General features: G+C 45.8%; 1 protein-coding gene across 1 annotated transcript; it reads right to left on the bottom strand.

Annotated features, from left to right (window-relative positions):
• Positions 1 to 37,591: 37,591 nt before the first annotated feature.
• LOC143983255 (lysozyme g-like) lies at positions 37,592 to 129,742 on the bottom strand. Its single transcript, XM_077482727.1, has 6 exons — positions 129,653 to 129,742; positions 105,909 to 105,934; positions 93,461 to 93,541; positions 73,043 to 73,242; positions 48,166 to 48,304; positions 37,592 to 37,786 (listed from the first exon to the last, which is right to left on the bottom strand). The coding sequence occupies exons 2-6, from the start codon at positions 105,913 to 105,915 to the stop codon at positions 37,653 to 37,655; spliced, it is 561 nt and encodes a 186-aa protein (XP_077338853.1). The 5' UTR covers positions 105,916 to 105,934; positions 129,653 to 129,742; the 3' UTR covers positions 37,592 to 37,652.
• Positions 129,743 to 144,179: the final 14,437 nt, after the last annotated feature.

The following is a 144,179-nucleotide window of genomic DNA, read 5'->3' as shown; positions in this document are numbered from 1 at the left end:
CAGACCCTTGTCCGAGCACGCTACCCGGCCGGCCAGGAAAGGGGGGGACGAGCGAGCGCCCCCCCTCCTCCTGAGCCGTACCAGGCCGCGTGCTCTGAACATGGGGGGTGCCTTGGGGAAGCGGGGGGGCCGCGCCCCCCCCCCCCCCCGCCCCAAAGCGCCTTGTCCCCATGTTGATGAGGACAAGGGCCTCTTCCCAACAACCCTGGCCGTTGGTTGTCGGGGTCTGCGGGCGGGGAGCTTATTGGAATCCGGGAGCCCCCTTTAATAAGGGGGCCCCCGGATACCGGCCCCCCACCCTATGTGAATGAGTATGGGGTACAATGTACCCCTACCCATTCACCTGTAAAATAAAGTAAAAAAAAACCACAACACACAAGATAAAATAGTTTATTGCACAGCTCCGGGGGTCTTCCGTCTTCGGGGGTCTTCTCGCCGGACTCCTCCGCTATCTTCTGCTAGCTCTTTTACTAGCAGTGGAGCCTGGCTTTCTTCCTCACTGCTGGCCTCTTCTTCCGACTTCGGGGGTCTTGTCCCCCTCTTCGGTTCTTCTACCGGGCCACCACGCCTTCTTCTAGCTCTTTTACAGGCGGTGGCCCGGTCTTCTGTCGCCGCCGCCTTATGTTCTTCTCTTCTTCTCTTCAGATGTTGCCTCGTCACTCCCTCCGCTGGATGGATGATGGATGGATGATGTCCCCGCCTATAATGATTTCACAGTCCCAGAGGATGCTGGGACTGTGACATCATAATAGGCGGGACATCATCCGGTGATGTCCCTATATAAGTCGCCGCGCGCCCGATCCCCGTCATTGTGAGCGGAGGGAGCGACGAGTCAACATCTGAAGAGAAGAGAAGAACAGAAGGCGGCGACGATGACAGTGGCGACAGAAGACCGGGCCACCGCCTGTAAAAGAGCTAGAAGAAGGAGCGGTGGCCCGGGAAGAAGAACCGAAGAAGGGGACAAGACCCCCCGAAGTCGGAAGAAGAGGCCGGCGGCGAGGAAGAAAGCCGGGCTCCTCCGCTAGCAAAAGAGCTAGCAGAAGATAGCGGAGGAGTCCGGCAGCCCGGCCCCCCTTCCCCAAGGCACCCCCTATGTTGAGGGCACGTGACTTGGTACGGCTCAGGAGGGGGGGGGGCGCTCGCTCGTCCCCCCCCCTTTCCTGGCCGGCCGGGTAGCGTGCTCGGACAACGGTCTGATGTGGACCTGGGGGGGACCCCCACGCCGATTTTTTTTAGGCGCTGGGGTTCCCCTTTAAGTCCATACCAGGTGGCGGGGCCAGCGACGTCTCCTTCGCAGGCCCCGCCTACCTGGAGACGCGCTCAAAATGAGCGGACTTTCCTCCGTGTGTGTGGGCGAGTCTGTTCATTTCAAAAGTACGGCGGATAGTCCAGCGGACTTAGTACGCCGTATTAGTCCGCTGAAAAAGTGCCGTGTGTGGGCAAGTAGCCCGTTCGGACAGTCTGGCGGGAAGTCCGCTACGTGTGTACGCGGCATAAGGCAACGCGGTCAGGGCACATGGAGAGAGAGATACCAAGGCAAGCATGTGAGGGGTTGCCGGGTATTTATAAGACTACCAATGATTAACCTCATGTAACAACTGAGCGCAGAAGGTGCTGTCTGCTCCACACTGCTGGAGTACACCCGCTGGTGGGCATCGGTACTATAGCCCAAGGATCCAAAAGTGCCACCAGGAGGTAGGTCCTCTTATTACAGGCCCTGGGTGTTAGAAGACACCCGCTGGTGGATAATGGTACTGCAATCCAAGAGACCAACAGTGCCACCAATGGGTGGACCTTTTCATGACAATGATTTTGAGGAATAATTAGTTTCACTTTTATTGTAGGCTGTACTTGTATATGATTGGATAATCTGTATGACACGTTAAAAAGGGCGGTACTTTCTGAAAGCCCCCTTTAAATATTCACACCAAAGAATAAAGATTAGATTTGCTCGGAGAGACTTTGCTGTTTTGTGTCATTGTCTCAATGGGCTAATCTTCCAGGCCTGTGTGGGTGATTGGACATCACACTTTAACAGACATGAAGGGGTTAAAAACCACCTCTAGACAATCTACATTCCCTTCACCCACCATCCCTGTGCCAAATTCCTGGGTCTGAACATCTGGGTGCCAATTATGAGGGATTCCCACCATCTTTGTGCTGAGTTCCCAGGTCTGTAACCTGATGTGCCCATTATGAGGGTTCCCACTATCCCTGTGCCAAGTTCCCATGTCTGTAACCTGATGTGCCCATTATGAGGTTTCCCACCATCCCTGTGCCAAGTTCCCAGGCCTGTAACCTGATGTGCCTATTATGAGGGGTTCCCACAATCCCTGTGCCAAGTTCCCGGGTCTGTAACCTGATGTGCCCATTGTGGGTGTTCCCACCATCCCTGTGCCGACTTCCCGAGTCTGTAACCTGGGGTTCCCACCATCCCTGTGCTGAGTTCTTCTTTACAACATCTGGGCATTCTCTTTAGGAGTCCAATCACTGACTGACACCCTTTGCTTCCCAGATTACTTTTTTACTTCCCAGATGATCCCCCTTGATGATCCCCCTTCCCCTTCACTATCTTCTGTTTGCATACATCTTCACTGCTCTGACTGACACCCTTTCCTTCCCAGATTACTTTTTATCTCTTCCAAAAGGTTGAGCAGCTCAGTACATTCTCTGCAATTATTTAAGGTGTAGATGATTCCTTTTTAATTTCATTCCTACGGCCACCTTAAATGAGTGCAGAGAATGTACGGAGCTGCTCAACAGTTTGGAAGAGATAAAAAGTAATCTGGGAAGGAAAGGGTGTCAGTCAGAGCAGTGAAGATGTATGCAAACAGAAGATAGTGAAGGGGAAGGGGGATCATCAAGGGGGATCATCTGGGAAGTAAAAAAGTAATCTGGGAAGCAAAGGGTGTCAGTCATTGATTGGACTCCTAAAGAGAATGCCCAGATGTTGTAAAGAAGAACTCAGCACAGGGATGGTGGGAAGGAAAGGGTGTCAGTCAAATGTATGCAAACAGAAGATAGTGAAGGGGGAGGGGGATCAGTGTGATAGGGAAGGTGTACACAACATGTAGATTACACAGAGTCTTAGGGAAGTACAGTTGGAGATTAAAAATGCTGCTGTCACTCCATAGGCACTGATAATAAAAAATAAAAAAAAACAAATGTGTTACAGATACTCCCCCTGGAGCACAGCAGCACTTACCTTGCTGACTGTGTCCTCCTCTCCTGCGGTGTGAGCGAAAACAGGAAGTGAATATCTGAGTCAGATGTCAATCAAGCCGCCCGGCCATAGTACTAGATACTATTAGCGGCGGGCGGAAGCTAGTGGTGCTTCGGAAAGCGCCCCAAGGCGGGATAAAATCCCGCAAATGAAGCGCCACGTCTGCAATCTTGTGATTGCATTGACGTGGCGCTTTCATAGTGCACTGTGTCCGGCGCTCTTACACAGTGCGCTATGTTAAAGAACTTTTTTTTTCTTAAAGGGGCAGTTTTAAAAAAACATATTTTTTTTGATTACACAAGAGGGAGGGGCGGCGCCCGGGCGCCCCCTATGGACAGGCCGCCACTGTTTGCACTACAGAATGTGTTCCATAGGAAACCATCTTAAATGGACTGTAGTGCAAATCTGCAAAATGCAAAAAGCACTAAAACTGCACAGGTGTGAATCCAGCCTTATAGCCATTTAACCACTTGACGACTGGCCCACAGTAAAAATATGTCATTATTTGATGTTAAACACTGGTGTTATGGCAGCAGCTAGCTACCATAAGCCCTGGTATTTTTCTTTTACTATGGACAATTCTCTTCTTAATAAAAGTGGTCCCATGGGCGGATTTGCCACAGAATCACTTTTAAAATCAGTGGGAGAGGTTATCCCCCCTCCTGCCGCTTCTCAGTCGTTCCCATGCTTACCTGACCCATCGGTTAAGCATGAGAACGATCTGATGGGGCCGTTAGTTGGGTATGGAGACAAGTGAGGCCAAGATGGCAGCCACTTGTCTATATGCCCTTGGAGGACAAGAGCAATGTTTTATATCACTACCAGTTCCCAGGCCATAATAATTTTCTAAAGGAAATGCAAAGAAAAAAAATGTATTTTGCTTTTAAAGGTAAATGAGATATTTTGGGTCTTTACTGGGAGATCTGGGGTCTCAAGGGATGTTTACATTCCATGTGATAGGAATAAAAGTGATAAAAAAAATAAAATGAAGGCACAGTGTAAATATAAAGAAAAAAAAAAGAAAAAAAAAAGTAAAGCACCCCATCCCTCCGCGCTCGCATATGCAAACGGTATTCAAGCTACACATGTGAGGTATTGCCGCCAATGTTTTTTTTTAACTTTATCTCTTTATTAATTTCTTTTCAATTTAAACAAGACATGCAGCATTCCCTTACAAAAAACAGTAAGAACATAAGTAAAAGAGACCATAAAACCCTTTTACCTTTATTCATTTTCTCGCACCACAACTTCCAAATCTTATCAAATTTTTTTATGCCTCCATCTTATATATGCTACCCTTTCCTTAAGGATTACCCCATTTATGTTCTGCACCCACTCCCCACTAGTAGGGGATTCAGAGGACTGCCATTCTGGGGTAAAAGCTTCCTGGCTTGAAAAAGGCACCTTAATTTAGCTAATTTAACCACTTGACCACTGGGCACTTAAATACCCTTAATAACCAGACCAATTTTCAGCTTTCGGTGCTCTCACATTTTGAATGACAATTACTCAGTCATGCAACACTGGACCTATATGAAATTTTTGTCCTTTTTTCACACAAATAGAGCTATCTTTTGGTGGTATTTAATCACCGCTCGTTTTTTTATTTTTTGTGCTATAAAAGAAAAAAGACTGAAAATTCTGTAAAAAAAATAAATTTTTCTTCGTTTCTGTTATAAAATTTAGCAGATTAGTAATTTTTTCTTCATAAATTTTGGCCAAAATTTATACTACTGCATATCTTTGGTAAAAATAAGTACAAATTGGTGGATATTATTTGGTCTTTGTGAGAGTCCACAAGCTATGGTGCCAATATCTGAAAATTGATCACACCTGAAGTACTGATGGCCCATTTCTTGAGATCCTAACATGGCAGAAAAGTACAAATACCCCCCAAATGACCCCTTTTTGGAAAGAAGACATTCCAATGTATTTAGTAAGAGGCATGATGAGTTTTTTGAAGTTGTCATTTTTTCTCACAATTCTTTGCAAAATCAAGATTTTTTTTACTTTTTTTTCACAAAATTGTCATATCAGTTTATTTCTCACACACAGCATATGCATACCACAAATTACACCCCAAAACACATTCTGCTATTACTCCGAGTACGGCTATACTACATGTGTGAGACTTTTACACAGTGTGGCCACATACAGAGGCCCAACATGCAGGGAGCGCCATCAGGCGTTCTGGAGCACCCAGGACAATTCTGACATTTCTCTCCTACATGTAAAAATCATCATTTATTTGCTAGAAAATTACATATAACCCCAAAACATTATATATGTTTTTTAGCAAACACCCTGGAGAATACAATGGTGGTCGTTGCAACTTTTTATCTCGCATGGTATTTGCGCAGCAATTTTTCAAATGCTTTTTTTTGGGAAAAAAACTGTTTTGTGCTTTAAAAAAACAAAACACAGTAAAGTTAGCCCAATTTTTGCATAACGTGAAAGATGAGGATACGCTTAGTAAATAGATAACTAACATGTCACTCTTCAAAATTGCACACGCTCGTGGAATGGCGCCAAACATCGCTACTTAAAAATCCCCATAGGAGACGCTTTAAATTTTTTTTACTGGTTACATGTTTTGAGTTACAGAGGAGGTCTAGGGCTAGAATTATTGCTCTCGCTCTAACGTTCGCAGCGATACCTCACGTGTGGTTTGAACACGTTTTCATATGTGGGTGGGACTTACGTATGCGTTTCTGCATGCGAGCACATGGGGACAGGGGCGCTTTAAAAAAAATTATTTTTTTTTACTTTCAAACTGTTTTATTATTTTGTATACACGAAAAAAAAAAAAATATTGTTCATTTTACTTTATTTATTTTAGTTTGACATTTTTTTCCCCAAAAATAAATTTTTTGATCACTTTTATTCCTATTACAAGGAATGTAAACATACCTTGTAATAGGAATATGGCATGACGGGTCCTCTTTACAGTGAGATATGGGGTCAATAAGACCCCGCATCTCACCTCTAAGCTGGGAAGCCTGAAATAAAAAAAAAAAAGATTCTGGCTTTGATCGTATTGGCAAGTCGGTAGAAGCACCGGAGGGTGGCGGGAGGGGGGGGGGGGATGTCTATGGCTAGGTATTGCAGGGTATCACCGACTATGGCTTTGTATTGCAGGGTATCTCCGAGTATGGCTGGGTATCTCCGAGTATGACTGGGTATCTCCGGGTATGGCAATTTATGGCAGGGTATTGAAGAGTATTGGCTGGAATTGTACTGCAGAGTATTGGCAGGGTATTGCAGATCATTGGCAGGGTATTGCAGAGTATTGGTTGGAATTGTACTGCAGAGTATTGGCGGGTACTGCAGAGTATTGGAGGGTATTGCAGACTATTAGCGGGTATTGCAGAGTATTGGCGGGTATTGCAGAGTATTGGCGGGTATTGCAGAGTATTGGCGGGTGTTTCAGAGTATTGGCGGGTGTTTCAGAGTATTGGCGGGTGTTTCAGAGTATTGGCGGGTGTTTCAGAGTATTTGCGGGTGTTGCAGAGTATTGGCTGGTATTGCAGAGTATTTGCGGGTATTGCAGAGTATTTGCGGGTATTGCAGAGTATTGGCGGGTATTGCAGAGTATTGGCGGGTATTGCAGAGTATTGGCGGGTGTTTCAGAGTATTGGCGGGTGTTTCAGAGTATTGGCGGGTGTTTCAGAGTATTGGCGGGTGTTTCAGAGTATTGGCGGGTGTTTCAGAGTATTTGCGGGTGTTGCAGAGTATTGGCGGGTATTGCAGAGTATTTGCGGGTATTGCAGAGTATTTGCGGGTATTGCAGAGTATTTGTGAGTGTTGCAGAGTATTTGCGGGTGTTGCAGAGTATTTGCGGGTGTTGCAGAGTATTTGCGGGTGTTGCAGAGTATTGGCTGGTGTTGCAGAGTATTTTCGGGTGTTGCAGAGTATTTGTGGGTATTGCAGAGTATTTGCGGGTATTGCAGAGTATTTGCGGGTATTGCAGAGTATTTGCGGGTATTGCAGAGTATTTGTGAGTGTTGCAGAGTATTTGCGGGTGTTGCAGAGTATTTGCGGGTGTTGCAGAGTATTTGCGGGTGTTGCAGAGTATTTGCGGGTGTTGCAGAGTATTGGCTGGTGTTGCAGAGTATTTTCGGGTGTTGCAGAGTATTTGTGGGTATTGCAGAGTATATGCGGGTGTTCCAGAGTATTTGCTGGTACTGCAGAGTATTGGGGGGTATTGCAGAGTATTGGCAGGGAATTGAGGGGTTAAATTTCGGTGAGCAGCGATGTGGGCACTGCATATGCAGCCCACAGCGCTGCTGACACCGATCTCTTCCCCCTCCGCTGTACCGATCGGTACAGAGAGGGGGAGGGAGGAACCGGCGTCATAACATGACGCCGGTTTGTTTACAAGTGATCACTCCATCATTTGACGGAGCGATCACATGGTAAACAGCCGCGATGAGCGTCCGTTTACCGTGATCCGTGATGGGGGGGGGGGGGGGCGCGAGGGAGCGGAATTCTGGGAGGATGTCATATGACAGCCTCCCAGAGTTAAACAACCGCCCTGTAGCCATCATTCGGCTATGGGCCGGTTGTTAAGTGGTTAATATCTTTGGGCTCACTACCTCCATCTATCCATTGTCATGGTTATGCAATAGTTTGTCTGCTTACCTGTTCCCATGTGTTCATCTAGAGACCAGCTGACCCTCACCTGTCTGCTTTTGTAATCAATCCTCTGGCATGGCTCCACCCTAGCTCCTATCAGAAAAATCTATATTAACCTGTGCACTGCAGGCCAGCCTTGCTGATCAACCTTTGTGTGTTAGCTTCCTGTTACCTGCCGTGTGCTCGTCTGTTGTTCCGTTACCGACTTTGGCGTGTCCTTGACTATCCCTGTTTGCCCGTGATCCTGACCTTTTGGCGTGTCCCTGACTATTCTCGTCTGCTTGTGGCCCCGACCTTGGCTTTGTCCCTCACTATCCCTATCCTCCTGTTGCCTACTGTGGATGTGAGCTGGGGGACCCTGGGGGTCGTGACCTGGAGCCAGTTGCAGCCAAGTCCATCCTCACCACTAGAGGCGCTGGTGAACACCTGCTGGCTCTTAGACTCCGCGCCCCAGGGAATCTTACGCTCTAACCCCAGTGGGATCTGCCCCCCGTCTTCAGTAGTCAGCCGTTGGGTCCACAACCTTGCGGTGCACTCCTGATCCCTACAGTGTGCATCTGTCACCTCGCCTCAAGGTGACCTGACATTCATCCCAATACACATCCCAGGGGTTCCATCTCTACTGTCATCTCAAATACATGAGCTATTGTTTCCACCACCTCCCTCCAGTAGCGATGTATTTGGGGCATCTCCAGAACATATGTATCATATCCCCCTCTGTCCTTCCACATCTGGGGCAGGAGGCGTCTTGTCTTCGACCAAACAAAAATAGTTTCTTCGGGGTATAGTATACCCTGTACAATAGGAATAGATGGGACATCTTTTGAGATGGAGAGAGGGACACCCAAGGTGCCAGCACGAGTATCCTCTACCATTGGGCTTACGAAATACTTCCCACATCTATTTCCCATTTCTTTCTATACAGTTGTCCCTGTGTTCTTACCCGAGTCCTCTTATTTAGACTTACATAGGTTTTAGATATTAGACCTTTCCCTGGTTTCACTCGCAGTACTTCCTGGATTACCGGTATCTCACACCACTCTATTGCAATCACCCGAACTGTTTCTCCAAGGCGTGTCTGACCTGCAGGTATCTGAAAAAGGACTTATTCGAAATTGCATACTGTTCCCTTAATTCAAGGAATGATTTCAAGTTACCATTCTGGTAGATCTGATGGATAAACTTAATACCTCTACTTTCCCATTCCTTAATTTGCCCTATTTTTTGTATCTCACCCAGCTTGCTATTAGCCCATAGGGGGGAGTATTCAGTAAACCCCCTGTATCTCAATATTCTTTTAGCTGTTTCCCACACCTTTATCATCAAGCCTAGGGTAGGAATATCTCGTATAGAGACCCCTGACTCCAGGGCCTCTACCAACGGCCTACCCAAAAGTTGTTCAAGGAGTGTTTTCTTTTCTCGTCCACCACCCTCCATATCCCCTCCGCCCAGGTGTTGTAACTGTGCTGCTAAAAAGTAGCTAAATGAGTGTGGGAGTGCCACTCCCCCTTCATTGTTTAAAGATTGCAAGGTCCTTAGGCTGATACGTACTTGACTCCCCTTCCAGATCAATTCTCTAAATATAGAATCGATCTTGTAGAACCATTTCCTATAAATCCATATTGGAGAGTTGTGTAAGATATACAAAAGTTGCTGTAAGAATATCATTTTAATTAAATTACATCAGCCTGCTACTGATAAAGGAAGTTTCTTCCAGATGTTAATTTTATCCTTGAATTTAGTTAACAATGGATCTAAATTATTTACTATATACTGTTTAGGGTCTTTGGTGACATAAATACCCAGGTATTTCATTTGGCTCACTATTTGTAGATGTGCAGCTTCTTGGGGTAGAGGACTATCCGCGGTATCAACTGGTAATATACAAGATTTCCCCCAATTTATCTTTAATCCCGAAAGGTCTCCAAAATTTTGAATTCTGTACATTACTTCCCCTATTGAGCTCTGTACGTCTCCGAGGAGCAGGAGAAGATCGTCTGCAAATAGTATTTTTTTTTCTTCCTCCGCCCCTCTCCTATATCCAATTTATCTTTAATCCCGAAAGGTCTCCAAAATTTTGAATTCTGTACATTACTTCCCCTATTGAGCTCTGTACGTCTCCGAGGAGCAGGAGAAGATCGTCTGCAAATAGTATTTTTTTTTCTTCCTCCGCCCCTCTCCTATATCCTTTTATCTCCACATTTGATCTAAGGGACATGGCCAGGGGCTCAATCGCCAGGGCAAAGAGGAGGGGAAACAGAGGACAGCCCTGGCTCGTCCCCCTCCTCAATCGGATCCCTGCAGAACTGTCATTGTTTATTCTTGTCCTTGCTTCCGGTGAGCTATACAACAATTTTACCCATTTTACAAAAACCATTCCCACCTGGAATTCTTTCAAAATCTCCACAAGTAGCCCCATTCTAAAGTATCAAAGGCCTTGGCAGCATCCAAAGAGAGGATAACTCTCTGTCCCCGTCAACTGGTATTTGCAGGTTTAGATAAACCCGTCTTATATGTATGCTCGTAGATCTACCAGGAATAAAACCCGATTGGTCGGGATGAATGAGTTTTTCTATCACTCTGTTTAGTCTAGCCGCCAAGACCTTTGCTAAGATCTTTACATTTAAATTCAACAAAAAGATGGGCCTATACGAAGCGGGATTGAGGGGGTCCTTGTTTTCTTTCGGTATCACTATTATGGTAGATTCCATCATAGAGGGGGGAAGCTCCCCCTTTGTTATCGACCAGTTAAAGACTTTTAGCCGTTCCGGAATTAGCACCTCGCCAAAATGACGGTAGATCTCTACCGGCAGACCATCAGGGCCTGGGGATTTTTGTCCCGCCATTTCCTGTACAGTGCGCTGTATCTCCTCCAGCGATATAGGGCCATCAAGGACAGCTCTATCTTCCTTGGAGTGGCTAGGGATTGTCAGTGTCCTAAAAAAAATCTTCCATTCCCTCCCTTTCCTCATCCTGGTTGGATTGGTATAGGTCCTCATAATAGACTCTAAACCTCTCCAATATGACCGACTTGTCTGTGGATATCTTGCCCTCTACTGTACTAATCCTTGGCACTATAGATGGTGATGAATTTGTTTTCATTAAGTGTGCCAACATCCGTCCTACCCGTTCACCTTCCCCGAATGCTATTTGTTTCTGAAAAATATATTTATTTTCAGCTTTTCCTAGCATTATAAGGCGATATTCCTGCTGCGCCTTTAACCAAAGCCCCAAATTATCAGGTGTTGGATCCTTGATGTACTGATCTTCTAAATATACCACCCTTGTTGAGGCATGTTCTTCCTTTTCTCTTGATTGTTTTTTAATTTTAGAGAACTGCTGTATCAATAGGCCTCTAAGGTAGGCCTTCAATGTGTCCCATACAATCCCGGGCGAGGCCATACCCGTGTTCAAGTCTACATATTCTCTCAGTGCATTAAGTACTTCATTTGGTTCCCCCATGAGCTCCAACCAATAGGGGCTAATCCTCCACCCCCGGAAATGATTTCTCTCCCCCTATATCTAGAAAGGCCATCATTGCCGAATGGTCAGAGTGACTTCTTGGCAGATACTTTATCTTATTTACTAATGCAGTTGCCTCGTCATTTCCCATAATCATATCTATCCTTGACAGGGTTGAGTGTGTAGTGGAGAAACACGAGAAGCACCAGGCTTTTGGGTTCTGAATTCTCCAAAGATCCTTCAGGCCCAATTCTCCCATAAACTGAGATAGGCGACCCTCGGTTGTGCCTCTCTGTTGTATTACATGGGGGAACCTATCGATTGTTTTGTCAATGACCATATTAAAATCTCCCATTACTATTAGTGGGATTCCCGGTTTATCCAACGCAAATTTGACCAGTTCATATAGAATATCTGTAGAAGATGGTGGTGGTATATACACATTAGCCAGGATCAGTATCTTATCCTCGATTTTAAAATCGAAAAAAATATATCTCCCCTGCTCGTCTTTCTTAGACTGGAGGCAATTAAATGGTGTCCCTGCTTTAATAAAAATACTAACCCCCCTGGAAAAGGAGGTGTGGACTGAATGGTATTGAAGGGGAAACTCGCCCCAGCCCAGTTGTGGAATAGAGGCGTTGGTGAGGTGTGTCTCCTGCAGGCAGAGAAACGTAGCCCCGTTTGACTTAGCCATTAACATAACCTCTGCCTTTTTCCTTAGGTCTCCCAGACCTCTGACATTCCAAGAGTATAAGGTAAATCTTCCCCTTTTTGACAATGTGGTTTCCCTCATTAATGTTTATAGTGCTTGTACATGTTATAGAATTTGTGTATCACACCTTTGTTTTTTAATTCTATTAAACTTTTGTGAGTGCCTTTTACATGTTGTTTCACTGTGATTAAGTGTGACTTATATAGTACTCCACTCCTTCGAGTATTTTTCTTCCAATCATCCCTACTTCTTACATACCAACTAATCCTTGCGTGAATTACTTGAGTTACACTCGCATCCCTCCAATCATACCATTTACCCATCTCTTGCGTTCCTCTCATTGCCTCTCTAGGCACAACTTGGGGCCTTCTAATGTGACCTTCCCATACATATCTCAAAACATTCCACATTATTCTTTTTATTCCCTCTCCCCCCCCCCCCCAAACCCTCCCCCCCAAAAAAAATCCCCAAAAGGAAAAAAAAACAGCCATCACAAAACAAAAACGAGAGAAAGCAGAGCCCTGCCCCGTGCCGTCCACAAGTCTCCTCTCATCCGCCGAACAGCTCCAAACTCCAATTGCTCGGCGTGAAGGCAGGTGGGGGGGGAGCGAGCCACGCATAAGCTTTTGCAGGCTTCTGGCAATCAGTGGTTTGGGTGCATCGGAGGGGGGGGGGGAACCGCTCATTACGGAAGAACAGAGAGGAAAGCGAGACACCGGCTCACTTACACACGCACACACCCTCCTCCATCAGGTCATGCCCCACACCGACGTCTGTGAACATTGCCGCCAATGTTAAAGTGAGAGCAATATAGCTAACACAAGATCTCCTCAGTGACTCTAAACAGGTAACTTGTAAATATTTTTAAATAGTTGCCTATGGAGATTTTTAAGTTAAGTAGTTTGTTGCCATTCCATGAGCGTGTGCAATTTTAAAGAATGACATGTTAGGTATCAATTTACTCAGCATAACATCATCTTTCGCATTATATAAACAATTGGGGTATATTATATATATATATTTTTTTAACTCATTAACCACTTAAGCCCGGATGTTTTTCCAGCTAAAGGACCAAGCCCCTTTTTGCGATTCGCTACTGTGTGGCTCCCAAACAAAATTGGCGTCCTTTTTTTCCCACAAATAGAACTTTCTTTTGGTGGTATTTGATCACCTCTGCGGTTTTTATTTTTTGTGCTATAAACAAAAATAGAACGACAATTTCGAAAAAAATTCAATACTTTTTTCTACAAAATAGGGGTTAGTTGTATGGCATTTTTATTCATAATTTTTTTTTTACTAGTAATGGCGGCGATCAGCGATTTTTATTGTGACTGTGACATTATGACGGACACGTTGGACAATTTTGACACATTTTTGGGACCATTGGCATTAATACAGCGATCAGTGCAATTAAAAATGCACTGATTACTGTAAAAATTACTAGGGGGCAGTGTAGGGGTTAAGTGTGTGTGTGTGTGTTTTTTTTTTTTAACTGTAGGGGGTCGTGGCTTGGCATCTGACGTCACTGATCGTCTTTCCCTATAACAGGGAACAGACGATCAGTGACAGCCTCCCAGATCCAAACCAGGCCCTTTTGAGTCTGGTATGGATTTTGAGGGGGAACCCTCGCCAAAATTTAAGATCTGTATCTTTGTTCTGGTAAGGATTTTAAAGGGAAGACCCCATGGCAAAAAAAAAAAAACAGCATGAGTTCCCCCTAAAATCCATAACAGGTCCTTATCCCTGCATGCAGTCTGGCAGAGTGACCCCCCTCCTGGACCATAGTAAGCCACATTCCCTCATGTTGATGGGGACAAGGGCCTCTTCCCGACAACCCGGGCGGTGGTTGTGGGGATGTGCAGACAGCAGGGAGAAAGAAAGGGAGCCCCTGGATACCCCTTCCCTATGAGATTGAGTATGGGGTAAATTTGACCCCTAATCCTTCACCCAAAAAAAAAAGCAGTGTAGTGTTACAAAAAACAAGAGACAGTTTTTGACAAGTCCTTTACTAGAAATGAAGAATGCCCCCCATCGTAACTCTAACATGTCTTCTTTCTGCAGTACTGCCACTGGATGCTGATGTCTTCTCCTTCTGCTAATGTCTTTTTTCTCCAGTCTTCCCCCCCCCCCTTTCTTGACCTGCTGGGCTGCATGCTCAGATAAGGGTCTGGTATGGATTTTGGCGTGGACCCTACCCCATGTTTTTTATTTTATTTTGGAATGGGGTTCCCTTTCAAGATGCTTAGAGCACAAGTCACATACCACAATTTGGATCAGTTAAGATGGCAGTCTGACTTGGATACAACTCACATTTAAATCAATGGGCTGAAATTGTACCCAAGTTAGACCAAAGTCGGACCGACACAAGTTGGACAAGATGGCTCTCATAGGGTACCATTGATTTTGACATATCATGCGACTTGTGCTCTCGAAGTCAGAGCGCATGTCGGACCAGTTTGAACCAATCCTAAGCTTTCAAGCTACTTCTAAGGTCCAAGCAGTAATGATATAGAAAAGGTTTAGCAAGCCGTTAAGACAAAATCTGTACAGACAACGATTTCTGAAAAAAAAAGTCAAACTAGGGGTAGAGAAGTGGGCTGTGGAATGTGAGTAATGCCGCGTACACACGATCAAACAATCGGTTGGAAAAGTCCGCCAAACTCAAATCCGCCGGACAATCCCCCCGTGTGTAGCCTCCGGCGGACTTTAATTACCCGAAAGTACGGCGGACTTAGAAAGTAGTTTTGCCGACGCATGCCGACTTATATAGGGACATCGCCGGATGATGTCCCCGCCTATTATGATGTCACAGTCCCAGCATCCTCTGGGACTGTGACACCATAATGGGCGGGGACATCATCCGGTGATGTCCCTATATAAGTCGCCACACGTCGTGTGTCCGTGCCATTGTGAGCGGAGGATGCGACGAGGCAACATCTGAAGAGAAGAACAGAAGAACAGAAGGCGGCGACAGCGGCGACAGAAGACCGGCCTGGTACGGCTCAGGAGGGGGGGGGCGCTCGCTCGTCCCCCCCTTTCCTGGCCGGCCGGGTAGCGTGCTCGGACAAGGGTCTGATGTAGACCTGGGGGGGACCCCCACGCCAATTTTTTTCGGCGTTGGGGTTCCCCTTTAAGTCCATACCAGGTGGTGGGGCCAGCGACGTCTCCTTCGCGGGCCCCGCCTACCTGGAGACGCGCTCAAAATGAGCGGACTTTCCTCCGCGTGTGTGGGCGAGTCCGTTAATTTTAAAAGTACGGCGGATAGTCCGGCGGACTTAGTACGCCGTATTAGTCCGCTGAAAAAGTGCTGTGTGTGGGCAAGTAGCCCGTTCGGAAAGTCCGGCGGACAGTCCGGCGGGAAGTCCGCCGGATAGTCGGCTACGTGTGTCCGCGCAATAAGGGAGAAAAGTCAAAGAGAATGGTCATAGGACTACAGTATTTGATAGTGATTTAGAAAACCGAGGTCCACATTCAGTCTGTATCAAACAGAATCATCATTCAAAGTTCTAAGATTTTCCTTTCCTGAGTAGTCTTTAAATTTCCTTTAACTGCTTCCCGCCTGGCCTTAGTAGAATGAGGGCCAAACAGGAGTGCTCCCATCCTGGGTGGACGTCGTATGGCCTTCTCCTAGACTTGCTAGGGAAGTGTGTTTTTGGTGCATTTTTTTTTTTTTTTACCACACCAAACATGCACCAAAAAGGCGGCAAGCAGGACTTCAAAAAAGCAACGGATACACAACTGACCAGTGTGAAGCGTTCCATAGGATTTAATGGTCATGCGCTTTTCTTCTGCTTTTTGTAACGCACAAATGGAAGAAAAACTGATCAGTGTGAAAGCAGCCTAAAGCCTCGAGCACGCGATTGGATTTTCCGCAGACAAAACCATTGACTTTTGTCCTAAGGGCAATGGCCCCAAACTTGTCTTGCATACAAACAGCACACAATTGTCGGCCAACAAACACAACCGTAGTGACATACTACGTGGTTTTTCAGCTCTTTAGCACCACCCTTTGGGCTCCTTCTGCTAATTTTGTGTTAGTAGAAGTTTGGTGAGTGTTGATTCGCGCTTTTCATTTTGCTTTTCAGTTCGTTTCTGAACGGCCGTTTGTCAACCAGCCATGTTGCAGAATCGGAGGAGATAACGTGTTATTTATTATTGGCCTTAGAGTTATTTCTTTGACCCAAGTCCAGGCCAGGAACAGGAGGAGGAGGATTTCTTGGACCAAAAATTGGTTGCTTTATTAATCGTGACCAATTATGTCATATGCCTTTTATTGTGGGAACTCCAGGAGAATAATCCAAATGTTTTTCGGAATTATCTCCAGATGATAGATCCCTGCTTTCACCAACTCTTGGCATTGCTGATGCCCTATATTAAGAAGCAGGACACATGCATGAGGCTTTTATTTTATTTTTTGGTTGAATAATGATTTGATTTGGTATATTTTTGGATGCATAGAATGCACTTTTTGGTTAAGTTCTATTGGCAGATGGCATGTCTAATTATTTTTTTTTTTTTTAATGCACAATAAAAAAAATGTGTAGAATAATACTTAGCTATGTATTTTACTTCAAATGACAGTTGGGGAGTAGGCAGTTCCATTTAAAAAAATAAAATGTAAAATTAACAAGGGACACCAACGTTGTATCTTTGATCTTAAAAAATTAGGGGATAATGGTGTTGTGGTAACTTGCACCAAAAAAAAAAAAATAACAAACATAATAATATTATTCTTGATATCACTAGAAAAAAAATCCTTTGAAAATTTCTTTGCAATAACTCCATCAGAATCGCCAGAAAAGCAGCTTCATTATTATCCCATTAAAGAAGAAGAGAATGTGCGCTGCATTTTGAGATTTCACCATTTGCCACGTCACAAATGTTAATTTTCCTTTACGAGCGCTAGTTTACAAGCCCGACCGCTTCTGGCTCATCCTTGCTTCCGAGCATGCGTGTTTGTACTTTGGACTTTTATCTGACGGACTTGTTGCACACGCTCGGAAAATCTGACAACAGACATTTGTCCACGGAAAATCTTAAAGCCTGCCATCCAACATTTGTCCACGGAAAATCCGACAACAATTGTCCGATGGAGCTTACAAATGGTCAGATTTTCCAGCCTGTCATCACACAATTCCTATCAGAAAATTAAATTGTGTGTACGAGGCATTAACCCTTTGTGCACACCACCTGTTCAGACCTGTGCAGTATGCAGGGACCCTCATGGGATAGTAAAATGTGCAGAATCGCAGTATATATAAAATAATATGTAAAGTGGTTGGAGGAAAGCTTCAGAATGGCAACGATGTTTTTATTACAAATTATGTGAGCAGACTGCAGTTCCTCTTTAAGTGTGACATGTCACCTGACTTGAAGTTTCATAAGTCATATCCTATGTCACATCAGTGCCTTAAAGAGGAAGTAAACCCTGATGAGTTTACTTCCTCTTTGATTCCCTGCAAAGGTAAAGCATAATGGACTACTATGCATTGCATAGTAGCCCATTATGTGTCATTTACCTGACACTGGAGCCAGCGAAATCATCGCTGTCCCCTGTAGTCCGGAGCCTCCATGTTCTCGGTGGGTCTCGCTGCTCCGCCGCTGTCATTCGACGAAGCCGTGATGACGTCACTCCTGCACATGCGCACGGGAGCCGCCGCTCACGGCATATCGCTGTTGACAGCGGTGCACTCATTGCGCCTGCGCATAGACAGCGGTGCCTGTGTTTTAGTAAATATCTCCTAAACCGTGTAGGTTTAGGAGATATTTCTTGAACCTACAGGTAAGCTTTAATCTAGGCTTACCTGTAGGTCAAAGTGGTTTGTAAGGGTTTACAACCACTTTAAGGAGAGGTGTGGTTTCTGGTTAGCTGTTTACAATTAATGCATCTGATTCCAGTAAATTGTTTGGAAATTTTGTAAAACCCAATTAAATAATGCCTTCCAAAATTATTTGCATAATTACTAAACATGTTATGATCACTTTCTGCACCCACATCTGCCTAGGTACAGATCAGCCCTTTTTTTTTATTTGAATAACTTCTCAACCTAATCTTTTTACTAGTTTCTTTATAATGTCAAAATGGGTATCTGTGCTATCCACATCAAACTGAAAAGAGCACCACGTCTGTTCTGCATATAACTGAATATAACTGCATATAACTGAATGGTGGAAAGCAAAGGCAAAGATGGTATTTATCTTTGGAGTATCTGTTAGTTTTAGGTAGGGTGCCTCCTACAACATAGATACAAATGGATATAAATAGATACTGTCTATACTTTCAATTCTGTAATACTAGAATAGAACAACTTTAGGCTCCTTTCACACTTGTAAGACTTAGGACAGACATGTGAGTCCCAACGTCACACAACATGTGAAATGTTAAGTGTCTCTATGAGAGGCATTCCAATTAACACTACTGAAGTCGCTGTGATTTCAGAAATGGTTTCTGCTCTACTTTTTGATCCACAATTGTCACGGCTTCAATGCCAGAGAGTGTAAAAGTCTCATCAAAGTCGGACTCCAAAGTTGCACTAAAAATCATGCAACTTTGGATTTGACTTGTGTGAAGGGAGTCTTAACCAAACCTAGATAATAGCTGGCTGCGCAGACATTCATGGATGGCTGCAGCCAATGCCAACCTGTCATTGCATTGTATGGGCTGAACGGCTACAGCTCTGAGCACATACCTGTCATTCCAGCTGCAGAAATCCTCCAATTCTTGGTGTTGGAATTAGCAGGGTGTGCTAATCGCTCATGTGAGTGTAACTTTACAGTTCCATTTTCAGGACAAGCTTTCGAGCTTCTTCTAAGGTCTAAGCAGTAATGATACACAAAAGATTTAGCAAGTCGTTAAGACAAAATCTGTACAGACTACTGTAGCACCCTCCTAGGTATGTGCTAGAAGAGAGTATCGTTTTTGGTTCTTTCTGCTGACCAGGAAGGGTGTCTGGTAAATTTAGATGCTCTCTGCCTACCAGGGAGCAGGGTTCCATTGGGAGGGTCTGCTCATGGTGTTTAGATGCTGCTCATGTTGTCTGAATGTTTCGCACTAGTCCAATAGGGGGGCATATTTTACAGTGGGAGGAGACCTGACAAATAGGAAAATAGTTGTAAAGAAAGGTTGCGAGCACTGAACTTATTCTCTCTGGAGAAGAGGTGCTTGAGAGGGGATATGATTTCAAGGGAGGGGAATCTAACGAAACACGTGGCTACTCATTAAAATTAGAAGAAAGGAGGTTTAACCTTAAACTACGTAGAGGGTTCTTTACTGTAAGAGCGGCAAGGATGTGGATTTCCCTTCCACAGGCGGTGGTCTGAAAGTTTAAAAAAAGTAAAAAAAAAACTATTAGATAAGCACCTGCACGACCACAACATACAGGGATAACACTGACATATAATCACACACACATAGGTTGGACTTGATGGACTTATGTTTTTTTCAACCTCACCTACTATGTAACTATGTAACACACATACACCATTTACACAGGTTAGACTGAATGGACTAGTGTCTTTATTCAACCTTACCAACTATGAAAATCATGTTTTTATTCTTAAAATACCTAGAAGAAACAAAAACGTTAATACAGCCAGCATTCCAATATGTAAAATATCTGTTTAGAATCACTGGTTATTACCGTATTTATTGACGTATAACATGAACTTTCCCCCCTTAAAATAGGGGGAAAATGTGTGTACGTGTTATACGCCAATATAGGCTGCCACCAAGGGGAAGGAGGGGGTGAGCGCTGCCGAAATAGAGCCGGATCTCCTGTGTACTCGGCTCAGCTCGCAGTCACGCTCAGTCCCGCCCCTGGATGGCTCCTAGCATGGACATCCCGGCATTGGATCGGCGTTATATCCATCATAGGATCCGGGCCATGGGGCGGGACTGGGCATGACGCAGAGTACACAGGAGATCCGGCTCTATTTTGGCAGTGCTCATCCCCACCTCTCCCTCAATGACAGCATCTACAATACTACAGGGACTAGTGATTCACGTAGTGTACAATGGTAAGTTGTACCATAGTATATACTAATAAGCAGACTCAGCACTGTGTACACACCCATCCTCTGCTGCCACCGACTTCTGAGTCAATGAGAAGCACACAGCTATAAGCCAGAGTGATAAAGCCCTGCCAGGAGCGGCCGATACTCACATACACAGATCAGTCCCACTGGCCACGATTACACTCAGCTAATGTGCTGGCTGTACTTGCTGTGTGTGCATCCATATGCTGATAACAGTGCAATATATGGGCTGTGTCCTCTACTATGGCATTGAGATTCATCATGAGCACCTCAGGGCAGCCATGCAGGGCATGGGAAGAGGAGGGGGTGGGACCCCACATCAACATGTTTCATCCCATAGATGAACTGTTCATTCCTCAGGACATCCTCCCTCTCCCATTCACATCTTTTGCACCAGATCACCTACTATATTTCTAGTATCACTGACACCTATGGAGACCTTGAGTGTAATGCCACGTACACACGACTAGACTTTCCGTCAGAATAAACTCTGACCTTCTTTCCGACAGAGTTCTGACCAAACGGACTTGCCTACACACGATCACACCAAAGTCCATTCGTTTCGAACGCGATGATGTAGGACAGGATTAGAAAAAGAAAGTTCAATAGCCAGTAGCTAGTAGCTGCCCTTGTGTCGTATTTGGTCTGTTGGACTAGCATACAGACGAACGGTTTTCCCGTCTGATTCCGTCTGAAAGATTTAAAACATTTTCAATTTCTAGGTCCGTCAGACTTTTTGAAAAAAAAAAAGTCCACTGAAGCCCACACGCGATCAGAATATCCGATTAAATTATTCCGTCAGACCTTTTCTGCCGGAATGTCCGATCGTGTGTACACAGCATTATAGATGTATTATACAAACATGTATCATCTAATTGTAGAGCTACCCCTGTAGGAGCTGTTGGTTGTATCGGGTCCTGTCTTCTTACCTTGACCTTAGCACCAGTGACACTATGTCAATAGGTAAACTGAGTTTTCGGTTAATACCCTAGAGTCACTCTGAAATGAGACGCGAGACCTTGAGGAAGGATAACAAATTCTATTGAGAAAAATAACGTTCTGCTAAACAGGATATGCCAGTGAGAAATACCTTGCAGCTGACAAGAATTTAAACTTCAAATAACAAGGTGAGAGTGCTACCTTAAGTTCAGATGAGATGGACACTGATTAGACTGCATATGGGCACAGATCAGGCTGCAGATGGGCACAGATCAGGCTGTACTGAAACTGCAGATGGGCACAGATCAGGCTGCACTGAAGCTGCAGATGGGTACTAATCAGGCTGCATTGATGATCACTGACCATTATTTTGCTTCAAAGTAGTTTATTTTAAAAGAATACGTTTTTTTGTCCCGAAACTTCCCTCTTAAATTGGAGTGCATGTTATACGCTGCCACATGTTATAAGCCGATAAATACGGTATATCACACAGTTGTCTTGCTGTGCAGAATGTAGAACAAAACTTGAAGTAAGCTTTATAGCCATTTAATCACTGGACGACTGGCCAATATTAAAAATACGTCATTATTTGATGTTAAACGCCGATGTTGTGGCGGCAGCTAGCTACCATAACCCCCAGTATTTTTCTTTTACTATGGACAATCCTCTTTTTAATAAAAGTAGTCCTGTGGGTGGATTTACCACATACCGTATATACTCGAGTATAAGCCGAGATTTTCAGCCTCTTTTTTGAGGCTGAAAGTGCCCCCCTCGGCTTATACTCGAGTCATCGCTGTCTGCCCGCTCGATCAGCGTGTCGAGCAGACAGACAGCGGCCATTCTATTCAAAAGCCGCGCCTCCGGCTCCGCCTTCGCCTGTGATAGGCGGAACACTGAATTTCCCAGCAGCCTGTGTTCCGCCTATCACGGACGTCGTATCATCCTCGTACTACGGACGAGGATGATACGACGTCTGTGATAGGCGGAACACAGGCTGCTGGGAAATTCAGTGTTCCGCCTATCACAGGCGAAGGCGGCGGCGCAGCTTTTGAACTTTACAATGGCCGCCGACGAAGAGGGCACGGGACGGCACGGCACGGGACGGGACGGGACGGGGGCAAGGCAAGGCACGACACGGGACGGATGCAAGGAGGCAAGGCACGGCACGGGACGGAGGCAAGGAGGCAAGGCACGGGACGGAGGCTCGGGACAAAGGTAGGCTGGACACACACACACACACACACACACACACACACACACACACACACACACACACACACATGGATGGAGACACACACAGGGATGGATGGATGGATGGATGGAGACACACACACACAGGGATGGATGGATGGATGGATGGAGACACACACACACAGGGATGGATGGATGGATGGATGGAGACACACACACACAGGGATGGATGGATGGACACACACACACACAGGGATGGATGGACGGACACACAGGGATGGACGGACACACAGGGATGGACGGACACACAGGGATGGACGGACACACAGGGATGGACGGACACACACACAGGGATGGACAGGCATGTCTCACCCTCGGCTTATACACGAGTCAATAAGTTTGCCAGTTTTTTTGGGGGTAAATTGGGGGCCTCGGCTTATATTCGGGTCGGCCTATACTCGAGTATATACGGTAATCACTTTTAAGCCCCATACACACTATCAGATTTTCTGCTGATTTTTGCCTTCAGATTTACCAAAACCAGGTACTGCAAGGGCCTGCCTGATTGCATACAAATTGAAACTCTTAAGATTTGACCTCATATTATATGGTTTTGGTAAATCTGAAGGGAAAAATCAGCAGAAAATTTGATAGTGTGTATGGGACTTTAGAAGCGGCAGGAGAGGTTCCTCCTCCTGTCGCTTCCCAGTCATTCCCGGGCTTACCTGACCCATCGAAAAAAGGGGGGGTTTAACCAGTTGCCGACCGCCGCACGCCGATGTACGTCGGCAGAATGGCACGGGCAGGCATAAGGACATACATGTACGTCCCTTGCCTCCCGCGGGTCGGGGGCCTGATCGGGCCCCCGCCCGGTGCCTGCGGCGGTCGGTTTTCGTCTGGGAGCGATCCGGGACGAGGGGGCGGCCATTCATTCATGGCCACCCCCTCGCGATCGCTCCCGACGAATAGAAATCCCCGGTGACATCACTTCCTCTCCTGTAATGTAAACACAGGAGAGGAAGTGATGTATTCTCTCCTCCGTGTCGGTATTTTTCGTTCCGACACGGAGGAGAGCGGATCGGTGAGTTGCACCAACACTCTACACACACAGTAGAACATGCCAGGCACACTCACACCCCCCCTTTACCCCCCGATCACCCCCCCAATTACCCCTGCCCCCCAGTCACAGTGACACCAATGTCATTTTTTTTTTTTTTTTTTCTTTGCATTGGTGTCATTTGTGACTGTAATAACTGTTAGGGCAGTTAGGGTTAGCCCCCTTTAGTTCTAATGTACCCCCCTAACCCCCCCAATAAAGGTTTAACCCCGTGATCACCCCCCGTCGCCAGTGTCACTAAGGCTGGGTTCACATTGCAGCGGTTTATGAGAACGAATGTGATTCGCACCGCACTGCAGTGCAAATCACATCCGATCTCTGTGCGATTCGAGTTCAGCCATTCGCCGCACCCGCCGCACCCGCCACACCCGCCGCACCCGCCGCAAATTCGCACGGGACCCTTTTTTTGGCCCGCAGCAGAATCGGATCGCATGGGTGTTCACACCATGCGATCCGAGTTTGCAGATCGCACTGCGATATGCGAACTGATCTGGGGGTGTCAGTAACATTTCACTGACACTCCCAGCAGTTCGCATAGGGCAGTGTGAACTGCCGCCGGGAGGCATGCGATGCGGGAACCCGCCGCGGATTCGCGGCGTTTCCGCATCGCTCCAGTGTGAACCCAGCCTAATAAGCGATCATTTTTCTGATCGCCGTATTAGTGTCACAGGTGACGCTAGTTAGGCAGGTAGGTATTTAGGTTCGCCGCAGCTTTTTATAGCGCCAGGGACCCCCATATACTACCGCATAAAGCCCCCTGATTGCCCCCTAGTTAACCCTTTCACCAGTGATCACCATATAACTGTTACAGGTGACGCTGGTTGGTTAGTTATTTTTTTATAGTTTCAGGGCACCCGCCATTTATTACCTAATAAAGGTTTAACCCCCTGATCACCCGGCGGGTGTCATTTGTGACTAATAACTGTTAGGGCAGTTAGGGTTAGCCCCCTTTAGTTCTAAGGTACCCCCCTAACCCCCCCAATAAAGGTTTAACCCCGTGATCACCCCCCGTCGCCAGTGTCACTAAGGCTGGGTTCACATTGCAGCGGTTTATGAGAACGGAAGTGATTCGCACCGCACTGCAGTGCAAATCACATCCGATCTCTGTGCGATTCGAGTTCAGCCATTCGCCGCACCCGCCGCACCCGCCGCAAATTCGCACGGGACCCTTTTTTTGGCCCGCAGCAGAATCGGATCGCATGGGTGTTCACACCATGCGATCCGAGTTTGCAGATCGCACTGCGATATGCGAACTGATCTGGGGGTGTCAGTAACATTTCACTGACACTCCCAGCAGTTCGCATAGGGCAGTGTGAACTGCCGCCGGGAGGCATGCGATGCGGGAACCCGCCGCGCATTCGTGGCGTTCCCGCATCGCTCCAGTGTGAACCCAGCCTAATAAGCGATCGTTTTTCTGATCGCTGTATTAGTGTCACAGGTGACGCTAGTTAGGCAGGTAGGTATTTAGGTTCGCTGCAGCTTTTTATAGCGCCAGGGACCCCCATATACTACCGCATAAAGCCCCCTAATTGCCCCCTAGTTAACCCTTTCACCAGTGATCACCATATAACTGTTACAGGTGACGCTGGTTGGTTAGTTATTTTTTTATAGTTTCAGGGCACCCACCATTTATTACCTAGTCTCACTAGTGTACCCCTAAATTTAGGGGTGTCTACTTTCCAAAATGGGGTCATTTGGGGGGGGTTTGTGCCATCTTGGCATTTTATGGCCTTCAAAACTGTAACGCCCTTAGAAAGCCTGAAGGCGGTGCTTGGTTTTCGGGGCCCCGTACGCGGCTAGGCTCCAAAAAAGTCCCACATATGTGGTATCCCCGTACTCAGGAGAAGCAGCAGAATTTATTTTGGGGTGTCATTTCACATATGCCCATGGCATGCGTGAGCAATATATCATTTAGTGACAACTTTGTGAAAAAAAAAAAAAAAAAAAAAGTTTGTAATTTTCCCGCAACTTGTGGCAAAATATAAAATATTCCATGGACTCAACATGCCTCTCAGCAAATAGCTTGGGGTGTCTACTTTCTAAAATGGGGTCATTTGTGGGGGTTTTGTGCCATCTTGGCATTTTATGGCCTTCAAAACTGTAATAGGTAGTGAGAAGTGAACTCAAAAATTTACGCCCTTAGAAAGCCTGAAGGCGGTGCTTGGTTTTCGGGGCCCCGTACGCGGCTAGGCTCCCAAAAAGTCCCACATATGTGGTATCCCCGTACTCAGGAGAAGCAGCAGAATTTATTTTGGGGTGTCATTTCACATATGCCCATGGCATGCATGAGCAATATATCATTTAGTGACAACTTTGTTAAAAAAAAAAAAAAAAGTTTGTAATTTTCCCGCAACTTGTGGCAAAATATAAAATATTCCATGAACTCAACATGCCTCTCAGCAAATAGCTTGGGGTGTCTACTTTCTAAAATGGGGTCATTTGTGGGGGTTTTGTGCCATCTTGGCATTTTATGGCCTTCAAAACTGTAATAGGTAGTGAGAAGTGAACTCAAAAATTTACGCCCTTAGAAAGCCTGAAGGCGGTGCTTGGTTTTCGGGGCCCCGTACGCGGCTAGGCTCCCAAAAAGTCCCACATATGTGGTATCCCCGTACTCAGGAGAAGCAGCAGAATTTATTTTGGGGTGTCATTTCACATACGCCCATAGCATGTGTGAGCAATATATCATTTAGTGACAACTTTGTGTAAAAAAAAAAAAAAAAATTTTTTTTTTTGTCATTATTCAATCGCTTGAGGCAAAAAAATAAAATATTCAATGGGCTCAACATGCCTCTTATCAATTTCCTTAGGGGGTCTACTTTCCAAAATGGGGTCATTTGGGGGGGTTTTGTACTGCCCTGCCATTTTAGCACCTCAAGAAATGAGATAGGCAGTCGTAAACTAAAAGCTGCGTAAATTCCAGAAAACGTACCTTAGTTTGTAGATGTGACAACTTTTGCGCAAACCAATAAATATACAATTATTGACTTTTTTTTTACCAAAGACATGTGGCTGAATACATTTTGGCCTAAATGTATGACTAAAATTGAGTTTATTGGATTTTTCTAATAACAAAAAGTAGAAAATATCATTTTTTTTCAAAATTTGCGGTCTTTTTACGTTTATATCGCAAAAAATAAAAATCGCAGAGGCAATCAAATACCATCAAAAGAAAGCTCTATTTGTGGGAAGAAAAGGACGCAAATTTTGTTTGGGTACAACATTGCATGACCGCGCAATTACCAGTTAAAGCAGCGCAGTGCCAAAGTGTAAAAAGACCTCTGGTCATTTACCAGCAAAATGGTCCGGTCTGAAAGTGGTTAAGGTGTGTTATGGAAATTAAATTATTGCTAGGAATTTTTGAAGCAAAGTATATGAGACCAAAGTGAAAAGTAAAACGTGAAAAATAAAACGTGAAAAATAAACGTGAAAATAAGAACGTGGGATTGTGTAAATGGGGAAAAATTATAAAATAAATTAAATTAAAATAAAAAGTAAAAAAGGGGGGTAAATAGAATTCGTATAAAGAAATTCGTATAAAGAAAAATGGGGCTGCCACTAACTTATATGACCAACCTTGGCAGGTTGGGAAAACATAAAATGCTAGGGAGGTAGCTACAGCGCTCACCAACTGCTATTACTGCTATTACTACACCTGGTCCATGCAGGGACCAATCTAAAACCAAAAGGTGTGACTAAATAAATACCTGTCCCCCAAAGGGCTTGAATATAATATACACAGATAAATATAGAAAAAATGCAAATGTGCAATATTAGAATATAAACATATATAATCGCTACCAAATAGCAGTGTTAAAAAGTGCATAAATATATTCCAAGGACCACAGGTTATACTGTTACAAAAGTGCTTGTGTGTTAGTGCAAAAACCTATTCATTCAATACTTCACACTTTATGCAGTGTTAGAAAAGTGCAAAGGTGCATTATGCAAATCACTGTTTGTACTGTCACGAAAGTGCTTTGTGCTTATATAGGTGCCAAAAACATATAAATACAGTGCTTTATACTTTTGTTTCCATCGCAACACCTTATGGGCGTGAAATCGCAAAATGGAAAAATTGCAAATATGAATAGATAAGACAGTCCAAATGAATTCTAATCGGTCTAACAGCAGGAATTGATATCAGAAAGTTCCTCTATGTTCAGATCAAAGTGACAATGTGCTTCAGTGCTTGGTGGATTACTGGATTGCGACCGGTGCGATTTCCATGCAGTAAAACAATATTCCGCACTCACCAGCTCCCTTGCCCCTTAAGGGGTTAATGCGCCTCCACAGTGTAAGCCCCTCTGTCGCTATATAGAGCTGCTCCGGTTACCATCCAGTTATTTTCCTCATTGTAAATGAAAATAACACATACATAGTGTAATCCAGTTTAAAAGCCAACTTTTATTGTATGCAAAAATTTCTACTCACATAGATGAAAGATAAAACAGCGCCTCAGTATGTATGCTTGTTACAGCGTTCGTATTCACCGCCGCCGCCTTGTGAGAGAGAGTGTGTTGGTGAGCGCCGTAGCTACCTCCCTAGCATTTTATGTTTACCTGACCCATCGGTTAAGCCTGAGAGCGATCTGATGCGGCTGTTAGTTGGGTACCCCTTGTCTCTATGACCAGAGAGATATCTGACGTCAGTACCAGTTCCCAGGTCATAATAGTTTTCTAATGCAAACGTAAAATAAATAAAAATATATATTTCTTTCTCGTACATCACGGGACAAAGAGACTCAGTAATTACTGATGGGTTATAGAGTATCACTAGGTAATTGGACACTGGCACACCCTAGACAGGAAGTTCAATCCCCCATAAAACCCCTCCCCCTACTGGAGGTACCTCAGTTTTTTCGCCAGTGTCTTAGGTGTTGGTCACAAGTAAAGATGTGCTGAGCTCCACTGGAATATTCCTTACTGGGGCCAGCTATGCAACTGGATCCATTCAAAGTGTCTTTTCCAGACCGAATAGGATGGTAACCGGCCTCGTGTCCGAAGAAACAAGGTTTTACCTGTAACGCTTCTCTTTTTAGAGAGCTGGACCTTGGGACCCAGTATTTGTTTTTTTCAGCCATATTCCTGGCAGGATGCTTTATGGGCCCAGAACTGCGGATCCCGCTATTCAAGGGGACCCCAGTCTCTGAAGGTTTTTTTTTACTAACAGAGCCCACAGTGAGAGGTGAAGATTGGGTCTGTTATTCAAACCCTGCAGCTGGATAAGGTAAGGGAGACTCCACAAGAATTTTTCTAATTCTAGTAGGTTTTTTCCTTTTAAGTAAATGTATGCTATGCCTATAGTCACCACCCACTGGGGGCTGCCAAGAGCACATACCTTTCAAGCCTTATCTGTCTGCTTGGTGTCCACGGTCTATGCTCCCCCAGCCATGCTCCAGGAAGGATGAAGGTAAGGTTTTTTTTCCCTTCTGGGATTCTCTCTCCACGGATTAGGGGACTGAGACAGGCCTGGGCAGAGAGTGGTAACATACACCACACGCCGCTGTCCACCGCCACCATTACAGCGGCTTCACATCCACCGGCCCTTCCCTCTCCTCTGCCCTAGCCTCCCCTCCATGCTTATCAGCAGGGTTAGAGCCTCTGGTCACGCGGGAAATACTCATTTTTAAAAAAATGAGAGGGGGGCGGAAGTGGTCGGAGGAGGGGAGGCGGAGCACTAAGGCTACACAGGCTTTAAAGTTCACTCTTTTTCAGATGCACACAGTCTATGGAGGGACACAGAGCTGATAGGCGCATGTGAGTGTGGAGGACATAGACATTCCCAGGCAGCATTTACTTAGGCACCAGCCTGAGTCTTGGTAGCAGCGGCAGTTGCTGAACTACAGTGTTTAGCAGTCAGTGCATTTTTTTTGTACCTCTACCTTTTGTTGCTTTGCACTATGGGTAGAAGAGGTACAAGTACCCAGAAGAATAGGGGCTCATAGGGGTCCCCTTCAGGCTGAGGAACCCCCCTCTGCAGCACCTTCCCCCCCTGTAGGACCCGTGGAGGCTGGCCAGGGAGAGCCATCGGGGTCAGGGGCTGCAGCTGCTTCTGGCACTTCAGCCCCTTTATACTTTACATTACATTACCATAAACGGTTAAGAGGAAAAATTAGTGGCCTTAATCACATCTTCACTCAGTGGAAGAAAACGCACTAGGCTCCTCTCTGTCACCCAGGACCCTCAGAGTGAGGAACTCTGGGATAAAGGAGAGGAATCCCCCTCAGAGGATCGGGAGGAGACTGATTATTTCACTTCTGAGGAATCTAGTGGAGAAGGACCCTCTTCAGCTTCTCAGGATGAGAAGATGGTGCAAATTCTTGCTGGATTGGATTGGTCCGTTCCACATTTAAGTTACCCATACCTGAGTCAGTTAAAGAACCCATTTCTTCTCTGGATTCACTGAAACCTCCTTAAACTGCACATGCCTTTCCTGTTCATGGTTTGCTGGAAAAGCTTATCTATTCTGAGTGGGATCACCCAGATAAACCATTTTTTTCCTCCTAAAAAGTTTTCTACACTTTATCCTATGGAGGAAAAATTTACTAAGATGTGGGGTATACTGGCAGTTGACGCTGCCATTTCCTCCGTAAACAAAAGCCTGACTTGTCCTGTTGACAACGCTCAGATGCTTAGGGATCCAACTGATAAAAATTGGAATTCCTTTTAAAAAACGTTTTCTCCTTGGCAGGTTCAGTAGCAACCTGCCGTGGCAGCAATTAGTCTGTCATTATTTGAGAGACCGAGAACTCTCGCCTTATGCTTGGGTTGGTACACATGCGTAGAATCTTACGGCTGAAAAATTGGTCAGCCGAATCACCATGTAAGAAACTCCTGGCAGGATTTCCCTTTCGTGGTGCAAAACTGTTTGGAGAGGACTTGGACAATTATATCCAAAGGATCTCTAGTGGCAAAAGCATCCTTTTACCAGTCAAGAAAGGAGTAAACATCCCTCCTTTAAACAGGCGCTTTCTCCAGTGCCAGGGTCATTAACCTCCAGGTAGTCACGACGGCCTCCTCCGTCAGGCTCAAAGGTTAAAACTCGGAGTCAACCCCAAGGACAAAAGAAGTCCTGGGGGAGAAGGTCTTGAAGACAAAACGCTAAGACCTCCTTAAGAAGGGGCGCCCCTGCTCACTCGAGTGGGGGGAAGACTACTAAAGTTCTCAGGGCTCTGGCAGGAGGAATTTTGGGACAAATGGGTAGTCTCCACAATAACTCTAGGTTACAAACTAGAATTCCGAGAATTCGCTTCTCCTCGTTTCCTCAGACCAAATGTACCCAGAGACCCAAAGGAAAAGAAATCTCTCCTTCTAGCATTGGAGCGACTATTGTCGCAAAAACTTATCATGGTAGTTCCCATGCAAGAGCAGGGAATGGGGTTTTATTCGAACCTTTTCACGGTACCAAAGCCAAACAGAGATGTCAGACCCGTTCTAGATCTCAAAGATCTAAACCGATTTCTAAATTTCTTTTGCATGGAATCAATCCGATCGGTAGTATCCATCCTGCAAGGAGGAGAACTTCTGGCGTCAATAGACATCAAGGATGCGTACCTGCATGTACCTATTTTCCCTGCTCATCAAAAATTCCTGCGTTTCAAAGTAAAAAAAACACTACTTTCAGTTTGTAGCTCTGCCTTTCGGGCTAGCTACTACACCTTGGGTGTTTACAAAGATCTTGGCCCCTCCTCTGGCCTTATTAAAGGCCCAAGGTATAACAATAATAGCATACTTAGACGACTTGCTCTTAATAGACCGGTCGGTAGCCCGCCTGGACCAAAATTTGGTCACCACAATCAATAACCTGGAATGCCTAGGTTGGGTCCTCAACTTAGAGAAGTCTTCTTTAAACCCAGTAAGAAGACTAGAGTATTTGGGTCTGGTCATAGATACAGCCCAGCAGAGGGTATTTCTACCCCAAGCAAAGATCCGTGCTATAAGAGAACTGATTCAGGTAGTCAGGGGAAAGAAGGGTCCTTCTATTCGTCTTTGTATGAGGTTGTTGGGGAAGATGGTGGCTTAATTCGAAGCAGTTCCCTACACTCAGTTTCATTCAAGGCTGCTGCAAAACAGTATCCTATTGGCCTGGAACAAGAAGATTCAGGCGTTAGATTTTCCGATGCATCTGTCCCCTACAAAGCATTCCCTCCTATTCTGCTACTGCCAAGACTTCTTTGCAGGATCAGGCAGGAAAAGAAGTCGGTGCTTCTGGTGGCCCCAGCTTGGCCAGAAGTAGGGATGGCCGAACTGTTCGCCCAGCGGTCGGTTTGTGGCGAATTTTGCATGTACGCGATTCGCCCGTTCCGCGGACTATTGGCGCTGTTGCCCGGCGGACTTATGTGTTTACAGTGTGAAAGAACTTTGACCCATGATGACACATCCATCATGGGGTACAGGACAGCCAATGGAGACATTTCAGCACATGGACAATTGGACATTCCCCCTAACTTATAAATAGACCTGATCTGGTGCCCATTTTACATTCTTTCTTGTGTCATTATAGGGAGAGGTTGCTGTGTGGAGCAGGGAGAGACTGCAGTGACACAAATCACTAGCTATTAGGTCCACAAAAGTCCTTTTAAGGACTGGTATGGTATAGGTATAGTACAGGATATAGGGTTGAGTGCACTGCTGTGCTAGTGATTGTTGCAGCAGCCTGTCTGTTGTCAGTGCAGAGAGGGACAGGACACTATGTGCAGCAGGGACAGTCAGTTTAATCACTAGCTGTTACTATTAGGTCCACAAAGGTCCTTTTAAGGACTGGTATGGTATAGGTGTAGTACAGTATATAGGGTTGTACACGTATAATAAAAAAGAGGGGGTCCCCTGGGGGTGGACTTTTAAGGCACATACAAATTATAATAGTATACAAATTATTTTATTACATAAAACCAACAAAAGGTAATTGAATATACAGAATACATTAAAAAGTACACCAACAGGTATATATACAACCAGTATTGATGCTATCTCGTATCATTCATTTGAACAGAAACACCCTACGCGTTTCAGAGCTTGGAAAAGCGTGTCCTTCTTCAGAGGTGTGTACTGTTAACATATATCACAATAGCCGCTGGGCACCATTTGACAAAAGAACAAACAATTGTACAGGACCATATGGGTATATTTGACTCCGCCAATGCTCGAGGTATATGCCCCAGTCTATCTCTATTCAATAAAGTGTTGTAGAGATCCTGCAGGAGTGGTGTGAAAACAGGTCTGCAGTCCCCTATTGGGGGAAGAAGATTTTTTCATATGAACTGGGACTTTTATAGTTGTTTTACCCAGAATAACACTTCACCATATGGAGTTATGGGGGAGGATGAGAGGTCCGTCCAGCCGGCGTCCTGCAAATAAGGTCTGCAGATCACACATCACTAGCTACTCGGTTCACAAAGGTCCTTGTAAGGACTGGTATAGGTGTACCATTTGGTGTGCAGTATATAGGTGTGTAATAGACGTATAAAATACTTGCACATATAGAAAGCATAGTATAGTGCGTTTCCACTGTGCAGCATTGTGACTGCTGAGCGTTTCTGCAGCGATACTACAAAGATTGACAAACGCAATCCAAAAAAAGTATTATAACTGGTGTGATAGACCAGTGGCCCCCAAAACGACATATTGAAGCGGGGCGTTATATACCTTCTTCCATATACATACTGCACTTCTCTGGAGACTTTTGTCACAGGGTCATTTAAAAAATGACAGGCAGAGGAAGAGGCAGGCCCTTCCGCAGGGGTGGTAGGGGTAGGGCAGGAGCAACAGGCTTGAGCCAAAGTGGCAAATTGCAGAAGGTGCGTGCGATTACGTCAAAGGATGCACCAGACTTGGTTGAGTGGCTCACTCAGCCTTACTCTTCTGCACCCTCCTCATCCTCTCGATCTGCACCCTCTTCTTCAGTCTCTGCTATGTGCACCCCCAAAGACACTACCACCAACACCACCACCACCATATACCTTCTGCTTAAGTCACAGGAATTATTTTCCGATCCATATCAAGACTTTTCCGATGCGCAGCCACTCTTGGCATTGGATCAGGAAGAGGAGGTAGCAACAACCGCCACTCAGCAGTCTGACGACAGTACCCAAATGAGCCCAAGGAGGAGGTTGGTCCCCACTGTTGCTGCCTACTCCGAGATCTCTAATTATAGTGGGGGGAAGGTGACGTTGATGATGACGTGTCTAGTAATGCCACGTGGGTGCCCACAAGAGAGGAAGAGGAGGGGAGATATGGACCAGCAGATAGGGAGGAGAAGCAGGAAGAACTTACATTGCACAGGAGGGACAAAGCAGACTGCGAATGTATCAGGAGCAAGGCATCAACCATGTACGGTCACATCTGGCACTCCCAGGATGTCGGCACATGGCTCTGCAGTGTGGGCTTTTTTTAACGTGTCCGCTAATGACAATAGTGTTGCCATCTGCAATCTTTGCAGTCAACGCATAAGTCGCGGTAAGCCCAACACTCCCCTAGGGACGACCGCCTTAAGAAGGCACATGAGCTGCCATCACCGAGCCCAGTGGGAGCAACGGAATACACAAAGCCACACTCCAGACTCTCACCGTCTAGCCTCGTCTTCTACTTCTCCTTCTCCTCTCGCCTCACAATTGTCCTCTACTCCACTTTCCATCATGCCGTCCTCACATTTTTCTGGAAAAAGGCAGGCTTCCGTGGGCCAAATGTTCGAGCATATAAAAATGATGATGCCAGATAACCCTCTTGCCCAACGGTTGACGGCTGGCTTGTCAGAACTCATAGCCCGCCAACTACTGCCATATAAACTGGTGGACTCGGAGGCCTTTCGAAAATTTGTGGCCATTGGAACACCACAATGGAAGGTCCCAGGAAGGAAGTATTTCTCACAGAAGGGCATCCCAGAGCTATATGGCCATGTTCAGCGGCAAGTGAATGTATCTCTGGCACACAGTGTTGGTGCTAAGATACATCTGACCACCGACACGTGGTCTAGCAAACACGGGCAGGGAAGGTATATCACTTTTACTGCCCACTGGGTGAACCTTCTGACGGCCGTCAAGCATGTAACCCGTGGCACCCGTGTAGATTTGGTTTTACTGCCACGGATTGCATGCAGGCCTGGCTCTTCTTCTCCTCCTCCTATTCCATCCTCCTCTCTCTCCTCCTCGGCTGACTCCTCCTTTTCTGCTGCTAGTGTCTCTTCCGCTGCGCCACCCAAGCTCCCCAGAACCTATTCGACATGCCAGGTGAGACGTTGCCATGCTGTGCTGCGTCTGTTGTGCCTGGAAGCCAAGAGCCACACTGGCCCTACACTCCTTTCAGCTTTGCGTGCACAGGCAGATCAGTGGCTAACACCGATCAATTTTCAATGGCAATCGCAAATAAGACGTCTGACTGGCAGATTGTGTCACCGGTGAATGTCAGCAAGGCGAGCCATGGCCGTGTAAGATCTTCTGAAATGGGCCGAGATTTTCCTTGCCTGCCGCAAGATGTCCTGGACCCCAGGGTATTTGACAACGAATCGCTGCACTACCAAGTTTAAGACGTGTGCCATGCATGGCACGTGGTAATTTTGCCCGGTTTCAAAGCGCTAAGCAGATTGGCACCGTTGTCACACACCACTTTACCAACTGTCAAATTGAGCGGTGTTAGCCACTGATCTACCTGTGAACGCAAAGCTGAAAGGAGTGCCGGGCCAGTGTGGATCTTGGCTTCCAGGCACAACAGACGAAGCACAGCATGGCAACGTCTCACCTAGCATGTCGAATAGGTTCTGGGGAGCTTGGGCGGCGCAGAGGAAGAGACGCTAGCAGCGGAAGAGGAGGAGTCAGCCGAAGAGGAGAGGGAGGAGGATGGAGTAGGAGGAGGAGAAGAAGAGCCAGGCCTGCATGCAATCCGTGGCGGTAAAACCAAATCTACACGGGTGCCACGGGTCTACCAGTTTATATGGTAGTAGTTGGCGGGCTATCAGTTCTGACAAGCCAGCTGTCAACCGTTGGGCAAGAGAGTTATCCGGCGTCATCATTTTTTTACGCTCCAACATTTGGCCCACGGAACATTTTGACTTTTTCCAGAAAAACCTGAGGACGGCATGATGGAAGGTGGAGTGGAGAACAATTGTGAGAAGAGAGGAGAAGGAGAAGTAGAAGACGAGGCTGGACGGTGAGAGCCTGGAGTGTGGCTTTGTGGGTTCCGTTGCTCCCACTGGGCTCGGTGATGGCAGCTCATGTGCCTTCTTAAGGCAGTCGACCCTAGGTGAGTGTTGGGCTTACCGTGACTTGCGCATTGACTGCAAAGATTGCAGATGGCAACACTATTATCAGCAGGGGACACGTTAAAAAAAAGCCCACACTGCGGAGCCATGTGCCGGCATCCTGGGAGCGCCAGATGTGACCGTACATGGTTGATGCCCCACTCCTGATACATTAGCAGTCTGCTTTGTCCCTCCTGTGCAATCTAAGTTCCACCTGCTTCTCCTCCCTATCTGCTGGTCCATATCTCCCTCTGAACTCCCCTCCTCTTCCTCTCTTGTGGGCACCCACGTGACATCACTAGACACGTCATCATCAATGTCACCTTCCCCACCGCTATAATTAGAGATCTCGGAGTAGGCAGCAACAGCGGGGACCAACCTCCTCCTTGGGCTGATCTGGGTACTGTCATCAGACTGCTGAGTGGCGGTTGTTGCTACCTCCTCTTCCTGATCAGGGAAGACAACTGTAAACAGTAAGGCAGAAATCATCTGTGGAGCATAAAATTTAGAGGCTAAGTTTGCCTTTGTTCCCTTTTTTTTTTTTTTTTTTTTTATATAAATTCCAGCTCCCCTTTATACCAATATACAGGGCTTTTTTCAGCAGGAATGCAGAACGCAGTTCCGGCACCTTCACCACTGACAGAAAGTGGTGCTGGGGTGTACTGTAGGGTCTATTGATACTCAATGCTAGGGGATCTACTTTTGCATGGGAGTCTTTTGTTTCTGAGGAAGTCTACTGTTGCTGGTGGAAGACCTACTGTTGCTGGGGGTGGGTCTTATATTGCTATGGGGTCAGTTGTTGCTGGGAGAGATCTACTGTTGAGGGAGGGGTCTATTATTGCTGGCTGCTGGAGAATCTATTGGTGCTGGCTGCGGGGAGATCTGCTTTTGCTGCTGGAAGTCTATTGTTGCTGGGGGGGGGGTTTGTGGTGGGGTGGTCTATTGTTGCTGGTGGGGACTCTATTGTTACTGGCTGCAGAGGTTCTATTTTACTGCTTTTCTTGTTATAATTGCAAAATTCCTTATGGATTACTTAGCACCACAAATTGATACTTGGTTCTGTATTGTCTAAAAGGGCAGTACTGGGAGGTGGGTAGGGGATGGAACCAAGGAACGGTGCTTGGAGGTGGGTAGGGGTGGAGAAAAGGGGTGGCTCAAAAAGGGGGAGTTCCTGCACCTATTCTCTGAGAAAAAAAGCCCTGCCAATATAACAGTAATGTACTACTTTTGCAAAAATGAAATAGCTTTCTATCTATTGTAACCATGAAATCAGACCGAGACAGAAGTAAAGTTAAATCTCTCTTGTTTAATAATAAAAGTAGATAGAACAAAATGTAGTCAAAACATAACCAGAGTTCAGGAACTGGAATGGATAGTAAGACAAGCCAAACGTCAGGGAGCCGGAGATGAGCATAGTAAAACAGCAAGCAGTATCTGGAGCCAGAAGGGATGTCAGCCAAGCAAGTCTTTTAACAGGAATGCAGTAGAGCATCTCTGTGATGTTGACTAAGGTGAAGGCAGAGATCCTCTGGGCTGGCCGGCTTAAGGGGGGGCACCCTGCGGGCCCCCCACCCCAAAGAACCTTGTCCCCATGTTGATGAGGACAAGGGCCTCTTCCCGACAACCCTGGCCGTTGGTTGTTGGGGTCTGCAGGCGAGGGGCTTATTGGAATCCGGGAGCCCCCTTTAATAATGGTCCGCCGGATAGTCCGATCGTGTGTACGGGGCATTAGTAGTGTGTTGCCTGAACCTGTTCACTTATTTCTGTGATTGACAACTAGTTACATTTATCTGAAAACTGGCCTGCGTATGATTAGAATTTGTATTGTATTTGGTCACTTTGGAACATGGAATATCATATCCTACAACTCTGTCCCTAAATATAATTGTGGAAGTGAAAGGTATGCATACAGAGCTTTTCTATAATCTCATGAAGTATATACATATCTCTTTACTCTGTGTTCTCATATTGAGAATGTTATTACTGTACTTTTATATGTAATGATATTTTTAATAAAGAAAAAGTACAACACATTTGTTTTTGCCAATTTGTTTCATAATTTGTTTATTTATGCGTTGTAGAGTATTAATGTTAGATGCTAACAGACTTTAGAATCCATTTCTTTTGAAAAACTTTGCCCGTGCAACTACATCATTTGAGTAGTCCTTCCCAGTAGTACGACTGTCAATTGTATCAAAACTGATGACATTCCCTGGACCAGCGTTGTATGCTGAAATAGCACCTGTAACAAAAAAATAAATTATATTGTATGAAAATTGGCAAATGTGGTTTAAAAAAAACTAAATATACTGTGCCTACAAAAGGCAAATAAGCTGTAGCAAAACTTTGCAAGGGAAATTGCACTTGACTAGAGAATGTTCCCTAGCGCTTAGCCAATGTGGTGAAAATTCACTTTAAAAAGAATACCCAAACATCTTTTTTGCTTGCATATGATTGAATGATACAAGTCACCCGATCATAGAAAGTCTCATCTCATTCACCAAGCCCTCTAAAAAATTCCCTTACAAAGTGAAGTCTGTTTGCCTTCAGTAATTTAACCCTGTAATCTCACCTTTCCTTTTTTTCCACTGCAGATAGAAAGGAACTTCTGTATAAGCCCAGAGTTGCTTGGAGCTTTCACAGGACTGAGGGGCGAAAGGGGTATCTTTTTTAACTTCTGATTGCTTAATGGTGAGATAAAGAATGGGGCATTAAAATGAACCAGTTGCTAACAGGTTCAGTTTAACCACTTGCTTACTAGGCACTTAAATCCCCCTCCTGTCCAGACCAATTTTCTGCTTTTAGCGCTGTTGCACTTTGAATGACAATTACACGGTCATACAACACTGTACCCAAATTACATTTTATCATTTTTTCCCCCCACAAATAGAGCTTTATTTTGGTGGTATTTGATCACCTCTGCGGTTTTTATTTTTTGTTAATATTTTGTTATAAAATTTTAAAACAGCTAATTTTTCTCCTTCATTGATGTATGCTATTGAGGTGGCACTGATGGGCACCAATAGGTGGCAGTGATGGGCACTGATGGGTGGCAATAATGGATACTGATCGGTTACACCAGGGGTCTCCAAAGTATGGCCCGCGGGCCACATCTGGCCCACCAGGCCATTTCTTCCGGCCCGCAGCTGGAGTCCTTAGTCCACCTGTTAGTTGTGGAACCTGTGCTGCAATCCCCCGCCCCTGGCAATATGCGGCGCAGGTCCCACAATCCCTCCCGGCGTCTCACTGCATTGGCTGCTGGGACCACGGGCATCCTAGCAGCCAATGAGGTGTTTTAGTGCAGACCTGTTTCCACCTCCCTGCTCCCGCCTCGCTGTTAACGAGTAAGGAGTGTGTAATACCAGCGGGGCAGGAGTCGGGAGTAGAGATGGCCTTGCGGTTTGCCCGGCGGTTGGTTCGCGGCGAATTTTGCTCGTTCACGATTCGCCAAACCAGCGGACCTCTTGCGCTGTTCGCGGCGGCCATATTTGTTTACATTGTGAAGAAATTTGACCCATGACACATCCATCATGGGGTACAGGACAGCCAATTGAGACATTTCAGAACATGGACAATTGGACATTCCCCCTACCTTATTAATAGACCTGATCTGGCGGCCATTTTACATTCTGTCTTTTGTCAGTGTAGGGAGAGGTTGCTGTGGGGAGCAGGGACAGACTGTAGTGACACAAATCGCTAGCTATTAGGTCCACAAAAGTCCTTTTAAGGACTGGTATAGGTGTACAGTATATGGGGTTCTGGTGCACTGCTGCTGACTGCTGTGCTGCTGATTGCTGAGTGCACTGCTGACCGATTCTGCAGCTGTCTTTTGTCAATGTAGGGACAGGACGCTGTGTGGAGCAGGGACAGTCACTAGCTATTACTATTAGGTCAACAAAGGTCCTTTAAAGGACTGGTATAGGTGTACAGAATATAGGGTTGTACACGTATAATATACTTTCTTTCAAATATACAAAGTATATTATGGTGTACTGATGACTGCTGTGTTGCTGAGTGCTGCCCAATTCTGCAGCTGTCTTTTGTCAGTGTAGGGACAGGACGCTGTGTGGAGCAGGGACAGTCAGTTTAATCACTAGCTATTACTATTAGGTCAACAAAGGTCCTTTAAAGGACGGGTATAGGTGTACAGAATATAGGGTTATACACGTATAATATACTTTCTTTCAAATATACAAAGTATATTATGGTGCACTGATGACTGCTGTGCTGCTGAGTGCTGCCCGATTCTGCAGCTGTCTTTTATCAGTGTAGGGACTGAGGGACAGTTTGGTGTTCTGAGCAGGGACAGTCTGCAAATCACTAGCTACTAGGTCTGCAAAGGTTCTTTTATAGGTGTACAGTATATAGGGTTGTACACGTATAATATACGTTCTTTCAAATATAGAAAGCATATTATAGTGCACTGCATGCAGTGCTGCTGACCGATTCTGCAGCTGTCGTTTCTCAGTGTAGGGAGGGACAGTTTTGTTTTTGGAGCCGGGACAGTCTGTAATTCACTAGCTACTAGCTAGCTACTATTAGGTCCACAAAATTCCTTTTAAGGACTGGTATAGGTGTACTATTTGGTGTGCAGTATATAGTGGTATAATACACATATAAAATACTTGCACATATAGAAAGCATAGTATAGTGCATTTCCACTGTGCAGCATTGTGACTGCTGAGCGGTTCAGCAGCAATACTACAAAGAGTGACAAACGCAATTTAAAAAAAAGTATTATAACTGGTGTGATAGACCTGTGGCCCCCAAAAACGACAGATTGAAGCGGGGTGTTATATACCTTCTTCCACATACATACTGCACTTCTCGAGAGACTTTTGTCACAGGGTCATTTAAAAAATGACAGGCAGAGGAAGAGGCAGGCCCTTCCGCAGGGGTGGTAGGGATGGGGCAGGAGCAACAGACTTGAGCCAAAGTGGCAAATTGCAGAAGGTGCGAGTGATTATGTCAAAGGACGCACCAGACTTGGTTGAGTGGCTCACTCAGCCTTACTCTTCTGCACCCTCCTCATCCTCTCGATCTGCACCCTCTTCTTCACTCTCTGCTGTGTGCACCCCCAAAGACACTACCACCAACACCATATACCATATACACCACCACATACCTTCCGCTTGAGTCACAGGAATTATTTTCCGATCCATTACAAGACATTACCGATGCGCAGCCACTCTTGGCATTGGATCAGGAAGAGGAGGTAGCAACAACCGCCACTCAGCAGTCTGACGACAGTACTCAGATCAGCCCAAGGAGGTGGTTGGTCCCCGGTGTTGCTGCCTACTCCGAGATCTCTAATTCTAGCAGTGGGGAAGGTGATGTCGATGATGACAAGTCTAGTGATGTCACGTGGGTGCCCACAAGAGAGGAAGAGGAGGGGAGTTCAGAGGGAGATATGGACCAGCAGATAGGGAGGAGAAGCAGGTGGAACTTAGATTGCACAGGAGGGACAAAGCAGACTAATGTATCAGGAGCGAGGCATCAACCATGTACGGTCACATCTGGTGCTCCCAGGATGTTGGCACATGGCTCCGCAGTTTCCATTTAACGTTTCCGTTGATGACAATAGTGTTGCCATCTGCAGCCTTTGCAGTCAACGCATAAGTCGCGGTAAGCCCAACACTCACCTAGGGAGCCGAGTGGGAGCAACGGAACCCACAAAGCCACACTCCAGGCTTTCACTGTCCAGCCTCGTTTTCTACTTCTCCTTCTCCTCTCTCCTCACAATTGTCCTCCACTCTACCTTCCATCATGCCATCCTCACGTTTTTCTGGAAAAAGGCAGGCTTCAGTGGGCCAAATGTTCGAGCGTAAAAAAAATTATGACGCCGGATAACCCTCTTGCCCAACGGTTGACGACTGGCTTGTCAGAACTGATAGCCCGCCAACTACTGCCATATAAACTGGTGGACTCGGAGGCCTTTAGAAAATTTGTGGCCATTGGAACACCACAATGGAAGGTCCAAGGAAGGAAATATTTCTCACAGAAGGGCATCCCAGAGCTATATGTCCATGTTCAGCGGCAAGTGAATGTATCTCTGGCACACAGTGTCGGTGTCACGATTCATCTGACCACAGACACGTGGTCTAGCAAACACGGGCAGGGAAGGTATCTAACTTTTACTGCCCACTGGGTGAACCTTCTGCCGTCAAGCATGTAACCCGTGGCACCCGTGTAGATTTGGTTTTACCGCCACGGATTGCATGCAGGCCTGGCTCTTCTACTCCATCCTCCTCCCTCTTCTCATCGGCTGACTCCTCCTTTTCCGCTGCTAGCGTCTCTTCCGCTGCGCCGCCCAAGCTCCCCAGAACCTATTCGACATGCCAGGTGAGACCTTGCCATGCTGTGCTGCTTCTGTTGTGCCTGGAAGCCAAGAGCCACACTGGCACTGCACTCCTTTCAGCTTTGCGTTCACAGGCAGATCAGTGGCTAACACCGCTCAATTTGACAGTTGGTAAAGTGGTGTGTGACAATGGTGCCAATCTGCTTAGCGCTTTGAAACAGGGCAAAATTACCACGTGCCATGCATGGCACACATCTTAAACTTGGTCATGCAGCGATTCGTTGTTAAATACCCTAGGGTCCAGGACATCTTGCGGCAGGCAAGGAAAATCTTGGCCCATTTCAGAAGATCTTACACGACCATGGCTCGCCTTGCTGACATTCTGCGGCGACACAATCTGCCGGTCAGGCGTCTTATTCGCGATTGCCCGACGCGATGGAACTCAACCTTCTATATGCTTGATAGGCTGCTCCAGCAGAAACGTACAGTTAACAACTACCTGTACGAACTCTGCGGCAGAACAGGTTCTGGGGAGCTTGTTTTTTTTCACTGCGCCAGTGGCAGCTCATGCGGGACGCATGCAGACTTCTGCGCCCATTTGATGAGATCATCAAACTGGTCAGTCGCAGCCATGGCGCCATCAGTGACATCGTACCTTATGCCTTCTTTATGGAGCGTGAATTGCGTTGTGTCATTGATCAAGCTGTGGAGGAGCAGGAGCAGGAAGATGAGGAAGTCGCAATGCTGGATGAATTCCCAGGGGGGCCTACTCTATCTGAGACAAGTCAACAACAGGAGTCTGAAGAGGAGTCAGAGGAGGATGGTGCCGGGGCAGATGAGGAGGAGCAAGAAGAGCATGCTTTAAACCTTTCTGGGATCCCTGTTGTGCGTGGATGGGGATAGGAGGATGACATTATCCTGGATGATGAGCAGGAGCCAGGCCACCACACCGCTTCCAGTTTAGTGCAAATGGGGGCCTTCATGCTCCAGTGTTTTAACAGGGACCCCCGTATAAAAAGCATAAAGGTCAAGGACCAGTACTGGGTGGCAACGTACTTAGACCCCCGGTACAAACACAAACTGGTGGAAATGTTACCACCTTCACAGAGGGCTGTCAGAATGGAGCACTTACGGACCTTGCTTCGACAACTGCTGCATTCTGCTTTTGCGTGCGCTGGCAGAGGAGGAATTCCCACTCCCAGAGAAAGAGTTGCAGGTACCAATCCAACAGCGCCTGCAAGAAGAGGGTGGTTTGAAGATGTGTTGGTGACTTCTAATATGAGGTCATTCTTTCAGCCGACCCATCGACGGGTGTCATCTGGATCCAGCATCAGGGAACACCTAGACCGACAGGTGTCCGACTACATGGGGTTAACGGCCGATGTAGAAGCTCTGCGGAGTGATGAACCCGTGGACTACTGGGTGGGCAGGCTTGACCTCTGGCCAGAGCTTGCCCAATTTGCAAAGGAACTGTTGGCTTGCCCCTCGTCCAGTGTCCTGTCCGAAAGGACGTTCAGCACAGCAGGGGGGGTCGTGACCAATAAGAGCACTCGTCTAGCTCACGACAGTGTTGACTACCTCACCTTTTTAAAAATGAATGAGGCATGGATCTCGGAGGAATTCAACACGTGACCAGTAGACCATGTAAATGCATAACTCTATAAATGATTTATTTAATCGAGCACACGGACCTTTTTTTGGCTCACTTCCTTGTACAAAAAAGCACACCGTACTATATGCCCGTTGAAAGGTTATGCTAAGCATCCATCTTGTTTCTGTCAGCCATCTTAATATTCACAAACTTCCATTTCAATAATATGTACAGTTTGAACACCCCTTTAACTTCTCAGATAACTGTCTCAACATGAGATTCTTCTAACCCGTGTGTTATCACACACTTATCTATAACCTTCACACTGTTTCTCAGCATCTTTTAGCTACAGAAGGAATTATGTATCTTTTCTTATATTAATTCAGCTAGCTTAGAACAAACAACAATAGCGTTTTTGTCTTGACCAGCTGTAATCGTCTTGATGTCTACTGCGCATGTCTTATTCTGTATGACGTAAAATACCCTATATCATTTGCTTTGTAAAATCTCAATACAATTAGTTCTCGAAGGACGCCATGGTGTGTGTGTGAATTTATTTGTCCTTTGAGAATTGATTCCAGAGCGCTTTGAATTTATACAATACATTGGATCTAAGGTCTGAGAGGTTGAAGGGACCACCCTAGACACAGAATTAACCCTTACACCCGTACCCTCCTGTTTGAAGAGGTTGAGCGGTGTCATATTTTTGGAGTCCCGCAGTGAGTTGCTGGTATCAGTGCTGGTGTCAGTGCTCTCTAACTTGGTGCTGGTGTGGTCTCAGTACTCTCTATCACGGTGCTGGTGCCAGTGCTCTCTATCACAATGCTGATGGGGTGTCAGTGCTCTCTATCTCAGTGCTGGTGTGGTGTCAGTGCTCTCTATTTCGGGGGTGGTGTGGTCTCAGTGCCCTCTATCTTGGCGCTGGTGTGGTATCAGTGCTCTCTATCTCGGTGCTGGTGTAGTCTCAGTGCTCTCTATCACAGTACATGTGTCAGTGCTCTCTAACACGGTGCTGGTGTGGTGTCAGTGCTCTCTATCACGGTGCTGGTGTGGTGTCAGTGCTCTCTATCACGGTGCTGGTGTCAGTGCTCTCTATCACAGTGCTGGTATGGTGTCAGTGCTCTCTATCATGGTGCTGGTATGGTGTCCGTGCTCTCTATCACGGTGCTGGTGTGGTGTCAGTGCTCTCTATCTCGGTGCTGGTGTAGTCTCAGTGCTCTCTATCATGGTACATGTGTCAGTGCTCTCTAACACGGTGCTGGTGTGGTGTCAGTGCTCTCTATCACGGTGCTGGTGTGGTGTCAGTGCTCTCTATCACGGTGCTGGTGTCAGTGCTCTCTATCACAGTGCTGGTATGGTGTCAGTGCTCTCTATCATGGTGCTGGTGTGGTATCAGTGCTCTCTATCTCGGTGCTGGTGTAGTCTCAGTGCTCTCTATCACGGTACATGTGTCAGTGCTCTCTATCACGGTGCTGGTGTCAGTGCTCTCTATCGCGGTGCTGGTGTCAGTGCTCTCTATCTCGATGCTGGTGTGGTGTTAGTGCTCTCTATCTCGGTGCTGGTGTGGTGTCAGTGCTCTCTATCTCGGTGCTGGTGTCAGTGCTCTCTATCACGGTGCTGGTGTCAGTGCTCTCTATCACGGTGCTGGTGTCAGTGCTCTCTATCGCGGTGCTAGTGTCAGTGCTCTCTATCGCGGTGCTGGTGTCAGTGCTCTCTATCGCGGTGCTGGTGTGGTGTCAGTGCTCTCTATCTCGGTGCTGGTGTGGTGTCAGTGCTCTCTATCATGGTGCTGGTGTGGTGCCAGTGCTCTCTATCACGGTGCTGGTGTCAGTGCTCTCTATCACAGTGCTGGTATGGTGTCAGTGCTCTCTATCACAGTGCTGGTATGGTGTCAGTGCTCTCTATCACGGTGCTGGTGTGGTGTCAGTGCTCTCTATCACGGTGCTGGTGTCAGTGCTCTCTATCACGGTGCTGGTGTCAGTGCTCTCTATCGTGGTGTTGGTGTCAGTGCTCTCTATCACGGTGCTGGTGTGGTGTTAGTGCTTTCTATGTCGGTGCTGGTGTGGTGTCAGTGCTCTCTATCTCAGTGCTGGTGTGGTGTCAGTGCTCTCTATCACCGTGCTGGTGTGGTGTTAGTGCTCTCTATCACGGTGCTGGTGTCAGTGCTCTCTATCACGGTGCTGGTGTCAGTGCTCTCTATCGCGGTGCTAATGTCAGTGCTCTCTATCGCGGTGCTGGTGTCAGTGCTCTCTATCGCGGTGCTGGTGTCAGTGCTCTCTATCGCGGTGCTGGTGTGGTGTCAGTGCTCTCTATCTCGGTGCTGGTGTGGTGTCAGTGCTCTCTATCATGGTGCTGGTGTGGTGTCAGTGCTCTCTATCACGGTGCTGGTGTCAGTGCTCTCTATCACAGTGCTGGTATGGTGTCAGTGCTCTCTATCACAGTGCTGGTATGGTGTCAGTGCTCTCTATCACGGTGCTGGTGTGGTGTCAGTGCTCTCTATCACGGTGCTGGTGTCAGTGCTCTCTATCACGGTGCTGGTGTCAGTGCTCTCTATCGTGGTGTTGGTGTCAGTGCTCTCTATCACGGTGCTGGTGTGGTGTTAGTGCTTTCTATGTCGGTGCTGGTGTGGTGTCAGTGCTCTCTATCTCAGTGCTGGTGTGGTGTCAGTGCTCTCTATCACCGTGCTGGTGTGGTGTTAGTGCTCTCTATCACGGTGCTGGTGTCAGTGCTCTCTATCACGGTGCTGGTGTCAGTGCTCTCTATCGCGGTGCTAATGTCAGTGCTCTCTATCGCGGTGCTGGTGTCAGTGCTCTCTATCGCGGTGCTGGTGTCAGTGCTCTCTATCTCGGTGCTGGTGTGGTGTTAGTGCTCTCTATCTCGGTGCTGGTGTGGTGTCAGTGCTCTCTATCTCGGTGCTGGTGTCAGTGCTCTCTATCATGGTGCTGGTGTCAGTGCTCTCTATCGCGGTGCTGGTGTCAGTGCACTCTATCGCGGTGCTGGTGTGGTGTCAGTGCTCTCTATCTCGGTGCTGGTGTGGTGTCAGTGCTCTCTATCTCGGTGCTGGTGTGGTCTCAGTGCTCTCTATCTCGGTGCTGGTGTGGACTCAGTGCTTTCTATCTCGGTGCTGCTGTGGTCTCAGTGCTCTCTATCTCGGTGCTGGTGTGGTCTCAGTGCTTTCTATCTCGGTGCTGGTGTCAGTGTTCTCTATCACGGTGCTGGTGTCAGTGCTCAGTCTCTATCGCGGTGTTGGTTTCAGACAGTGAGGGAGATAGCAGCGGAGAAGCCAATCAGCAGGCAGTGCCAGCACTATGGCTGAGGATCAGCACTGGACTGGCACCTCCGGACCACCGCAGTGGAGCCCTGCATAGGTGGGGGTAAGGGCCGGGCAGAGGGAGGGGCTCAAGCAAAGGTTGGCACACTGGGACACTGGCACAGGACTGCGCTGGCCTGACTGTGGCACTGATCATCTGCTGCACCCCCTTCATAGCCTGCCCTGACCTTGCCTCTCCTCCATGGCCTTCATGCGCTCCTGAATTGTCAAAATTTCACAGATAAAAAAAGAATGCTTGTCGTTGTCGATCCCAGATTCACTTAATACTTTTGTTATGTCAGTGTCCATGTTGTGGGACTATGTGTGCACAGCTAGTAAGTATTTTGTGGATGAAAAGGCAGAAGTGGGCTGTGATGGGGACACAAATGTGCTGGGAGACTCGGATGAATGATGGGAACACAAAAATGTGTGGGGGGGTTCTAATGGGGACACCAATTTGTGGGGATACCCTGATGAGTGATGGGGACACAAATGAATGGGGAGACTGATGGGGATACAGATGTAAAGCCTCATGCACGCTGGAAGTTTAGCCCTGCTGCATGATGCTCCAGCATTTAGGTGCCAGTAAAGAATAAAGGAAAACCATCCAGTCCTCCTTTCAGCAGTAAGTAAAATTCTATTCTATTCTTCTACTGTATTTAGATTTAGTTATAAATGATTTTTCTGGCCCGCGAATGTGTGTATAAAATGTGACCCTTGAAGTAAAAAGTTTGGAGACCCCTGGGTTACACTGATAGGCAGCACTGCTAGGTGGCAGTGATTGGCACCACTGGTGGGCATTGATAGGTGGCGCTTGTGGGCATTGATAGGTGGCACTGGCAGGGGGTACTAGTGTACACAGAGGAGGCATAATTGCCTCTTCCTCTTCGGGACCGATGTCCCTTGCAGATGAGCCGGTGATCGGCTTTTTTTTCTCCTCACACTGTCGATTACTGAGGTTTTGTTTACATCATGTGATCGGCTGACAGCTGATCACATGGTAAGGGGCCGGGATGACTCCTTACTCGGATCGGTGATCACCCGATTCTCAGTGACTAGATGATCATAGCGCGCTCAGCGCGCCCTGCAGGGCACGCTCAGGGAGTGTGCACAGGGGAGGCCGTCATATGACGTCCTCCCAGAAATTCAGGTCTGCGCTGTGGCCATCATTCGGCTATAGTGCAGATGTCAAGTGGTTAAAGCATGCTTTTACTTTGTCCATTTTGCAATTCAACCATATATTCCTCTGCTAGAAGGTAGTTACTTGCCAATTAGGAAAGATGAAGGAAACCTAAAACACTGACAGCTCCCATATTTAACATGTTCTTTTTAAGATATCTCATCATTGTATACATACAGTTTGCTGGATATTTGAGCATTTGCATCTCCATGGATTACACATTTGATCATGTGGATGATTACCTTTCATAACTTGGTTTGTTGACCAGCTTGGAAAGTTTTGCTTGATTGTATCAAACATGTAACACAGTATTTCTGTGGCCTGTAAAATATGCTCTTCACTGTCCCACGCTCCTCGTGGAGTATGCCATCTTTTGTCGATCTGGTGTTAAGAAAAGCAAATGCTTTGTTAATTGAGCTTTAACTACTTGACCACTGGGCACTTAAACACCCCCACAATTTTCAGCTTTCGGTGCTCTCACATTTTGAATGTCAATTACTCAGTCATGTAACACGGTACCCATATAAAATTTTTGTCCTTTTTTTCACACAAATAGAGCATTCTTTTGGTGGTATTTAATCACCGCTGGGTTTTTTATTTTTTGTGCTATAAAAGAAAAAAAAAGATTTAAAATTCTGTAAAAAAAAAAAAAAGAATTTTTCTTCGTTTCTGTTATAACAGTTAGTCATTTTTCTTCATTGGCCAAAATTTATACTACTACATATCTTTGGTAAAAATAACCCACGTTAGTGTATATTATTTGGTCTTTGTGAAAGTTATAGAGTCCACAAGCTATGGTGCCAATATCTGAAAATTTGATCACACCTGAAGTACTGATGGCCTATTTCAATTCTTGAGACCCTAACATGCCAGAAAAGTACAAATACCCCCCAAATGACCCCTTTTCGGAAAGAAGAGATTCCAAGGTATTTAGTAAGAGGCATGATGAGTTTTTTGAAGTTGTCATTTTTTCCCACAATTCTTTGCAATATCCAATTTTTTTTTTCCTTTTTTTTTTATTTTTTTTTTTCACAAAATTGTCATAATATCAGTTTATTTCTCAGACGCAGCATATGCCTACCACAAATTACACCCCAAAACACATTCTGCTATTACTCCCGAGTATGGAGATACCACATGTGTGAGATTTTTATACAGCGTGGCCACATACAGAGGCCCAACATGCAGGGAGCACCATCAGGCGTTCTGGAGCACCCAGGCCAATTCTGACATTTCTCTCCTACATGTAAATATCATCATTTATTTGCTAGAAAATGACATAGAACCCCAAAAACATTATATATATTTTTTTAGAAAAGATCCTAGAGAATACAATGGTGGTTGTTGCAACTTTTTATCTCGCACGGTATTTGCACAGCAATTTTTAGAACGCGTTTTTTTTGGAAAAAAGTTTTGTGTTAAAAAAAAACAGTAAAGTTAGCCCAATTTTTGCATAATGTGAAAGATGAAGTTAGGCTGAATAAATAGATACCTAACATGTCACCCTTCAAAATTGCACAAAATCCCCATAAGCGACGCTTTAAATTTATTTACTGGTTACATGTTTTGAGTTACAGAGGAGGTCTGGGGCTAGAATTATTGCTCTCGCTCTAACCTTCACAGCGATACCTCACATGTGTGGTTTGAACACCGTTTTCATATGTGGGCGGGACTTACGTATGCTTTCGCTTCTGCATGCGAGCACATGGGGACAGGGGCGCTTTAAACATTTTTTTTATTATTGTTCATTTTACTTTATTTATTTTAGTATGACATTTTTTTTCCCAAAAATAATTTTTTTTTGATCACTTTTATTCCTATTACAAGGAATGTAAACATCCCTTGTAATAGGAATATGGCATGACCGGTCCCCTTTACAGTGAGATATGGGGTCAATAAGACTCATCTCTAGGCTGGGAAGCCTGAAATAATAAAAAAAAAGATTCTGGCTTTGATCGTATTAGCGAGTCGGTAGAAGCACCGGAGGGCGGCGGGAGGGGGGGGACGTCTATGGCTTGGTAATGCAGGGCATCACCGAGTATGGCTGCGTATTGCAGAGTATGGCTGGGTATTGTAGGGTATCACTGAGTATGGCTGAGTATTGCAGAGTATGGCTGGGTATTGTAGGGTATCACTGAGTATGGCTGAGTATGGCTGAGTATTGCAGAGTAAGGCTGGGTATTGCAGGGTATCTCTGAGTATGGCTGGGTATGGCAATTTATGGCAGAGTATTGGCACTGTATTGCAGAGTATTGGCAGGTATTGGCGGGCATTGCAGAGTATTGGCTGGTATTGCAGAGTATTGGCAGAGTATTGCAGGGAATTGAGGGGTTAAATTCGGTGAGCAGCGATGTGGGCACTGCAGATGCAGCCCACAGCACTGCTGACACCGATCTCTTCCCCCTCCGCTGTACCGATCGGTACAGAGACGGGAGGGAGGACCTGGCGTCATAACATGACGCCGGTTTTTTACAAGTGATCACGCCGCTACGAGTGGCCGTTTACCATGATCCGTGATGGGCCAGGTCCTGTGGATCCGGCAGTCACAGATGCTCTTGAGTGCGCGCACCAGTGGGCGCGCGAGAGCGGAATTCTGGGAGGACGTCATATGACGGCCTCTCAGAGTTAATAAACCGCCCTATAGCCGTCATTCGGCTATGGGGTGGTTGTTAAGTGGTTAAAAAAGTACATACTTTTTATTAAGTTGTAGCACATTGGGAAGAAACACTGGATGCCAGCATTTGAATTGTTTGTCCCATCCTTGTAACTGATACTTCTGTAAGAGCTTGTTTTTTTAAAAAAAAAAACAGACCAACTGGCCAGATTACCAGATGAAAATAGAAGAAAGAAAGCCTAAAAAAACAAATGCAGCCATCACATCTAAGAATTGGTAAGCAGCAGTATAATAAAGCTTTGCTTGCTGTATGTGTTAGTACTTTTGTGTTTTCCTACCCCCAGAAGGCAATAGAGATCCATACAGGGACGGACTGACCATTGGGCCACTCGGGCACTGCCCGAGGGCCCCAAGCCACTAGGGAGCCCCATCAGGGTTGCCAATCTCAGTATGTAAAAATCTGTGGTTTTTTTTACATCTGTCTCTGAAATGTCCCTTACCGACATCCTTTTGGTCTAAAAATCCTGAGATTATAGCTGTCCCACCTCTCCAGTACCTTCTCCGCCAATAGGAACATGTCTGTGTATACTGTGTGATTGTATACTGCGTGTGTGTATAGTGTGTGGCCCCATAATCTCAGATTGCCAGGGGTCCCATAATCTCCTATTGCCCGGGGGCCCCATGAGTTGTCAGTCCACCCCTGGATCCATATAAATCCTTATGCAGCTATAACAAAAATTGGGGCAGACACAAGTCAGAAGCACTTGTGAAGGAACTCAGAAGCATGCAAACTGAATGTACCCTAAAAGCACTTTGTAGTTGTCTAGGTACCCAAGCCCTCTTGACATGAACCAGTCCCTAAGTATTTAAATGTCATGAAATCACAATAAAATCAACTTCATAATCAGAGAATTTTGATCATATCTACATACCCATATTTTGCATGATAAACTCGTTGCATGAAAAAGTTGCAAATATTTCAGTATGATGAAAGTAAAAGTGTGTTCACTGGTAGCAGAAAAAAGGTGTACACTAAAGCAGAGATACCAACAATCATAATATTACATTTATCAAACTGCGAGTGTTAAGTGCTAGTCTTGACTATGAGAAAGGGAACAGGCAGAAATACTTACCTTACTTTTTGCTCTCATGGGCTTCCTCCCCTCCCTATGACCAATTTCAAGAAGCAGCCTACCTGAGAGGTGGGAAACACAGCAAACACCAGCAGGCCCACCTAACAAGATGAGTCAAGAAGGGCTTGACAGAATCATAAACATGTAGCACCTTATGCCCAAAGGCCTAAACATCCAACATCCAACATATAAAACCTAAAACGTGTGAATCAAATTCTTGGTGTCAGCCTTGAAAATCTAAGAAATGGTTGCCTAATGCTGAAAAGTCCAGAAAGTACTAATGGATCTGTTAAAGTGTACCTCAATAAGGAAGGGAAAAACTCTATTGTTTAGAGACCATAGGCTCCAATGATGATTTGCTAATCCACGTAGCAATGGTGGAGCGGGAAGCAGAAAAGTACAAAGAGGGAATCTGATTGCCTAAAAGAGGCTTTGCCTGAGAGGTAGACTCTTGCACCGTATACCATGTCCAGATATTGGAACAAAATTTCCCTAGAATGTTAGAGCGCATAATAATATTTCTAAAAGATAAAGGTTTATTTATATACTTTTTCACATTAACCACTTACCGACCAGCCGTCGCAGTTTTACTGCAGCAGAATGGCACGGCTGGGCAAAAAAACTTTATGCTACGTAGATTCGCCCTGTGGCCATTAGGGGTGCGTGCGCCCACTGCTCGCCCCCGAGCTGAAGCAAGTGCTCGGCAGTCACGATGAACGCTGGGCTCCCACGATCGCTCATGACACACCGAGAACCGGAATCTGTGTGTGTAAACTCTCTGAGGGGAGAAGAGACTGATCGTGTGTTCATACAAAGTATGAACAGTGATATGTCATCTGCCTTAGACAGTCACATCCCCCTTCAGTCAGAACACAGAAAGGGAACACATTTAACCCCTTGATCGTCTCCTAGTGTTAACCTCTTCCCTGCCAGTGACATTTTTTACAGTGATCATTGCATTTTTATAGCACTGATCACTGTATAAATGCCAATGGTCCCAAAAATGTGTCACAAGTGTCTGATATGTCCACTATAATGTCACAGTCCAGATAAAAATGACAGATTGCCGCCATTACAAGTAAAAAAAAAAATGAAAATAAAGATGCTATAAATCTATCCCCTATTTTGTAGATGCTATAACTTTTGCGCAAACCAATCAATATACACTTATTGTGATTTTTATTACCAAAAATATGTAGAAGAATACATAATCTGCCTAAACTGAGAAAAAATTACCTTTTTAAAAAATAAAAAAAAATGGGGATATTTATTATAGCAAAAAGCACAAAGTATTGTGTTTTTTTTCAAAATTGTCGCTATATTTTTGCTTATAGCGCAAAAAATAAAAACTGCAGAGATGATCAGATACCACCAAAAGAAAGCTCTATTTATGGGAAAGAAAGGACGTAAATTTTGTTTGGGTGCAATGCCGCACGACCACGCACTTGTCAGTTAAAGCGACTGCAGCGAAGTCCCATAGAAGATGTGTTTTTGATTTGTATAATTAAGGGATGGAGCAGCCCCAAACTTATGACTTGTTAACCTGAATCTTTGGTCGGATGTTACAGAGCAGGGCAAGGAGAGAAGGTCGGTGTCCTGGTTGAAGTGGAAGGAGCAAGCCACCACAGGAATAAAAAGGCTTTTGGTCCTAGGACAACCTTTAACCTTGTGTAATACTTGGAAAGGCATGTTACAGGATTAGGTAGCCCCATACACACTATCAGATTTTCTGCTGATTTTTTCCTTCAGATTTACCAAAACCATGTAGCGCAAGGGCCTGCCTGATTGCATACACATTGAAACTCCTAAGGTTTGACCTCATATTATATGGTTTTGGTAAATCTGAAGAAAAAAATCAACAGAAAATCTGATAGTGTGTATGGGGCTGGTGGCTAACAGAGACTCTGTGTGAGCCGAGTGAAACATGATAGACTACCTTGTGAGGAAGGTCAGAATAGTGCATATCTCTCATACTTTTAAAGGGCAAAAACAGCCAGGTTAAGGTCTTATGGAGACCCAGGGGAACGTACAGTGGGAGAAATGTGTTCAACACTCTGTACAAAGGCTTCAACGAATGAGAGTCAAATGGCCTCTGAGAATGGCCAAGACTGAGATTTTCCACTCGTTTGCATTCAAGACCAAATGCTGATCTAGACCAAATTGGAGGTAGGACATTATCTGTCCCACAAAAATTTCCTGGTCTCGCCTCATGCAAAATTGGCCTTTTGGCCACAGTGATAGACTTTGCAAGAAGTTGACTTCCTAGCATTTAAGAGGGTAGGGATGAACAAATCCAAACAGTTCCTGACTTTCAACAGAAGATCCATATCTGGTGTTCCCCACCTGCAGCATAGGGCTTGGAACTTCTCTGGCCCCTCTGAATGGAAAGCCCATTCCCATGGATTCAGTCACTGACTGCTGAGAATGTTCCTGCCTATTTTCTATACCTGAATGTGGATGGTGGACAGGGCCAGAATGTTTTGTTCCCAAAAGAGGATCAAGTGTCCTTTCTTTTCAGGAGGTGTGACTATGAGGCCTTTTTGAAGGTTGATGTAGGCTATGGCCATGGCTGAATTAACTGAACTGAATTCTCGTCAGGTAACCTCAAAGCTGAGGGATCTAGCATTCAAAAACCAAATCACACAGAGTTCCAGGATTTTGATGGGAAGATAGCTAACTTCAGTGACCAATCCCCTGCACGAGAGAGCATCCAGGACCCCTGCCCAGCCAGATAAGCTGGCATCTGTTGTTGTGAGAATTTTACAAGTTTTTGGGAAAATGGGCATCCCTGACTCCAGCTCCAAGTTGGAAATCCACCACTCCACAGAGAGACTGGCCTTTCAGGTCCAGTGTGTGTGGTGGTCTATGGACAGAGTCTTTTTTTTTTTTTCATGCTGTCAGAATGTTGAGTTGCAATTGAATGGAGCGAAACTGGACACACAATGCTGCCTCAAAATAGGCTACCATCAGGAGCATGACCCCAAACCAAAAGGGCCTGGGCAAAAGAGCACATTGACAGAAGTTTGCCTTGGGGCAGAAATATCTTAAACAGGGCCATATCTAATGTCAGGTTCAGGCACTCAGAAGTTGTTAGCACTTCTGAGTACCTGGAGAACCAGAACCACTCCAGCAGTGGTTAGCACTTCTGCCTGGCAGAAATAGAGTCATCAGTTTGAATACCAACTACAGCACTACTTGCCTGAAGTTTGCATGTTCTTTGTGCCTGTGCAGGATTCCCTCCCACACTCTAAACACATGCTAATAGGTTACTTGGCTCCTGTTTAAATGTACCCTAATATATATATATATATATATATATATATATATATATATATATATATATATATATAGATGTAAAGGAAGCTCTGCGTAAATTTTAGGCGCTATATAATTACCTGTAATAAATAGATGCCCCAATGGGTGTGTTGATTCCAGCAAGGACTTCTGGGGATTACAGGGTCTGCACTATCCACTGCATATTGGCTGACAGAAATAGGGAGAACTGATCCTTTAGCAGGAGATTATCCAAGTAACCTGCAATGTGTATCCCCTGAGCACACAACAGAGCTAAGACTAGGGCGAGCACCTTGATAAAACCTGTGGGGCCTTTGGCGGGGCATGGGAAGGGCAAAAAATTGGTAATGTACCCACCGTCAAACCCAGATAGCATTGGTAAGTAGAAAAAATTTAAATGTGCAAGTGTACATCCCTGATATCCACTGATGTCAGAAAATCCCCCTCCCCCAAAGGGGGGAAAGAATTACTGACCTGGCTGGCTCCATGTACAGCTTTTGAACTCACAGGAACAGGTTGAGTGTCTTCAGATCCAAAACAGGCATGGAAACTGTTAACAGGTTGGAGTAGAAACCCTAAAAGCATGCCTTGTTCAGGACTGGGGCATCCCCTGCAAGGGGAGTTGCTGAACAGCAGCACAAAGATCTGTCTATTTTTGCAGGGAAGATGGCACATTTAAGAACAGTCAGAAAAATTTCACAAAATGCCAGTTTCTGGCCCCTGGAAATGACACTCTGGAGCCAAACAACTGAGATAATGTAGGACCAGAAGGCTAGAAAGGCTGACAGACATCCCCCCATGTTGATAAATGGGGTACCCCATCCCTGGGAAGAGGACTTTAGAGCAAGATGTGGCTGGCTTGGAGGTCCATGTCTTCCAGTGAAAGTGTGTTTCAGACTTGCTTAGAGATTAAAAATCATGTGCTCTCACAAATCTATTAGAGTGCACCTCAACAAGCAAGGGTGGAACCAGATCCTTGAGACTATACACGTGGATGATGGTCTGCCTGAGTCACCTAGAGATGATGGAATGAGAAGCCTGTGCACCCTTACAGGGTCCATCTAGGATTACTAAAAGGGAATCGATAAAGGAAGCAGAGGCTGAGAAACTCTGACAACCCATACCACATCTAGACAATACTTTAGGCAAGGAACAAGTCTTGTGTTTTAAAACCACCCTGTTCCTAGGCAAAAACAGAAAGGATTCCATGCAGGATAAAACTGCGAGTTCAAAATACTCACCACACTGATGTCATTGCTACAAAGAATGCCTTGTGGGTAAGCACAATATAGAGGACTATCTCTAATGGGTTCAAGCGGTGGCTTCTGAAGCACAAAGTTAACCCATTTCAGATCCCACTGAGTCATGGGAACAATGAGGGTACATGCAAAATAAGTGAAAAATGGGTGTTGCGCTCCCAAATATACAAGGAGGCAAAAAAACTACTAAATACGAAACTTATATCCTACAAACGGATATCATATATATAATAGTGTGAATAAAAAGCTAAAAGCAAAAATAGATCAAAGTGCACACGTGCATAGCATATCTATATGATGTTGAGATCAAACATAAATAAATAAATAAACAAAGGAGTAATTGATGTGTCAACAACAAAGTAAACAATCGTGCTGTGGTAAAACAGTGATCCACAGAAGTAAAGTGCAAAAGTGCATGTAACAGATCCACTTCAAAAACCAATTACCGTATATACTCGAGTATAAGCCGAGATTTTCAGCCTCTTTTTTGAGGCTGAAAGTGCCCCCCTCGGCTTATACTCGAGTCATCGCTGTCTGCCCGCTCGATCAGCGTGTCGAGCAGACAGACAGCGGCCATTCTATAATTCAAAAGCCGCGCCTCCGGCTCCGCCTTCGCCTGTGATAGGCGGAACACTGAATTTCCCAGCAGCCTGTGTTCCGCCTATCACGGACATCGTATCATCCTCGTACTACGGACGAGGATGATACGATGTCCGTGATAGGCGGAACACAGGCTGCTGGGAAATTCAGTGTTCCGCCTATCACAGGCGAAGGAGGAGGCGCGGCTTTTGAATTTTACAATGGCCGCCGAGGCGCCGACGAAGAGGGCACGGGACGGAGGCAAGGCAAGGCACGGCACGGCACGGGACGGGACGGGACCGAGGCAAGGCAAGGCACGACACGGGACGGAGGCAAGGCACGGCACGGGACGGAGGCAAGGAGGCAAGGCACGGGACGGAGGCTCGGGACAAAGGCTCGGGACACAGGTAGGCTGGACACACACACACACACACACACACACACACACACACACACACACACACACACGGATGGATACACACACACACAGGGATGGGTGGATGGATGGAGACACACACAGGGATGGATGGATGGAGACACACACACACAGGGATGGATGGATGGATGGATGGAGACACACACACACAGGGATGGATGGATGGAGACACACACACACAGGGATGGATGGATGGATGGATGGAGACACACACACACAGGGATGGATGGATGGATGGACACACACACACACAGGGATGGATGGACGGACACACAGGGATGGACGGACACACAGGGATGGACGGACACACAGGGATGGACGGACACACACACAGGGATGGACAGGCATGTCTCACCCTCGGCTTATACACGAGTCAATAAGTTTGCCAGTTTTTTTGGGGGTAAATTGGGGGCCTCGGCTTATATTCGGGTCGGCCTATACTCGAGTATATACGGTAGATTATTCAGGGTGATCAATGAATAGTCCAAACGTGAATAATACAGTGAAATATCACAACAAATAATAGGATTAAACAGTGCAGTTGTGTGTTCACAGTGCCAAGCCAACTCTCTCGATTTAGGTTATCTCCACGTGTTTGAATGGGCACTTTTGGACATTTTTCACTTATTTTGCATTTATATGAGAGCTAACTCATAAAGTGTTTGCTGCACCCAGTTGGATAGAATTTTCCTTTTTTATTTTTCATATACAGCGCAGGAGCCCTTATATACCTAATGAGGGTACATGAAAGAAAACCCAAGAGCTCATGGATGCATTAGTGGTCTCCTGCCCTTCCTGATGCCAATTCTCCTTTATTTTAACAGTGGATACTTTGTTTATACTGATTAAAGAGTGCAAGATATTAATGCATCCATGCGCCCTTGGTGTTTTTTTCATGTTACCTGATGCTGTTGGATTTTCCCTGATCCTGAGTATGTGGTATAGCAGGAAGCATGAACCCCTTGAGTGTCAGATGTCCATGACCTGTTGGTTTTCCTTGGATAGAACTTTTATTCAGTGACTTTTTGGGGATTTTGTAATACACTTGGGACTTCTACAATATATTTTCCTTTCCTTATGTGAACTTTTTTGGGAGAGTAGAAGAAAAAAAAATTAGACAACTTTTTCACTCTTTATTTTTGTTGCACTTTATTGGACACTGAATTACTCATTGTTTTTGGTCATACTTCAGATTCTGGTTATTACTGAAATTGGTGCACTATGGATTGATTTATATTTTATATTCAATATTATCTGAATTATTTATTTGGCACGTAATGCACTTTACTGTTTATTGTCATTAGATGCACTTTATGATAGATGGATGCTATGATATTTTTATGCGTTTAGATTTAATACTTTGAAGACACATTCACCAACTGTTGGAAATTATTTGCACATTGGGTACTGTAAATCTGTCCTATAAACAAAAGAGCCTGTTGATCCGGTAAGGCCTACAGAGCATCTGCCAGCAGTCTTACCAGGACAGCATACCCCATCTGCCTAGGCCAGTCCAGCAATGAGGATTATGAGGGTGCCCCCATATCAATCCTGTGAAGCACATGAGTAAGAAGTTTCAGGGGTGAAAGGCATAGATCATGATGTACCGATCCTATAGAGCCATCAGAGCATTCATTGCTTCCACTAGAAGATCCCTGTACCTGCAAAGAAACCCATCTAGTTTACTGTTGAATCTGTAGCAGAAGGTCTACATGTAGCATCCCCCACTTACGACACAGGTCCTGCAACACCTGCAGGTTTAGGGCTAACTCCCCTGGCTCTACGTGCTGAGGAAGTCTGCCTGCCAATAGTCTATGCCTAAGATGTATACAGAGTAGGTGGTGATGTGAAGTTCTGCCCAGGACAGAACAGATCTGATGTACCTCTCTTAACATGCCAAGACTTCTGGTTCCTCCCTGATGATTGATATGAGCCACCACCATGGCAATAACCAATTGAATCAAGTTCCTGGGTGTTGACTAAGTCCCCTGCATCAACAGGGTGGCCAGGACTCCTCAGCCTGACAGGCTGGCGTCTGCCAACCTGGTCCTCAGTTACAAACAAATTAGTCTGTCCAGGGACCTCAGCAGAGGGCAGAGGAACTAGCCACACCTGATGGAGCTAAAGATAACCTGGATGATGAAATAGACTAGTAGCAGAGAGCAACATGATTCCAGACAGCAGATGTCTGCACAATCAGGAGGCAACCTGCGAGCAGCTCCGGAGTCCTCAGTAGAGTGAGAGTTTGGGGCATTCGCTACTGTCTCCCTGTGTTTAGAATTAGACATGTGATGGTAACACCTTAGGGACTCCTAAAACCCAGGCAGCTTTTAGCACCTGAGGGTTGGATGGCCTGAGTTGACCACAGTAACTGTGGGAGAGCAGCAAAAACGGGTGTTCCACTTGACTTTTGTATGTAAAAATGAAGAGATGTTTCCTCCCCACATTGTTAGATTGGGCATGTTCTTTATCTGTGCTGTCAGTCTCTGGTTTGGTCAGTGTTTCCTGCAAGATAGCCCTACTTGTGTGGCCACTGTGTGCAGTTACACTTTGTTTAAAGAAAAAGTCATCCATTTTTATGTCCTCATTAACGGACCAGCCGCCAGGCAGGTTGGCTCCCCTGCGCGAAACCACGTCACTGTACGTGGTCTCGCAGGGTCCGGATAGCGGGTGTGGGCGCGCTGCACAGCAGGGGTGCCGATGCTCGTCGCCGACGGTCGTGATGACCGCTGGCCACAAGTGATCATGACCAGGAGACATAGAACAGGGACGAGTGTGTGTAGACACACACTTCCCTGTTCTGACAGGAGCGACAGATCGTATGTTCCTATTAGCTAGGAACCATGATCTGTCACTTCATGTAGTTAGTCCCTCCCCCTTCAGTTAGAATCACCTCCCAGGGAGCACAGTTAACCCCTTCACCCCCCCTATTGTTAACCCCTTCACTGCCATAATGTGGCGCTAAAAAAACTGAGGGAAATTTTTATTTTTTTTATATATTTTTGGGGGATATTATAGCAAAAAGTAAAAAATAATGTGTTTTTTTTTCAAAATTGTCATTCTTTTTTTGTTTATTGCGCAAAAAAAAAAAAAAACAGCAGAGGAGAGGTGATCAAATACCACCAAAAGAAAGCTCTATTTGTGGGAAAAAAAGGATGTCAATTTTGTTTGGGTACAAGGTTGCACGACCGCACAACTCTCAGTTAAAGTAACACAGTGCCAAATTGCAAAAAGTGCTCTGGTCAGGAAGGGAGTAAATTCTTCCAGGGCTGAAGTTGTTAATCTCCTCTATTGGTGACCATAAGTGCTCATTTTATAAAGAGGTATGTGTGCAAGGAAACTTCCAATGTGTATACAGTGTGGTGAATCTCCAATCCTGGGACCGGGTTTTGGGAACAGCCAGCAGTCTGGCTGGATGATTGCACAGGTGGGTCTTGGGTTTAAAACAAAGCCAACACCATGGTTCTGGGCTCCACCCTCCCGAGGAGTCCAGGCGAGTAAGGGAGAAGAAGTGTGCATGTCTGCACAGGTCGGTCTGTCAGAGCAGACAGAGGGTCCAAGCTTGTGGGCTGAAAGAGAAGCTGTTAAAGAGTGCTGAGGTACTGGGTGTACAGGAACTCTGTTAAAGAGCCAAGAGGGCTGCAGCAGAAGTCTGAGCAGCAGTGCTGCTAAAGAGAGCCAGGTGGCTTGGTATTTTTGGTTCTACATACATTACTGCTGTGGAAAGCTGAAACCCCTGTGTGGGCAACTATTTTGTTATCTGACTTTTCTTTCTTTAATAAAAGTGGGCCTACGAGCCCTTAAACGACATCTGGTGTGGATCCAGCTCACTGGTAAGCTCTACCTTTAAGCTACAATAACCCCCAAATGTTACAAGTGGTGTTCGAATGCGGGCAGAAGACGGTGGAATCCGGGTCCTTGCTCTACAGTAAGTTAAAGTCAGGAACTATTGGCTGTGTGTGGAAGTGCAGCCAGGCAAAAGGCATTGCGTGTTGCAGGTGGTGTACCTGTGAATGAAAAGTCAAATTTTTTTTTTTTTTTTTCCTTGCTATGAACTGTGTTTGTGTGCATGAGACAGCACAATCAGTGTGTGCAATGTGCAGGTGAGGAAAGCTTGCATGAAGAGAAAAGCAACTTGCTTTAAAAGAGACACTTTCATTTTCCTGGACTGTTTAAAGTTGTTCTGGAGTCTCTAAGTATGGGGCGGTCAAAGCTCTTAAAAGAAGCCAGGTTTGCTGAAATGAGAGACAGAGCTCTGTGGTTGGAGGGGATGTTACCGCCCGAACGAGCCCCATACATACCTGATCAGAGTGTATCCAGGAGAAAAAGGGCTGGGGTTGTCCCTAGCAACACTGGTGCAATGAGTGCACAGGTGACTGCTGTTATGGAGAGTCCACCAGCATTTGAATCTGCAGTGGATTGGTGCAAGCGGCATTTAGCAGCACTGAACCAAGCTACAGAGGAAAGGAAGCCAACCCTCAGTGCAAGGGGAAAGCCGCTGGATGTCCATAACTGGAAGAGGGCTGTTGTTGCCCCTGGCAAAGCTGCTGCAGTTAAAACAGCTATTGTGAAAGATGTGAATGTGTCACAGCATGAGACGGGATCCGGCAGAGAAAAGCCCATGCTATATGCAAGGAGAGAGGCTGATCAAAGGCTGAGGATGAGAGTGGTTGCCCATAGCAACGCAGAGGAAGCCAGTCGGGCTGTCTCTGTACCATGGGCTATGTCTAATAAGGATCGTGGAAAGTGGCTTAAGGAGGAGCCAGTTTATTATGTTGGAGAGAGCCAGCAAAGTTCTGCTGGGAGAGTGCGGTCTCCCATGGCAACCTGAGTGAAATTTATGCCTGAAAGGAGCTGCAGTAGAGGTTTGGTTCAGCGTCCCCACAAAGAGGCCTGTGCATTCCGGCCAGCTGGGAATCACCAGGAGAGAATCGCTTTGGGAAAAAGTCGTCCAGTAACATGCCTGGAATGTGGCCAGCTGGGGCATGGCATGTTTTCTTTCCCTAGGTTGTGGAATACGGCTGGAGATAATGTTGCTGAGAAGGTTTTGTCTGTAGGCCCAGATTCCGGTGAAAATATGTTTGCAGTCACCCCTAGCAACAAGAAGTTTCCTGTTGTGCCTGCAGGGGGTGCTAAGCGGTGGGAGATGCCTGCTGTAGTTTCATCCCATGGCCACCAGGAGGTGTTGGCCAGTAAAAGTGCAGCAGAGGACTGGTGCATAAGACGACGTACTCAAATGAAGATGGTGACCCCAACTACTGCGGTGGGTAAGACTGTCTTTAATGAAATGATGGCTGGAACTGCTGATTTCATGTATAAAAGGACTGGTTACGAGACTGTCCATGACGATGTGAGAGTGACCCCAGTTAGTGGGGCCACTGAATGTGCACTTGAGAATGACTTTTCCCTATATAGTGGGAATGCAAGGGTTAAAATCCAAATAGAACCTGTGTTGATGTCTAAAAGTGTTGTGTCTAATGACTATCAGGCTCAAGTTGACCATGGGCTAGGACAGCCTACAAATGCGAAAATGCTATAAGTGTTACTGTTAATGAAAAGTTTAATGCTGTTGGGAAAACTTTTGCTCTGAAAGAACCTGGGGTTATCAAAAATGGGCCGTTGCCTGTAGCAACTGGTGGTAAGACAGCACAGTTGTCCACAGGAATCTCCAGGGAACTTCATGTGTTGGAGTCAGAGGTTGCCCTGGACAACTGCGATGTCACTCTGGTGGGACAGAATGGAACTGTACCGTGTAATAGTAATGTGTTAGTGCAAGCTGCTAGTACTAAAAATGTGCAGGTAAATGGTGGATTAACACAACCTGTGAAAAATGCAAAGGTGTGTGAGGCTTATGAAATGCAAGCTGAGAAAGGTGGTGAATATGGTGTATTGCAACCTGTGCTACCACAGTCTGACATGATTTACAATGACTGTTGTAATGAGTCTGCAACTAAGCCAGTCTGTTCTTATGTGTCTCCTTGGGCAGATGGATTGGTGCTGAGGAGTACCGCAGAAGGGAGCGCACATACAACAGATTGGGATAGTTGGAGCAAAAATCTTATCTCCCTGATAGATAAGGCTTTTATGCACAAAGATAAGGTGGACACGGTTTCTGCTGAACCAGCAGGAGGGGCTGCAGAACAGCTTGTACCTGAGGGCGCGGTGGCTGCTGCAGGGGTTAACCCTGGTGAGCAGGATGAACCAAATAAGGGCACAGCAGAGACATTGTCCGTGACCCACAAAACTGAGGTTGGCATGGAGTGTCAACGTGACGTCACTGGTAATGTTCTGGAGCAGTTCACTGATGCTGAGCCTGAGAAGTTGGGTATGAGTCCAGCAATTGGCAGCGCTCTGGTGGAGCACCAGGCTGTGTTTACCTCCAGCCGGGAGGAGGTTCCGTTAACCATTGCAACTTTTCAAGTCTCAGCAAGTAAGTCTCTCTGCATCCCCAGTGTCATGAAAATCCCCAGGAAGGACTTAGGTCTGGAGTCAAGGGCCTGGTTTATAACCGAAGCATTAAAAGAGATGCTTGAACTTTGGGATGTACAGCCAATCTATACTAGTGTGTCTCCTCCACAGTCTGATGGTCTGGTATTGTGGAGTACCACTAGGTGGAGCACTGTATGGCAGGCTTTACAGAGCAAAGCAAAACGGGACAGGAATGGTTTATTCCTAAATTTGCTACTTTTGTTAAAAGTTGCCGCTACGTATGCTGCTAGATTAGATCCAGAAGAAATATTTGAGACAGACATTGGAGAAGTTGAAAATAAGCCTAAATTGCCTGTGGTTACACCTCCTAACAGCCAGATGGGAAGCATTTCTGCTGCTATGGTCCAGTGTGGTGCTGGTAAGTTGGTGAAGGGCGTGTATACTGCACCAGTAGAAAAACCACATGAGGTGGAAGGGCCATGTGTGGACCTGAAAGCAGCAGAGATCCTGACCAGGGCTCAAACAAAGGTGGTTAAAGAGACTGGGGTCCCCAGTCCAATGGTTGGTTTAGGTGACAAACCTAATAAGGTCCCCGGGACAGGGGAATGGACAAGGAGCATGGTAAAAATTGTATGTGGATAAGACGAGAGCTTGCCTGTTCCGGTGGATAAAAATACAGGTAGCATCAGAACGGGTCAAGTGGTAGGACAGCTGCCTGCAGAGTGGGTGAACCCAGGGGAGGTGGTGTCCTGTGAGGTTCCTGTGGGTGATGGCGGCCCTACAGTATGTGTGCCCTCTGTGGACTCTACCCTAGCAAATGTTGGAAAAAAAGGCATTTGTGACATGTGCAACATTGAGAGGTCTAATGTTGGTTTGAATATGTCTGTCAATGATGAACCAAATAATGTGTTAATGGTACATGATAATGTGGTGTCCAAAGGTACAGGTAAACCTAGTAATCAATTAGTGACTGCTGAGTCAGGTACCAGAAATAGGAGGTGGGGTTCTGTTCTAAACACTATAGAAATAGGCCCCCTACAGTCTCAGAACAGTACTGCTGAGAGAGTTTTGGGGAAACCTGGGAACCTGAAGCGTGGAGGCAGAAGGGTTGGTAGGAAGACCAACGGGAACCCATTAAGATTTCAGGAGAGGAAGTGCTTATGGAAATGCACTCGGAAGAAAAGTTGGGAAGGTCGCATCAAAGCGCATAGCAGAGTGACAGTAAGGCTTAGAGGGAGACACCAAAGGAGGCATTGGGTGGAGTTCCCCGTTAGGAGAAGCGAGGTTGGACAGGAGGGTACTTCTGTAAATGGTATCTGGCACAGAGGTGCCAAAAGTAACTTGGGTGTTCCGCCCTCTGGGTCGAAACAAAGGGGGGGGGATATGTGGTGAATCTCCAATCCTGGGACCGGGTTTTGGGAACAGCCAGCAGTCTGGCTGGATGATTGCACAGGTGGGTCTTGGGTTTAAAACAAAGCCAACACCATGGTTCTGGGCTCCACCCTCCCGAGGAGTCCAGGCGTGTAAGGGAGAAGAAGTGTGCATGTCTGCACAGGTCGGTCTGTCAGAGCAGACAGAGGGTCCAAGCTTGTGGGCTGAAAGAGAAGCTGTTAAAGAGTGCTGAGGTACTGGGTGTACAGGAACTCTGTTAAAGAGCCAAGAGGGCTGCAGCAGAAGTCTGAGCAGCAGTGCTGCTAAAGAGAGCCAGGTGGCTTGGTATTTTTGGTTCTACATACATTACTGCTGTGGAAAGCTGAAACCCCTGTGTGGGCAACTATTTTGTTATCTGACTTTTCTTTCTTTAATAAAAGTGGGCCTACGAGCCCTTAAACGACATCTGGTGTGGATCCAGCTCACTGGTAAGCTCTACCTTTAAGCTACAATAACCCCCAAATGTTACAACAGTAAAACCTTGGGCTGAGTGTAACTTGATTTGAGAGCATTTTGCAAGACAAGCAAACATTTTTTTATAAATTATTACTTGACAAACAAGCAATGTCTTGAGATACCTGTAATATATCAAGTACACGTCACAACTGATATAAACAAGGCCAAGGATAAATCCAATTGAAAAAGACCAAGCTTACTTACCGACCAGCTCACAGACAACCTAATCAACCTGTCTAACAGTATGCGATAAAAGCAAGGGTTTAATCTGCACACATTTGCAAATGCATGCGTAAGGCACCAAGCCTCACCACAGCAACCTGGTATCTGTGGTCCCTAACACTAACTTATAAGTGTCTCCACAGTGGAAGCACATGCATTCAGATGGATAGGTGAGGGCAGGTGGACTGAAGGGGAGCCACCCCTTCTTAAAGGTACAGGAGCACACTGAGAACCCAGCATGTAGCTCAATGGCTGCGAAGGTGTCAGTGCATTGTCTGACCAATATTACAGTAATACAAAAAAAGCGCCACTGCCCCCATCTATAACTGGCTATCGCAGTAAGCGGCATTGGGGGGTGACATAAGGTATAAACAAGGCTAAGGATAAATCCAAGGGAAAAAAAAAAACAAGCTTACTTACTGACCAGCTCGCAGACAACCAAATCAACCTGTCTAACAGTATGTGTTAAAAGCAGGGGATTAGTCTGTACGCATTTGAAAATGTGTAGAAGGTACAACATTTAGCAACTCACATGGTTGATGATTAAAACAGACACATCAAAGTATGCAGACATCCGGGGTAAAGGTGTCCACAGAGACCATCCTCTGCACCGCCATCAATATCGACCCCTTCCACGCCGCACTCCATGAACGCTTCAAGCCTTGCTTTCAGAAAGCTCTACTGCAGGATAGACTTCCCGATCACCATTGCAGACTGACAGCGGTGAGAGCCAGCAGTGCAGAGGATGGTCTACATGAACAGCTTTACCCCAGATGTCTGCATACTTAGATTTGCCTGTTTTAATCATCAGCCATGTGAGTTGCTAAATGTTGTACCTTCATTAAATATAGCCATATTGCTACATTTAGAGGCACCTCTCTTCTCTTTTAAACTCTGTAGCACCAGCTGGATTTTGCTTTAAATCCCTTTGTGGAGGCTGCCATTTGTGAAAGGGCGTGTAGGTTGCACAACCTATCACATTGCTATAAACTTTTTGTTTCAATATTTTTATTAGGTTTTTAGAGATGGAAACTGAAACAAACATTCTACATAAGCAGGTTAAACTCTTATCCAAATGAAAATAGAAATTCAAAGAGAAATAAGAAAAATAAGAACATGACATTGTACAGTGTCAATGGGATAACAATAGTAACAATTGGAGAAATGCAGGGGTGGTATTGTTGACTCCATATAAGGAGGTAGCTCGTCCTACTGCAAGAATGGAGAGATAGACAGGGAACAAGCTGTGGGAGTTAGTCATGACAATGAGAACCTTGCTATGCAGTTTTACCAGGTAAAGCAAGGGTACCAGTCTTTTTCTGCCTTAAGCAATTTGCCTTCAGCAGAGGATAGCATCTGTTCGTAACCAACATGAGTGTTGGTTATAGATATTACTTCGCTAAGGAGAGATGGAGCATGAGATTTCCAGTGTCGGGCAATAGCTAGCTTGGGCGCAAGCAATATGTGTGTAAGTAGCTTGTGGAAATGATGTGGGTAATTCTCTATGCCCAAATTCAAAAGAGCTATTTGGGGGTTATAGATCTAGGAATGTATGTTATTTCGCTAACTAGTTGGGAAAATGCAGACCAAAAAGGTGGTTAGTTTGGGGCATCCCCAGAAAATCTGGTAAAGGTTCCCAGGTTTTTCGCACTTCCTTCAGCAGTTGGGAGAGGGGGACTCCATTTGTGCACCAGGGTCAGAGTTATATACCATCTTAGGGCAATCTTGTGGGACAACTCCCTTAAGTTAGTGAAGCGAGTGGCTTTGAAGGTGGCTCCTATTGCTGCCAACCATCGGGACTTATAAAATGTTTGCCCAAGGTCAATTTCCCATTTGAACATAGAAAGTTTACAAAAAACGGATTTTGAAGCAGGTTATAGAACAATGTAATACCCTTTCGATTAGGCACCCTATTGGTTAGGTAGACTGATCCAGGTATTGGTTTCAATATATAAGCGTTATGCAGCAGGCAATGGGTTATTTGCAAAGATCTAAATTAATATGATGTGGATAGAGCATATTTATTTTGCAAGCTGGCAAATGGTTTAAGGAGATCATGCATGTATAAATCAGAGATTTGGGTAATGCCTTTGAGCATTCATGGGCAGAGGGTAAGGTTTGGGATATGTTGGTGGAGTGTTGCTATGGGGAGTGAAGGTTCTAGGCCCTGGTGGGACTTTGTGGCCTAAATGTTGATATACCGTAGCTGAGGCTATGATTGTAGGGGAAAGGAGTGTACTGCGAGGGTTGAGAAAAGGTTGACCATGTAGCCAAGAGTAAAAGGTCATGCTCCGTCACTTGGGATGGAAAGATTAAATGTCCTTCCATGGGCATGATTAGTTGGGCAATAACCAAGCTTTAAGTTGTTCCAGAATGTTCTGGTCGCAAAGTAATAATCTTTGAAGTCCAAAAAACCTGTACAATCCACCCTCCTGTGCTTGAGTAAGTTGGCACTGGAGCATCTTGATTTACCATGTTGCCAAACAAAGCAACATATGGTGGATTGGATTGAGTTAAAGAAAGTTGTTGGTACAGGGATAGGTAAAGCACGAAAGATGTAAAGTAATTGGGGAAGTTTAAGCATTTTAAATGTAGCTACCCGTCCTAACTGTAATATTGAGTTTTTAGCTGCTTCTAATTCCTTAGGTAGGGAGTTGATAAGAGGGGTATAGTTTGCTTAGTGTAAAGAGGAAACGTGCCTAGTCAGTTGGATACCTAAGTAGGGTATGGAGTTTGTGGCCCAGATATACGGGTATTGGTCTTGTAGTGTGGTTTTCAAAAGAGAAGGTATCCCCAGATCAAGGATGGATGATTTAGTAGCATTTACTTTATTTAAGATATAACACTAAAATTAGACGATACCCTTTGGCCTGCAGCCAGAGAGGGAGTCGGTTTCGTAAGCATTAAAGATGACATCATCAGCAAATAGATTTTGTGCTCTGTGGGGCCGATAAGTAAACTTTAAATGTTTTTGTTGGATCTGATGGTTTCTGATAGGGGTACCATTCTTAAATGAAAGATAAGTGGAGAGAGAGGACATCTTTGTCTCGTGCCATTAGAAATGTTGAATGGCTTAGAGAGCATGGCAGAATGATAGACTTGGGCTGATGGGTGAGAGTAGAGGGCTATAATTGCAGCGAGGATGTGACCACAAAAAACAAATTTCTGTAGGGTCTTGGTCAGATAGGGCCAATGAACTCTGTCAAAAGAATTCTTTGTATCCAAAGATACGAGCAGAGAAGGCATCCGAGATCATTGAGCGTAGTGGATCACGTTAATCATGAGGCGAGCGCCATCTGAAGTTTGCCAACCTTTTGTGAAACCAGATTGGTCAGGGTGGAATAAATCAGGTAGTAAGTCTATAAAAGTCAGTTTGCTATAACTTTTGCATAAAGTTTGATATTGTGGTTAAGGAGGGAGATCGGTCGAAAGTTTTGGGGGGGTATGGTAGTAGTCAGACCAAGTAGTGGGAAAAATACATGAGTCGGAAATTTTCTGCAGAAGCCACTTATCTGATAGAAACAGGTTGATTCAGGAGTAAACATTGTGGCACATAGATAAGAAAGTATAGTCCAGTTTCGTTGCGTATTGGCATCGCCATACATCATGCAGTTGGAAATCACATAGGAATGGTTCTAGGGAAGGTCTTCCTCTCTTGGACAGATTTGATGAGTCTACTTGTGGATCTTGAGTAATGTTGAAATCTCTGCACCAAAGGAGAGACCCATGTTGAACTTTCGAGACCTTTTTATGTAGCTTCTTTAGAAAGCATATTTGATGGATGTTAGGTGCATATACATTCACGAGCATGTAGGGAGAGTTATTTAAAATAAAGGAAAGGGATAGTCGGCACTCAGGATGACATCCAAAATAGTATTTTTTTTATTAAATGCATGTACAAAGCTGTAAAACAACCTACACTTTTCGGACGTAAGTCCTTAGTCATGGCTGACCATCCCTTTCCTTTATTCTGGTACGTTGGAGGTGTCAGCAGCCTCCATGTCTGAGCACCGGCTGGAGCTTTTATGTGGAAAGGTGGCAGTGCCTATACACCTGTTTTCCTTAGAGCTATTTAGTAAATATGTGGAGTTTGTGCAGAGCATGAAAATGCATTTCTTGTGCACAGAGGATGTTGCACTGGGGATGACAGGGCTAGTTTCCAAAGCAAAGCTCTCTTAGCTGGGTGGTTTAAGCCTTTTGTGTTAACGGGTTGCCAGATGTATCGGACACTAAAATTTGGGTGTGTGCGATAAGTAAAGACAATAGGATGTGCCACCCAAACGTTGTACTTACGTTGAGCTGCTATTACAAGGACTTAAGGTTGGTTGGATCCGGAAAAAAACATAAAATTACAGTAAAATAGCGTCTCAAAAAAAAGAAAAGAGTTGATAACTGTTAAACACTTCCTGTGTATAAAGCACAATGATGCTCAGGAAAGAAATCTGGGATTAAAAGTTCTTTAAAGCCGGAGATCAGTAGATACCAGGTTGGGCTCATGAGTTATGAGCTGTTCCTTGGTACCAGTTAATGTGGTTTGAGTCTTGGTTGAGTTGAGGCTGCAGAAAACTGGTTAATGGCATCAGATGCGCTGAACCTGGGTTTTCTGAAGCAGGAGGATCTGGAATTATACCCCAGATATGAAGTTGTTGTAGTTCTGCTTGGACATGCTTGGAGCCTTAAAAAGGTAACTAAAAATTTGGCAGGATTAGCCCATTGATACAGAATTTCATGGTTTGCGTAGGGCCTTCATTATGGTGTTTAAATGCCTGCACCTTTGCAAGGTGTGTTGGGAGAGGTCTGCATACAGTTGTAATTGGGAATATGGTTCAAACAGAGTTCCTACAGATTTTGCTTTTTGCATGAGTTGATCCTTGACATAATAGAAGAGGATGTGCAGGTTTACATCCCTGCATATCAAATATGGCAAATGTCTGGATTTAGGGAGTCTATGGATGCAATCTATTACTAGCTCAATATTTTTAAGCTTTGGCAGTAGTGTTTTTTTCGTAAGCCTCTAACATGGGGGACAGATCTTGCACATCTTCGGAGATTCCCCTGATCTTAACATTATTTCGGCAGGACCTATCTTCTATGTCTGCCAACTTGTCTTTGATCTAGATGTGTTCTTTAGATTGTGCTTCATGAGCATCTATTAAATCATTGATGGTATCAGCATAGTCCCTCATTTTAACTTCCATGTGCTCCACTCTGCTCCCAGGGAGGACACATCTTGTTTAAATTGCTGCACACGAGTGATCATATCTGACTGAATAGTACTCCTGAGAGACAATAACATTTCCTTTAATGCAGTATCCAGCACTGGCTGTTTAGTGGTAGGGAACAAAGAAATGGCGTCAGACTGAGCTATTATAGACCCAGGATTAGTGGATGGATGGCTCACCTTGTGTGGATCTGTAACAGGAGAGTCCATCCTCATCTGACCTTTGACTGGGCTTCCTTTACGTGGGGTGCTGGGAGGAGAGCTGTCTGTGCCTGTGTCATGGAGCTGGAACTCCATGCTGTTGTCAGGGAGAGCTGCAGCCACTGCAGGGTAATTTTATGACATGACAGTGAAGGCGACTGAGTAAGGCACAGAGTCAGCGCCATCTTGCCAGCGTCTCTCCACCGGCTGATGCATGAAAGCTGTCTGCTTCTGTAAGCACAGCTGCTCGTCCTTTCACTTGGCTGCCATAGTGCAGGGGAGACATGCAGTGGTGGGAGCCTGGTAAGTGGGGAAAAATGCAGCAGATTGCCGAGGAGAAGTCGCTGGTGCCTGTCCGAATTCACAGAGCCTCAGAGATCCACATCCATCTTGTGCTCCAGCCGGCCACACCCCGCACTGCTATAATCTTTTCATATGGACTATAAACTGAAAGACCTATGAATAAATGGTTGTGGAACTAATCATCTGAGTTTTCTTTATTTCCGATGGGGAAATTCGCTTTGATATACAAGTACTCTGGATTACAAGCATGTTTCAGGAACAAATTATGTTCGCAATCCAAGGTTTTATTGTACTCGTTTTCCTAAGCGTCATTGTGACACTTCTATAACACAAGGCACCACCTACTGTATCTCAAATTACGTGTTTTATTATAAATTGGGTAAAGCAGCTGTGGACTTTCACTGAATTTATACTTTGGATACAATTCCCTTAGCGGCAAGATAAATACAGGAACTTTTCAACTTTTCTATAGGATTGGTGGCAATTCACCTAATTATTTGACATAGATGTTACCATATGACATATGTTCTATTTTTCTGTTTTGTTTAGAGCCCTGTTTTGCTGTGATGACCAAACCTTTGTTCATAACGTGAAGATATATATATATATATATATATATATATATATATATATATATTTTTTGCATTTCCAAATACTACCGATTTTTGTTTATTTCAATTTAGTTGCGATTGCAGTTGAAGCTGTTCCCCATGGACTTTTGCAGTGTACATAGATGGGGCATTTATATAGGCCATGTTGCTCACTCCTGTTGGATCATTTCACATACACTTAGATGATGTTTATTAACCTTTGAGATTCAGTGACGTGTGCATTAAAACATATGTTTAACCAGCATACCAGGATCGTTTGGGGCCACGCAGAACCCCTTTCGTCAAGCATGTGACATCACATGCCTGACAAAGGGGTCCTGTATAGCTCCAAACCATTGCACTTTACCATTGTGATGTAATCACTTGAGTAAATGCAGTATTTGGTCAGTGTTTTAAAGATCTGTGGTATGCTGGCAATATATAAATTGGAGTATGGTACTGATTTCCAGCTGTTGATTGCAACAGCGCCCTCTTACATCTTGCCATTTCCAGCAATCTGTGCAATGGGCATAATACACATATGTGTGCATTCAATGGCGGGATGCCATTGCCATTAGTTTTTGTACTAAACATCTCAAACATGTGCTGACAATTTTTGGCACTTAAATAACCATTTAGCTCACATGTTAAGCTAAGGTACAAATCTAGAAAAGAGTTATAACCAAAACATTAATAGCACCTTAATGTCTTCACTTTTCTATATTCAGCACTTGCAGCTGTAACTAGTTTGTATATCTATTATGTGCAAGTGTAATTTGTTAAAATGTAGTAATATATTATACAATAATATATTGTATATATTGTGCATACTTGTCTGTATAATACTTTTGAAAAGCTATTTTTACTATAATAAATTATATTTCATCAGCATTTTCATCATGCTGCTTATTCATTTTACTATTTATGAAACATTAGGAAATGCTTGATTACCTGCATCAGGCCATAAGCATTGCCATGATCACCCCATTTATTGGCGTCCAAAGCATTGCCAGCACGTGATTCACGAGACATGATTGCTGCAATTATAGCTGGGTCCACATCAGTTTTCCTGGACACAGAAATGATCTTCTCCTTGTAAGAGTTTACCCTTTTCAGATCTGTTTCTGCTAGTTTTTCAGATGCTTTTATCCCTTTAAGAAAGTAAAAACAAAAACTGTCATTGAAGATATTAACGGAATGTTTTTATATAGCAAGAAAGGTTACAAATTTGACCCAAATCTCAAACTACAACTTTGAAATTGTATACAGATATCCAATGGTAAAAAATGAACAAAATAATTATTATAGGAAGCGTTCGTGATTTTTAGATTAAAATGTAAAATACGTAAGATTTTTTTGCACTTTCAATTTGATCAATATGCGTTAAGGTTTTAAAAACCTATTCTGTGTTCTTACATGACTGCTAGAGCAGTCATTAAATGACTATTTTATGTACTATATTTTTGTATAGGTCTCTTTAGTGCGCTGCTCTTTACGGTTTGTTTATTTTCATCCATGTTTTTCCCGAGTGGTGGACAGCTGCACAAAGGCACTTAAATTCTACATCAATATTTGGATATGACTGGTTTTAAACTAAACTAAATTTATCTTGATATAGACTGTTCATGGGAGCGCCCAAAGACTCTTTTTGTGTATGTATAATTTATGCCCTTAGAACACCCGACTGTGCTCCCTGCATGTTGTGCCTCTGTATGTGGCCAGGCTGTGTAAAATTCTCACACATGTGGTATTGCCATACTCAGGTGGAGTAGTAGAATGTATTTTGGGGTGTAATTGCAAGTATGCATATGCTGTGTGTGAGAAATAACTTATTATGACAATTTTCTTAATTCTTAAGTTTCTTAATTTTCCCAAGAATTGTGGGATAAAATGACAACTTAAAAAAACTCACCCTGCCTCTTACTAAATACCCTGGACTGTCTACTTTCCAAAAAAGGGCCATTTGGGGGGTATTTGTACTGTCCTGACATTTCAGGTCCTCAAGAAATTAGATGTCAGTACATCAGGTATGACCAATTTTCAATGCTTAGCACCATAGCTTGTAGACTAACTTTCACTAAATATTATACACTAAGTTGGGTTATTTTTATCAAAGATATGTAGCAGTATAAATTTTGGCCCAAATTTATGAACAAAAATTACACATTTGCAAAATGTTATAATAGAAACTAAAACAAACAGAGCGTGTTTTTTTTTTTTTTGGAAAAATTGTCTCTTTTTTTAAGTTATATCGAAAAAATAAAAAACCCAGTGGTAATTAAATACCACCAAAAGAAATCTCTATCTGTGTGAAAAAAAATGGTAAAAATTTTGTTTGGGTATAGTGTTGCATGACTGAGTAATTGTCAAAATGTGAGAGCACTGATAGCTAAAAATTGGTCTGGGCAGGAAGGGGGTGACAGTATCCTGTATTGAAGTGGTTAAAGGGGTTGTAAAGGTTTTTCTTTCTTTTTTTTAATAACAAACATGTTATACTTACCTCCACTGTGCAACTCGTTTTGCACAGAGTGGCCCCGAACCTGGTCTTCTGAGGTCCCTCGGCGGCTGTCTCGGCTCCTTCCTGCAAGGACTCCACAACTTCACGCAAGCTCCCTCGCATGATGTGGAGTGCTTGCGGGCACACTCCCGTGATACAGCCGGCGGCTATAACCGCTCACTGTATCCCTCGGCCCCACCCCCGACGCACCGCATCATTGGATGTGATTGACAGCAGTGTGAGCCAATGGCTGCGCTGCTTTCAATCCATCCACTGTAACCAATCAGCGGCCAGGCTGATTGGCGAAGAGGATGTTAGGGACGAGTGCAAGACTTTCGAGGGGTCAGGTAATTATAACTGGGGGGGGGGGGGCTGGAAAGGCCAGAATTGTCAGATGTTTTTTCACCTTAATGCATAGAATGCATTAAGGTGAAAAAACATTTACCTTTACGTCCCCTTTAAAGCCAGGAGACCAAAAAAATGGTTACAAGTCTACAGATGCCACTTCAGCTGTGAACTTGTTTTAACCTGCTGACTATTTGGACATACCAGACACGTCAAAAGAGACAAACTAGTTAACCACACGCAAAATGACCTACCTGGTATGGCATTTGGCTTCCAACGGTTGCACTCCCCAGTACAGTTTTTTTTTTAGAGATGGCGGTCGGGTCTATTGTAATAGCCAACACTCTCCCCCCCCCCCCACCGGCCATCTTCCACAGCTCTTTCAGCCTATCCCGGCACAGAATCGGGTCTTCGTTATAGAAACTCAAAACTGATGGCATGACATCACTTCTGGTTTACCTGGCTGTCATCTGCAGCATTTTTTGAATATCAAAAGTATTCAAAAATGCAGATTTTGGTATTTTAAATGCTTTCAGGTGTAAAGGAGGACTTTAGGATCTTATTGACTCCATATCCCTCCATAAACAGTACCTGTAACATCCCTATTGCTGTCACCAGAATGTTTACACTCCTTGTGACAGCAATTAAAGTGATAAAAAAAAATAAAACAGTATAAAAATCAGTGTAAAAATAAAAATAAATAAAAAAAAGTAACTTAAAAAGCCCCTGCCCCCCCCCCCCCCAAAAGCGAACGTGCGCGTGGAACCCACACGTATGGCGATCATCCAACACATGTGAGGTATCACTGTGAATGTCAGATCATGGGCAGCAATTCTAGAACTAGACATCCTCCATAGATATAAAGTGGTAACCTGTAAAGGCTTTTAAAATATTGCCTATGGATTGTAAAATTTACACTGTTTGCACGGGAGTGTGGAATTTTAAATTGTCACATATTTTATATGTTACATAAAAAATTGGGTTATGCATTGTGTTTTTTTGTCCCCTAAAACTTGAAAAAAAGCTGCGCAAATACCGTGGGACCAAAAAATAAAAAATGGAATGACCGCTAAATGTCTCTGCTAAAAAAATAAAATAAAATTAAATATATTTATATTATATTATAATATAATGTTTGGGGGGTTTCAAGTAATTCTCTAGTAAACAAAACAGTTTTGTTTTTGTTTTTTTTATGTAAAAAAAAAAAAAGCCTGGGTCCCTAAAGCGGTAGTAAACCACAGTTAATGAAAAAAAAAAATCCCCTGCAAGGCAATGTCATAAGGTGCATCGCATCCTAGCACATTATGAGATACTAACCTTAACACAAAAGCCCTCCAGCACCACACTGTCACTGATGAGAGAGCTTACATCTTCCCCTGGTCTTCCTTCCAGGTTTGCAGCCTCCGACTACATGAGTGGCCGGGGGCGTGGTGATGTCACTCTCTTGCATGCATGCGAGAGAGTGACATTCGGTCATTCTGTTGCCGTCCGAGGGCCCGGAGCCATTAGGGGACTGTGCCCAGCCCAACCAGAGGCCCCTTGAAGCGGCTGTAATACCACTAACGGTGCGCTGCTCCCCGCCGGCCCCTCCTTCCCTCCCCTCCATTGCAGGTGCTTGCACTGTATGCAACATCACTTAGGACGGACGAGAAGAGAGGAGGGGCCGGTGGGAGCTGCGCACTGTTAGCGGTATTATTACAGGCATCGGGTGACCGGGGTAAGTGAAAATACGATTTTTGTACTTACCGTAAAATCCTTTTCTCTGTAATTCACCAACCGACACAGCTCCTCTCTTAGCCATTGGGTTGATATGCCCGATTACTAGGAGATACAAGGCATTAGTTGTAATACAACACTCAGAACTTAGTTCCTCCCAGGGGCCGGTCCCTTGGGCAACAACCCTCCAACCTACCATGCAGCCATCAGTACGTCAACAAGCAGTATAACGTAAAGAGAAAAAGGAGGGGTGGGTGCTGTGTTGGTCAGTTGGAGTAAAAAAAATCAAATTTTCTCTTTTATTCATCGACCGACCCAGCTCCTCTCTTAGCCACCCAACAGTGCCAAACGAGGGGTGGGAAAACAGCATAGAAACTTCATCCACCATGGCAAGTGGGAACTAGTGAAACATTACCCACAAAAAACAACAGTGCATGGAGAAATCCACCACAAAACCAGGGTACCCTCAACAGGAGTGACTACCCACAACCGCACCAAAAACTGAGGAATGTAATGCAACAGCACATTAACTTACTGCGTTTTTATCGAAAAACCAGGTCGCTGCCTTACACACCTGAGCGACAGACTCTTGGTGTCGGAAGGCCCAAGACGTTCCAATTGCCCTTGTGGAGTGGGCTGTGACCAGAAAGGGGGCACCTGCCCCTTCAAGGCATAGGCTTGTACCACAATCTGTCTGATCCACTTGGAAATGGTGGCCGACGAGACCGCCATGCCTTTCTTAGGACCGGCCACCGAAACAAACAGCAAGTCTGACCTCCGAAGGGGAGCAGTGGTAGACAAATGCACCTTCAGAGCCCGAACCACGTCCAGAGCATGAAGGGCCACCTCCTTAGGGTGTTTCAGCTTAGGACAGAGACATGGTAATACAATGTCCTCATTAATATGAAACGCAGAGACCACTTTCGGTAGAAAAGACTGTTGGCCGCAACACCACCTTATCCTTGTGGATAGGGCGACTTGCAAGACAAGGCTGCCAGTTCCGAAACCCTCCTGGCCGATGTGATGGCCACTAGAAAGACCACTTTCTGGGAAAGAGTCAACAGGGGAATGTCAGGGCTCTGCACACGCGGTTGGGCAGACCGGGCATCGGCGTGTTTGTGCGCGCCAGTGTGCATCCCGGGCGCACACGCGCGTTGGCCGTGCGCGCACCACGAGCACGCACGTGCACGCGCTAGCGCGGTTTGGCGCCAGTGGGCCTATTTAAAGGTGACAGCCGCACTTGTTCAGTGCTGTTTTGTCTGCAGCTGTACCTGAGACTTCTGTTACCTGCCTATCTGTTTACCGTTATTGACCCGACTCACGTCTGACTCTGCTGCCTTCTCCTGCTCTGATCCCGGCTTGTCTGACCCTGCTTATGGACTGCTGAACCTCTGCTAGCCTGTGACCTTGCTTCTGCCTGCCGCTGCACTCCTTCCAGGATCCACTACCACTGTTCCAGTGTCTGCTGCTTTCCGGCTGTGTGATCGTCCTTCTGTTCTACCAGCTTCTGCCAGTTCCTGCAGTTCCAGCCGTCCAGAGGACTACTCCCACTGCCTGCATCTACTGCTGCTTCCGGCTCAGACACTCCTACCCCACTGCGCTCACGGGTCCACTGTCTCACTCCAGTGGACCCTGAACCAGAGTTGTAAGAGAAGTCTTCTTCACCAAGTCAGGCTCACCTCCCAGGTACCTAACAGTACAAAACAGCCATGACTGAGCCTGCGGGAGAAGCTTCTGCTATGAAGGAGATCTGCTCACATCTGGCAGCCCTCACACAGGCTGTGAAATCCCTCCAGGAAGGCTACACCAGATTGGAAGAACAGGTTCAACACCTGTCCGGTCCCAGTTCTACGGCTGCTGCCCCTCCTCCGCTTCCTGCCCAACCAACTCCCCAGCCTGCAGTGGTGATGCTCCCTCCAGAACCAAGAGTGCCTATCCCGGAAAGATTCTCAGTGGATCGCTCCAAATTCCAGGCCTCCCGCAATGCTTGTCAGCTGTATTTTGCTCTTCAACCAAGAACTTTTTCTCTAAAAGCTACTAAGGTGGGATTCGTGATTTCCCTGCTGCAGGGGGAACCTCAGGCCTGGGCCCATCACCTCCTGGAGGGAGACAGTGCCCTGACTCAATCCCTTCCTTCTTTCTTTGAGGCCATGGCACAGCTGTACGATGATCCGCAGCGAGCCGCCACAGCTGAATCTGCTCTTTCTGCACAGAGTGGCCGAGGACTATGTTTCGGACTTTAGGCGCTGGAGTGCAGACACCCAATGGAACGAGTCAGCCTTGAGACACCAGTTCCGCATGGGCCTTTCTGAGGGACTTAAGGATGAGCTTGCTCGTGTTGGTACTCCTGATTCCCTGGAGGGCCTAATCACGCTCACTATCCAAATTGATCGCCGGCTTCGGGAACGCAGATCCGAACGCTCCTCCCAACTCCATTGACCGGCCTGGATGACTGCAAGGGTCCCGACTCCTGCTACTCGCTATCTTCCTGCTCCTCCAGTGGGTCCTGTCAGTCCAGCCCCTGACACTGATGAGCCGATGCAGCTTGGACTTATGCGCCCCACCTTGTCCCCGGAAGAACGTGCTCGTCGCCGACAGTTGAACCTGTGTCTCTACTGTGGAGGGTCTGGTCACTACATGAACAATTGCCCTGTTAAGACACGTAAGTGCCTCACTTCTGTGTCTTCCAGTCCTGTACCCTTGCCAGTTAATGCCACCCATGTTGCTCTCCCTCTCTCTTTGCAGCTTCAGGAAAAGACGGTCACTATCAACGCCATTATTGACTCCGGAGCTTGCAGCTGTTTTGTTGATGCCACTTTTGCCAGTTTGCACTCCATATCTCTTCGGAAGAAAGCTCATGGACTATCTGTTTTCCTGGCCGATGGCTCCCGCCTCAAATCGGGTGCGGTAACCCAAGAGACCCTACCCTTGCTGGCCATCTCCCTGTCTCAGCACAAGGAACTACTGACGCTTGATGTAATCTCATCTCCCCTGTTTACCGTAATCCTGGGCATACCCTGGCTACAGGCCCTTAACCCCGCTATTGACTGGTCCACTGGGGAGGTGAAGTTTCAGTCCCCATATTGCCTGGAACATTGTTTACATGGAGTACCTGTCCAGCCTGCTGCACTTCTTTGCCTGGACTCCGATCAGGACTTGTGTCAATCAGTGCCAGAACCATACCACGAGTTCCTTGACGTCTTTAGCAAAAAGGGGGCAAACTCTCTTTTGCCCCACCGTCCATATGACTGTCCCATCGAATTCCTCCCCGGAGCTGAGATTCCATTTGGACGCATTTTTCCCTTATCAGAAAAGGAGCAGGAGGCATTGAAGACCTACATCATGGAAAATTTGGAAAAGGGGTTCATCCGCCATTCTACTTCACCAGCAGGCGCAGGTATATTCTTTGTTACCAAGAAGGACCAGTCGCTCCGGCCCTGTGTGGACTACCGTGAACTGAACAAGATTACGGTCAAAAACCGTTACCCTCTGCCCCTGATACCAGAGCTCTTCCAGAAATTAAGGTCTGCCAAGATTTTTACCAAGTTGTACTTAAGAGGGGCCCACAACTTGGTTCGCATACGCCTGGAGATGAATGGAAGACAGCCTTCCGAGCCCGCTTTGGAAATTATGAATACCTAGTCATGCCCTTTGGCCTCTGCAATGCCCCTGCCACCTTTCAGCATCTCATTAATGATGTGTTTAGAGACTTTCTGGACATTTTTATCATTGTCTATCTGGACGACATTCTGATTTTCTCCAGATCTCTTGAGCAACACCGTGGACATGTGGGCAGGGTGCTGCTCCGTCTCCGCCAGCACGGACTGTATGCCAAAGCCGAGAAATGTAAGTTTGAGCAGCAAGACATTCAATTCCTCAGTCTTGAGCTATCCCCAGCAGGTATCAGAATGGATCCGCAAAAAGTATCCGCTATTCTGGACTGGCCTGCACCCAGGGACAAGAAAGGAATTCAACGTTTCGTAGGCTTTGCAAACTTTTACAGGAAGTTCATCAAAGGGTTCTCTGCCTTTATCACCCCCATCACTCAGTTGACCAAGCAGAATGTTCATTTTCACTGGGTGCCAGAGGCCCAGGAGGCCTTCGTAAGACTCAAAGGACTGTTTACTTCTGCCCCCATCCTCAGCCTCCCTGACCCATCTCTACCTTACATCCTTGAAGTGGATGCTTCTGAAGTGGCTGTAGGGGCGGTGGTGTCTCAACGTCAAGGCAGTAAAGATCTGATGCACCCTGTAGGATTCTTTTCCCAGAAACTCTCTCCTGCTGAGAGGAACTACAATGTCGGTGATCGAGAACTGCTGGCCATTAAGTCGGCATTGGAGGAGTGGAGATACTTATTGGAAGGTGCAGTACATCCTGTATTAATCTATACCAACCACAAAAACCTCGAATACTTAAGGACTGCCAAACGTCTGAAGCCCCGGCAGGCCCGTTGGGCCCTGTTCTTTTCTCGGTTCTGCTTTCAGATCATGTATCGCCCTGGCTCAAAGAATGTGAAACCAGATGCGCTCTCGCGCATGTATGACTGTTTCAAAGACTCAGCTGTTCTGGAAACTATTCTACCTGTGAGCAACTTCCTACTCGTGCAACCAGATCTCCTTTCTCAGATCAGAGAGACATCTTTGAACTCACCCACTCCTCCAGGAATTTCTTTGACATCCAGGGAGGGCCTTTTGTGGAAGGGCAGTCAAGTGTTTGTTCCGGAGAATATCCGATTAAGAGTCCTCACCCTGCTTCATGACCACCCATTGGCAGGGCATTTTGGGGTCCGCAAGACTTTGGAGCTTGTGCAACGCACTTTCTGGTGGCCGGGCTTAAAGGAATTTTGTGCTAAGTATGTCAGTTCTTTCCCTGTTTGAATCCGAAGTAAAACAGTTAGGAACCGAGTCTGGGGACTTCTGAAACCTCTTCATGCACCTGATCGGCCTTGGCAAATGATCTCTATGGATTTTATAGTCGAGCTTCCAACCTCCGAGGGTTGCACAGCCATTTTTGTAGTTGTGGATCGACTTTCCAAAATGGCTCATTTCCTACCGCTGAAAGGAACCCCATTGGCATCAGAGACAGCCCGTATCTTTGTCAAGGAGATCATTAGGCTACATGGGGTACCTGCCAATATAGTGTCAGACAGAGGGGTCCAATTTACATCCCGGTTCTGGAGGGCCCTGTGTGAGCTTTGTCATCTGGCCTTTGTCATCTGGCCTTGTCATCTGCTTATCATCCCCAGACCAACGGGCAGACTGAGCGAACAAACCAGACTCTTGAACAATATATCAGATGTTTCACATCCTTTGTATAGGATGATTGGGTGTCTCTTCTGCCCCTAGCAGAATTCGCTTATAACAATGCCAGTCATTCAGCCACAGGACAGTCCCCGTTTTTTGCCAATTATGGGTTTCACTTATAATTTCTCCCTGATTTTCTTCCAGAATCTTCAGTGCCAGCAGTCCAGGACACAGTGACCTTCCTCAGCCGTAACAACTGGGTTTTGCAAGAAGCAATAACCAAGGCCCAAGCGGATAGCAAGAAAGCCTTCGATCGGAAAAGAAGGGGAGAATCGGATCTTAAAGTCGGAGATCAGGTATGGCTTTCTACTTCTAACCTTAAGTTAGCCTGCCCATCAAAAAAGCTTGCACCCAAATTTCTGGGCCCCTTCCCGGTGAAGAGGAAAATTAACGAAGTCTCCTATGAGTTGTCCCTACCTGTATCAATGAAGGTGCAGCTATTTTTCCATGTGTCTCTGCTAAAACCTTCAGTACCTGACCCCTTTCCCAATAGAGGTACTAGACCACCTGAACCCGTCATAGTTGATGGTAGTGAAGAATATGAAGTTGAGGCTATTCTGGACTGTAGAAGATGGCAAGGGCAAAGACAGTTTCTGATTAAGTGGAAGGGTTACGGCCCAGAGAGCAATTCTTGGGAACCTGATAGTAACCTACACGCTGGAAGATTAATCCGTGAGTTTTTTTCTTCTCACCCGGAAAAAAGGAACATCTTGGGCATCCGGAGGTTGCCCCTTGTGGGGGGGCAATGTCAGGGCTCTGCACGAGCGGTTGGGCAGACCGGGCATCGGAGTGTGTGTGCGCGCCAGTGTGCATCCCGGGCGCGCACACGTACGCGTGCTAGCGTGGTTTGGTGCCAGTGGGCCTATTTAAAGGTGACAGCCGCACTTGTTTAGTGCTGTTTTGTCTGCAGCTGTACCTGAAACTTCTGTTACCTGCCTATCTGTTTACCGTTATTGACCCGACTCAAGTCTGACTCTGCTGCCTTCTCCTGCTCTGATCCCGGCTTGTCTGACCCTGCTTATGGACTGCTTATCCTTGATGCTGAACCTCTGCTAGCCTGTGACCTTGCTTCTGCCTGCCACTTCTGCCTTCTGCCTGCCTGATCTGACCCGGCCTGTTTGACTAATCTTCTGCTTGTTCCAAGTGTTCTGCACTCCTTCAAGGATCCACTACCACTGTTCCAGTGTCTGCTGCTTTCCGGCTGTGTGATCGTCCTTCTGTTCTACCAGCTTCTGCCAGTTCCTGCAGTTCCAGCCGTCCAGAGGACTACTCCCACTGCCTGCATCTACTGCTGCTTCCGGCTCAGACACTCCTACCCCGCTGCGCTCACGGGTCCACTGTCTCACTCCAGTGGACCCTGAACCAGAGTCGTAAGAGAAGTCTTCTCCACCAAGTCAGGCTCACCTCCCAGGTACCTAACAGGGAATCTCCCTGAAATTTTCAAATGGCGGTTTTTGAATCGCCAATAACACCAGGTTCAAATCCCATGGGGGTAACGGTGGACGCACCGGAGGGACTACATATCGTACCCCCTGAACGAAGGTACTCACTAATGAGTGAGACGCCAGGGGTCGCTGAAAAAAAGACAGCCAAGGCTGAAATTTTCCACTTAATGGTGCTTAACGCCAATTTCTGGTCTACTCCTTGCTGAAGAAACAGCAGGATCCTGGATATAGAAAAGGAGTGCGGATGCCATCCTTTCTCCTCACACATGGAGATGTAGGCCTTCCAGGTACGATGGTATATCTTCAGTGAAGAAGATTTTGGTGCTCTTAACATAGTTGGAATCACTGAGTCCGATAGACCCCGGTTTCTCAACACCTGGCTCTCAATAGCCATGCCGTTAAGGCCAGCGATGGTAAAGCAGGATGGAAAAAAAAAAATCGGACCTTGAGACAGAAGATCCTCTTGCAACGGCAGTCGCCAGGGAGCGTCTGCCACCAGACTCACCAGGTCTGCGTACCAAGGACACTGAGGCCAATCTGGGGCAACCAGTATTACTGTAATCCCCTCGGCTTCCACTCTGCGAAGCAGGCGTGGTAACAGTTTCAGTGGAGGAAAAGCGGAAATCAGCTGGTACTGATCCCACGGAGCCACCAGCGCATCTGCCCATGGATCTCTTGTCCTGAACATGAATCTTGGCACCTTCTGATTGCGACAGGAGACCAGAAGATCCATGTCTGGTGTGCCCCACTTCAGGCACAGGAACCTGAATATCTCCGGCTGCAACACCCATTCTCTTGGGTCCAGCATCTGGCGACTCAAATAGTCCTCCTGCCAGTTCTCCACTCCCGGGATGTAAATGGCCGACAGGGCCGGTACGTGTCGCTCTGCCCACCGAAGTATGTGAGCGACCTCCTGTGCAGTGGCTGCACTTCTTGTTCCCCCTTGGTGATTGACGTATGCCACAGCCGTGGCATTGTCTGACTGGATCCTGATCGGATGCCCCTGAATTCTCATCAACCATGTGGAGAGGCATAGCTTGATCGCTCTCAATTTGAGCAGATTGATCGGCAACTTGGATTCTTCCGTCGACCAGAGGCCCTGAGCCAACTGAACCCCCATCACTCCACCCCAGCCGGATAGGCTGGCGTCCGTTGTGACCACTGTCCACTTCAGAGGCAGGAACAATTTCCCAGACTGAATCACCAGGGACCTCAGCCTCCAGATCAGTGAGTCTCTGACTGACTGGCTCACCTGGATCTGACGATCCAGGGACAACTGCGATTTGTCCCATTTTGTCAAAATCTACTTCTGCAGGACTCTGGTGTGGAACTGGGCATAAGGTACTGCCTCGAAGGAGGCTACCATGAGACCCAGGACTCGCATGCAAAAGTGGAGCGATGACCACTTGCAGTTCATAAGCAGTTTTACAGCGGATCTCAGAGTCTGCAGTTTGTCTGAAGGGAGAAAAACTCTCGCTTCCATGTAGTCCAGCAGCAAGCCTAGGTACTCCAGATGCTGGGTCGGGGCAATCACCGACTTCTTTAGGTTCAACAGCCACCCAAATTCTTGCAGGGTCTGCATGGTGATCGCCATATCCTCCTATAACTCTAAGGCAGAAGATGCCCTCAGGAGGAGATTGTCAAGGTATCCCACGATCACGATCCTACGTTGCTGCAAAACTGGAGCCAATACCTTGGTAAAGACTCTGGGGGCTCATGCCAGACCAAAAGGAAGAGCCACAAACTGGTAGTTGGCTTCCCCGACTGCAAACCGCAGAAACTTTTGATGCTGAAGGCATATGGGTATGTGCAGGTACGCATCCTGGATGTCCAAGGACGCCAGGGAGTCCCCTTGATGCAGCGACTACTGAACGAACTGATTCCATTCTGAACCTCTGCACTTTTACAAAGTGATTGAGGGCTTTTAGGTCCAAGATTGGACGTACGTTCTTGGGAACTACAAACAGATTTGAGTAGAATCCTTGGAAACGTTCTGATTCCGGAACCGGTACAAGCACCCCGTGATTCAGCAGGTCCCTTACTGCCCCCAAGAGGGCCTCCTAGCGAGCCGGGGATAGGGGTATGCTGGAGGGGAAGAATCTGTTTGGCAGCCAAGTGAGAAACTCTATCTTGTAGCCTCAGGAAATCAGATCGCAGACCCATTGGTCGTATAACCGAGAGGACCACTGGGCTGCAAACTCCCGAAGGCAACCCCCCCACCGAGATACGGGTTGGGGCAAACCTTCATGCGGTAGCACTTTTATTCGCAGGATTGCGGTTCCAAGGACGTTTTTATCCATCCGTGGATGTCCTGTTAGGCAGGGGACGTTTTGTCAAAGCTCCGGGCCGGACGAAAAAGCCGTTTGTGAGTGGAAAAAGAGGGCCCTTGCCTACGGCGTGGCTCCTTAGCCTTCCTGGCCTGTGGGAGTAGGGTACTCTTGCCACTGGTGCCATTTTTAATAATGTCATCCAAAGAGGCTCAGAAGAGCCAGTCGCCAAAGGAGGGAAGGTCCGTCAGGGCTTTTTAGATGCCTGGTCAGCAGACCAGCATTTTAGCCAGGGGCCCCTGGATGACGCAATTTTGTTGCGAAACACGTAGGGATGAGTGGTACGCTATACATCACCTCGTGTTTGTGACGGTTTCCAGGAGAACGGGTCTGTCTGTGTGCGTCCGGCCGGCGCAACGGACTTAAGGCTTATTTTCTTCTATACATTTGTAAGTGCATTTTTACTTTTTTTATTTTGAGAAATAAAGGGTTTTGCACTATTTGGAGCTTTATCTTCCCTTTATGGTTCCGATGTCCCTTCTTTTGAGTCCTTCTTTGGGCCTTTGAGGAATACGCTTGGGAACAGGCCTTCTTCCCAATCCCCACTGGAGTAGTGGAACCAGGAGGAAAGTGAGGATCCCCCTTTGGCCGGAAGTCATTCTTACAAGTCTCATGTGACCCTCTGTAGTGGGGGGTCATGTTTTTCTGGTAAGCGGCAAATTTTTATCACATGTTGGTGGCGGATTGAATGCTTACCCTCTCATTGGACTAAGTGGCTGTTTTTCCATGAATATGGTGGTTTAGTTTTGGAAGGACTTCATCTTCACACTTTATAATAATTGTTTTTGTGGTTTATGTATACGGACTCACTGTTTAAATACTGGATATTTTTATTTTATTTTCTTTTATGCCGATAGAGGCCCACATAACGGAAATTTATGTTGTAAGGGTCAATTTTTATGTTTAAAGTTTTTTATATGTGCTTTACACTATGCACACATGTTCACTAATTTATATATGGTTATTATACTGTGTTTTCAATTTTTATTTTTTGTGCACAATCAGTTGTCTGCATAAGTTAAGCGCGGCTTAGTAGTATATTTTTTCATTTTTTCTGTATTTATGTGACACAGTAAAGCCGCAGCTAAACGTTCATTCCCACAGGTATCCCTTTAGAGTACATATAATTTACACTTTTTCTTTTACCTTAGCGCAGTTTCTCACATTCTTTCTTTGATATAACCCTAAGGTCAAGAAGAGCTGCTGTGTCCGTCAATGAACGATAGAGAAATTAACTTTTCAAAGTGAACAAATTAACTCCACTATCACCTTGCTTTGCCCTGGCCCTATACTAACCTTGTCATCACTGCTTTATTGCTCGTTTTTCCATCACAGCTGGCAATAAAATCCCTTGTTATTAAAGCGGGGTTCCACCCTAAAGTGGAACTTCCGCTGATCGGAACCCTCCCCCCCATCCGGTGTCACAATTGGCACCTTTCAGGGGGGAGGGGGGTGGAGATACCTGTCAAAGACAGGTATTTACACCCACTTCCGGGCATAGACTCCCGTGGGAGTCTATGTCTCTTCCTGTCCTGCCGCGCTGTCTGCTAGGACACACACGGGTCCCAGAGACAGCGCGGACAATTCCTATTGCGCTACGCGACTCGCGCATGCGCAGTAGGGAACCGGGAAGTGAAGTCGATTCGCTTCACTTCCTGATTCCCTCACCTAGAATGGTGGCGGCAGCAGCCGAGAGCTGAGCGATCGATCGGCCTCGGCTGCCGGCATCGCTGGACCCCGGGACAGGTGAGTGTCCATTTATTAAAAGTCAGCAGCTGTAGTATTTATAGCTGCTGGCTTTTAATATTTTTTTCCCCAGTACAGTCCCGCTTTAACTATGCAAAACAGTAATGTTATGGAACACTGGTCACTTGACTACTAGACTTGACTTTTGTCAAGATGGCACTTTGTCCGATCGGAATTCTCTACAAATGATCGGACAAACTCCGATTGGATCATGTTATCGGAAATTTTTATATCTAGCATTCAAAACTTTGTTGGTTGGACATTCCGATGGAAAAAGTCCGATGGAGCCCACAGGCGGTCGGATTATCCAACAACGCGGTCCGATCAGACATTTTCCGATGGAATTTCCGACCGTGTGTATAAGGGCTTAGACTTAGTCTTAGGACTAAAATGACATTTTAGTTTTAGTCCCATTTTAGTCTTCTGCAATTGTTTTAGTTCTACTCGTATTTAGTCGATTAAATCTCCAGGACATTTTAGTAGACTAAAATGCACTACATTTTGGTCGACTAAAATCTCCAGTACATTTTAGTAGACTAAAATCATTTTAGTCGACTAAAACTCATTTTAGTCATCTAACATCTAATGAGTGTATTTGAATTGTAATGCTTTATTTAAACGTTTTCCAAACTCATATACTGCTGGAGTGAAAAACCAATGCTAATTTTGACATCAAATTTCAATTTAGTTTTAGTCTTAAAATGGCATTTTAGTTTTAGTCCCAATTTAGACTTTTGACTAAAATGCCATTTTTAGTTTTAGTCATCTCAGTTGGTTTAGTTTAATCGTATTTTAGTTGACTAAAATGTTTTAGTCGGTTTTAGTCGAACACTGGAAGGAAGGAAATTAATCCCCCTTTTATAAAACACTTGTCCCCACTACAAGATTTCCCTTATCTCCTGTTTTGGTGACTAATGTAAAATTTGTATTTCTCATCAGTTTCTATCCAATTGACAATCACCAGGATAAACACAGGGTGAATCTCCCCACTGGGAAAACTTGACAGGAGTTCTAAAACTTCCTTTCTCTATCTGAAACTCAGTGCTAAACAGGCAGATGGCATGCCCATGTCCACTCCACTGATGCAGAGTGGACACAGACACAGACACTTTCCTCTATGAGCGATAGGATGGAAACGGTCTGCCTGTTCGTTTCCCTCCGACTGTCATCCGATCCGATAGACGGATAGGGAACGGATCCCCAACCATCTACTTATAGCGAATAGGACCAGATTTCAGCGGGTCTCACATGTCCGTTGACACCCGCTGCTCCATAGAAGGCAATGGGTGGTCCAACCGGGTCCACCTTAAAAATTGACAGGCGAATGCAATCGGCCAGCTCGCTTTTGATATACTTTATAAGTTCTTTGCCAGTATGTACATGTGCACAGAAATGACACTGCAGGAGTTGAATCAAGTTGAATTCATTTTAAACATAAGCATTAAAATACTGTGGTGGTGGGGGCGTGGCCTAGCAGCGAATGTAGGTGGACGTGTGTTCCCGGAGCTCCGCCGGCCATCCGTGCATACATCCTCCCCAGCCCGCTCTCGTGCGGCGAAACACTCCAGAATTGCTCCATCGGGCACCGGGAGACGGGCGGGCTCTGCCTCCGGACGCAGTAGGACACTGAACATGTCTAAAGGACACAGACTGCACAAGGCCCCGTCGGATCCCCCTGACCAAGATGGCGCCTGCGCGCGGAGGGCGGCGAAAGACTGCTACAAGGAGGCAGCACAGAAACTCCTATATGGAGGGAAATCCTACAAGGAAGCCCTAGCTGGTCAACCCACATCGGGGGCTACCCCTCGGGGGTCCCCAGAAGCCGATGACACTCTCCCCTTGGAGGATGCTGACGGATTCCCTGCGGTGTGGAACACAGTGAGTACCCCTAATGGCGATGTCCCTGAGCCGCAAGCTCACTCCCCTGCTGCTGATGTATCAGAACCCACATTGAGAGACATATTTACTGCGGTCACCTCATGTAACCATTCTATAACTGCTCTCTCTGCTGATATTAAAGGTGTAAAGGCCGAAATTACTTTTGTCCGCCATGATATGCAAAAACTCAGGGAGAGGGCCTCAGCCCTGGAGGGCCGGCTGAGTACAGTGGAGGATGACATGTTACCCATGCAGAGAGACTTTAGATTTAATTGCCATCTCACTGAGCAACATGCTATGCGACTCGACGAAATGGAGAATCGCATGAGGCGCAATAATGTGCGTGCCCTGGGGATTCCAGAAAGGGCTGAGGGCAAGAATCCTGTAGACTTTATTGAGAACTGGTTGATCGCAACATTTGGTAGAGAGTCCTTCTCTCCCCTCTTTGCTGTGGAGCGAGCCCATAGGGTGCCATCCCGCCCGTTGCCTCCAGGTAACCATCCGGGACCCTTCCTGTTCAAACTTCTCAACTACAAAGACAGGGATGCGGTACTTTCCAAGGCCAGGGGCTTCTCTGACAAGATGGTGATTGATAATGCCAGAATATCGCTGTTTCCTGACTTCTCAGCAGAGCTGCAGAAGAAACGGGCAACGTTTATTGAAGTCAAAAAGAAGCTCAGGGATCTTAATGTTCAATATGGCATGCTATACCCAGCTCGTCTCCGGGTTACCGCCCTGGGCTCTACCCATTTCTTTGATAGTCCTGCTGCGGCCAGGCAGTGGCTGGACCGTGAAGATAAAGCACTTAAAGAAGCCAGGCAACAACGTCCTCCTGTTTGATCCCGGATCTGGATGACTCATTTTGACGGGGACTATCTTTCTACAGATACGGCGGAGTGAAAAGAACTCAGAGTTTACTTCTACCTACTAATGGACTATGCTGCTTGTTCGGGTGAAACCCCTTTTGTTACCTGGGAATGTTTTCCCTGGGTGTTTCCGTGGCCTTCCCCCCCCATAAAGGAAGTGGGGGCGCGTTCCACCTTTGTTATAAAGGTCCAGGGCCTGGTTGGCTCTGCAACTGACTTTCTTATCCCCTGCATTTTGGATTTTCTTTTTCTTTTTTGTTTTGTTTCCCTTCCCCTCCCTTCTTTTTTTTTTTTACAGAGTCCCTCTGATTCCGTAACCTTCTCTTTGCTGCAGAGACACCACCCACATGATTGGTTCCAGAACTATGGCGGGAGGCTCCTTTTTTTTTTCCTGCCCAGATGCTTTGGTTTTCGGTGCGACTATGCCGGGGTGATTTGGTTCAATACCACCTCTCTGTTTATCTTAACACTGTTGTCACTTATACTGAGTATGTACATTTTTATGTTTCTGAGAAATGTCGACCACCGTTAAGTGCCTTTCCTGGAATGTTAGGGGACTGAGCAGTCCTGTGAAGCGTCTGGCAGTCCTCCGACATTTGAAGGCCATGGGTTCAGGTATTGTTTGCCTCCAGGAGACTCATTTCCCCCCTGATCACATACCTAGTTTTAGCCCGCGGATATACCCTACTCAATTTCATTCCACATTTTCTGCATTTGCTAGGGGAGTGAATGTCTTGATCCGTCAGGATACCCGCTTCACTTGTTCTCGGGCAGTTATTGATCCTGGGGGAAGATATATATTTCTGTTGGGTAGACTTGGTCACTGGGCATGCATTATTGCTAATATTTATGTACCACCCCCTTACTCAGCTGAAGTTGTCCGCAGTTTAGCCAGATTTATGGCCCCACACCCCACGGTCCCCCTGTTGGCACTGGGTGACTTTAATAACTATCTAAATCATAGGTGGGATAAGATTCCCGTCCCCCCATCCATGCCTTCTCGCCCTACGGGTGATACCCCGTTTGCAGACCTGCTGACCGAACTTGGGTTGACGGATGTGTGGCGGACCTCCCACCCCCAGGTCAGGTGCTACTCGTGCTGCTCTACCGCTTATGGAAGCCTGTCGCGCATGGACCTGGGGCTGGGTAATGCGGCCTTACTCCCTTTTGTCGTTGACTCTGGTTATGGGGATAGACACATTTCTGACCATTCATCTTTTTGGGTTGAACTTAAACTATTCACTGCCGTTAGCCCTAGGACGTGGAAACTGAACCCTTTCTAGCTGGCGCTTTTTCCCTCACCCGACCCCATTAGTGACAATCTCCAGATCTTTCTGCGGGACAATCTTGGTTCCGCCTCCCTGGGTACGGTTTGGGACAAGGCGAAAGCCTTTTTAAGAGGTCAATTCATTGTCGCTATTACTTCTATTAAAACAAATACCAAGGCCTGGGAGAGAGAGGTATGCAAAACCCTTAGGGATACAGAGGACCAATATGTTAACCATCCCTTGGACACTACCAAAAAGCTCTGGCTGGGGGCGCAGGCTATGGCTACTCAGCTAGCTCTACAGTTAGCGGAGAATAAGAGATTTTTTTTGCAGCAAACACATTTTGAGGAGGGAGAGTCTACTGGTCACATGCTGGCCATGCTGGCGAGAGCCCAGGGTTCCGCCCCAATGGTTTCTTCCCTGTGTGATACACAGGGGGTACTCCACACGGACACCCCCTCTACATTGCAAATCTTTCGCTCATTTTATGCTGATCTGTATGCCTCCAAGGTCCATCCCAGTGCAGACGAGATTGATGCTTTTCTGGCACGGAGTGAACTGCCTCGCTTATCTGCTTCAGATGCTCGTGAGTTGGATGCCCCATTAAATATAGCCGAACTTGCTCTAGCACTGGAACAAACTCATAACAATAAATCTCCAGGGGCACTCGGGCTTCCTTCTGAGGTGTATAAGCGATATGCGGCCACTTTACTGCCAACACTTTTGAAAGTTTTTAATAGTGCATTGGAATCTGGCACGCTTCCGGATTCCATGAATGAGGCAGTTATAATTGTGTTATTAAAGCCAGGTAAAGAGCCCACGTCCCCTGACTTCTACCGGCCCATCTCCCTACTTACGATGGATGTTAAGTTGTTGGCTAGAGTCCTGGCAACCAGGTTATCCCACGTTATTCAGAAGCTAGTGCATTATGACCAATCAGGCTTCATACCCACAAGATCCACGGCACACAATATACAACGTCTCTATTTAAATATTCAAATCACTGTACTGAATCCTGGTAACCGAGCCGTCCTCTCGCTGGACGCAGCTAAGGCCTTCGACAGCGTCGAGTGGCCTTACCTGTGAAAGGTTTTGGAGAGGATGGGTCTGGGTAAAAGGTTTATTAGTTGGGTCAGACTACTTTATGCCAAACCTGTGGCTAGGATCCAGGTTAATTCTGTAACGTCAGAGCCCTTCCCCCTGTTTCGTGGTACCAGGCAAGGATGCCCTTTATCTTCCTTGCTCTTTGCCCTGGCTCTAGAGCCTCTTGCTGCTAGGATAAGGGGAGATGACTGTATTACGGGATTTATTCGAGATACGGGAGTGGATGTGGTATTGATCAGGTTAATAGGATGCTGATACGTGAGAAGCTGGCATACCAACATAGGAACACCCCCCAAAAGTTTTATAACCTATGGCAGGACTGGCTAGACCTACCAGGCCTGGCACCGCATCAGTTGATTCAAAATAGGTTACTGCAGGGCTGATCTGACCTCGACCACTGTCATGAGTTCTAAATTACCTGTCTAGAGTTTTTGTACACGACTGTTGAGGCATGATATTGAATGCTGATAGGTGTGGGTATTATGTACAATACTACTTCCATATGTTCTGTTTCTCAGGGATCTCTGACTCTCTTTCCCTCCCCCTATTCTGTTTTTTCCTCTTCTCTTTTATTTTGTCAAGTATTGTGAATGCACGGTAGACTTCTCCTCCTTCCCTCTTGTTTATTGTGCGGATGTCCTGTCTGCTGACACCCTGTTTATTTTGTTTATACACCAACGCTTCGGTCTCACTTATTCCCATTTAATGTACCTCTTTGATTTGGTACCTATGTGAAGAACATGTTTGTTACTCATATTTTATACTATGTGCGTTGGTACATTATGTAGTCATTGTCATGGATGTCTTGTACCATTATGTTTTCTAATAAAAAACTTTTTCTGATAAAAAAAAAAAATACTGCGGTGGTACTCACCTGAAATATTTTGTCCATCTTGACGGCCAGTTTCAAGTGAGGCACCAGTACAAGGAATATTGGTGGGATCACCATGTGTGGCTGTGAAAGACATGTTACAGTTAAAAGAATATATGGATCCATGCAGATAACTATGCAAATTTAGAAAGCTTTTAAAGGAGACAAAATATATATACACACACACATATAGGTCTTTTTTTTGTCGGAGAATAGGTGCAGGAACTCCCCCCATCTAAGTCACCCCTTGTCTCTGCCCCCTACCCACCTCTGACCACCGTCCCTTGATTCCACCCCCTACCCAACTACCAGTACTGCCCCTTTTAGCCCTTGTACACACGGTCAGACATTCCGACGGAAAATGTCCGATCGGACTGTGTTGTCGGATAATCCGACTGTGTGTGGGCTCCATCTGACTTTTTCTGTCGGAATGTCCGACCAACAAAGTTTGAGAGCTAGATATAAAATTTTCAGACAACATGATCCGATCAGACTTTGTCCAATCGTTTGTAGAGAATTCCGATCGGACAAAGTGCCACGCATGCTCAGATCAAATTCCTAGACCAAAGCTATTGGCTACTAGCCCCAACGTAGTCCCGTTGCAACAAACGAACGTCATCACGCTCCAGGCGATTGGATTTTCCGACAACTTTGTCCGACCGTGTGCATGCAACACCAGTTTCGGACAAAATCCGTCTGAATAAATCCAACAGATTTTGTTGTCGGAATGTCTAACCGTGTGTACAAGGGCTTAGAGAATACAGGACCAAGTATCATTTTGTGGTGCTAAATCATTTGTATGGAACATGATGATAAAAAGAAAAGCAGTAAAATAGATCCCCTGCAGCCAGCAACAATAGAATCCCAGCAATAGATCCCCACACAACAATAGATTCCCCCAGCAACAATGGACTCCACCCCAACAACAATAGATTCCCTGCAGCAACAGTGAACTACCCACAATAAAATATCACACCCAGTAACAAAATATCCACCCAAGCAACATTAGACATTCCCCCCAGCAACAACAGAAGATCTCCAAGTAGCCAGCATCAATAGATCCCCCAGCAACCAGTAAAAATAGACTTCTCCCTCAACAGTAGATCCCTTCCAGCAACATAAGACCCCCAGTAACAATAGATTCCCCATCAGCAATAATAGACCCTCACACAAAACCAGATTCTCACCTTTGACATTAGATCCCCTAGCAGCCAACATCAATAGACCCTCCAGCACACCCCACACCCTATGCTGTTACATACATTCAGTGCTGGAGGTACAAAAAAAGCCATTATATATATATATATATATATATATACAAAATTGTTATTGAATTATGATAAAATTACATATGACACTGTGGCCTGAGGGTGGCAGTATTCATCTGCATGCTGAGGGCTCCAGCCTGCATGTGATCACTGTCATAGCTGAGAGTAATCACATGTTTGGCAACCATTTTTATTGGTTCCCAATCATCAGTGACAGAACTCAGTGAGGGTATGGAGTGCTGCACAAAGTGACAAAGTGACTTTAATGAGTGGGCATTTATAAATGTATCCCTGGTACGTGACATTGTGCCAAGAGATGTTTTGTGAGAAGGAATTAAATTGATAAACCTTCTTTATTTAACCTCCTCGTGCCCGCCCTATGCCCGCCCTAGTGCCATCTGCCCCAGTGCCATCCACCCCAGTGCTACCTGCCCCCAGTGCCATCCACCCCAGTGCTACCTGCCCCCAGTGCTACCTGCCGTCAGTGCCACCTGCCGTCAGTGCCACCTGTCGTCAGTGCCACGTGTCATCAGTGCCACAAAGTGCCATCTGTCATCAGTGCCATGTATCAGTGCCATTTGTCATCAGTGCCACCTGTCAGTGTCACGTGCCATCTGTTGTCAGTGTCACGTGTCATCAATGCCACTTATCAGTGCCATCTGTCATCAGTGTCACGCGTCATCGGTGCCATGTATTAGTGCCATCTGTCATCGGGGGTACGTATTAGTGCCACGTATTAGTGCCATCTGTCATCGGTGCCACGTTTCAGTGCCACGTGTCTTCAGTGCCACGTATTAGTGCCACGTGACATCAGTGCCACGTATAAGTGCCACGTGTCATCAGTGCCACATATTAGTGCCATCTGTCATCAGTGCCACGTGTCATCAGTGCCACGTATAAGTGTCATCATTGCCACGTATCAGTGCCATCTGTCATCAGTGTCACGTGTCATTGTCTTGGTGCTTCAAAAGTGTAATAAATAGTCAACAAGTTAGATGTGTAATTTATGTTCCTAGAACACATGATGGCGCTACCTGCATGTTGGGCCTCTCTATGTGGCCAGGCTGTGAAAAAGTCACACACATGTGGTATTGTAATACTCAGGAGGAGTAGCAGAATTTTTTGGGGGTGTCATTTGTGGTATACACATGCCACGTGAGAGAAATAACCTATTACAATGACAATTTTGTGGAGAAAAAAAAAATGAAAAATCTTAATTTTGCAAAGAATTGTGGGAAAAAAATGACAACATCAAAAAGCTCACTATACCTCTTACTAAATACCTTGGAATGTCTACTTTCCAAAAAGGGGTCATTTGGGGGGTATTTGTACTTTCCTGACTTGTTCGGGTCACAAGAAGCGAGATAGGTCACCAGTACATCAGATGTGATCAATTTTGTGCGATTCGCACCACAGCTTGTAGACTCTCTAACTTTTACAAAGACCAAATAATATCCACTAATTTGGGTTATTTTTACCAAAGATATGTAGCAGTAGAAATTGTGGCCAAAATTTATGAAGAAAAATTTATAATTTGCATAATTCTGTCACAGAAACAAAGAAATATGCGTTTTTTTTCAAAATTTTTCATTTATAGCGCAAAAAATAAAAATCCCAGAGGTGATCAAATACCACCAAAAGAAAGCTCTATTTGTGGGAAAAAAAGGACAAAAAATTCATTTGGGTACAGTGTTGCATGACTGAGTAATTGTCATTCAAATTGTGAGAGCACCGAAAGCTGAAAATTGGTCTGGGCAGGAAGGGTGTTTAAGTGCCCAGTAAGCAAGTGGTTAAATAAAAAAAAGATGTTATACCTACCTGCTCTGTGCAAGGATGTTGCAGAGCGGTAGCTTATTACATTCCCATTGGAGTACCCTGTTGGGGTCCTCCAACAATAGAATTAGAAATATGATTTATCATTAAAAGCCTTTATATAGAGAAATAGCATATTTTTAAATCTGCCAGAATTCCATCATTATAATTATAATGAATATACCCATCAGCTTTAATGTAACTAGGTTATAAAAGAATAACAGTTTGTGATAAATTCTCACTATTTTAGGATAATAAAGGTCAATAAACGCCCACATTCTTTTGACCTAAATGGAATTTTAATGTTAAAGCAAAAAGGTAAATTATATTATGTATGAAAATTACTCAGAAGTGAAACTATATTGGAGGTTGGAGGAGGATGATGACAAGAGAAGAGAAGGGCTTGTGGGACCCCTGGGAGATAAATGCGAGTCCACGAATAGGAATTTTCCAGGCCCACGTGCGGAAATCCCCTGGGAAATGCTATTACACAGTGTGTGAAATCTTGCTATATACAGTGGTGTGAAAAAGTGTTTGCCCCCTTCCTCATTTCCTGTTCCTTTGCATGTTTGTCACACTTAAGTGTTTCGGAACATCAAACCAATTTAAACAATAGTCAAGGACAACACAAGTAAACACAAAATGCAATTTGTAAATGAAGGTGTTTATTATTAAAGGTGAAAAAAAATCCAAACCATCATGGCCCTGTGTGAAAAAGTGATTGCCCCCCCTTGTTAAAACATACTATAACTGTGGTTGTCCACACCTGAGTTCAATTTCTCTAGCCACACCCAGGCCTGATTATTGCCACACCTGTTCACAATCAAGGCATCACTTAAATAGGAGCTGCTTGACACAGTAAGGTCCACCAGAAGATCCTTAAAAGCTACACATCATGCCGAGACCCAAAGAAATTCAGGAACAATTGAGAAAGAAAGTAATTGAGATCTATCAGTCTGGAAAGGGTTATAAAGCCATTTCCAAAGCTTTGGGAATCCAGCGAACCACAGTGAGAGCCATTATCCACAAATGGCGAAGACATGGAACAGTGGTGAACCTTCCCAGGAGTGGCCGGCCGCCCAAAATTACCCCAAGAGCGCAGCGATGACTCATCCAAGAGGTCACAAAAGACCCCACAACAACGTCCAAGGAACTGCAGGCCTCACTTGCCTCAGTTAAGGTCAGCGTTCATGCCTCCACCATCAGGAAAAGACTGGGCAAAAATGGCCTGCATGGCAGAGTTCCAAGGAGAAAACCACTGCTGAGCAAAAAGAACATCAAAGCTCGTCTCAATTTCTCCACAACACATCTTGATGATCCCCAAGACTTTTGGGACAACATTCTGTGGACCGATGAGACAAAAGTGGAACTCTTTGGAAGGTGTGTGTCCAAGTATATCTGGCGTAGAAGGAACACTGCATTTCATAAAAAGAACATTATACCAACAGTAAAATATGGTGGTGGTAGTGTGATGGTCTGGGGCTGTTTTGCTGCTTCAGGACCTGGAAGACTTGCCGTGATAAAAGGAACTATGAATTCTGCTGTCTACCAAGAGATCCTGAAGGAGAATGTCCGACCATCTATTCGTGTACTCAAGCTGAAACGAACTTGGGTTCTGCAGCAGGACAATGATCCTAAACACACCAGCAAGTCCACCACCGAATGGCTGAAGAAAAACAAAATGAAGACTTTGGAGTGGCCTAGCCAAAGTCCTGACCTGAATCCTATTGAGATGTTGTGGTATGACCTTAAAAAGGCCGTTCATGCTCGAAAACCCTCTAATGTAACTGAATTAGGACAATTCTGCAAAGATGAGTGGGCCAAAATTCCTCCAGGACGCTGTAAAAGCCTCATTGCACGTTATCGCAAACGCTTGGTTGCAGTTGTTGCTGCTAAGGGTGGCCCAACCAGTTATTAGGTTTAGGGGGCAATCACTTTTTCACACAGGGCCATGATGGTTTGGATTTTTTTTCACCTTTAATAATAAACACCTTCATTTACAAATTGCATTTTGTGTTTAATTGTGTTGTCCTTGACTATTGTTTAAATTGGTTTGATGTTCCGAAACACTTAAGTGTGACAAACATGCAAAGGAACAGGAAATGAGGAAGGGGGCAAACACTTTTTCACACCACTATATATATATATATATATATATATATATATAATTCTATCATTAAAACTTGTCATTCTATTTAGATGGCACAAATAAAGTCTACCTTTATCTCCTGATGAAGAGGACCGTGTCCAAGAAACGCGTTGAGCTTGAATGACTATTATATGCAATTATCACGGTATTTGGGATCAATTGTTTAACAATTGTAGTATTATTTAGTATAATCTGCTACTGTATGGACTAATATTGCCTAAATTCAACTGAATGAAATAAATGTTATTTTTCTACTAAATGCTATGCCTTAACCACTTCAATACCAAGCACTTATACACCTTCTTTCCCGAGCCAATTTTCAGCTTTCAGCACTGTCGCAAATTGAATGACAATTGCGTGGTCATGCTACACTTTACCCAAACACATTTTTTATCATTTTGTTCCCACAAATAGAGTTTTCTTTTGGTGGTATTTGATCACCTCAGCGATTTTTATTTTTTGCGCAACAAATAAAAAAAGTTTCTTTGTTTCTGTTAAAAATTTTTGTAAATAAGTAAGTTTTCTTCTTCTGATATGGCTGCACTGATGGGCACTGATAAGGTGGAACTGATGGGCACCGATGAGGTTGCACTGATGAGCACTGATGATGGGCACATATGTGCCACTGATAGGTGGCACTGGTATGCGGTACTGATGGGCACTTATGGGTGGCACTGATGGGTGGCATTCTTGGACATCACTAATATTTATTGTGCCATAGAGGTGCCTGTCAGTGCCCATTTGTGGACACTGATTTTCACATGTGGATGGCCATGGGGGGATGTACCTGGCCATCCACGTTAAGAGCTTCCCTGGTGGTCCTGGCGACTTCCCTGGTGGTCCAGTGTGGGCATCCGAGGGGGGGATAAACAATCAGCGCTGTCAGGAGAGCCGCTGATTGGCTCTCCTCTACTCGTGTCTGCGAGACGCGAGTGAGGAAAAGCTGATCAGCAGCTCTTCCTGTTTACATCGTGATCAGCCGCAATTGGACATGACTGATTACGTGGTAAAGAGTCTATGCTTGGAGGCTCTTTACCAAGATCGGTGTAGCAGTGTGTCAGACTGATACACCGCACCACTGATCGCCACGATGCACGCCCCCACGGGCATGTGGCGGCTGTTACCCTGCAGAACGTCATATGATGCCCAGTCAGGATAACTGAACCAAATATACAGTGGTGTGAAAAAGTGTTTGCCCCCTTCCTCATTTCCTGTTCCTTTGCATGTTTGTCACACTTAAGTGTTTCGGAACATCAAACCAATTTAAACAATAGTCAAGGACAACACAATTAAACACAAAATGCAATTTGTAAATGAAGGTGTTTATTATTAAAGGTGAAAAAAAATCCAAACCATCATGGCCCTGTGTGAAAAAGTGATTGCCCCCTAAACCTAATAACTGGTTGGGCCACCCTTAGCAGCAACAACTGCAACCAAGCGTTTGCGATAACGTGCAATGAGGCTTTTACAGCGTCCTGGAGGAATTTTGGCCCACTCATCTTTGCAGAATTGTCCTAATTCAGTTACATTAGAGGGTTTTCGAGCATGAACGGCCTTTTTAAGGTCATACCACAACATCTCAATAGGATTCAGGTCAGGACTTTGGCTAGGCCACTCCAAAGTCTTCATTTTGTTTTTCTTCAGCCATTCGGTGGTGGACTTGCTGGTGTGTTTAGGATCATTGTCCTGCTGCAGAACCCAAGTTCGTTTCAGCTTGAGTACACGAATAGATGGTCGGACATTCTCCTTCAGGATCTCTTGGTAGACAGCAGAATTCATAGTTCCTTTTATCACGGCAAGTCTTCCAGGTCCTGAAGCAGCAAAACAGCCCCAGACCATCACACTACCACCACCATATTTTACTGTTGGTATAATGTTCTTTTTATGAAATGCAGTGTTCCTTCTACGCCAGATATACTTGGACACACACCTTCCAAAGAGTTCCACTTTTGTCTCATCGGTCCACAGAATGTTGTCCCAAAAGTCTTGGGGATCATCAAGATGTGTTGTGGAGAAATTGAGACGAGCTTTGATGTTCTTTTTGCTCAGCAGTGGTTTTCTCCTTGGAACTCTGCCATGCAGGCCATTTTTGCCCAGTCTTTTCCTGATGGTGGAGGCATGAACGCTGACCTTAACTGAGGCAAGTGAGGCCTGCAGTTCCTTGGACGTTGTTGTGGGGTCTTTTGTGACCTCTTGGATGAGTCATCGCTGCGCTCTTGGGGTAATTTTGGGCGGCCGGCCACTCCTGGGAAGGTTCACCACTGTTCCATGTCTTCGCCATTTGTGGATAATGGCTCTCACTGTGGTTCGCTGGATTCCCAAAGCTTTGGAAATGGCTTTATAACCCTTTCCAGACTGATAGATCTCAATTACTTTCTTTCTCAATTGTTCCTGAATTTCTTTGGGTCTTGGCATGATGTGTAGCTTTTAAGGATCTTCTGGTGGACCTTACTGTGTCAAGCAGCTCCTATTTAAGTGATGCCTTGATTGTGAACAGGTGTGGCAATAATCAGGCCTGGGTGTGGCTAGAGAAATTGAACTCAGGTGTGGACAACCACAGTTATAGTATGTTTTAAGGGCCATGATGGTTTGGATTTTTTTTCACCTTTAATAATAAACACCTTCATTTACAAATTGCATTTTGTGTTTACTTGTGTTGTCCTTGACTATTGTTTAAATTGGTTTGATGTTCCGAAACACTTAAGTGTGACAAACATGCAAAGGAACAGGAAATGAGGAAGGGGGCAAACACTTTTTCACACCACTGTATAGCCACTGATTACTGTATAAATGTCACTGGCAGGGAAGGGGTTAACACTAGGGGGCGATCAAGGCATGTCCTAGGGAGATGTTTCTAACTGTGGGGGGAGTGTACTGACTGGGAAAAGAGAGAGATCAATGTTCCTGATCACTGGGAACAGCAGATCTCTTTCTACTTCCCTGACAGAACAAGGATCTGTTTGTTTACACTGGCAGATCCCCGTTCTGCCTCTCTGTGGAACGATCACGGGTGACCGGTGGACATCAAGTCCACCGGACCCACTAATTGGCTCCCTCGCTAGCAGATGGGCTGGCATACCCACAGATCGCCGCGTACGCGTCTGATATACAATGACGGTGATTCACGCCGGAGAGAGACAACCTGCGGCTGGTAGTTAAGTAGTTAATAAAGCATAGGTAAAGTGTAGTAACCAAAGCAAACAATATCTAATTTTCATTGTTTCAACTGCTGGGGGCTCGGTTCACACCTATGCGTTTTTTAATGCTTTTTGCAGAAACGCACTACAGTCCCATGGTTTCCTATGGGACACGTTCACATCTATGCTTTTTTTTACAGCTACTGCATTTTTGCAAAGGGTCAGGGACTTTCTTTAAAAAGTAAAGTTTTTGGTTCGATAGACCTTAAAGTGGTTGTAAACCCTTACAACACACTTTGACCTACAGGTAAGCCTAGACGGTTTAGGAGATATTTGCCGAAAGACAGGCACCGCTGGCTATGGCGCATGCCCGAGTGGTGGCTCCCATGCGCATACGCGGGAGTGACCTCATTGCGGCTTCTCCGAATGACAGCGGCAGAGCGGCGAGACCCACCTTCGCTGGCTCCTGTGTCAGGTAAGTGACACATAATGGACTACTATGCGATGCATAGTAGTCCATTATGCTTTACCTTTGCAGGGAATGAAAGAGGACGTAAACCCATCAGGGTTTACTTCCTCTTTAATGGAGAAGCTTCAGAAAAGTATGTAGCGCATTTTTTCTATGATTTTACCGCACTTTGCATTTTTTCATTCTGCCCAAAAAAAAAAGCATACAAAAATGCAAAACGAATGTAAAAACTTGTTCGCAATACACACTGCAAAAATGGAACAAAAGCCAACTGCATAGGTGTGAACCAAGCCTTAGGGTTCATTTACACCATGTATTTGCAATGCGTTTTCAGTGCATTTGGATTGTTTGTTTTTTTTTTTTTTTTCAATTTCTTCATTTCAATTTATTTTCTTTGCTAAGTTACGTTTACACACATTTGTGTGTGTTCATGGTGCATTTGCACACATTCATGTGCATTTGTTGTGTATTTGCATGCGTTTTTTGTTGCGTTCTGCTGCGGAAAAACGCAGCATGCTGTACTTTTTTATGCATGAAAGCGCTACAGTGGTGTAAACTAGACTCGTTGGAACTCATCTTTCTTGCATATCTGTTTGTACTGCATTTATGCAGTGTTAAAAAACGCACCTGACTGCATCTGGTGTAAACTTGTCATGCGATTTGAAAGGTCCAACTGCATGACAAGTCACACCCTATTGTCTGCAATGGCCATGTTCAAATTAATGCAAAGCTGACTTTGCAGTGCTGCATCGAATTGAAAAAGCAGTTCCTGCACTCATTTTGGGGATTTTGGGTGCGATTTGCATAGACATCTGTGCATGAAGCTGCACAGATGTCCTCCATGCCACACCTGAAGTCGCACTTACATGCGACTTTGAAATCGTGCAATTTTAGATGAAGTCGCACGATTTCAAAGCCACATTCAATGTGAATAAGGGCTTAAAGTGTATTTTCACTTTTGCAGTTGAATTTTAGAAAACCCCACTATGTTTGTTATGTGTTACTATTTACACAGCATATTTTTGTAGTATTTCCTACTTTTTAGAGGTTTCTAAAGGAAAAGATGTCATGGCTGATACCAAGCTCCTAAACCTTTCACTCTTTCTAAGGCTGGATTCACACCTATGCAGTTTTAGTGCTTTTTGCATTTTGCAGATTTGCACTACAGGACTTGTTCCATAACAAACCACATTAAATGGACTGTAGTGCAAATCTGAAAAATGCAAAAAGCACTAAAACTGCATAGGTGTGAATCCAGTCTTAAGGCAGACGGTGTACAAGTCTATTGTAGCATTGACCCCCAAAGGAGCGGCTGGGTTTGTTGGGCTTACCGTTACCTTCTCAACCTCGTGCTCGTCTAGGGGTTTACTGAGGTTGATGGCCCAATAAACTGTAGAGACCAACACTTGAATCCCTTTAGGAATTTTTATTTGCAAAACTCTGAACAAAACACAGTCTCTTCGTTGGGAATAGAGGGTATGGGTAGTAAAGCTCAGGTACTCTTGGAACTGCTGACACTTGAAATGTCTCTCTCTAGGTGATCCAGGGAATAGCCATTCACAACTGGATATTTCAACTATTGGATAAATCCCCTTTTTGGTTAATTTGGCAACCAACAGGTGATTTAAGTATAGAAAAGTCTCTGCCACAGACTTGCTTGTAGAACTTTAGAATAGAACAGAAAGTCTCTCACAGAAACTTAGTTGTAACTGTAGGATGAAATTAGGAACTCTCTTATGGTACCAGTATCCTGCAACCGGTCCGGTGATACTGTGAGAATGCAGATTCACTCGGTGTCCTTTCAGCTTAGCTTCCAGGCTCTTACTGAGCAGCCAGCCTTGGGCATGGCCCTCTTCTGAAGAGTCCTCCCCTGGTTGTTACTGTGCCTCAGGCTAGCCAGCCCCGAGACTCGGAAATGGATAGATCCGCACCCCAGGCCATGAGGGCCTCTGTGGGCTGGTCAGGAGGACCAGGACCAGGGAGTCAGAACATACTTCTGGACCGAAACCTCGAAACACGTGATCTCAGCACCTTAAGTACCCTCTCCCGAAATACACAGCAAGACAACCCACCCACTGATTGGCTCAGAGAGAGAGATTGGTACCCAATGCGTCCAACCAGACTGCGTTCCAATACCTGCCAAAGGTGACACCCACACCCATGACCAGGCTGCACATAGCACCATCCAGCCAAACTGATACTGAGACCATAATTTACTGAAATTAACTCTAAAACCCAACTATGGTCTTAGGAAAAACTAAATTTACAAAAAAATAGCGAGTGCTCTTCAGGAGCCCGGCGATGCACTAGTATGACGGAATATCTACCTGTACAGTACCGACAGAGATAATTATGACAAACATAACTTCCCTGCCCCCTAATAACAAATATTCTCCCCGTGACTCCAAATTGCAGCAAAATGCACAATGCACATTTGGGTTCCATTCATCCTCAATACCACCCGAAATGTTGTGTGATTGTGCCATGCAACAAAAACGTGTGTGAAATTGTGCCTGGATGGGAGGCCAAAATTTGGTCCCTGAGCTTCTTTGGCACAAAAAAACGTGCATTTGGCAGCCCAGTCAAGTGAATGGGCTATGTGTGACACGCAGAAAGGCGCAAGAATCTCGCTTTTCAAATCCCTAGCGGGAAACCGATAAGCGATATATGAACGGAACCTAAACTGCATCTGTCACCTCACTGATTGAGTGTTTTTACTCTTACTTATTGAATAAATCTGTCATTATAAATGGGACTTCAACCATTCCTCCCAACTTTTTGAGATGGGAATGAGGGACACCTATCAGCAAAAGTATGCAGTCATAGGACGCACCCCTTGCCACGCCCCCTTAAAGAATTGTACAAAAAAAACAAAAAAAAAACAAGATTGGTTAAACCCACAAGTGTTTTTTTTACCACTACTATTCCTTTATATTGGCTTTTGATATTTACAAATGCAGCAATTTAGAAATCAGCTGAAAGGTTTAGCACTGGGAAACACTTTTTAATAGATAAAAAGTGAAATTTTTATACCTCTATATAGATCAGACCAACATGAGAGAGACAAATAAGGAGGAATGAGGGACAGAGGGACATTGTTCCAAATCAGGGACAGTTGGGAGTAATGCTTCAACTGCTGTCTATTGCAAATATCCTTACAACTGAAGCACAGCCAAAGATGTCTAGTTAGGACACTCACACTATTCAACTGCCTGAGATTTTCTAAAACTGGAGCGCTCATAAATTTGGTGCAGCTGTGCATGGCAACCAATAAGCTTCTAACTTCAGCATGTTCAATTAAGCTTTGACAATAAAACCTTGAAGCTGATTGGTTTCTCTTTAGAGCTACACAAGATTTTGCACTCTCCAATTTTAGGAAATAACCTAACAGTATGTGAACAGAATTTCTGATAAAACCAAAATTGCAAGCCTTTACTTGTTTAAATTAAAATAATCATCTTGTTACGATATCACATTCTAACGGCCTTTTATGAAAGCATGTTCTTATTTGTATATGTTGTCCAATCCTATTTTGGCATCACTGCTTTGGTATAACATCAGCTTTCTATAGTCTCCACCGAAGATAACATTTTGATAGTAATGATTGAGTACTCACGTGACATCGTGGCTTTTCAAATTTTCCTAGTAAAAGAAAATATCATGTTATCCTTAACATCAATTGTAGTTTTGTCATTTTAGAAAGTTATATATATAAAAAAAGTAATTATATTGAGAATGCAATATAATAAAAACCTTACACACCTTTTTCATAACCGTATGCTCACCACCGCTGAAAAATAGGTTATTTAAAGTGGTTGTAAACCCTTACAACCAACTTTGACCTACAGGTAAAGCCTAGATTAAGGCTTACCTGTAGGTCCAAGAAATATCTCCTAAACCTACACGGTTTAGGAGATATTTGCCGAAAGACAGGCACCGCTTTCTGCGGTGATACGCCGTGAGTGGCGGCTCCCGTGCGCATGTGCGGGAGTGACGTCATCGTGGCTTCGCTGAATGACAATGGCGGAGCAGCGAGACCCACAGAGAAGATGGATGCACCGGACTACAGGGGACAGCAGTGACTTCGCTGGCTCCTGTGTCAGGTAAGTGACACATACAGTAATGGACTACTATGCGATGCATAGTAGTCCATTATGCTTTACCTTTGCAGGGAATGAAAGAGGAAGTAAACCCATAAGGGTTTACTTCCTCTTTAATCTATTCATATTAAAATATTTTATCACTTCTTTTTCTGCCATATTTCACACCACACATTTTGGGAAGATCTTAAAGTAAGCAGCGCTTGTTCTGTTTTAAAGAATAACAATAAATTATTATTCATTGCAGTGCTATAAGTGAAGCTACCCAAAGTATGAAATCATGTAACAAACTTCAGCAAACTGTTAAAGTGCGCCATAACAACAGTAAAAGTATTTGTTAACCCATTTTTTATAAGTTTATGCCAGTTCCTCCATTAGAGGCTGGCATAGCACACTATATGTAAGTTGTTTTAAAAAACGAGGCTTCTAAATACCGATTTTGAGCTGTCTTCAGGCCGGTCACGTGACTCGCTGCTGCTTTACAGCTCCGATGGATTGCTTCTGCGGGAGAGCCCTTGATCTTCCTCTGACGTCAGACGGGGAGATCACGTGGCTGCTCGCCTCTTTCCACAGAAGCTCTGTCTCGGAGCTGTAAAGCGCCCGGGAATCACGTGACCGGCCTGAAGACACCTCAAAATCGGTATTTAGAATGCTCGTTTTTTTTAACCACTTCGCATCCAATTCTGACATTTCTCTCCTACATGTAAAATTCATAATTTTTTTGCTAGAAAATTACAACTGCAACTGCAAATTGCAACTTTTTATCTCGCATGATATTTGCGCAGCAATTTTTCGGACACATTTTTTTCAGAAAAAAAAAAACAGTTTCATGCTTTAAAAAGTAAATAGATACCCAATATGTCACACTTCAAAATTGCACACGCTCGTGGAATGGCGCCAAACTTTGGTAGTTAAAAATCCCCATAGGCGACGATTTAAATTTTTTTTACTGGTTACATGTTTTGAGTTACAGGGGAGGCCTAGGGCTAGAATTATTGCTCTCGCTCTAATGTTCGCAGCGATACCTCACATGTGTGGTTTGAACACAGTTTTCATATGTATGTGTTTGCTTCTGCGTACGAGCTCACGGGGACCGGGGCGCTTTTACATTTTTTTTTTTTTTATTGTTAATTTTACTTTTATTTTTTAGTTTGACACTTTTAAAAAAATAAATAAATTTTGATTACTTTTATTCCCATTCGAAGGAATGTAAACATCCCTTGTAATAGGAATATGACATGATCGGACCTATTTACAGTGAGATGTGGGGTCAATAAGACCCCACATTTCACCTCTAGGCTGGGAAGCCTAAAATAAAAAAAAATAAAAAAACGATCACGGCTTCCCAGCTAAGGCAATGCCGTTATTTGAATGCAGAGGCCGGGCGTGACGTCATAACGAACGATCATAGAGACTCCGGCGGAAATCTCTATGATCACCATCTTGGGGCCGGCAGATCCTGTGCCCGACTCACCGATGGAAGCGGTGAGTCGGTAGAAGCACCGGAGGGCAGCGGGAGGGGGGGACATCCCCGCTCACAAGAACGATCAATCGGCGGAAGAGCTGCTATGATCATTCTTATGGTGCAGGGAATCGCCGGCTGAAAATGCTGATATCTGAATGATGTCTGTAGCTTCAGGCATCATTCAGATATAACCCCGGAAAGTCGAAGCCATCATATGACGTACCTTGGGCACCAAGTGGTTAAAATAACTTACATAGTGTACTATGCCAGCTTCTAATAGAGGAGCTGGCAGTGACAATTTTACAGAGAGGGATCTGACTGTCAGGAAGGAGGGAGTGAGGGTGAGAGGAGAGCAGAGGGGACAACAGCGTATGATGTAGGGACGCTATCTGACCACGGCGGTCAGGGCTCAGCAGCACTGATTTTCATGGTCCGCGCAGAGGGGGCATACAGGAAGTGCCATGTTTTTTTTTTTTGTTTTTTTACAGTTTAGATGGGGACAGATTGCTTTAAGGGACCAGGATCTGTATTTTTTTTTGGGGGGGGGGGGGGGTTAACAAGCACTTGAATGAATAAACAAAGTCCTGTGTAGCAGAATCTCTAACCCCTTCCAGTCTAATGAGAACCTTTGAGGCGACAGACCGCTGACATCCTTCAATATGTAGTGGGTTGTGAGGCATAGTGGGTGCAAAAGGTGATAAAAGTCATTGGGCACCAGACACTTCTTAGATGCAAAAGAGGTTTTATTTCTTTTAACAGTCCTTGTATATTTTGCAGGGGAAAGAGGGTTGGGGCCAGGACTCCATTAAGTACCTGCAATTTCAATAGGCAGACTCCGAGGCTTCAATAGGTGGACAGCTGTAAAGGGAACTCCCCAGCAAGGTGCCACTTCTGCACGTGCAGGTTTACTCTCCCCGTGGCTACAGTACTTAACAGTTCCTAATTCAAACGTAACAGTTCTCTCAGCTTTAGTACAACTTCTACTTGTAGTTCTTCAGCCCCTTGAGCTCCTGGTCTCTCACTGATTCACTGACTCTGAATCCCATGAGCTCCTCAAGGCTTTTGCGGTGGTATCTCCCTCAAGTGTCCCTGATGGGTCCCTAGCATGGCACGTCAGATACCTTCAATCTGCACCCCTGCTGACTGGCTTGGTCCCTAGCTTGACCTACAAGGCTGCTCTACAAGTGTCACCTCCGCTGGCTGGGTCCCTGACTTCATCACCGCCTGAAGTTTCCCAATTCTCCACTGGGCCCATTTGGTGAGAATGCGGCTCCGGTACTTGCTTCAGTTACTCACTGCAGTCCCTGGTAAAGGTGGTTGGTCCCTTTGTGGCAATGACAGGTTCTCCGGCCCGCAGAACTGTCACTTTTGGTTGGACTGAAAACCAGGAGTCCCAACCCTGCGCTGTTCTTTTCTGAATAGGCCCTCACACAGGGATAGGCCCAATCTCCGGCCTAGAGGCAGCAGTGTGTGTTATACCTTCATTAGATGTAACCATATTGCTACACTTAAAGGCGACTCTCTTCTCTTTTATACTCAGTTGTGACGCTACTGGTATTGCAAGACCTCAGTTAAAATGTATTTAAATGTAGCACTAACCCCCAAAGGAGTTGCTGGTTATTTTTGGGCTTACTGTTACCTTCCGTTCTCTTGGTTGCGCGTCTAGGGGATGTCCTGTGGTAGATGGCCGAGTAACTTGAGACTGACAATAGATCCACTTGAATGGATTTTATTTGCAAAACTTAAACCATAGAACAGTCTTTCAACTTGGGATCAGAGGGTTGCAAAAGGAAGTTCAGGTACTCTCAATGTCAAAGTCCAAAAAACGTTAAAGAACTACTTTGACGGCATCCAGAGACTAGCCATTCGCAGCTCGATGAACACTCAGGCTGGACAGTCCCTCTCTCACAAGGCCTAGCAGCCAGCAAGGTGCTTACTCAGGAACGAAGTCTTTGTCACAGACGTTGTTGCAGAACACGTAGGGAAACTAAGCTGTAGAACACTTGTAGGATACCTGAATCTTTCAGCCTGCTTGGCGATATCCACAAGACCGGATTCTCTCCGTTACTTCAGCCCTTCCAGGCTCTTGTTAAGAAAACCAACCCGTACGTGGTGTTCTTCTAAAGAGTCCTCCCCTGGAATGCTTGAAATATACTGGGTCTCTCCCAAGCCGGAGACGGCACCCATCCACCTCAGAATCCTCCTTTAGTTTCCTTGCCTCGGGACATTAAAGTCGGGTGGATCCGCACCCCAGGCCATAGCCTTCCTAGGGGCTGGTCAGGAGGACCAGGACCATGTAATCAGCATATCATACTGGACCTGAACCCCGAACCATGTGACGTCTGTAAATTAAATGGACACAGCGAGAGGGCCACTCCCACTGACCTGGCTCCGAAAGAGTAACTCAAGCACCTGACCAGACCATAGTTCCACGCCTGCTACAAGAGACAGTGCCCCCCCCCATCCAATTCCCCCCCCCCCCCCCCCCCTGTTGCCAGGCTGAACATCTCACAGTCCAGTCAGACTTATACAGAAGTCAAATTTAGACAAATAAGCCCAAACCTAACTGCAGTTTAGGTAGAGTTTAATTTTGAAAAACGCATAGTGGGTGCTCTTCAGGAGCCGCTGTTACATAAAAAAATGTTGCTTGTCTTGTAAAAAACTCACAAACCAAGTTACTCACAAAAGTTTTACTGTATATTAAAAGCCCAAATACTCTAAGGTGGTCCCCATAAAGTATGGATCCATCAGTTAAGAACCCCTGGATGTGTCATCCAAACATTGATATGTTTTATTATACTGGTGTCAGTAAAGATTACAAAATAGGAAGTTCCATAAAATACAGGAGCGTTAGGTACAAAGTAATGTACTGTCAGCTCATATGGATTAAATGCTGCATTGTTGTATATCCGAAAACAAGCCAAGCTGAACTGGCTGGTCGCTAAATGGTCCCTATTGTGTGTTTTGTTTTTTGTCTCGTGTGTGAAACTGGCCTAATAGTTATAGTAATTGTTCTCTGGTAATATGAAAGCTAACACAAATAATTATGCCGGTCATATGGGCGTTATTTACTGTATATATCCTCATTTTTATTAGAGTGCTTGCTCACGGGCTGGCTTAGTGTAACTACATCTGCATTTCTCAGACCCAGGCAGCCCAGGTACTGTATAGTCAGTGTTCAGTCTGTTGTTGACATGAATGACTGTGCACATGTGTGTGTATGTGGATGCTATCCTAAACACGAATATAGAGTACAAATAGAAAATTGAATGAAAAATAAATGAATGACAGGAAGATGAATGAAAGGTCTGCCTCCTCCACTCATAGATTGTTTTCACATTCATAGTACATTCAGTACAGTTTCTATGAATAGAGGAAGGGGGCAGAAAGGGTTGGCATAATCCGCATTCTTGATGTGTGCCTGTCACATATCTTTCAGTTACATATACAGTGCCTTGCGAAAGTATTCGGCCCCCTTGAACTTTTCAACCTTTTGCCACATTTCAGGCTTCAAACATGAAGATATAAAATTTAAATTTTTTTGTGAAGAATCACCAACAAATGGGACACAATTGTGAAGTGGAATGAAATCTATCGGATATTTTAAACTTTTTTAGCAAATAAAAAATGGAAAAGTGGTGCGTGCAAAATTATTCGGCCCCTTTACTTTCAGTGCAGCAAACTCACTCCAGAAGTTCAGCGAGGATCTCTGAATGATCCAATGTTGTCCTAAATGACTGATGGTGATAAATAGAATCCACCTGTGTGTAATCAAGTCTCTGTATAAATGCACCTGCTCTGTGATAGTCTCAGGGTTCTGTTGAAAGCGCAGAGAGCATCATGAAGACCAAGGAACACACCAGGCAGGTCCGTAATACTGTTGTGGAGAAGTTTAAAGCCAGATTTGGATACAAAACGATTTCCCAAGCTTTAAACAACAGCAGGATGCCTGTGGCCAATCATAGCTCAGGCTGTGTAGTACACGCCCCACACTATATAAGGCCGCCAGCGCGGCGGCCTTGTGTAGTGTGTTGGCGTCTGTAAGAGTTAGTGAGTGTTCTGTGTACCTTCAACACAGTATACACCGATCGTTATCAGCCAATTTTTCGTTCTTGCTCTTCTGTAGTGGTTTTTGTCTGCGTGCCCTGACCGCAGTATACACCGCTATATTCACCTATATAGCTAGCTATATTTCTCTTAATAGAGCTGGCAGTCAGTGGTAGGAGATTGTGTGTGCTGTCTGCGTGCTCTGAACCCAGTATACACTGCTATATCCATCTATATAGCTAGCTATCTTGCTCGTTTTAAATAGAGCTTGCAGTCAGTGGTAGGAGATTGTGCGTGCTGTCTGCGTGCTCTGAACCCAGTATACACCGCTATATCCACCTATATAGCTAACTATCTTGCTCGTTTTTAATAGAGCTTGCAGTCAGTGGTAGGAGATTGTGCATGCTGTCTGCGTGCTCTGAACCCAGTATACACTGCTATATCCAACTATATAGCTAGCTATCTTGCTCGTTTTAAATAGAGCTTGCAGTCAGTGGTAGGAGATTGTGCGTGCTGTCTGCGTGCTCTCAACCCAGTATACACCGCTATATCCACCTATATAGCTAACTATCTTGCTCGTTTTAAATAGAGCTTGCAGTCAGTGGTAGGAGATTGTGCGTGCTGTCTGCGTGCTCTGAACCCAGTATACACCGCTATATCCATCTACATAGCTCTTCTCTATTTGAGCCATCTGCCATCTGCAGGAGTTAGTAGAAGTTGTGTGTGCCTCCAGCACAATATACACTACCCAATTGCTGGTTTTCCCAACTCCCTTCAGGCCATTACCATGTCTGGAAGGCCAGCAAGGAGAGGCAGACAGGCGTGAGCTGATAAAAGAGGGCAAGCAGGCTCTGTGTCTAGAGACAACAGTGCTGGTCGTGGACGCGGTGCATTGTCATCATCAGCACGTGCCCATGGGACACGCTTGTCCTTCTTTTCGGCAGCTCGACATGTTGAGCCGCAACATGCCAAGGACTTGATAGAGTGGATGACCAAGCCCTCTTCATCCTCCTCATCGTCTCTCACCCAGGCTCAGGGTACTAGCAAAGCAGCTGCCAACGCATCGTCTTCCCTCCTCTCAATGTCATCATCAGTGACTCCTTCCCTAGACCCACCACGTCCTCCTGAGGAGTCTCCTGAACTCTTTGAGCACAGTGTTGGGTACATGCTCCAGGAGGATGCCCAGTGTTTTATAGGCTCTGATGATGATACTCAGCTAGAGGAAGGCAGTAGCGTGAATGCCGGGGGAGGGGATGCTCAAGAAGGACAGCAATCTGGCAGTCACGTTCCACAAGCTGCAGCATACTGCCAGGTTTGCTCCAGCGATGAAGAGGGAGGGGATGATGAGGGCACTGACTCCACGTGGGTGCCTGGTAGGAGAGAGGAGGAGGAGGAGAAGGCACATGTCCAACGAGGCAGGATGCCCTCCGGGGGCCAGCTTAGGGGCAGCACACTGACCGAATCACACCGCAGAGCTCCGCCTGTGCAGGGCGCTGCCTCTGCGCGTTATTCTAACAGTTCTTTGGTGTGGGCCTTTTTTGAGACGAGTGCATCAGATCGCACCGCTGCTATTTGCAACATATGTCTCAAGCATATCTCGCGTGGCCAAAACATCAGCAACTTGGGCACCACATGCTTGACCAGACATATGTTGACCTGCCATGCAGCTCGTTGGCAAGCGTACCTCAAAGACCCACACCAAAGAACAAAGCGGACCTCTCCTTGCTCCTCATCAGCTGGGATCTCCAACCCCACTAGACCTTCAGTCCTCTCTGAAACCTGCTCTGAGAGGAATGAAGGTGTAGAATTAGGTGTGTCACAGCCAAGTGCTTCCGGGCACTCTGCTAGCAGTACACCCACGTCCGATTATAGCAGGCAAATGTCCCTGCCTCAGCTGCTGGACCGGCGAAAGAAGTTCACTCCCAGCCCTCCACATGCCCAGCGGTTGAATGCTAGCTTGGCTTAATTGCTAGCACTTCAACTGCTGCCTTTTCAGTTGGTAGACTCGGCCCCCTTCCGTGAGTTTGTACAATGTGCGGTTCCTCAGTGGCAGGTCCCCAAACACCACTTTTTCTCACGGAAAGCGATTCCGGCTCTCTACCGGCATGTGGAAGGCAATGTCCTTGCCTCGCTGGACAGGGCGGTCAGCGGTAAGGTGCATATTACCGCTGACTCATGGTCCAGCAGGCATGGACAGGGACGTTACCTGTCTTTCACGGCCCATTGGGTCACTCTTCTGGCAGCTGAGGATGCAGGACAAGGTGCAGTAGTGTTGGAGGTTGTTCCGCCACCACGCCTCCAAAATGCTACTATTGGTTGTGACACACCTCTCTCCTCCACCCCCTCCTCTTCTTCTTCCTCCATGGCCTCTTCCAGTGCTCTGTCCTCAGAACCAGCAGTGCTCCGTAGGCGTTCCAGGGGCTACGCAAGTACGCAGTCAAAACGATGCCATGCCGTGCTTGCGCTGGTTTGTTTGGGGGACAGGAGCCACACTGGGGCGGATGTTCTGTCAGCTCTGCAGGGGCAGGCCGAGAGGTGGTTGATGCCACACCAGCTTAAGCCAGGAATGGTGGTTTGCGACAATGGCACCAACCTCCTCTCCGACAGGGACAACTGACCCATGTGCCCTGTGTGGCTCACGTCCTTAACCTGGTGGTGCAGCGGTTCTTGGGCAGGTACCCGGGCTTACAGGATGTCCTGAAGCAGGCCAGGAAAGTCTGTGTGCATTTCCACCGATCATTTAGTGCCTGTGCTCGGCTGGCTGAGCTCCAAAAGGAGTTGAACCTGCCCAAGAACCGCCTTATATGTGACATGCCCACCAGGTGGAACTCAACGTTGGCCATGCTGCAGCGGCTGCACACACAGCAGAGGGCCATCAATGAGTACCTGTGCGACTACGGCACCAGGACAGGGTCAGGGGAGCTCGTTTTTTTCTCAATACGCCAGTGGGGTATGATCAGGGATGCATGCACTGTCCTGTCACCGTTTGAGGAGGCCACAAAGATGGTGAGCAGTGACAGTGCCTGCATCAGTGACACTGTACCTCTTGTCCACCTCTTGGAGCATACGCTGCGTGGAATAATGGACAGGGCACTTGAGGCAGAAGAGAGGCAGGAAGAGGAGGACTTCCTTGCCTCTCAAGGCCCCCTTTATCCAGACAGTGTTCCTGCTGTGCCACCCATCACACAGGAAGAGGATGAGGATGAGGATGAGGAGGAGGAGGAGGAGGAGGAGGAGGAGGATGATTGTGTCAGCATGGAGGTGGAGGCTGGCACTCAGCAGCAGCAGCAGTCTTGTAGGGATGATTTACTGTCCCAAGAAACCCGTGGACTTGTACGTGGCTGGGAGGAGGTAGCTGCAGATCATGTTGTCCTTAGTGACCCAGAGGACTCCGGACCGAATGCCTCAGCTAACCTACTCTGCATGGCCTCCCTGATCCTGCAAAGCCTGCGGAAGGATCCTCGTATTCTTCGGATCAAGGAGAGGGACCATTACTGGCTGGCCACTCTCCTTGATCCACGGTACAAGGGTAAGGTTGCCGACCTTATCTTGCCGTTGCAGAGGGAGCAGAGGATGAGACATCTCCGGGAGGCCTTGCAGAAAGGTCTGTGTAACGCATTCCCAGAGACTGGGAGGTTGCAAACTCCTGGTCCTGGACAACGTGTTGCTGAGGCATCGGTCAGAAGGAGCGGTGGAGAAGGTGGCCATCTGACCGATGCTTTCAGACAATTTTTTAGTCCGCAGCCCCAAGGTATGATCGGTTCCAGCAACCATCGCCAGCGTCTGATTTACCTGGTGCAGGAATATCTAGGGGCAAGGCCAGACTTGGACACCTTTCCCACCGAAAATCCTCTGGCTTACTGGGTCTTGAGGATGGATCATTGGCCAGAGCTTGCACAGTATGCAATTGAGCTACTGGCCTGTCCTGCATCCAGCGTTCTTTCGGAACGCACCTTCAGTGTTGCTGGTGGCTTTGTTACTGATCACAGGGTGCGCCTGTCCACCGAATCAGTTGATCGACTGACCTTCATCAAGATGAATCAGTCTTGGATCACCCACAGCTACCATGCACCTAAAGCTGATGTAACCGAATAATTTTTTTTGAAATATCACATCCCTTCAAGACTGCCTATGCTGATGCTGAGCGACTGTCCTGTTATGTTGATTGTCTATCCTCTTCCTCCTCCGCTGATATGTTGGAAGAAAAGTCTTGGTTCTGGGTGATGCCACCAGCCCAATTTTTCTGCCCCTGTTTAACAGGGGCATTTAATTACAATTTTTGATGCAATGCTTTGCAGCAGGGCTAATTCCTGCACTAAAACTAGAGTATATGGGAGAGGTTGCAGTGTCGTGGCACCAGCACCAGTGCCTAAGGCCCAATTTTTCTGCCCCTGTTTAACAGGGACATGTAATTACAATTCTTGATATAATATTTCACAGGAGGGCCCGTTCCTGTGCCCACCCAGAGTAACTGTGAGGGTTTATAGTGTTGTGGTACCAGCACCACAACCACCAAAGATCAATTTTTCTACCACTGTTCAACAATGACATGCAATTACAATTCTTGATATAATCGTTCACAGCAGGGCGCTCCAGCGCCCACCAAGAGTCACTTTGAGGGCTTACAATGTTGTGGCAAAACCAACACCTTGTTCCGCCATTTCTGCAGAGCATATAGGGCAGGCCCCTACTCTCAAACATCCAACTTACAAACATCTCCTACTTGCAAACGGAAGGAGACAACAGCAAGTGAGATGAAAAAAGACGGACGGCAAAACAAATTATACAGGGGTGATAACCCTTCCCTATGTTTTCCAAAAAGCTTAAAAATAGTTTTTTTGACTGGAGCTTTACACTTTAAAAATTTACCAGTTGAAAATTACAAACATATTCAACTTAACACAACAAATCTACACAGTCCCTGTCTTGTTTGCACCGCCTGTATACTGCTGTTATGAGTATATAGGGCCTGGGGGCCACACGTATTTCATTTTTTTAATATGGGTACGGGTTTCCCCTTAATATCCGTACAAGGCCCAAAGTGGGGTGTTCGGGTCATCCCTACTGCCAACCAAAAACCAAGGGGACAATTTTTGCTGCGCTGTGATGGATGGATGGGAAATCCTCCCTGAAGACTACCCCCCCATGAGAATACACTGATCAGTGCTGCCAGCTATAGCCTGCAGTACTGATCACATTGCAAAAATCCAACAGGGCAGTTGTACAGAAGTCATTTGGAAGTAGATCGACTTCTTTACAACCTCCTTGCCCATACAAAAAATTTAAATTTGACCGATGCCTGTGGAACAGGCCAAATTCCGATTCTTGTATGGCTAGGTTAAAGTGGTAAAGTCATGTATCGCATACTAGCACATTATGTGAAACTTACCTTAGAATGAAGCCCTTCCAGCGGTGAGCTGTCACCACTGACACGGCTTCCATCTTAACCTGTTTTCCTTCCGGGTTCACGGACTCCAGCTGTGTGACTGGCTGGCTGCAATGACATCACTCCCGCCATCTTCAGCACAGGAATCTGAAGAAACAGACCAGCTGGCTCTTCCTTCAGAGCACATGCATCCGTGATGTCACCAGATGCATGTACAGTACATACGGTATCTCCTAAACGGTGCACGTTTAGAAGATATTTACAGTACCTATAGGTAAGCCTTATTGTGATCTTACAATATGTAAGCCCAAAGATACAGTATCTGTGCAAAAATATGGTAAAAATGAAAAAAAAATATATATATATATATATATATATATATATATATATATATATATATATATATATAATATTATATGAGAAGTGAAAAATGTGATGGGTTGTGTGTAATAATGAAAACATATTAATGAATACATAAAAAGGAGTCAAACTAATGACCACAAAATTAGTGGTGATAATGTGTAATATGGATCAATCATGCTCTAAAACGGAAAGGTCCTGCAACATGTGCTGATACCTAAACACTGAAATGTCAATAAGCACGAACCCCAGCATGAGTACAGGGAAACATAATTTGATGTAATATGGCGATTACGCTAAAGTTATACTCAAAATATGAGTTATCATCATAAAACCAATAAATAATTAAAATATGATCTACTAAACTTAATGTATTGGGTATGGTGAAATGAGGTACCTATTCGGGAACTTCCCATAAGGGATCTAAGGGACAATTGCCCATAAAAAAAAAGGATTCAAGTGAGTGTGATATTATCAAACTCAAGTGAAACCAATTAAAATATATATGTCTCAGTATAAATATATACATTTTGTGCCTAAGAAGCATTTATGTGTATAAATACACCAATAAGACAAATAACTGCATAACTAGATAACAAGATGATAAGATGTAAAGCAGAAAGAACATGGACATTTAAGAGGTGTAAGATAACACCATGTTTTTAGTCCATACACACAACGATAGCATACCAATCCAAATTGATATGACCACTAGCCCGACATACACCTGATGTCTAAATAAATACTAGAATCATGGTTATGACGGTATGCAACCATTGTGCAGAGACGTCCCACACAAGTGTGCATAGACCCGCATTGCGCTGTCCATACATTTCATAGTGATGGCATGGACTAACATTTCTCATTAAATAGTAAAAACAGAACAGAACAGGAATGCGGGCCCCATGTATACACTGGTATGTCTCCCCTCCAATTATCCAGGTATGGCTCACAAAAAAGAGAAAGTGTACATGGCCAAAGTATGAGAGCCAACCAGTTATAAGGATTAAATGAAGGTAGGAGGAAGTTTAATCCTAGTGGGATTCTAATGTCTAAAGAAAATATCCAGTATACTTCGCGCTTGCAAAGTATCTGGAATTTATTACCTCCTCTTTTTGGAATGACAATTCTCTCTATGCCTTGTATAGAAAGACTGGTGGTGGTATCTTTATGATGTATGATTGTGATTCCAATGTCTAGCGACATTGGTTGACCTATTTCTTTCAATGTCATACAAATGATCATAAAGTTGATCCCTTAATCGACGTACGTGCGTCCCACATACTGAATATGGCAAATCTCGCAGGTGATAACATACACCAAAAATTGGGTATTACAGTTAATAAAAGAGGAAATACCGAAGATATCTCCATTTACACAGGATTGAACACATTTGCCTTTTTTGATGTACTGACAGTAATCACAACCTTTTTTGCCACATTTGAAGTTCCCCCTGAAGTGCAACCAACTCGACCCCGACTGTTCAGAGAAGAACAGACTAGGTGAAAAGGAGCCACCCAATGTGGGTGCCCTATGGGACACCAACTTGATGCCACCAGAGAGAACCTCATTGTAGATGGGATCACTGTACAAAATGGGAAGATATTTCATGACAATATTCTTGATTTTAGTAAATTCTAAACTGTATGGTGTAGAAAAAAAACGGAACTTTATTGGGGGACGACAGATGTTTTTGTTTATGCTTGTTTATTTTCATCTTATTTTCCTGAAGTAACATATCTCTAGGAGTGGCACTAGCTGCAGTAAGGGCTCTGTTAACTATTTCATCTGGATACCCTCTGTCTTTAAACCTCTGAACCATGTTACTAGCCTCCATCTGAAACGTTTTAGGTGAACTGCATAGGTGTCTCAACCTGAGAAGTTGTACATATGGTACACCTCTAATTGTATGACTAGGATGGGCAGAGTCTGCTCTCAAAAGAGCATTACCCGGGGCGTGGCTTGACGATGGAGCTGTGAGGCCGCACATCCAGGCAGCTCTGTGACCTGACAATGTTTTCTATGTCCGCTCCAGGCCGGAACCCCAGCACACCGACCACGCCAAAAAATCTGGACATTTCTACCTATTTTCTGCGTGGTCCCCCATCTCAGCCGAGGGCCACGAGATCCTACATGGTGCCGCCGCGCATGCATGCTGCAGCCACGGCCCAGGCCAAGAAATCACTGAAGGGCCCTCTCCATGCGCTACAGGAGCCTCGTACATCGGGGACCAGGGCGGACTCACCGATCCCCTCCCGGACATCCCATGGAGGGCACACAGCTGACCCTGGAACCTGGCTCACCTAGCTACCCACCTGTGGAGTCATGGCGAGAGATACTGGCACTGCTCCCCACTAAGCAGGACATTGCAGAATCTACAGCCACAATTGTGAGTACTCTCTCTAAGGAAATCAATGAACTTAACAACCGCATTGACTTGGTAGACTCACGGGTGACGGTAGTGGAGGCGGCGACGAACACCTTAGAAGCCAGGGTGTTAGCGCTGGAGGACACCCAGCTGGGCTAATGATGCCATCTCAGCATGCTGCAGCTCTCCGTCAACGACGGGGAAAACCGTAGCCACAGGAACAATGTACGGCTGTGCGGTCTCCCCAAAGCTACCTCAGGGGGAGACCTCAGGACCACCGTCACAGCTATCTTTAACAAGCTGCTGGACAAACCCAGGGGAAGGGACACCTCCACCCCTACAGACGTTTTGGCCATGGTCCACTTTTACTCCGTCAAGGAGGAAATTATGTGGCGAGCCTGGTGGGCCCAATAGACTTTGATGGGGCCACCGTGCAGGTGTTCCTGGACATATCACGCCTCACGCTGCAGATGCGGGGCATGTTGCGCCCCTTGTTGGAGGTGGACCTATCACTGGGGACACCCTTTCCATCTCATAGTCCTCAAGAGAGCAGTGACACCTTCGCCTTACGGTGGCTGGACCAACTCTTTTATTTGTTTGCATTCCTGGGGGTGCAGGAGACCTCCGTCCCGGACTGGTTGGATTTCCTGCTCACAACAGACCCTACAAGACCCCCTCTGCCTAGACCTCAAAGATCCGGCAGAGGCAGGTACCGTTCCAGATCAAGAAGGGAACCCAGAGATGCCCTCATCTCGCCTGAACCATGACATACGCACTGAAGATCTTACCCTCCATGATAAGTAGACTCTGTGCTTCTATTTTTACTGGGCTGGGGGTAGGACCTGTGGTACATGCTAAACAAACTGTGGCTGTAGAATTGCAGCTGGTGAAATATCTTATTTAGTGGCACGTTACGAGTCCTAGCTAATCAGCCAGCGGCTTGCTGTCCTAATGCCATGCTGCCCATTTATCCCACACATCACCCCCACACAGGGGTCCAGAGTCCATACCTCTAGGGACATTGCCCAAGTATTCCATGACTACTACCAGAAACTCTATAATCTCCAGGCTGGGGAATCGGAGGCGGCGATCACTACGAAACAAGCAGCGGCGGGGGGATACATCCGGGCTTTCTGCATGCCTACTCTACCCATTGAAATCCGCACCTCGTTAGAGTCATATATTGCGGCCAACGTATTTTGGGCGGCGGTGGCTCAAACGAAGCCCCATAAGGCGACAGGGCCAGATGGCTTTATTCTGACCTACTACATGACTTATATGGCCTCCCTGACTCAGCATTTCGTGAATGCCTACAATCACCTGAAAGGAAACGCGGTCGTCCCGACGGACTCCCTGCGGGTGTTCATATCGTTGATTCCCAAAGAGGGGAAGGATTTGTTCCAATGTGGAAATTACCGCCCCATAGCGCTTCTGAATGTTGACTTAAAACTCTTCGCGAAAATACTCTCGAACAGATTAATACCATATATACCAAATTTGATCCACTTTGACCAGGTGGGGTTCATACCAATGTGGGAGGCGAGAGATAATACAGTCCGAGTTCTCAACCTCATCCATGCAGCGTGTGTTCAAGGAAGGCCCCTTCTTATGCTGTCAACGGACGCTGAAAAGGCCTTTGACAGGGTGGCCTGGCACTTCATGCGGGCCACCCTGGAACACATCGGCCTTGGCCCCAACATGATGAACTGGGTAATGTCGCTTTACTCAAAACCGTCGGCAGCGGTACGTGTGAACAAGTGGTGCTCGGAATCTTTCTCAATCGCGAACAGGACGAGGCAGGAGTGTCACCTGTCCCCCCTAATTTTTATTCTGACATTGGAACCGCTGATGTGTCACGTTAGGAATGACCTGAATATTGCTGGCATACAAAAACCATCTGCACACCATAAAATCGTGGCGTACGCAGATGACTTAATTTTTTTGTTTCCAACCCACATACCTCGCTTCCAAACATACTAGAAGCACTCCGGCAATACGGCAACCTGTCAAACTATAAGATCAATTGCGCCAAGTCGGCCGTATTGAATGTCTCGGTCCCCGATAGCGAAGCCCAAGGTCTATGCTCGTCTTTTCCATATTTCCAGATTTCCTGCTGGCATTTACCAATAAGAGACTACGACAGTTGACAGCGGGAGGGAAACATCGCTTAGGAGAGGTATGGCCCTCGGGAGATCTTCCAACCACGCAAACTGTCACAGAGCTTACTGACCCCCCACTTGACTTGTTCAGTACCTACCAACATTTTCTTCAAGCCATACAAAAGGGTCCCTACACTCCACAAAACCTGACACCCTATGAATCCATTTGTCATAAAAGTGAACCAGTGCAACATGCCCACTCGCTTCTGTACAACCTCTTGAACAGTCAGGAGGAAGAGTCGACCCCACCATTTATCCGCTAATGGGAGAAAGACCTGGGCACTGAATTTACTCCACAGCAGATAGGGAAAATCCTAACTTTAGCCCATAAAGCCTCCATTGCAAACCAATACCAGGAATCAAGGTATAAGATAGTTTCACGCTGGTTCAGGGTCCCGTACATACTGAACAAAATGAATAGAACAATCCCAGATACCTGTTGCAGGTGCAATTCGGAAACAGGGACTATGGGCCACATTTTCTGGGCATGCCCGGCACTAAGGAAATTCTGGACAGAGGTAATTGGGACGATAAGGAACCTAACAACCGTGGACGTAACGGATAACTCAGCAGCGTGCCTTCTACACCTAACCGATAGACCAATTAGGAAATACAAAAAGACCCTCACGATGCAACTCTTAAATGGCGCGCGGGCCTGCATCCTCGCGCTGTGGAGACAATCTCAGCCCCCCTCCAGAGTCCTGTGGTACTCCAAAGTCAATCACATCCTCCAGATGGAAGAACTGACTTCCACCCTTTACAACACGGAAGAATTATTCCGTCATAAATGGAGGCCCTGGAGGTACTTTATTGGTACACGAGAATACATTCGCGAGGTGAGCAGTACCCCCATCCCAGAAAGCTAATGAATATTTAACAATGTAGGCCATATCTGCTATGGGTGGCCCTTCGTCTTCTGCTACCTCCCCCCTCCCCCCCTTTTTTTTCTCTCTCTCTTCTACCCCGCCGCCACCCCCCCTCCTACTTCGCCCCCTTCTCCTCCTTTCTCCCTTTGAATACGCTCTGTCCTCACCCTAGCCTCTGGGGCATAGATGAATCCAGGGGCTCAGTCCCCGGCCGGAGAATGTATAACACTGGTTCATGCAGATCTTTACAAGCCAGGTCGCTGTGGTCCTCCATTATATAACCTCCATTATATCACATGTTTAATCAAGACTATTCTAGTTATACATTTACCTTTTCGAATGCTGAGGACAGAGTTTCTTTCTTCTGTATAGAAATAGTATGGCTCATTCTTGTGAGCCTAGAGTTAATTTGTTACCTATTCTTGATAAAATGTAACCCTTGATTATGTTGTACAGTTGTCTGTTATACACATGCTAATAAAAGAATAAAAAAAGAAAAAAAAAAAGAAAAAAGAGCATTACCCTTGGTAAGCTTCCTGTACAGGCTGGTTTTAACTGTCCCATTTGTCCCTGTTAATCGCACATCCAAAAAGTCTATGGTGTTCACACAAAGGTTACCTGTAAACTTTAAGTTTAGAGTATTGTGATTGAAGTATGAAAGCCACGTGTCTAAATCTGCCTTGTCATTGGATATGACAAATAGAAGGTCTTCAGTGAAGCGGCAGAAAAACACAGTGTCTAAACTGCAGGGACTATCATGTCCAAAGATGCGGGACCTATACCGCCAACCCATGTATAGGTTGGCTAATGAGGGCGAAAATTCCCCCCCCCCATGGAGGCCCCGCATCTCTGGAGATAATAGCCCCCGTCAAACATGAAGAAGTTGTGTGTTAATAGATACGCCAAAGATTTTAAAATGAATTCCTGGAGTATTAATGAAAATTTACCATACTCCTTTAAAAACCAGGCTACTGCCTGTAGACATGATGTGGAATACTAGAATATAGACTGACCACATCGCAACTCACCCACCTATTGTTGTCACACCACTTGAAATCATTTAGTTTATTGAGTAAATGCTTGGTGTCTCTAAGATATCCAGGGAGATTCAGAACTAGGGGTTGTAGTTGACTGTCCATCCATTCACCCAAACGCTCGTTAAGAGAATCTATGCCAGCAACTATAGGTCTGCCCACAAGGGGGGTTAACCACTTATGGATTTTGGGTAAATGATGAAACACCGGCATAACTAGGCAGTCAGGGATGAACAGCTCATTTTCTTTTTGGGAAAAGAGGCCAGCATGAACTACTCCATCCAAAAGAGTGGATAAAGCTTTTCTAAAGGGGATTGTAGGATTGGATGTGAGTGATTGGTATGTGTATGTGTCAGATAACTGGCGTCTCTGAATCCAACACCACTACAATGCCTCCCTTGTCCGCATTCCTAATAACAATAGTATTGTCTGCTGCCAACATTTTAAAAGCTAATCTCTTGAGTCAAATTCTGGGTGGTCTGCCCTTTACGGCATCTACAAGCTAGGCGAGTCAAGTCACCCTCCACCATTTTTTGAAAAAGATCCAAATCCTTACCCCTCGATGCCACTGGATAAAAATCAGATTTACATTTAAATGTTATATTATTTTGAGCATCAATGGGATCAACAGGGGATGGATCGGATTCCTTTGCTAAGTAATTTAAATCCTGCAATGTGCAAACTTCTGTAAACATTTTTGGTGAAGGAAGAGGAAACTCACCAACCACGATGTCGCCAGGAGAAATCTCCTCTCTGTTGACTGGGAATTCAAAATAATGTTTCTTAAGGGTTAAACTGCGAGAAAACTTGTTTACATCCAATAAAGTTCCAAAAAGGGAACAAATTCAAGCCCTTTGCCAATAAGCTTATTTATTCATCTTTTAGAGCTCTTTTTGAAACGTTGATAACATTCCGGATTACATCTTTGTTTTGCAACGCAAAGTGTAGTGAGAGTCCCTTGGAGCTTTTGTGTCGCCTGCCACCTCTCCTTGTTTTCTTATGGAAGGTTTCTTTTTTGTTGTTTGGCTGGCTCCACGAGTGTTTCCTGGTCTACGATCATTACCGGGTCTTGTTTGCCCCATAGACCTTGTGAATCAGTCAGACGAGGAATCTGATGCTGTATTGGCACCGCTGGTTCGCTTTCTTGATCAGAAAAACCTGATTTGCCTCGATCTCTTTGTGACCGTCCCGGAAAAAATTGTGGCTTTGTCCATACATAAGCTTTGTTACTCTCATAATTGATTTTGTCTCGGGTCATCTTACCCCTCTTATTATCTGACAGATGTTTTCATCTTGTCCAATTTTTTGTTTAGTCGTCCATCCAAGTCTTTGAATCCCTTATGGGTTTGTAGGGAGGCTACATCTTTTTGTACCACAGTCATAGCTGCTTGCAGTATTTCAACCTCTTTCTTTTTTGATGAAATAAGAATTTTCATAAGCTTAAAAGGAACATGTATTAAGTGTATCAGTCCATTCTTTTTTTCAAGTGTTCATCAAATAATTCTGATGTGGGAAATTTTCTTAATTCTCAATCCACGTGGCATCTGTGCCAAAGATAAGTATTCTGTTAAGAAGCTAATGTCCCAATATGCTCTTATCTTTTTGGCCATTAAATGTTCAAATTTCCTGAACTGGGGTATCAACAAAACCCCATCATCATCTGTAGATTGAGACGTGTATGTCTGTGATGTTTGTCTTAAGGGGTTGTTAGACAGTGCCATGAGAGTTTTGCTGTATAAAGCTTCAGCTGCAGGCAATGATGAAGCAGTGTGATCAATGCTTGTGTTAAAGGCAAGCTCTTATAAAAGTGTATAAACAATCTAGAGGATTTGTAAAAGTTTCCAAAATGAGAAAACCTCCGAGCTGGTGGAAAGGTATGTGTACAAAGACCAGAAATCCAGATAAAGAGGTGGGGTTACCAGAGCTACAGGTAGGTCCACTGAAACAAAAGGTTTTTCCTCTAAGCCCTTGTACACACGGTCGGAGAATCCGTCGGAATGTGTCCTATCGGACCGTGTTGTCGGATAATCCGACTGTGTGTGGTATGCATCAGACTGATTCCGTCGGAATATCCGTCGGACCCAATTTTCCAACATGTTGGAAATATTTTCCGACCAACTGGTTCGATCGGACATACTCCGATCATGTGTAGAGAATTTTGATCGGACCAAGTGCCACGCATGCTCAGATCAAATTCCTACATCAAAGCTATTGGCTGCTAGTCCCATCGTAACGAAATTACGTCATCACGTTCTGAATGATCGGATTTTTCGACAACTTAGTCCGACCGTGTGTATGCAACAGTTTCGGACAAGATCCAACAGGCAAAATCCGACGGACAAAATCCGACGGATTTGGTTGGCAGAATGTCCGACCCTGTGTACAGGGGCTAAGAGATGAAGAGCCCCAGGTGCTGGCTAATGCATATAGCAAATCAAGGTGAGTAGAAAGTTCTGGACAGCCGCACTCCAAATTAAATATCTTGTGCCTTTATTGAAATATTGGGATCACACTATACAAGCCACAGCAAAGCAATATAGGAACAAGCTGGCGTTTTTCTCTCTAAACAAAGTGCTTACTCATAGCTAATAATCACTAAAAAGACTGACAAATATATACTGTTTGTGAGCGGCGGATGTCAGCGGTGACATGTCCGCTGATATCCGATCCTGTCTGTGAAATCCAGATGGATGGAGACCCTATTTTCCATCCGTCTGGAGGACTGGATCAGATGAAAGGCAGCCTGTCTACATCCAATCTCCCCATAGAGGAGAGCAGAGATCTAACAGGTCTGTCTTTGCACAGTGAATGGAGATGGACCTGTCATCCACCGGCTCAGTGAGGATCAGTGGAAATTATAGGGAAAGGTTCTATAAAAGTTTGTTTTTCTAATCGTTAGTGGGTGAAATAAATGTTTGTTTTTGACAGCAGTGATGAGAAAATTCAAAGGTTGTAAAAAATTTTCTTGAATTCATTTATAACAGTGTATGTGGTTTGCATTTGGTAAAGTCCATTCCTAAATCAAATGTTAAAAATAAATGAAATCTTTCAAACAACAAACAAATGTCCCGGGAAGCTTCATAGACTTTCTCCAAGAATTTTTATTTGAGTACCGGTGCGATGCGGGAAACCCTGCGATTCAGTGACGCTTCCTGCATCACACACTGGTTCACACTGAGATCTGCGAACCGCTGGGGCAGTCAATGTAAAGTTAATGACACCCCCAGATCGGTTCGCAGTGCGAAATGTCAAATTATGCAGGAATCGAATAGCATAGGTGTGAACACCCATGTGATCCGATTCCAATGCGGACCAAAAAAATGGGTTCTGCATTATTTTGGTGCAAATGCAATGTGATTTGGCTGAATCTGCATCGCGCAGACATCATATGTGATCTGCACAGCAACATGTGATGTCTGTCATCGCACAAGTGTGAACCCAGCCTGAAACTCTACCCAACTGTGACCAGCTTAAACCTGTGCAATTCAGACAATTATAGATGAACCCCAGCTGTGTCTGAAGTAGGGTGCCCACGTGTCCCGGATTGCCCGGGACATTCCCGCAATTAGCAGGTCTGTCCCGGATCCCGGGCACCTTCATTCCGGGACAATAACGTGTCCCGGAATGAAACTGATGCAGCCGTTTGTGATTTTCCATTGACTGCTGAATGTCAATGATGTCATTCGGCCGGGCCAGCCCAGTGGTGTACCGTGGGGGTGGGCAGCCCAATTGACTCCTTCCAGGCTCCAGCCTCTATAATCACCATACACCTCCAATGAGTCAGACACTCCTCAGCACCTGGGTTTCCCCCCCCCCGCTCAGGGACTCCAGTGGTCCAGCCTGCCCTGGCTGTCCCCCATGATTCCTCAGGTGCGGGCCACAGGCAGCCCATGTGTGTGAGGGGCGGTGCTCGATGCAGAGTGCAGACGAGTGTATGGCGGCTGCTGGGGGAGATCCCGGCCTGCGGGGGATACAGAGGAGCGACTGGGGGATAGCAGACATCTATGGATGATCTTCACGGAATCCTGGAGTGGTGAGTGAAATCCACCGATCTACCTTATATTTGTGTGGGGGAGAAGTCAGTAGTTTGAGTAGTGCAATAAGGAGTATAGTGGTCAGGGGGGTCAGGTAGCTAGGTGCAGGAGACAGGGAAGTCAGTGTAGTGGGCAGGTAGGTCATGGTAGAGGTCAGGTAGGTTATAGTGGTCAGGCAGGTCATTTTAGGGGTCAGGTAGGTCAGTATAGTGGGCAAGTATGCCATTTTAGGGGTCAGGTAGGTCAGTATAGTGGGCAGGTAGGTCAGTATAGTGGGCAGGTAGGTCAGCGTAGGGGGTCAGTGTACTGGACAGGTAGGTCAGCGTAGGGGTCAGTGTACTGGACAGGTAGGTCAGCGTAGGGGTCAGTGTAGTGGGCAGGTAGGTCAGCGTAGGGGTCAGTGTAGTGGGCAGGTAGGTCAGCGTAGGGGTCAGTGTAGTGGGCAGGTAGGTCAGCGTAGGGGTCAGTGTAGTGGGCAGGTAGGTCAGCGTAGGGGTCAGTGTAGTGGGCAGGTAGGTCAGCGTAGGGGTCAGTGTAGTGGGCAGGTAGGTCAGCGTAGGGGTCAGTGTAGTGGGCAGGTAGGTCAGCGTAGGGGTCAGTGAAGTGGGCAGGTAGGTCAGCGTAGGGGTCAGTGTAGTGGGCAGGTAGGTCAGTGTAGGGGTCAGTGTAGTGGGCATGTAGGTCAGTATAGGGGTCAGTGTAGTGGGCAGGTAGGTCAGCGTAGGGATCAGTGTAGTGGGAAGGTAGGTCAGCGTAGGGGTCAGTGTAGTGGTGGGCAGGTAGGTCAGCGTAGGGGTCAGTGTAGTGGTGGGCAGGTAGGTCGGTGTAGGGGTCAGTGTAGTGGACAGGTAGGTCGGTGTAGGGGTCAGGTAGGCACTTGGATCAAGGGACTTACCCAGCAAGAGCGCAGGGTGGCAAGTGCCACTGCATCTGGTGGCAGGCTATGGGGGCAAGTGACACACCACATCTGGTGGCAGCCTACGGTGGCACGCTGTATCTTGTGGCAAGTGACACGCTCCGGGTTCCCAATGATTCTGCATTATGGTGAGTTGAACTATTTCATTATATATTACAATGTAGTAATAGAAATAATATGATTTGATCACTCGCCCCTGAAATCCCCGTCAACCCCCAGACTACATTCAACACCCCCCCCCCCCCCCCTCCTTGGCAAAATTGTCCCTGAATAGCAGTTTGGAATTGTGGTCACCCTAGTCTGAAGGATTGCATGTTTCACTTTTTTTTCTCTGTATCTCCCTGTACTTTTATCCTAAAGAAAAAAAAATTTAATAAATAAAAAATCATTTTAAATAACGGCAGTGCTGTTATATACTTATGATCAGTTATGTAAACCTTTTAACATAGTTTTCAATATTTTAAAAAAAGAATGAAACATCATGGTATGTATTTACTGTGAAGAAAAATGAAATTATTGTTTTTACATTGTTTTCACCAAGAATTACTTTGTGATCCTAACATATCTGCAAAATCTAGAATACATACAGACCAACATTTATGTACATTTATCTCATGCAACATACCTCTTCTAGATAACTTGCACAGCTTCCCTTCCTGTAATAAAAAGAAACTGGCAAGCATTCTTCCTATTTATAGGCAGCGTGTCCTGCCCCCTAAGAAACTGAAAGTGAAAATAACTAGCTGCAGATCGTTTCCTGGAGACACGAAAAATTACAATATTCTACGTGCAGGAAGGTTTTAAAGGTCATGGTTGCCTGGATAAGTAGATGTGTGTACTTTGTGATTCAGCTTTATTCTGCTACCACCAGACCAGACTCAGGAGCCCTGAAACACAATATAAAAAAAGCATTGTAAGCTTTCAAATGTTTTCATTGTCTTAGTCCTTGTACACACGGTCGGACATTCCGACAAAATCCGTTGGATTTTGTCCGAAACTTGTGTTGCAAACACACGGTCGGACAAAGTTGTCAGAAAATCCGATCGTACGTAACGTGACAACGTTATTTCGTTACGACGGGACTACGTTCAGGCTAGTAGCCAATAGCTTTGGTCTAGGAATTTGATCTTAGCATGCGTGGCACTTTGTCCGATCGGAATTCTCTACACACAATCGGACAAAGTCTGATCGGATCATGTTGTCGGAAAGTTTTATAGCCCAGCTCTAAAACTTTGTCCGTCGGATATTCAGACTGAAACAGTCCGATGGAGCCCACACACAGTCGGATTATCCGACAACACGGTCCGATCGGACATTTTCCGTCAGAATGTCCGACCGTGTGTACAAGGGCTGACCGAAATGTTAGCCTAGTTCTATTTCCCCTGTCCTTTGTTTGATTTACTTTGACTAAGATGGTGTAGCCCTCTTTCAGTGGTGGGGGCGATCAATGGCCCTCTCCTATAAGTGTGTGCACAGGACGAGCCAGGTGTGCCTGGGCACACCCTAATTACCCTGTGTGGTGCAGATTCCCCCATTTTAAACCCTTGATATTTCACCAAAGCCCTGTCCTAAAAATTTTTTTAAAAAATAATAAAAAAAATAGGATTTTTTGTACTCACCGTAAAACCCTTTTCCCTGTAGTTCACCGACTGACACAGCTTCTTTCTTAGACCATCGGGTTGTTACACCACCTTCAGGAAGGGACTAGGCAGAACATGTTAAAATGTTATAATAAAACTAGAACTTTCTAGTTCTGTCCAAGGGCGGCCCCTTAGATAAAAAGCCCTCAGCCTGCTACTGCAGCCTCAGTACGTCAACAAGCAATATAATGTAAAAAAAAAAATAGGAGGGGTGGGTGCTGTGTCAGTCGGTGAACTACAGAGAACAGGATTTAACGGTGTGTAAAAAAATCCTATTTTCTCTTACGTTCACCGACCAACACAGCTCCTTTCTTAGACCATCAGGATGTCCCTAAGCAGTGCCAAAACAAGGGGTGGGAAAACAGCATAAAAACTTCACCCACAATGGCATGTGGGAACTAGTATAAAAACTTTACCCACAAAAACGACAGTGTGTGGGAATAACCAAGAACTTTTTTACCCACAAAAAAACAGAGTGCTCCTCAATCTGGGAGTCACTAACTCCAAACCGCCTCAGAACTTGTGGTAACAAATGCAACAGTGCATTTACTTAAAGGTACTGTGTTTTTACCAAAAACCAGGAAAAAAAATGTAAGTGCAATTGCAATTACACGGCCGCCTGCAAAACTTTGCGGCCAAAACAGGCATCATACAACCTTGTAGAATTTTGTAAAGGTGTGAACAGACGACCAAGTCGCAACTTTACACATTTGAGCGACAGACGCTTGATGTCGGAAGGCCCAAGATGTTCCAATTGCCCTGGTGGAGTGGGCCGTGACCGGAAAGGGGCCTACCCCTTCAAGGCGTAGGCCTGTACTACAATCTGTGTGATCCACCTGGAAATGATGGCTGATGAGACCGCCATGCCTTTTTTTGGACCAGCCATTGAAAAACAAACAAGGAGTCTGACTTCTGAAAGAGAGCCGTAGTAGACAAATACACCCTCAGAGCCCGAACCACGTCCAGTGAATGGAGGGCCACTTCTTTGGGATGTGTCGGTTTAGGACACAGAGATGGTAACACAATGTCTTCATTAATGTGGAATGCAGAAAAGAAGGTTGCGGACACAACACCATCTTATCCTTGTGGATAACCAGATAGGGTGACACGCAAGACAAGGCCGCCAGTTCCGAAACCCTCCTGGCCAAAGTAATGGCCACTAGAAAGAACACTTTCTGAGAAAGAGTCAACAGAGGGATCTCTCTGATATTTTCAAATTCAGATCCCACGGAGGTAACGGTGGATGCACCGGAGGAACTACATGCTGGACCCCTTGAACAAATTGGCTCACCAGAGAGTAAGACGCCAGGGATCACTGAAAAAAGACAGCCAAAGCTGAAACTTGTCCCTTAATGGTGCTTAACGCCAATTTCTGGTCTACTTCTTGTTGTAGAAACAGCAGGATCCTTGATATAGAAAAGGAGCGCGGACGCCACCCTTTCTCCTCACACATGGAGATGTAGGCCTTCCAGGTATGATGATATATCTTCCAAGAAGATTTCCGTGCCGAGTCCGAAAGACCCCGGTTCCTCAACACCTGGCTCTCAATAGCCTAGCCATGCCATTAAAACCAGCGATGGTAAAGCAGGATGGAGAATCGGTACTTGAGACAGAAGGTCCTCTCGTAACGGCAGTCACCATGGGGCGTCTGCCACCAGGTGCACTAGGTATGCATACCAGGGACACTGAGGCCAATCTGGGGCAATCAGTATTACTGGAATCCCCTCGGCCTCCACTCTGTGGAGCAGACGTGGTAACAGTTTCAGCAGAGGAAATGCATAGATCAGCTGGTACTGATCCCACGGAGCCACCAGCGCATGTGACGCGTCTGCCCAAGGATATCTCGACAGCTTCCGATTGAGACGGGAGGCCAAAAGATCCACGTCTGGTGTGTCCCATTGCAGGCACAGTAGCCTGAACACCTCCGGATACAACGCCCATTCTCCTGGGGCGTTGCATCCGGAGAATGGAACTGATTCCATTCTGAACCTCTGTACTTTTACAAAGCAATTGAGGGCTTTTAGGTCCAATATTGGATGCACCCCTTCCTTTTTGGGGACTACAAACAGATTGGAGTAGAACCCCTGGAAACGTTCTGGCTCTGGAACAGGTAATATCACCCGCGCGACTCAGCAGGTCCCTTACTGCCCCATTAGAGCCTCCCGGTGAGCAGGGAGTATGGGTATTCTGGAGGGGAAGAATCTGTTTTGCGGTCAAGAGAGGAACACTATCTTGGAAATCAGATTGGAGATCCATTGGTCGGACAGCCGAGAAGCCCACTGGACTGCCAACTCCTGAAGGCGACCCCCCCCCACCCGACTTGCGGGTGGGGGCAAACCTTCATGCGGTAGCATTTTTGCTCGCAGGCTTGCGGTTCCAGGGATGTTTTATCCTTCAAAGGTCGTCCTGTCGGGCTGGGTACGTTTAGCCGAAGTCCAGGGCAGACGAAAAAGCCGCTTGTGAGCCCAAAATGAGGGCCCTTGCCTACGGCGTGGCTCCATAGCCTTCCTGGCCTGTGGGAGTAGTGTACTCTTACCACCTGTGGCATTTTTAATAATGTCATCCAATGAGGCTCCAAAGAGCCGCTCGCCAAGGAAGGATAAATCCGTCAGGGTTTTTTTAGATACCTGGTCAACCTTTCCTCAAAGGGGAAACGCACCATGTATTTGGGGACCGAAAAGGTCCGTTGTGGTCGACCCCATTCCTTGTATATGACCTTATCGAAATAAGTCAGATACGGAAACACCTTAGGTGTAGGGCTGGCTCACGGGACCCAAAAGGGACCGCTACATCAGCAGAAGGATCTGCTGGCTCCTGAATCTTCAGGGTATCACGCACAGCTGTGATAAGTGCTCCCACAAGCGTTTTATCACGCAGACGGGGAATCATCCTCACTGTCCGAACAGTCCTGGTCAGGGTCATCTGAAACTACGAATAAGGGTCACCAGCCTCGGCGGGGCCCAAGTCTGCATCAGAGCTCTCCCCTGAGGACAGGGGGGCAGGGACCATTTTTTAGCACCTTTGCGCCTACGCACCTCCTCCATCTTGGCAACGAATGAATTAAGGACCGCCGACAAAGCGTCCAGAGGCACTGCACTGTCTGCAGGCGAACTGGTTGCAAATGCCTGGATTTAGGGGGAAGAAACACCAGTTTCTGAAGCCATGCTGACCCTACCCTGTCGGCCACCTGTTGGGGACTAAGGACAGTGATGGTCCCAACCTCCTAACTGCTGCTGGCTGAGGGGCTCCTCCCGCAGGACTCATCACCCTGACCGAGTTCTGCGCCATTCAGCTAGGTGTGCCTGTGTCCTGTGTCAGCTCCCAGATGCATATGAGACCAAAACGCACCGTGCTGAGCTCTTCTGAATAGCGCTGAAGCTGAAAAACGTGTTCAGGCTTCAACAAAATGGGCGCCGAGCGTCCAGTATAAAGGACATAATCACAGGGAAAATGGCCACCGAACTACAGGAAAATGGAGACAGAGCATGCTGCTCCCTGGTCACACCAAAAATGGCCGCCGAGCACTGTATGCAATGAAGAACAGTGAAAAAACAGGCAGAGAAATAGCAGTAAAATAGCGCTACAGCAATCAGCAGAAACAGCCTCCAGACACCTCAGGGGAGAGACCTACACACATCCAGGGCACAGCTACCCAGCGCAGTCCCCCCAAGTAAGAGCTCCCCCAGAGAGCCCCTGTCTATGGCACACATACCGCTTAGCAGCCCATGCAGCATCCCCCACAGGGAAGGGGGGAGGGAAGATAGGGACAGGGAGAGAAGAGAGGGAGGTGAGGGACCCCCGAATTAACCTCCCAGGGAATGCCCAGCTGCTCAGCCCCACCGAGGCAGGGAGAGCTGTACTTACCTGTCCTGAAGAGCTGGGAGACATTCCATCACAGACCCACTCTCTGATCAGTACGGGGTGGCTGCTGGCCTGGCACACTGTAACGCAGACATCAGCAGCCCGGTCATATGTGTTGGCCCGGGGCATTACGCCCACTGGCCGCCCCTGGAGCTGGGGGCATGTCGTGGGCGACCCAGCACGGAGCTCTGGTCTGCACACACTCACTCGATTTAATCTTGCACAAAAAGCAAAACTTCTGCAGAAAAATCCACAGACCGATGGGCCCGAAGGGTTCCTAGGTCCTTCTCCTTCACTAGGCAGAAAAAATCTGAGGCTGCGGTAGCAGGCTGAAGGGTTGTTACTTAAGAGACTGCCCCTTGGGTGGAACTAGAAAGTTCTAGTTTTATTATAACTTTTAAACATGTTCTGCCTAGTCCTCTCCTGAAGGTGGCTTAACAACCCGATGGTCTAAGAAAGGAGCTGTATTAGTCAGTGAACATAAGAGAAAAATAAAATTGTAAAGTAATAAAAAATAATATAATAAAAACTACTGACACCAATCTACTGACACTGTCCACTGCTCTACTGACACCGTCAGTATGCACATACGCATGTGTGTTTGAGCTTTGAGGGGCACACCCTAATGCAATAGGCAGCACATCTATGCCTTTCCAAACAGGATATTGTGCTGTAAGTAAATAAAAGAACCAGAACCTTCACTAAGTGGAAAAATGGGTTTAATAATATAGTTGGCAGTGTCTCCACTAGGGATGAGCTTCGGCGTGTTCGCACAATCCATGTGCAGAGCCCACCAGGAAGTCAGCGCAGCGTTGCGCTAATCACAGGCAGTGAGAAATTGCCCAATCTCTGCAGCCGCACATCAAGGCAATGTCTTACTGGCTGTGATTAGCTCAGCACTGCGCTGACTTCCTGGCGGGCTCTGCACGTGGAGTGTGCGAACATGCCGGAGCTCATGCCTAGTCTTCACCCAAGTCAGGACCTCTGTGAAGAGAGGAGATTCCCTTTGAGGGAAATTAACTAGCAGTCTAATCAAAGTAATTGGGAGCAGAGGAACTACTGCAACCAGCAAACAGCATATAACAACCATAATTATATAAATGTTTGCTAGTATGTAAATAATGCAAGCATTATATAAGAAAAGCTTAATAACAGTATATACCTATATATTGAATGTATAAGTGTAATGCCCCGTACACATGATCAGACTTTCTGACAACAAATGTTGGATGTAAGCTTGTTGTCAGAAAGTCTGACCGTGTGTATGCTTCATAGAATATTTGCTGACGGACTTTCCGCCAACAAATGTTTGAGAGCAGGTTCTCAAATTTTCCATCGTAAATTCCCAGCATGTGTACACAAGTGCAACGCACAAAAGTCCACTCATGATGTTTGGAATTTCCGACAACATTTGTGTGACTGTGTGTATGCAAGACAAGTTTGAGCCAACATCCTTTGGAAAAAAAAAAAATCCACAGTTTTGTTGTCGGAAAGTCCGATCGTGTGTATGGGGCATAAGGCTGACCGCAGGTTAGACTTTTTTTTGTAGGAGGAGTTGCATAAAGCCTCCCCTTCATCCCTCGTTCGCTCTCCACTCTCTCGTGTAGGACAGCAGCGTCCTCTCTATCCAGTCAGGGGGCTTCATGTGGTATGGAGCAGGTAAGGTGGGGACGTTTCTTCCCTCCGATCCTTGGTCAACAGCGAGTTAATCACACTCAGACCTCTTGTTCTGCCTCTCCAATCTAAGCATTGGAAGTGTGATCACTGTATGTTAAACAGTTCAAAAAACTGTGTTCTTACAAGAGATCTGTTGCTCTGCTCATCCAGAATAGTATACTGTCTTATGGCCTTTTCAGGTTTACCTTTGGGGTATACACGAACTAAGCAAATCTTTGCACAGGATTTGTCACAGACTTCTGTACATGTAGAGAACACTGAGATGGAAGGTGCTGTTTGACCTGTGCACTCCCCACCTTGCTTTTCCTCAGGAAGATTATTTGTGAGTGTAGAAGAGTTGTGCGGATATTGATGAAGAGCTTGTATATGGTCACCACTGTCACACGCTATACATTTGATGATAGCTTTACAGTCCTTTGCCAAGTGTTCTGTGGAGGTGCAGCATTTGTAGCAAACTCCAAATTTCTTTAAAAGTTCCTTACGTTCTTGTAGGGTTTTCTTTCTGAAGCCGATACATTTCTTAAGTGGATGTGGTTTGTTCTGTATCGGACATTGGCGATTTGGGTTCTCAGTTTTCTTGTTTTGATCAGTCTTTTCAAGAACTGTAGCAGGTGCTGGTAGAACATTTAATCCTTTTCACTGGACCTCTATGGTCTCTGTGTGTCATACATGTGTTCATAGGTCTTGAAGTGGGTGAACGGAGAGGGTTACAGTCACCATAGGAGAAACTTGGGTCATTCTTAGCGTGTGCAAGTCTTTTGATGAACTCGCTGTAGGAAAAAGGAGGAAAGGTAATTTTATGAGTTTCCTTATACTTTGATCCAATCGCTGCCCATTTTTCTTGAATTCCATATGGTAGCTTGAGAACAATAGGGTTGATGCCACGAGCGGTATCAAAGTAACTGAGACCAGGTAAGTTGATGTCCACCTTAGCAAGTTGAAGCTCTAACAGAACATTGCTGAGTTCTTGAAACTTTAGATTGTCTCTAGAAGAAATATTTGGGAAGCTTTGCAACCTTTTGAATAAGGCATCTTCAATGGCCTCTGGGCTGCCAAAGGTATGTTCAAGTCTGTCCCAAACAGAATTAAGGCCCGCAGTGGGGTTGTCGATATGAACTGCAGGCGGAACAGAGTTAGTTGTGATGGTTGGTGCATTGACATTAAGTCTCTTGGGAACAAATGTTGGTGCTAAGGCATTCAATGCTGGTGCTGGCTTAAAGTTCAGACCAGTGTCTGCTGCTTGCTGAGATGCTGCAGTCTGGTGTACTGGAAGATGGCTGCAGTCTGGTGTACTGAAAGGCAAATTGTCTTGAGGTACAGTAGGTGCAGATAAGATACTTTGAGTGCTTTGGTTGTTGTGACAGGGAGTTGACGCTCTGGAGAGGTATGTGAAGAATCTGAGGCATAAGATACAACTGAGTGTCTGCAACTGCTGTCTCTTTCACTAGCGGCTTGTTCTAAGACCCTTAACCTTGCCATGGCCATGGCATGCTCACATTGTTTTTACAAAACATCCATTTCTGCTTTCTGGTGTGCAGCTTCAGCTTCCATCCCTGCTTTATGGCCTGTGGCTTCAGCTTCCATCCCTGCTTTCTGGATTGCGGCTTCAGCTTCTTACTCTGCTTTCTGGCATGTGGCTTCAGCCTCTTACTATGCTTTCTGGCGTGCAGCTTCAGCTTCTTTCTCTGCATTCTTTTGGGCGAAAGCTGCCTGAATTTTAGAAGCTTCAGCATCTGCACGGGCCTTCATGAATTGTTGACTGAGTGCAGAAGATCTTGATTGTAGGGATTTAGAAGATCTTGTGGAGCGTATAGTAGATGCAAAGCGATAAGATCTGGATTCATGATGCCGTGTTATTCTCACTTCTGCCTTTGTCTTTGATTGCATCACTAAATTGTCTCTTTCAAGATTGAGCTCCTCAAATCCCTTTAATTCTTCCAATGACGATTGAGTATTGTACTGCTTTAAGTGATCCGTATATTATACACACAACATACAGTCTTTGATAACTCTCATAGGCAACATTCAATTGCTTGATAGCGCCCTCTAGTTGTAATGACTCATGAGATTGTTGGGAGAAAGCAGACATGCATTTAACAGTATTAGACCATAAGTCATTTATATTAAACACCAGTTCTTCTTTGTCAGCTTTAAGATTCTCTTGCACTTTCCAGGTTGATTTTGTTAAGCGGTTTTCCCTTTGGATAGATTCAGGGTTTAATTCCTCATCTGGAAGGAATACTAAACCTGGCTGTTCATCCCCAGGTTGCATATTGTCTTGCTGAAACATCTTGTTAACAAGGAGAGGGTTTATATTAAAGTTTTCTAGCAGCAGAGAAATGTACCAATTTGCTGTGTCTGAGATCAGGTTTTTTAGACTGCAATTTAAGAAAGGTTTACTCTGACTTTCTTATAAGATTACACAGGCAAAAAGCCATGTGCTGATTAGGGATGAGCCGAACACCCCCCGGTTCGGTTCGCACCAGAACTTGCGAACGGCCCCCACGTTCGTTACGAATGTTAGAACCCCATTGAAGTCTATGGGACTCGAACGTTCGAAATGGAAAGTGCTAATTTTAACGGCTAATATGCAAGATACTATCCTAAAAAGGGTTTGGGGGCCTCACTCCTGCCTCAGGGGACATGGGTCAATGCAAAAAAAGTTTTAAAAACGTCCGTTTTGGCGGGAGCACTGATTTTAATGACGATTAAAGTGAAAAAAAAAAAAGTGAAATATTCCTTTAAATATGGTGCCTGGGGGGTGTCTGTAGTATGCCTGTGAAGTGCCACATGTTTCCCGTGTTTAGAACAGTCCCTGCACCAAATGACATTAAACGGAAATAACACCATTTAAAACTGCTTGCGGTTTTAATGTTATATCTGGTTCCTGCAATATGGTTGAAAATCATTCAGAAAAATGGCATGGGTAGCCCTCCCTGCCCATTACCAGCCTATTTGGGTCTTGTACGCATATTAAGGGGAACCCTGTACCCATATTAAAAAAAGGAAATGCGTGTGGCCCCCAGGCCCTATATACTCAGAACAGCAGTATACAGGCGGTGCAAACAAGACAGGGACTGTGTAGGTTTGTTGTGTTAAGTTGAATCTGTTTGTAATTTTCAACTGGTACATTTTTAAAGTGTAGCTCCAGTCAAAAAAACTATTTTTAAGCTTTTTGGAAAACATAGGGAAGGGTTATCACCCCTGTATAATTTGTTTTGCCATCCGTCTTTTTTCATCTCACTTGCTGCTGTCTCCTTGCGTTTGCAAGTAGGAGATGTTTGTAAGTTGGATGTTTGAAAGTAGGGGCCTGCCCTATATTATAGCGGTATGTACTGGGTACAGAGCACGCAGACAGCACGCACTATCTCCTAACACTACTGACTGCAAGCTCTATTATTAACCACTTGACCACTGGGCACTTAAACACCCTTAATAACCAGACCAATTTTCAGCTTTTGGTGCTCTCACATTTTGAATGACAATTACTCAGTCATGCAACACTGGACCTATATGAAATGTTTGTCCTTTTTTTCACACAAATAGAGCTTTCTTTTGGTGGTATTTAATCACCTCTCAGTTTTTAATTTTTTGTGCTATAAAAGAAAAAAGACCGGAAATTCTGCGAAAAAATGAATTTTTCTTAGTTTCTGTTATAAAATTTAGCAGATTAGTAATTTTTTCTTCATAAATTTTTTTTTACTGGTTACATGTTTTGAGTTGCAGAGGAGGTCTAGGACTAGAATTATTGCTCTCGCTCTAACGTTCTCGGCGATACCTCACATGTGTGGTTTGAACACCGTTTTCATATGTGGGCGGGGCTTACGCATGCGTTCGCTTCTGCATGCGAGCACATGGGGACATGGGCGCTTAAAATTTTTTTTTTTTTTTTTTTATTGTTCATTTTACTTTATTTATTTTAGTTTGACATTTTTTTCCCCAAAAATATATTTTTGATCACTTTTATTCCTATTACAAGGAATGTAAACATCCCTTGTAATAGGAATATGGGGTGACAGGTCCTCTTTACAGTGAAATCTGGGGGTCAATATGACCCCACATCTCACCTCTAGGCTGGGAAGCCTGAAATAAAAAATAAAAAAAAGATTCTGGCTTTGATCGTACTGGCGAGTTGGTAGAAGCACCGGAGGGCGGTGAGGGGTGGGGGGCGTCTATGGCTGGGTATTTCAGGGTATCACCGAGTATGGCTGGGTATCTCCGAGTATGGCTGGGTATGGCAATTTATGGCAGGGTATTGCAGAGTATTGGTGGGGTATTGGCGGGGTACTACAGAGTAATAGCAGGGTACTGCAGAGTATTGGGGAGTACTACAGAGTAATGGCAGGGTACTGCAGAGTAATGGCAGGGTACTGCACTGCAGAGTAATGGCGGGGTACTGCAGAGTATTGGGGGGTACTGCAGAGTATTGGGGGGTACTGCAGAGTAATGGCAGGGTACTGCAGAGTAATGGGGGTTACTGCAGAGTAATGGGGGGTACTGCAGAGTAAAGGCAGGGTACTGCAGAGTAAAGGCAGGGTACTGCAGAGTAATGGGGGGTACTGCAGAGTAATGGCAGGGTACTGCAGAGTATGCACTGGTATTGCAGAGTATTGGCAGGGAATTGAGGGGTTAAGTTCGGTGAGCAGCGATGTGGGCACTGCAGATGCAGTCCACATCGCTGCTGACACCGATCTCTTTCCCCTCCGCTGTACCGATCGGTACAGAGAGGGGAGGGAGGAACCGGCGTCATAACATGACGCCGGTTTGTTTACAAGTGATCACTCCGTCATTTGACGGAGCGATCACGTGGTAAACGGCCGCGACGAGCGGCCGTTTACCGTGATGCGCCGGGTCCTGTGGACCCGGCGGTCATGGATGCTCTCGAGTGCGCGCCCCAGGGGGCGCGCGAGAGCAGAATTCTGGGAGGCCGTTAATTAACGGCCTCTCAGAGTTAAACAACCACCCTGAAGCCGTTAATCGGCAATGGGCGGTTGTTAAGTGGTTAAAGATAGATCACTAGCTAGATATATAGGTGAGGTGAATATAGTGTAGTGGTGTATACTGCGGTCAGGGCACAGACAATAACCACTACACAAGAGCAAGATAGGAAATCAGCCAAAAACGATTGGTGTGTAACTGTGTTGAAGGTACACAGAACACCCACTGCTTCAGATGCCAACACACTACACGAGGCCGCCTCAAAGGCGGCCTTATATAGTGTGGGGCGTGCACTACACAGCCTGAGCTATGATTGGCCACAGGCAGGATGCCTGTGGCCAAACATGGCTCTCCTCGCTGCTGGCGCTGCGATTGGCCAAGCATGCGGGGTCACAGTGCATGCTTGGCCAATCATGAGCCAGCAATGCACTGCGCCATCGCAGTGCATTGTGGGCCGTGCGCGCCATACGAATTTTGACGCGAACGGACCAAGAGTTCGGATTTCGCCGAACGGACGAACAGCCAATGTTCGAGTCGAACGTACGTTCGACTCGAACACGAAGCTCATCCCTAGTGCTGATGCATACAAAGGCAGTGTATAAGCTGTTTGTATGAACATTCACAGCAGTAATATTGTCCTGTGGCTTATGAGTGCTATGCTGAGACTTGGTTGCAGACACACATACAGACTTATGTATTAATGGCTGCACTGTCTGATAACTACTATTTCCAGTGTCCATATCACCTCTCACAGTGGTTCCAGAGCTAGCAAGGATCAAACCTTTTGATTGATCTTCCTAAGGATGTATTGACTGATCTTTCTGACAATCTTATGACTGTTCTGCCTCTCCAATCTAAGCATTGAAAGTGTGATCTCTGTAACATACAGTTAGTTGTGTGAGATGTCGGTAACCCCAATCTTATTTGGCTAAACAGACAGTGGCTTGATCCAGATGACACCTTGTTGATCTTGTGAAGTTTGATCCATAAACTTGTGAGGATCTTATAACAATGAACATCGGATAGGTCAAAAGATCATAATGTGATCCAGTCAGACATGTGCTGGTGCATTACTGGGAGAAAGAACAAAGGGTGGGGCTAACTATACAGGATAAGCTGAAATACAGGAAGGGGAGAGACCAGGGACAGAATAATACATATAACATTTAAAGGCATATCACAAGCATGTGAAACATGACACCTCTCCTCCTCCTATAATCTGAACATTTATATCAGCACATACATTCTGCTGCTTCTCAGTAACCTCCTTTACACCACCGTACCATGCTACATCGTCTCATCACTGATCTTATCACATGCTCTGTCCCATTTGTATTATTTTTTTTTGTACTATTTCTTCTGCTATCAGCAATTTCTTTACCAGGGCAGATGCCAATGTATTCCCTAGAGACCATTACCTGTCACCCTTGAAGGTTGTACAACTAGCTAGTTTTCTTTGTATGCAATCGTGATTTGCTTAACTACTTCCCGACTGCCAGCTGTCAAATGATGGCCAGGCGGCAGACCTATTGTGGCGGGAGGGCGTCATATGACATCCTGCCGTTTAAACAGGGAATGCGCACCCCTGTTGCTTCGGTGGCGGCGTGTCACAGAGACACCGCTCGCCACCGAAGGGAGTGAACAGCCATTAGATATGGCTGTTTACCACGTGATCGGCCGTGATGAAGTCACGGCTGATCACAGATGGTCACACCCCCACTGTGCACGGCGCATGTGCGCGATAGCGAGCGTGCTGCGCATGCACGTGGGTGGCGGCGTGTTCCCCAGGTACACTGCTCGTCACTGACGCTGGTAAACAGCCATTGGCCAGCTGTTTACCCACGTGATCGGCTGTGAGGAAGAGATTGCGGTAACATCTCGTTACTGCTTACAGTGTACACCAATCACACTGATTCCCCCCCAAGAGGACCCAAAGAGGACCTGTCACCACCCCTCATAGTACCTGTCACTCACAGTCCATCAGAGTACCTGTCATAGTCCATCAGAGTACTTGAGTACCTGTCACGGCCCATCAGAGTACCCGAGTACCTGTCACGGCCCATCAGAGTACTCGAGTACCTGTCACGGCCCATCAGAGTACCCGAGTACCTGTCACGGTCCATCAGAGTACCCGAGTACCTGTCACGGTCCATCAGAGTACCCGAGTACCTGTCACAGCCCATCAGAGTACCCGAGTACCTGTCACGGCCCATCTGAGTACCCGAGTACCTGTCCCGGTCCATCGGAGTACCCGAGTACCTGTCACGTCCCATCAGAGTACCTGAGTACCTGTGACAGCCCATCAAAGTACCCAAGTACCTGTCATGTCCCATCAGAGTACCCGAGTACCTGTCACAGCCCATCTGAGTACCGGACTACCTGTCACAGCCCATCTGGGTATCCGAGTACCTGTCCCAGTCCATCTGAGCACCCGAGTACCTGTTACAGTTCATCTGAGTACCTGTCCCAGTTCATCTGAGTACCTGTCCCAGTTCATCTGAGTACCTGTCCCAGTTCATCTGAGTACCTGTCCCAGTTCACCTGAGTACCTGTCCCAGTTCATCTGAGTACCTGTCACAGTCCATATGAGTACCTATCACCGCCCTTCAGAGTACCCAAATACCAGTCACCAGGCCATCAGAGTACCCGAGTACCTATCACCAGGCCATCAGAGTACCCGAGTACCTGTCACCAGGCCATCAGAGTACCCGAGTATCTGTCACCAGGCCATCAGAGTACTCAAGTACCTATATGCAGCTCATCAGAGTACCCAAGTACCTATTTGCAGCCCATGCCTCATAGAATATACGTTGGGGTGTTTGCTTTCCAAAATGGGGTCATTTTGTAGGTAATTTCACTGTCCTGGTGCCAGGACCTTCAAAAGTGTGATAGGTAGGAGTGAAATATGTGTCATTTGTGCTCCTAGAACGCCTGAAGGTACTACTTTAATGTTCGGCCTCTCTATGTGACCAGGCTGTGTAAAAATTCTAAACATGTGATATCGCCATACTCGGGAGAAGTAGCAGAATGTGTTTT

Source organism: Lithobates pipiens, unplaced genomic scaffold (assembly GCF_037356315.1).
Source record: "Lithobates pipiens isolate NorthernLeopardFrog02 unplaced genomic scaffold, aLitPip1_a1.2 Scaffold_16, whole genome shotgun sequence".
Taxonomy (NCBI): Eukaryota; Metazoa; Chordata; class Amphibia; order Anura; family Ranidae; genus Lithobates; species Lithobates pipiens.
This window is presented reverse-complemented; position numbering and strand designations above follow the sequence as displayed.

What these genes read in the sequence shown, in the direction of transcription:
- LOC143983255 (XM_077482727.1), bottom strand. An exon ending in AGATGGACAAAATATTTCAG is followed by an intron (nt 73,243 to 93,460) that starts GTGAGTACCACC and finishes ACTTTCTTAAAG; the next exon opens with GGATAAAAGCATCTGAAAAA. An exon ending in ATGCTTATGGCCTGATGCAG is followed by an intron (nt 48,305 to 73,042) that starts GTAATCAAGCAT and finishes TCTTAACACCAG; the next exon opens with ATCGACAAAAGATGGCATAC.